General features: G+C 43.9%; 3 protein-coding genes across 3 annotated transcripts; all 3 read left to right on the top strand.

Annotated features, from left to right (window-relative positions):
- Positions 1-27,467: 27,467 nt before the first annotated feature.
- On the top strand, positions 27,468-53,041 carry igfn1.1 (immunoglobulin like and fibronectin type III domain containing 1, tandem duplicate 1; the record flags this gene model as incomplete). The annotated part of the gene is made up of 26 exons (XM_080545807.1): positions 27,468-27,516; positions 31,138-31,257; positions 35,306-35,445; positions 35,768-35,867; positions 36,228-36,269; positions 36,422-36,464; positions 37,560-37,737; positions 38,703-38,816; positions 38,931-39,099; positions 39,590-39,862; positions 40,322-40,521; positions 40,637-40,870; positions 43,662-43,674; positions 44,104-44,268; positions 46,226-46,347; positions 46,507-46,648; positions 46,945-47,238; positions 47,367-47,663; positions 48,295-48,477; positions 49,125-49,253; positions 49,648-49,956; positions 50,481-50,566; positions 51,035-51,227; positions 51,556-51,852; positions 52,241-52,567; positions 53,037-53,041. 26 exons carry the CDS (start codon positions 27,468-27,470, stop codon positions 53,039-53,041), a joined length of 4,224 nt encoding a protein of 1,407 aa, XP_080401933.1.
- Positions 53,042-59,737: 6,696 nt separating this feature from the next.
- Positions 59,738-69,356, top strand: LOC308170954 (immunoglobulin-like and fibronectin type III domain-containing protein 1; the record flags this gene model as incomplete). The annotated part of the gene is made up of 23 exons (XM_080545808.1): positions 59,738-59,786; positions 59,957-60,079; positions 60,474-60,613; positions 60,849-60,948; positions 61,076-61,117; positions 61,256-61,289; positions 61,431-61,614; positions 61,933-62,046; positions 62,191-62,353; positions 62,470-62,742; positions 63,213-63,578; positions 63,794-63,915; positions 64,302-64,443; positions 64,629-64,922; positions 65,282-65,578; positions 65,959-66,138; positions 66,309-66,437; positions 66,789-67,097; positions 67,180-67,265; positions 67,597-67,789; positions 68,183-68,479; positions 68,842-69,168; positions 69,352-69,356. The coding sequence occupies 23 exons, from the start codon at positions 59,738-59,740 to the stop codon at positions 69,354-69,356; spliced, it is 3,969 nt and encodes a 1,322-aa protein (XP_080401934.1).
- A 22,965-nt stretch (positions 69,357-92,321) lies between these two features.
- LOC308170955 (immunoglobulin-like and fibronectin type III domain-containing protein 1) lies at positions 92,322-106,529 on the top strand (the record flags this gene model as incomplete). Its single annotated transcript, XM_080545809.1, has 20 exons — positions 92,322-92,454; positions 93,397-93,536; positions 93,737-93,836; positions 94,001-94,064; positions 94,965-95,151; positions 95,749-95,862; positions 96,081-96,249; positions 96,458-96,730; positions 97,026-97,265; positions 101,969-102,084; positions 102,406-102,547; positions 102,669-102,962; positions 103,069-103,371; positions 103,610-103,795; positions 104,243-104,371; positions 104,510-104,589; positions 105,065-105,257; positions 105,457-105,753; positions 106,093-106,413; positions 106,525-106,529. The coding sequence occupies 20 exons, from the start codon at positions 92,322-92,324 to the stop codon at positions 106,527-106,529; spliced, it is 3,486 nt and encodes a 1,161-aa protein (XP_080401935.1).
- Between the last annotated feature and the right edge of the window lie 9,887 nt (positions 106,530-116,416).

Genomic DNA, 116,416 nt, shown 5'->3' on the forward strand with positions numbered 1-116,416 from the left:
CCGTGTGAAGCCATCCTTCAGAGCAGCCCATGTCCAGCACACTGACTGATATCTGGCTTTGTTCCCAGTGATGTGCAGCGCCTCTCGCCCCTGCAGCTATGCCGCAGGCCTGCCTCTGGGTCAGCACATACCAGGGAAATAGATGAGGCTCCCGCGGGACATCCCCCCTCTCTAAGTTTATCATCACTGCCTAATTAAGAGGAGATAGATTACAAATGACTGCACCTTATGCCAGCCGTGAGCTTAGCAGCGTTGTAACTTTAAATGGACTGACCAATGACTGATTGGTCTTGTGTCGTCTGTGCTCCTCAAATCATGTCATCCTGAAGTGTAAAGAAGCTGACATGTCATAAGTATTTCTATGGCCGCAACTTATGGGGATACACGTGTCAGAGGGAGGAGCTCTGCGACATGTTGACAAAGTCTCTCTGGATGATAGGCATATTAGAACATGGACACATCAGTACACAAGCGCTACTGTAAATGGTTACTAGCAACTTCTACAGTGTTCCTCCATCCAGTGATCCTCCAATGGGCTGGTCTAGTGTTTATGATTGTCCAATGGGCTAGTCTAGTGTTTATGATCGGCCAATGGGCTAGTCTAGTGTTTATGATTGTCCAATGGGCTGGTCTAGTGTTTATGATCGTCCAATAGGCTCGTCTAGTGTTTATGATCGTCCAATGGGCTGGTCTAGTGTTTATGATCGGCCAACTGGCTTGTCCACTGTTTATGATTGTCCAATAGGCTCATCCAGTGTTTATGATCGGCCAATGGGCTGGTCCAGTGTTTATGATCGTCCAATAGGCACGTCCAGTGTTTATGATCGTCCAATAGGCTTGTCCAGTGTTTATGATTGTCCAATGGGCTGGTCCAGTGTTTATGATCGTCCAATAGGCACATCCAGTGTTTATGATTGTCCAATGGGCTGGTCTAGTGTTTATGATGGGCCAATGGGCTGGTCCAGTGTTTATGATCGTCCAATGGGCTGGTCCAGCATTTATGATTGGTTTTAAAACAATTAAGATCCTTACTGCTCACAAACCAATCAGCTTCTACTGGTGTACCTGTACACCAAGTTCTGTCAGGGTCACAGGAATAAAACAAAGGGAGATGATTTGGTAACACTTTACATCACCCATCCTGTATACCTGTGTAATAACATTGTAATAACTGTGGTAACAACAGTCTAATAACTGTGGTAATACTATTCTAATCACTGTGGTAATAACATTGTATTTTTTTTTTTACAGACAGTCATTATGTAATTACATAGCATATGGAGTCTGTTTGTGTTATTATTACACAACAAATAAACACAAAATAACAATAAACACTCAGGAACATGTATGGGGCAACTTGGGATTGGTACCGCCACTCTTGGATGTTAAGTGATTCTTGAAGGACATAACATGAATGAATTAATGAATTAATTAATCATTTATTTCGAACATGATTTAAAATAATAAAAGAACAAATAACTAATACGAAGAGTACAGGCCTATCAATGTTCGAGTAGGATGAAGCCTAAGCTTATCCTGTCCTACCCCTATCCGTCACTCTCAAGTGAGAACAATTATACTTAAATGATACAATCCAGTTAATTACATAACAGTACTAATCGTTTTTCATTCTTAATATTAAACAACACAAAATAAATAAACATAATTTTCCATTCTTAATACTGAAACAACACAAAATAAATAAATAACAAACATAAATGCCTCATGATCCCAGTTCAACTGTCTTCATCAGAACCCCAAGATATAAGCGTGTTTTACTCCGTTGTTTGGAAACAATGTCATTGTAAACCAACACTGTATAGCTTCAAAACGTGGTAGAAAGTATAATTTAGATGTCATGGAGGGTCACAGTCCGTGCCTCCATAGCTCTCCTGAGTGGTTACATTTATTCAGCCCCGTTAGCCCTCAGCCAATCAAAGTGGTGGGGAGGGACCTCTTTGTTTTTGTTTGAATCCCAGATACAAGACCCTTTAATGTAAAGAATGAATTACTATGTACTGTACAGTAGTCAATGGCAACACTGTATGACTGACTGTTGATTACACAGGCAACACACACTCCTACACCTACACACTCTCCAACACACTCTCCAACACACTCTCCTAGGACCCATCCGTTCATGTTAGAACTGGCCCTGTGTGTTGAGCCATGTCTGAAGAGCGTCCAGGTTAATTATCTTCCCTCAGAGCACATCTGAGGTTGTCCAGCGGCCAGATGTGTACAGGGAATGGTCCTGTCAACCCCAGCGCTCCTCCTGTTACATAAACCTCTGTATCTTCATCCCAGGAACAGACGGTTCTCTGGATTAACAAGCTGAAATTGTCTCAGGCCGACCGATCTTCTCTTGACACCGTAGTGCGCAAAGCCAGCCCTTTCGCATAAATCATGTATTCATGTCAGTGGGGGATTTGTGTGCCAATTCTTAACATGTACAAAGGAAACATAATGGTCACGGTGCAACGGCCTCATTTTCGCAGGCACACTGACTACAGTCCTTTTCAATCAGCCCTCCGCCTTGTGCAGGACATCTCTAACCAAATGTACCATAGTCAGAGACAGAGGTACACGCTGTACCATCCATTATATAGGACAAGGGATTCTGACATATTAAAATAGCTCGCAATGTTCTGTCAGAGCCAGTGCCTGGGTTGATCCCCCTGGTAGAGACGGTGCATGTTACTCACAGTGGCGTCATACCCCTCCGATTGAGAGGCGCGCCGGCTCCATCTCAAGGGTAACACCAAAACCAAAACAACATGACAGTAGCATGGAGATTCCATCTCAAATAGTTATTATAGAGGAGAATTGATGGCTCGTTTCTCGTTTCGTGATAAGCTTGAATTCCACTTTAGAGTAAGTGGTAAGTGCATTTAGACTGAGTGCATTTAGCATTTGGCTATGCCGCTCACGTACCCTGAGAAAGCGAGTCTCTGCATTACCGCCAATTGCATAGTCATTTGTCAGAAAAACACAGTCAATTTCCTTCGGAAAAGAGCTGTCGTTGGATGTCAAATGTGTAAAATCATCTATTGAAGACTGGTATTACTATTTTCTTCGTAGAAGTTACACTTTTGAGGCGATCAGCTTTGATTTAGCTAGAGGGGCTCAACATGACCGCAGTGCCACTGCTTGCAGATGGAGCCTGAAGAAATTACTTTTTTCACTGTCCCAAATAACCCAATATCACTCGGTACGCCCCAACCGCAGGGCTGCTCAGACGGGTCCTACCTCTTTACCCGCGACAGACACTTGGCTGAGCTCAATATCGGAGGTTTTCAAAGTGAGCATGAGGATGAATCCTGAAACAGCGTTTTATTGATCGCGTCATTCTAACATTTTCGTTTCATTTTCATTGCCTTGTTGTGCCTTTCTGCTTTAATATACTGAAAGGAGTCCGGCATACCGGCTGGCCTACAGGATGAATGGGTGTTATGATGGGAGGTGATGGATTGCACACACATATTTGGTTTTCACTCCATATTGGCTTGTCCAAGGTCGGAAACAGCCCAGGTGGCAACAAGAAACATTAAATGAGTGCACAATCTCATTCCAAACAAACCTTAAATTGCACAAGCTTTTTTTTCTTTTCTCAGACGACATTGCTCCCAGAACTATGATTTATCTAGTAAACTTGCAATCTGTCATCTTCTAGAAACTGGTAGCCGCCCCCGCAAAGCTCACACATGATCTAGATGGAGGTTTATCTGACATTGGACACGTTTGAGGGTTGAGGCCTACTAACTATCCTGTTTCCCAAAAGGTTTGTAGTGCTCTGTTCATACGTATATCTGCCTGTTCATATGTATATATCTGTTTTGTAACAAACATATTTGAGAAGCTATGGCACAAGTTTCCGATTTCCAAGTGTTCATGTGTGGCATGTAGACAAGAACTGCAAAGTGTGTCTCTCGGTTCAACTTCAGGGTTCTTTGGCCTTTAGTACTCTTATTTAGACCGTAACGTCAAAGGTCGCCAACACTGCAACACACTTTTGACTTATGTGGTTGAAAGGTCGAACGTCAGAAATCCATCCAATCCCACGTCAGATTCCAATTGCCCTTTCCTCCCACTGATCCGAAGCCCCATTAGCATATCAGACAGCTCATCAGCCGGGTGCAGGATGGATGGCCTTCCGTGCTGCTCAAGCAAGTCTAAGATGGCCGCTTAAACAAGTTAGCCTAAATGATGACCATAATCTCCTCAGGCAAGGGATACGGTCGTTCATGCCAGTATGACTGGGGGGAATCAACGGCCGTGAAGTCAGAAAAGTAATGCTCGTGGAGTCATTAGGAAAGGGGAAACTGATTTAGTGAGAGAAGGGAGAGCCCCATATTTCAGTTTCACCTCCATCACATTTTTTAACATAATAGGAAGCAATATGTTTCACGGCTAGAGGACCAAGCCGAGGTTTGATAAGCTGCAGTGAACTGCCAAGGGATTGGAACAGCCTCTTTAGGGACGGCGGCCAATAGCTGCTGCATTGCAGCTGGACTAGATAGGCTTATTGAAAAGAAGTAAAAATAGACCAGGTTTGTGGTGAGGGTTTTCTCAAAAAGGGGGACAATGTTTCTTCTTATTTGCCAGCCTCTACTGCCTGCTGGTCCACCGCAGACACTTCACTCGTTGTGGCTTCTGTTCATTTCATTTCTGCCATGATGAAATGGTGCATTGCATTGCGGTTTCTAAGCTCCAAATTAAACACAGATTATTCTACAGTCCCGAGAACCTGAACTGGCCCGATCGGAGGTTGGAGTTGGGATTTGGTGTCTCTCAGGTGTTCCACAAGTGAGTCCCGGTAGAGTGGGGCCTTTTATTAAAGGGAGTGTGTTTTATTAAGAGTGTATTTCTACAAGAGGGTCTCGTTCGTCATTACTCCTTGCGCAGAGCCCCATTATTACAGCCAGAGTTATCGCTGGCGTGTCTAGTAACACCCGCAACACTCAGGCAGCTCCTATAAGGAAGAGCTATGGCACCCTGGACAGAAAGATATATAATAGCCCCGACATCCCATGATAAACGAGAGCCGTGGCCAGGCTTATTCACTGGTACTTAGGGCTCGTCTGTGATATACACCGAATAGCTGCTGCCTGATTGGGAGGTGTTTGGAGTCAGTCTGTCAATGACGCCGGGCTGTCAGGCGGTCTCACACACTCAGAAGGGTGGCCAAATACACAATATGGTGATTTGAATGTTGGCAACACACGTGTTGACATACGGGCTGCTGTGTTTGGATATGTAATGGGAGGTTCATCACACTGATACCACCAGTGCCAGACTGAGAGAGAGAGATCACAAGCTGATGCTTATGGACAACAGAGCGGCTGCTGCTTCTGCATGACAACATGATAATGATTCAGTGTTTCAAGGCAGGATGCTGTCGGTTAGCACTATACATCTGATGAGGAGGTGCTTTGAAAAACACGCCAACGCGTCTCCAATCCATAATAATTCAGTCAAATGTCACAACCTCACGCTGGCTTCTAGAGAGACACCCAGAGAGTTCTGGGTGTTAAAATAGCTGTTGTTCATTTTTCACAAATACATTTGGGAGCTGAAAGTATCAGGGTCATCTCAACCTTTCCATGATCCAATAACACAAAAGGCAAGAAAAATGACACCTTGACATGATTTTCCGGCATAACTTTCTGGGTTATATATATTTTCTGTTAGCGTCTCATTATGGAAAAACATGTACTTAATGTTTTGCTGAAGAAAGCCTCAGTGGATGTGATGATTAGTCTCGAAATCCACACTTCGTGAGCTTAGGATTTTAAGGTTCTATCTCCGTCTAGGGTAGTTCAGAGATATTGAGCGTCAAAGTTTTAACATTCCATTATGTTTTGTGAGATGGAACCTTTGTATTTTATTAATTACTAACTCAAAAATGTCAACATTTTAAAAATAACACCACACAGGCGTTAATAAACACCCAAATCCACCCCATGGAAAAAACTACATTTTGACAAAAATGGAGATAGAACCTTATAATTCTAACGTTACGACTTTATCAATGATAGTAAAAACAATGTACTGGACAGTCTTTGCTAGGTATGGTGCCTATTTTCATTAAAAGGAACTGAAATCAACACCAAACCCAGTCAGCTGTCCTTGTATGGAAGACACGCCTCAAATACGATTATGATGAACACAGGGGTCAAAGGTGGTGCTTTCGGTGTAGGAGGAGTGCGCACTATTGACAGGGTTACATTTCCGATCAATAGCTGCTGCACCCTTACTGAATATAAACAGGAAGCGGGTGCTTGAGCATCTCTGTCTTATAGATGTACATTTGAATGTGTAACAGTAAATGTTTACTGTCTGCATGACGAGATATGACAGATGCAGCCATAGGTCTGCCAGCTCTAAGAATCTATCAATTCTGGGCATGACATTCTAATGTTAATGTTAATGTTAATGTTAATTTTATTTCTAATGCGCCCCCCATCCAACTTTTACATCGGCCCGGGGCGCAGCCCGGGTAAAGGAACAGATAAAGACAAGGACAAGGACAAGGAACACAGAAAGCAAACAGACACAGACTACTTAAACGAACATCTCAAGGGATACAATTGACAACAAATAGGGAGTATACTTAGGGAACATCATTGACGAAGAGGTGGGTTTTTAACTTGGCTCTAAAGGAGTCCAGAGTGGGGGCAGACTTGATGGTGGAAGGAAGCGCATTCCACAGGGTCGGTGCTATCACCGCAAAGGCACGGTCACCCTTCCTCTTGAGGTTGGTGCGGGGGACCCTCAGGCTGAGTTGGGTGTCGGATCTGAGCCTGGGCCTTGAGGTGGAAGACAGGTCCAGGAGGTCCTTGATGTAGGGTGGGGCGAGACTGTTGAGAGCTTTCTACATTCTACATTCCTGCATGGTGATTATGGGGCATTATACGGTATATTTCGGCACAGTGTAGTATATGTATAGCAGGGGAGGCTTGTGGAGATAGAAATCGGCTCATTGTAATGCATGGGATGAGGAATGATATCAAACGTGTATTAATAATAATAATAATAATAGAAAAAAAAATATTATAATAATAATAACATTTTATTTATATCGTACCTTTCAAAACAGTGTTACAAAGTGCTTTACAAATGTGCAGATTTGATCCCATTCTACTCATTACCATGAGCCTGTCCTCCGTTTTCTCCCTCCAGCAGCCTCCCCTGATGTCCATGTCCAGCACACAGGAGGGAAGACGTCTTCAGTTGATGCCTCAATAAAGCATCACAATGCCCCCTGGTGGTCAACTGTCGAGATTTGATAAATCAGGAGAGAATGCGTGAAGGCCAAACTGGAATGCAAGGGCTGAGGATGATATGCTGTAAAAGCTCACATTAACAATCCATTCCCTTCTCCTGACACAGAGACCGATGACTCATATTCTACCAGTTCAAACTACCGGTAATTCAACATCAGACAAACTCAATAATGTCGATAATGCTGTTCTGTCCACACATTCTTTAGCGCCATGGCCCCCTTCCAACACTCTGAAACATGAGCCACAGGGTTTTCGCCGGTGCTCAGCACTGACGATCGGTTTCACGGGCCTATTTTAAACCCGCAGCCACCCAGCACACACAAGTCACACACAAGGAAATGCATGTTCTAAGCCTGGAGACTCACACCCTCAGTCTAAACCTGGAACTCTCGCGTCTTAAGTCTGCATTTTTTTCCACGGCAGGTTTCGACAACATAGACGACATGGTGAAAGGGGATGAACACCCCGCTGTGAGGGGGAGTGTGTCTCAGCTGGGGGTCCGGGTGGTAATATCCAGGGCCCGGTTGTTCAAAACGTTTAATCTGGATCAAGAATGATCCTGGTTCTTTTTTTGCTATCCAGGATCAGATCTGTTTGGCTGGTTTTGAGTCGTATAGGGGACATCAGCCAGCTCGATCTGATCCTGGATAGAAAAAAAGAATCAGGATCATTCTGATCCAGATTAAACGTTTTGAACAACTAGGCCCAGTGGTGAACAACTACATGTTTGTGGTTTTCTATCCCTGCTGACCCACCTGTCCAGGCCAGGCCAGACCAGGCCACACAGCTTTGACCTTTGACCTTTGACACTCCTCTCTGCTATGTTCAAGTTCAGATGACATGTTCTTGTCGATTGAGTCAGATGGAATTCTTTTCAATTGCAATCATGAGTTTCATTACTGGTAGAAAATAAAGCAATCATGAGTCATCATGAGGCAGCGTTTGCAGGAGTGGGTCTCTGTAACCGACTGGTTCTGATAGGTTCCCTACATGACAGAGCTTTAGTGAATTAAAGAGTTGTTCAGTAGCCTTGGGCTGTTATTGACCCCCTCATATAGACCTGAAACACTTCTGCATTCTGACAACATGAGGAGCAGGGACCCCCCCTCTTGTATAGAAGATTCTAAAACATCTAATGGCTACAATTAACATTTCATTCATGAATTAACATTTAATAGAGGAGCATCGAGTCAAAGTCTCTCATGGGTTTATGTCATCATGGAAACAATATCTGAATGATGCAATAGAGGAAAACATGTGGAAAAGCCGTCAAATAGTTACGGTTTTAAAAGCAAAAAAAATGGGATACAGAATATTGTATAATTTGAAAAAAAGTGGTTTTAGTACAGGCATTTTCCCATATAGGAAATATGATAGGAGTGAGACATGACAACCCAGCACGTGATCAAGACGTTCACACAGTGGAATCTGTTTGCTCACACACACTTTGCTGTGCAAAGAATTCTGGGACAGATCATCACTCTCCATATGAGAAAATTAAGAGACCAAAAAAAACAATCTCCACTTTATCTTGGAAATGACTTAGGGCACTGCAAGTCTGTCTGTGCCGTCTGAGTAGCCCAAACTAAATGTCAGAACTAAAATGGAGAAGGTTGTGCGAGGTTGTGTGTGAGAAGCCGCGGACATCTCTGGTGTCGGAGGCGCCTCTGTTTACCGTTAGCCAAGGACTCGGGTTCCGGCGGGTGAAACGCTCGACAGCGACACGCCATCCGTCTTGGTGGCAGCTTATGACAGGAGAGCCTGGTGACAAGACGCCTGTTCCCGCTGATGGAAAAAAACATTTTAATCACGGAGGTATCCCGCTTTAACTCAACGTGCATTCGAATGAAGCATTGTCAAGCATGTGGTTAACCCGTGCGGCAGACGCCTCCTCACTTCACTTCACTGTTTCAACATGTCACCTGAGAAGTGCTGGCCTCAAGAGGTCATGACCCCTGGCCCGACAGCCTTGTCCCTCAGGAGACCAACGACACACACACACACACACACACACACACACACACACACACACACACACACACACACACACACACACACACACACACACACACACACACACACACACACACACCACCGGCCCACAGACAAACACAGTATAGCTTCATGTACATCTATGACATCATTCTAGAATAAACTATCGACAGATACAGGTTTTTTTTCATAATAATGAATAATAATAACCAGGACAATAATGATAATGAGAATAATAATGAGAATAATAACAACCCAGCCCCCACGGATCCTATGCCGTGTACTGATAATGAAGAACACACGCAGGGTGATTTAACAAACATCGTCAGGCATTAAGTAATCCATCAAACGTAGTAAACAACAACCACTTCCCACACACATCTCATTTGTCATCAGTCTGCTTGCTGTTTGCTCCACCACTGGTACGCTCGCCTCCCAGCGCATCCTGAATCGTCATCAATCACCGGGATCGCAGAGCGAGAATGTTTCACGACGGCTTTACGACATGAATTCAAAGTGATTTCGGAGAGGGTTGATTCCTGGGGGGTTAGGGTTAGGGTTCATACTGTACGTGAATATTGATTCCTATGATTCCTAGAACACAACACTGAGTGATGAGATGATCCCTTGAGGCAGTTCTGCACTTCTGTCATCTACAGGAGACAACTCATGGCTCTGTACAGGACTTCTTCTTTTAAACCACAACATTTTAGCTTTTTAAATCATATTACTGTTTTTTTACTATTATTTTTAAATGACTGGACTTTTTAAATAGGCACTACATTTTATAAACACTGTTATATCTGTCTGTTTTTATTGTATGTATGTGACCTATGTGTGTTTTTAATGTGGAAACTGTATTCATGAACTGCACAAAGCCTGTCAAAGGAGAATTTCTGTCACTCTGTGAAATAAAGCAATCTTGAATCTTGAATCTTGAATCTTGAAACTAACCAGAATCATACTGTGTCTTGCTTTATCCACTTCCTCGTCCCACTTTCCAGCGCTGTTAGAGCAGCTCTAGTGAATGCGTAACCCGACCAGAACAGCGGAGTTCAGCTCTGCTCATCTCAGCTGGGCCCAGTAGGGTGCAAAGCCCTTCTGTCTGCACTGAGAGAGGCGTTGATCTCCACTGTATAACAAAATAGCTGCACAGCTGTTCGATTGTTTGCCAGAGAAACTGTTGCACATAAATAAACATTTGGATGCAAGCCTGTCGCTGAAGTATCTGGTATAGTTTCTTGCTTTTACCTATCAGCAGATCCCCCAGTGTGTTATTTTGACCCCCTGCAATTATCCCAGGCAACAGAGCATGTAATTAGGCCTGGATTAAAGTTCTTCACTGTGAACGATTTTATGTTGCTGCAATTACGGTCTGGTTTCAATGGGGTTCTTTAAACCTGATTTGAGAGCCAAAGTGAATTAAAAAGGACACACCGACCTGTGGATTGCGAATCACCGCACACGTTATGATGGGAGATACTCTCTTTTATCTCTCATGTGCCTGCGGTATGTCAAAATCCTATCATGATCAATGATTCTTACACATCGTAGGAGGAGAGGCCAATTTGGTAGACAGACAGTTAAGAAAGATAAACAACTGGTCCTCATCTTATTATTCACAGCATGCCGCTGCTAGTCTGCAGGCAACATTACATGAAAACACAACTGGACAATGTCAAATACACAATAGACTGACCCTGACTCCAACAGTCTGACCCCAACAGTCTGACTCCAACAGTCTGACTCCAACAGTCTGACTCCAACAGTCTGACCCTGACTCCAACAGTCTGACTCCAACAGACTGACCCTGACTCCAACAGACTGACCCTGACTCCAACAGTCTGACTCCAACAGACTGACCCTGACTCCAACAGACTGACCCTGACTCCAACAGTCTGACCCCAACAGTCTGACCCTGACTCCAACAGTCTGACTCCAACAGTCTGACCCTGACTCCAACAGTCTGATTCCAACAGTCTGACCCTGACTCCAACAGTCTGACCCCAACAGTCTGACCCTGACTCCAACAGTCTGATTCCAACAGTCTGACCCTGACTCCAACAGTCTGACCCCAACAGACTGACACTGACTCCAACAGTCTGACCCTGACTCCAACAGTCTGACCCCAACAGTCTGACCCTGACTCCAACAGTCTGACCCCAACAGTCTGACCCTGACTCCAACAGTCTGACTCCAACAGTCTGACCCTGACTCCAACAGTCTGACCCTGACCCCAACAGACTGACCCTGACTCCAACAGTCTGACCCCAACAGACTGACTCCAACAGTCTGACCCTGACTCCAACAGTCTGACCCTGACCCCAACAGACTGACCCTGACTCCAACAGTCTGACCCCAACAGACTGACCCTGACCCCAACAGTCTGACTCCAACAGTCAGACTCCAACAGTCTGACTCCAACAGTCTGACTCCAACAGTCTGACTCCAACAGTCTGACCCTGACTCCAACAGTCAGACTCCAACAATCTGACTCCAACAGTCTGACTCCAACAGTCTGACTCCAACAGTCTGACCCCAACAGTCTGACCCCAACAGTCTGACCCTGACTCCAACAGTCTGACCCTGACTCCAACAGTCTGACCCTTGACCCCAACAGACTAACCCTGGTGGTTATTAAAATGTAATTGCTGTCAGAGTAGCAGAGAGCAGAGTGTGGCGATGATGTGATAACCGTGACAGCCTCATCAACATCCATCTACAGTCCCTTCTTGCGCAACATGGCTGCTAACACAATCTGAACACAACATGGTCTGGGATGGCTGTCAGAGGTCAAAGGTCAGAGGAAGGAGCGCCGGCATCAGTGGGGTTTTATTCGAGAAGTCAGACACCAGGCTCTCCTGACCAATCAGACACCAGGCTCTCCTGACCAATCAGACACCAGGCTCTCCTGACCAATCAGACACCAGGCTCTCCTGACCAATCAGACACCAGCCTCTCCTGACCAATCAGACACCAGCCTCTCCTGGCCAACAGGTTGCTTTTAGAGAGGTGATGCATGGCTGAGGGGAGTTTTTCTCTTGCCACCATTATGGTGCAGTACTGGCTTACGGACTTGGTGCTGGTACCTGATGAGGTTGCTGTAGACTGAACATTTACATTTTTGGCATTTAGCAGACGCCTTATTCCAAAGCGACTTACAATCAATACATTTGGATACTAAGCAAGTGAATCATCAATCCACCAGTCGTAGCAGGAAATCCAGCTCAGGCCCGGGGCCATTGATAGAAGGAAAAACCTTCTCCTATCACCTTCTTCTAAACCTAAACCTTTTTTACACTGGAGAAACAGAGAAACAGTACAAGGGGGGCAATATACGTTTTTAGGGGACACAGTAGAGGGGAAAGCGGGTGTCTTTAGGAGACGCAGTGCTGGTTGGCAGTAGATGTCTCAGAAGCTGTGAGGATGTTCTGGAAGCTGGGGAGGGGTGAGGAGCAGCGGGTCACCCTCACACCCAGGACCGCCCCGTCTATCATCATGATAATGTGTTGATCCCTCAGCGAAGAGCAGCCAAGCGCCACAGCGCTGCCATCCTTCAACGTTTTACACTTATCTGTCCGCCATTAACAGAGGATTGAATGGCTTTAACTGGACACATGTCACCAGTAAATGGATCTTAGTGAGGTCATGTCAACTGAGGAGTTGCGCTCTTTGCAGTATCCCAGCTGAAGCGTCCCAGCATCCACCAGCAAACAGGTGGTATCTTTATGGGAAAGCTGCGGGCTGCATGACCGGGGACAGGCTGGGGTTCATCACCAAGGAGAAGATAGGGAGGAGGGCGGGGGGGGGGGGGAGCGGACGGAGAGCAAGGATTGGATATCAGTGGATCAGACACCAGAGTGTGCCAGGGAGAGGTGTGTGTAATAGGGAGAGGGAGATAGAATATGAGTTGAGGAGAGAAAAAAAAAACACACCAATGTACTGAGATGGGGAATGGGGCTATTACCGATTAGCTTCTCCAATTGCAGTCTGATGAAGAAAAATGAAACAGATCATCTCAAGTCTGGAAATAGAGACCTCTCGGTTGTCCCCATCCCCTCCCTTGCATTCCCTCAGCCACATGATGCAGACAGAATACCAGGGAGGCCAGCACCCCAACCTCTCCTCTGATCAGGACCCCAGCTGGGCCGCGTACGCCCGAGAATCTAGACTCGATCACAGTTCCAGAGCACGAGGCCCGACTATAAACTGATCCGTAACTAAATCAGTAATGCGGCCATCAAGTGTCACAGAGTTTGCAGGGCCTTATATTTCCATGTCATCAAACCACAGGGAAGAGAGGATCGTTCAACAAACGCATCACGATGCCAAAAGCCTCAGATGCAATCTGTAATTGATAATAAAAAAATGTGTTACAAAAAACGGGGGGTGACAAGTTTGACCTATTTGGTTTGTTCTTCTATGTTGTTCAGTGCAGGTGTCTTTGGCACAGATGGTCCACAGTAAACACAAACATCATTTCCAAATAGCCTATACCCCCCCCCCCCACACCCAGCCCAAGCTACTGTTGGAAAACAACATCAAGGCGTTCCAGTGAGTGGTTGACAGACTCCTCCCACACAGAATAAAGGCAAACAGTGAAACATTTGATCTGCTAAAATCGTTTGTAGTTGGTATGATCTCTCTCCAGCGCTAGCATATGCTCCAGGGTCATCTGTTACTGCTACATGCCAGGGCTAGACACAGTATTTATGGATATGCAACACACATCATCTTATTTGGAATTGAATATTTGTATAGTGTATAAGATAAAAGTTAGATGTTTTAAAAATCCCAAACCCACCACAACCACCTTTCGCCCTGTGATCAGTATCGACTGTGGTGACAATGCATCAGGTGAAATGAAACCCACTTTCGGATTTGATTAAAGAAGGGTGTCTGTGAACTTGAATTTCATTGTGGATATGGAACATTGATTCCGGAGCATTGTATGTATCCTTGTAATACCTTAATTTCCCCTCAGGGATCAATACAGTACTTAATCTATCTCCAGAAGATACTTTAACAAAGCAACAAGGTATTGTTTATTCAGCCAGTATGTCTGTCATTGCTTTTTTATGGAGTAGAGGAAATTCAAGCCAATGGCCACTGGAAATATAAACTAAAATGTTACTGTACTGTATATTGCTTGTATTTAACCTTCATTTCTCCAGGGTAGTTTCAGTGACAAAATGCCAAGACGTAATGCCAAGAGAGGCTGGTCCTCCAGAGAGGCTGGTCCCCTAAGAGAGGCTGGGCCTCCAGACAGGTGCAATAAGTAATGCAGCACAACATAATGATAATTAAATGCCCACATAAGTCGTGTTTACATATTATTTTAGCCAATACTGTACGTATATGACATCCTGGGGCTGCATAATGATTAAAGTATGTCTATTTTGGGGGTCTATTTTCTTAGCTCCTCCTTAAATGTCCCACGTGCCGTGACGCATGACCTGTCATACAGCTACATAGCTCTGGAGTGTGACGTGGCTAGCCTGTGTGGGAGGTTACCGGTCAGAGTCAATTATAACTACACCCCCTGTTGACACTTTAAGGAGTTGCTTTCCCAAATAGCTCTGTGAATGACTCACGTCACCCATTCTAAGTGTTTTCTTTTCAAGAAAAAGCCAGGAAGCAAAATTGTCTGGCGTGGGTCAAAAAAGCCAGATGTAAAACGGCTCTCTAGCTAACTCTGACATATTTATATTGATGTGTGAACTGGTATGTTGATTAATGTGCACTGTACTAACCCATCAAGGAAACTGCCAAATAAATACATTAAAACATAAATAAATAAATAATTATAATAACAAAAAACTTACTTGAGACCTTTTACTACCCCTGGTTGATTTTCACCTTCAAAAAATACTTTCAGGAAAATGTTGATCTTAGTTTGAAGGCTTTAACCAAACACGGGAATAAACTGGTCACCAGGAAAAGACCATAATAAGAAAAGATCATAATAAGACAATTTTATTAAAGCAATCAATATCATAAATCTATAATTCAAAATTCATATTAGGAAATTAACATAAATAACATGTAGGACTAAAATGGCTCCTACACCATAATAAGAAAAGATCATAATAAGAAACAATCAAAATAAACAAAAAAAAAGCCTGAATTTACAATGAATACTGAACGTTTACCACGTGTTCTATTGGGACGTCGCTGCTTCTTCACTACGTTACAACAACAGACTTCTTCGGTTCCACAGGCATCAAGTGGCCAATAAAACTCAACAAAACATTTTGTTCTGTGCATTTTGTCCTCTGCGTTCTTATACATTCAGTCATCTGTAAAAAGTGACTTTGTACCTACTCTTTATTTACAAATGAAAATGATGTGTCTTCTCTCTTTTCATGAATTAACAGATCCAAAATGTCTGCATGACAATCGAGCAGGGCACAAAATGCATGGTGAGCAAATGTGAAAAAAATAAAATATTTAACCTTTCAATAAACTCTACTTCAATAAACTAGTTATTTAACGACCATGGACTCAAAATAATCCTCTGATTTACATGCTGTCGAGGATGGTGTTCAGAGCATGTTGTGTCAGAATAGTGAGTTGACAGAGCTGTAAATCAGACGGGGACGGGGGAGAGCATTTGCTTTTGGGATCACACCAGGACATTTCCCAAACAATCCCAAATGTGACTCCATGGTGGAATCAATCATCCACCGTTCTGACAGAGTTAACTGAACTGTTGCAGTTGACTCAGAACTGCTGCAAAGCACTGTAAGGAACATACTTTGGCCTAGCGTTGGACTTGTGATGACTTCAGGGATGGACCTTTTTGTACTCCTGTCCCAGCAGTCATGTGAATCACCTGTATCAAGTTGCACAACTGAGTACACTTTTATATACTATCGTTTACCTCCAATACAATACTTTCTGAGACGTTGTCTACATGATGGTAGATGTTTACAATCCATCTCAATGCTTTATGACCATGTGACAGGTGATACAGTATACCTCTAGTTTAAAAAGTAGTTTTTTGGGATGTTTAATATTTCTGTGTGGTTTTGGACAACAGGTGTAGCTCTTTGCAGGTGTTGACAGCCTGATGAGTCACCAGTTAAACACAACCTCCGAGGACATGAGGTAGCCAATAAAAGAAAAGGCTGCATTAAAGACAGTTAAAGGTTTAGTTCAGGATTCATCAACTCATAGTCAGATGGATGGTTCCTTGCCTGGAAATTAATCCATGGATCTTAGTTGTTTGAATAGCCAGATCATTTCTAACATTCAAAACATTCTGGCCTAAATTTGTGATCAAATCACCTCAAACTAACTCCCAATCATGTCAAAGAGTAAAACCTTTTTTTCCCCATTGTTTTTTGTTAACAGGGGCTAAAGGTAGCTGAAATGATTAGTGTCTATTTAAACAACTCTGAAGCAGGGATTAGCATTTCTGCTGGACCATAGACTGTTGTCAAGGTAAGGAGCCGTCTGAAGCAACCCTTTAAGGAGGTGACAGGGTGTCGACAAGGGGGCCAGAAGAGGAGGAGTGTAAATTACGAGGTAGAGCATTTGAAACAGATGCAGGCAGTTATACCTTAAGAAGCCAGTTGTGAGAACTGTAGACAAGGAATTTAAGGAATACTGAGATATCATTGTAGACGGGTTGTGTCTGAAAGCTTCGGCACCGCGAGATGACTGAGGGAACGGGAAGTGAAGAATGTCTTGAGGAAACAACTTTACAAGAGGATGTCGACACACTCAGAAAACAGCAAGAGAAGACAGTTAATGATGATGATGATAATAATCTCAGCATACACTGGATTTAAATTCTGTCCTACGTTATGGAATCCATGTGAATCCAGAATGGAACATAGGCGCTGACATCTGATTCTATGTTGAGAATGTGATGAGAGCATCCATGAGAGGAGCTGGCAGAGGCCGATGCCCAGTGATCACTGGGTGTTGGAAGACCTTAGCTAAACTCAGGTGTCACCAGAGGTAAGGCCGCTTGTACCCCTGTTGGATATGATGTGTCATTGTTTGGGTAAAACTACAAACACAATCAACTATACACTCATGGCTTGTTGATTTAATTTAATTGCATAGTCATTTTGTACCTGTAAGTGACATGGTAAAAATGGTCATTACAAACATATGGTAGGTTTTGTTTCTGAAGTAAGTACCATCGTCATGAAATGTCATAGTGTAACTGAAACAGGTCACTTAATAAATCTACAACATTTAAAGTAAGAATTTTTTAAATAGATGCATATTCAGATGAATGATATTCTCAAACTGTACTCACTGTACTGTACTGGAAAAACGTTTTTCAGGGAAGTAAAAATGTAACATGGTGCTACAGTGTCCACATTGACTTGTTCTGTGTGTAACAAACCTGTACACACTGTAAAAACATGTAGGAGGTTTGAAGCAGAGGTGGTTGAAGTCAAAGATGTAGAAAGCTGCCATTATTTAAATGTATTATTACAAATTAAACAAGTGCAGCATTTTCCAAATTCAACACCTCTTGTGACAAGCACAAAGAGACAAAGAGAAGACATTATTATTAGATAGAAAAAAAAGGATTGCCAGACGAGAAAGGTGGCTTAATTAAGTTTAATGAAGACATTAATGTTACAATGATGGACAGAGACAAAACAAATTAAATAATGAATCATCATTAAAAAGGGCACAATTCTTATCACTGGTGCTGACGTCTTTTGAAAAAAATATTGTAAAAAAAGTTTGAGAAAGTCCATTAAGAGACTGTACTATGCACTACACTCCAATAACTCCTTTCTTTTCTTCATTGTCTCCCCTCCCCACCCCTCCGCCCTCCACCCCCCTCCCTCTCTCTGTCAATTGTTGCATGCACAGATACTCCAACACACTGGGAAATCACCATGGCCATGGCCAGAGGACCACATTACCAAAAAATGCACAGAGAACATACCGCATGCATTGAACATAGAACATACTGCATGCATAATACATAGAACATAGGCCTAGTACATACCACATGCATTGAACATAGAACATACCACATGCAGATTAATTAAGTCAAAGAAGATACTGATAACCCAACCATCAACAGGAAAGAGAAATAAGCAACAAAGAAGCCACATATAAAATATTGAGACACCACATTATCCGACAAACTGAATACGTATGTGTACCTGTCTTTCTTCGGTTCGGTCTCAGGAGAAAATGCTAATATTCAAAGTTCAAATCAAACATCATCAACATTATTTACAGTCTAGGCTGTGTTTGCCTTCCACACCACTCATTTGACCTCATCTGTAAATCCCAGAGAATCTGGTTACTGAATCACATGAGGACACAACCAGGGTGAGCCCTGTGTGAAGTGAACACCCTCCAGCGAATGAAAAACGATATCCCAAAACATGTTTCTGTAAATGTGGCAGTTTTACGACGACGGCCCTGACATCGAATGGTAAAGGTCACCGGTGTTGCAGCGAGGGTCACGAGGCGAACGCATGCAGGGAGATTGGCACCACTCAGAGAGAGCAGGTTGGTGCGGGACATGTCAGGTCTAATTTTGATCTCCAGGGATGTGTGTGTTGTGGTCAAACTTACAGTTGCTATAAGTTGGTCACTTTGCCAACAGCAATAAAACTATTGACATTCAATATTTACAGCGTGTGTTCTCTGCAAGTAGTACATTTATTAATAAAAGAAACTCATAAACCGAGTCTTAACCTTACTGTATGTGACTAAGTGTTCTATTAAATGCAGTTGTTCATACTTTGAATTCTTATTAAGGGTTTCTGGGAGTTATGACATTAACATAATAAACACATTAACATTAACATAATAACATTTTTATGAAATAGCTCTAAAATACAGGCAGGTTGAGTATTATGTCTTAAGAACTTTTACCTATTTATGGTTAATGCAATAACATTTACATACATACAATATTAATACACAAACTCAATTAAATAGTGATTACACATCTTCTAACATAAGAATGGTTTATTGATTTAATTTAACAGAGACCAAGTACCATCAAAATATCATGTTCAGAGACAACTAATGAATGTACAACACAATATGCAGGTTAACAGGTCATGTTTTCATCTACAGCCCTAACAGAAAACAGATAAAATAACTGTACTAACAACATAACTAATAACATACTATACATTATACCCCAGAAATGTCAGTGAAGCATTACGTTCAGTGCAAATCCAGCACATGCTATTCAGTTCGCAGCTCTCTCGTGTGAAGAATAGTGGTAGCTGTATCAAGTTATGGGTACGTTTGTCACTGACGGGGACTGAGGAGTCAAGATCAAGAACAAGAGAAATGTAAGAAATGTGCTGAGTTGGTAGTGACATCCTAATCTACACAGTGTGTACTTGACTCCTATCAGAGACCCTATAAAAACAAAGAATATATTTTTTAAAATCTTCCAAAGATGTTTCCAAAATTACATTAACTATTATCCTTGCATCAAGATGGATTTAATTCAACTTATTAGTGATTTGTTGATGACATTCTAGCATTTTAGCTCATTTTAACTGTGTCATAGCAAGGGTCTGAATACTTAGACATGAGGTATTTCTGTACTTCAATTTTAATAAATGTACTTTAAAAATGTGTTTTGGCTTTGTCATTCTGGGGTATTGTGTGTGGATTGATGGCAAATTATTTTAATTTAATCCATTTTAAATTGAGTCTATAACACCACAAAGATGTGGTGGAGGAAGTTTGAATACTTTCCGAAGGCACTGTAATCCTTACTGTTCGTGCCTGTACTGTAATCATCATGTAATTAGATACAAGATGTGAGAATCCATGTGTTGTGTGGGGGTCATGGATGCGGCTTGGTGTTGGTTGTACACACGGCGTGATCCTTGTGGTCATGGTGCAGGTATGTACTGAGATAAGAAAAGCTCCTGACCAGCAGCCCTGCTTCACATGAAGAGTAGGAACATTTTTCACACATTTTATTGTGACTGGTCTGTGTCAGTAGGGCAACAGTTCACATTTATAATTGTACGTGTCTTAAAATATCCCAGTAACTTAAACAACTGTCTAGCAGTTGACATACCAAAGTCTAAACCTCTATAACAGTATGGTATCTGTGAAACAGTGTGTAAAGAGTACTGTTAGGAAACAGATTTGACTCCATCATGTATGTCTTACCGTGCATACACTGATATACAACTGTTTACAATGAATATTTACTGATTGTAATATCAGCGACGGAAGATAGTACAATATAAACCATGTATATCACTACATGATCAAGGTGACTGAGATCCTCTTCAGCATCAATGATCAGAGATTTAATTTCCTACTATAAGTGATGTCACTGTCCATGTAATCATTATTTCTATCCTTTGCAGACATATTTCTCTGATAGGGAACTCCTGACCAATGGTATAACTGGTTCTTCTACTTTAGCTTTATTCATGATCATTCGTATACACTGTATGTTCCCATTCCATCTTTTCCAGAATTCAGGAAAGAAAAGCTGAACTCTGTGGTCATTAATTACAGCTAACGAGACAGTAATGAATACTGTAATCAATACTGTAATCAATACTGCCCTACACCGCAGACTTGACAGAAACCTAACAACCTATTTATGTTTTGCATTAAACTTAATGGGCTAAGTCAGTCTGAGGAATGCATGTTTGTGTAGGATCTAAATCACTGGTTTCTCTAGCACCAACATTGATAGTAATAGTAGAGGGACACGTGCTTTGTCTCTTGTTCAGGTGTTCTGAGTCGGTTAGACTCAACAAAGACAGTTTTAAAAACTCATATTTTTAGGCAGGCCGGCCGGCAGTCATTTTTAGCCTTCTTATTTTTACTGTTTATGTTTTGTTTATGTTGTCCCCTTTGTGTTTTTAATCATTGATGTTTTGAAATGTGCACTTTTTCGTATTTTTTTTATTCTTGTATGTAAAGCACCCTGTGCATCCGTGCTGGGAAGGGTGCTATGTAAATCAAGTTTTACTTACCGGTACTTGCTTTTTTTTTTTTTTTTTACTATTAAAGTATTTGTGGTTCAGTAGTTAATGGACACTAAACAGATTCTAAATATGCTGTTCAGCATAAAGTCTGAAATATCGAAAAGCAATATTATTCAATGTGATAATTATGTTAGACTATGATACATTCTGGACTGTTTAGTCTTTGTAAAAACCTAATTTGTCTTTGAATTGCTAATAAAAAAAAGAAAAAGAAAAGGGGAAACTATCCACAACAGCTAAGAGGACAAACTGACAATGTCCCAGTCCCTGGACAGTACACTGAGTCTGAGTCTGAGTCACAGTCCCTGGATCAACAGTACCCTGAGGCTGATTAGTATACACCTCCTTCATTTGTAAACTGTGTGGTAAACGAGAGTTCTACTCCAAAGGAAGAGTCCTGCTCCCTGACGCCCCCCACAACGCTGTCCACCCAACCAAGCACCTTGAAGAACCCTCCTCAAACACCTGAATACCAAAACCACTTAACCGCTTTTGGCAGTAGTCACTGGGTCTGGACAGCAACAGAGGAGCGTCGAGCAGAGACACACATTGCTCAAAGGATTTATTACCTTGCACAGCTTGGAGCAGCCACTCAGATATCCGAGTGGCCAGAGGTCTGAAAAGAGAGGAGCAGTCAAGAGCACTGAGGACTGTGAGCAGGTAGGTTCCTCTTCCACCTCTCAGAATGGGGCAGGGATGAGACATGGACCAAGGAGGATAAAAGTAGGGCTTCTAGCTTTTTTAATTGGGCCAGTTTTGTTCTAATGACTTATGGCTTTAAGGGAGCGTCAATACATCATGTGCCTACAGTACTGTCGAGGGGTTCTACGGTTGGATAATCTGTTGGAAAGAAAGTGAAAATTGTTGCTAGGAATGTGTTTTTGTGAAAAGCTGATTGCATATCAAACGGGTAGATTAACTGATATCAAATGATACATGTGGAAAGGGATATGCTTCTTCCACCGTATAAACTTGAAACCTTGTAAAAATGGAAGTGGAGAGTACTTAATGTTTGAATATTTGTTTTGAATCTTAAACGTTTTAATGACCTATTAAAGCTACTCGAGTTACTGAAAACCATATTAAGCTGGTTATGGACATGCATACAGTACATGTTTGACAGTGTATGTTTTACCAATATTCTGTTACGTTAGAAGCACAGGTGGTTGTGCATAAAATCGTTTTAGTTGGGCATGAGAGTCCTGACAGTTAGAGTTTCACAGGCTGGAATCCGTGGAGCTGGAAGGCTGCTGTGAGGTCATAGCTGTGGGTTGTCGGGTGATGGCTAACTATAGATGGAGGTGTCAAATGAAAATGCAGCTCAAAGATTTAAGATCTTCTCTGGAGGGAGTGGAGGACTACTTTTTGAAAATAGAAGAAATATGTTCTTTTCAAAATAAAATACAAATGTTAGTTTGTATTTTTTGTGCGCTTGTTTATTTGTGTGCGTGTATGTATGTGCGTGTGTGCATGCATGTGTATGTGCGCATGCAAGAGATTATTATCAGATCCAGAGAGAGAACATCATCAACCTTTATTTGCATTTGCTTGTAGGTCATTTAATGGGAACAGAGAGAAAAGTTAAAATGACAAAAAATGCAAATCTGTGATAATTAAAGCTGTTTGGGACACAAATAAGTAAGGTTGGGGCCTGTATAAATGGGCCTGTATCCCCAGTGCATTATAGGTGCAGCATGTCCCAAACATGTCTCCTGAGTCATGCCTCTGCCTTAATGTGACAGCTCTTAATTGAAAAGAATGGACACATCTTGGCAGTTCAAATAGTGCGCTTAGCACTCATTTGTCGCCAAAGCCCTTGTCATCAGGATCAATTCTGTGTGAGTTATACAGCCTAAGGCACCTTCAATGGTTGTCACCCAGCTATGGTGCAGCAGTGTGCGTGTGAAGAATCGCACAGAGAGACATTTGAGAAGCCAACAGATGCCATTTTAAGAGGACATGGTCGGGCCGGGTGGGGCGTCTACAGCAGAAACTTGAATTACACAGATAGTGTATGTCCGTTGGTATCTGAGAACTAGCTACACAGATATGTCAATCTGTCTCTGAGAACTAGGTACATTTTGTGTGTTTGCTGTTCAGTGCCTGATGACATCATGCTCAGACTGCACACACATACAGTTGAAACCAGAAGTCTTTGAGAGAGAGTTAAAACATGTCACTGTTGACGTCTCTGTAGTCTGAATATTACCATGAGAATACAGTTCGACATAAAATCAAAACAGCACTATAAAAACAACACACATACCTACAAAGAAGGAGAAATAGGCAGAGAAAAATTACAGGAGAATTGTTTTCAATCATCACGACAAGTAGCACAACATTTCTAAACGGTCTCCAATGTCCAATGAGGTGGTGGCCTATTTCAGCTGCGTGTAGTGGCTGCCAGCCAGATCTCGGTAGTGAGTAATTATATTATGAGATATGGCTCCTATTTCTCACTGCGACAGAAATGTTTCCTTTTATGCCGCCTGCCACACTTATCGCAGTAACAGATGAAGATCAGTGGGACAAGCGCACGTACACAGATACCATTTATCTATCGACAGTTTATTTGACCACAGGACAGCAGAAGGCGCCATAGCATTTAAATACACAAGGAAGTGCTGGAGCACATGAAGCTAAACTTAACGTCCCTGCAGTGTGAATGTGATGAGGTAATTACTTAACCTTTGAGGTGATCTGGTTGGCTGGGGGGAGCGGGAGCAGGGTCTCTGGATCCTGAAGGACCTCCCTCCCGTACGGATCCTCTTTCAGGCTGTTCTGCCCCTGACTGTCAGGTGTCTCCGAGCCCAGCGAGAGCCCAGACCTCTGGTGCAGTCCAGGTCAGCCTGGGGCATACCATTAGGTGTGTGTAATGAGGGTAAAGAACTAAAAATAAGGTCCTCCATTTTCAATAAAGGCAGTGTGTGTGCATGTGTGTTTACTGAGACAGCCTTGAGGCTGCCGGAAGACCCGAGACCCGAGTGGGTAACCCACACGGCTCATTAGGATGCGTATGTGATATTCTGCAGTGTCTCTGGTGCAGGACAAAACAGTACATCTACTGTTTGTTCCTATCCCAGTCTCCCGTAGCATAGAAAGATAGATGAGTTAGAAAGTTAGATGACTTGAAAAAGTTGAAAAAGTTTGGAAAAAGTCAGAAAAAACGTAGATCTCAGGAACTCTGATTACATAATGTATTTGTATTCGATAAACCTTGAGCCTGTCTTAACGGAACACAATACGCGGAGGGGCCGCTTCTGAAATGTCAAGGATTGGAGGTTTTGTGCGATTCAGTTTCCAAGCTTCCATCCATACCTAACGGTTGCCAAACTGTTTGAAAAATGTTAAACAAAGTTCGAGAACAACTAGGCAGCAGAGATAGAGACGGATTAATAAGGCGATCAAGTCGTTGAAAGTTTATATTAGGTTAGCCTACCTGTGTGTTCGACAGGGAGACATACATGCTTGTGCTGCAGCATAACCCACAATGTGCTGGGTGTTAGATCAGTACTGGAGTGACATTGTCTCATTCTCCTACTCCAATGGCATTCAGGCCAAATGCAAACAGGCCAAATGCAAATGTACTTGTACAGCTACTGTAGTTGCACAGATACATCTACCATAAGGATAGATATTTCAAACGAAGCGCTATATTTATGACATCATGCAACTAATGAATGCATAATGTCCCGTGTCACCCTCATGCTCAGTGGAGATGGACAAGATTGTGTCCATCATACAGAGGTCAAACATCTAACAAGAACATGCATGGATGCAAAGCTTACAGAAACACATTACCGGTAGTTACTGTATGGACCCCATTCATTGTCTAGTTCAAACTGTGACTGTCACTCGCATGGTCAAGACATATTAGACATACAGTAGATGTGGTAATTCATACCGTGATGTTAATCACAGATACAAAGACTTAAAGTAACATGCAAATGGTACTCACCCCCGTCACTGAATTTTCTGAAAATCTACGCTGAGATTTGAAAAGAGAGTTAAAGGTCTGTTCCTATTCCTACCTCCACCCTCCCTCAACCCCTAACCAATAAGAGGTTTAAGGCTTCTTGACCAGAAGAGCCATTAGGACAAATTTAACAACGAAAATAAGGAATGGTACTGGTGGCCTATCGTATGGACAGAGTAGAACGGATATATGCTTCTGAGTCCCAGAACGCTATGTCAGCAGGCCTATCGTGTGAACCCTAAAATTCCTGTTTTTACTATCGGTTTCAGATTACACCTGCTGCACAAAATACTAAACATCCTGATATATCTTTAGCTGTCAAGGAACCTGAAACTGGTAGAAGATAAAACCCACACACTTTTGTGAGAAGGAGAGGCCCATTGTTTTGAAGAAAATAGTGCTATCTCATGTGTTCATGTAAAGCACTATGAGTATACGTTAAGTTGTATGAGTATGTGCTATAGAAATATATTTTCCTTTGCCTTTGGCCTTTGTTATGATTGTGATTAGGGGTGGATTGTGAGGGCTTAATGGGAGAATTCCAGAACTGATCTGTGTGTTTACCATCTAGAAATACCTTGATATCTATAGCCGCTTCCCTGCACTGTGTGCGGCTGTCTTCCCCTCTGCACCTCCTCCCACAGTTCACTGGAGATCTCAACAAGTTCAGGACTTCATCAAAACATGTCAACATCACATTCCAGCGAGAACAGATATGCTTCCAGTGGTTACATGTCAACATCACATTCCAGCGAGAACAGATATGCTTCCAGTGGTTACATGTCAACAGACAAATGACACTTGATGCTGCAACTTAGTGCCTGTGTGTGTGTGTGTGTGTGTGTGTGTGTATGTACAGTATGTGTGTGTATGTGTGTGTGTGAGATGTTGCCTGTCAATGCCTGATTAGAATAACTGTACATGCATAATAAGGTTTCTCCTCGCAGCAATGGCTGCTTGATAAACAGTCGTCTGAGGAGCCCACATTTACAGCCATCCATACAAATGCCACCAATCGATTTAAACACTTTATTTCTTTTAAAGACAAACTTACACAAGCCTCAAAACATTTGTGACAGGGTCTGATGAAAAGGTCCGCAAGTCTGGCAACGTCATTATTTCAGTTTGTTCCAGATTATGAAAGGGTAGATTGTAAGCTTTTTGTAAACAAATGATGTCGTGCAAGTGATGAATTTGAATATTGATACCCCCCAAATCAGCGAGCCGAGAAATCCGGCCTCAAAGTATTCACAGCCACATTTCACAGGTAGGTAATGGGTAATCCCCCCCCCATGTCTCTAATTATTGTATGACCCTTTTCTTTAGAAGCAAGACAGTACATTTAAAATGATTGTCCACGTTGAATGATTGTCCACGTCCCATGTTTAGTAGGTCTGCAACAAATGTATTTAATCATTATGTTTTATCTTTGGCAACCTATTTCTTCCTCCCACCATCTATTAGTTCCATAGAATTCTAAGTATAGGGGGAGGCACAGTTGTGGTGAGCACACAGTTTCAATGGTTTGATAGCTGATGCTAACAAAGGCGCTATCTATCTCACACCCCTCCAACATACACATGTACACACAGGCTATCTACCTTACTCACAAAACAACAAATAACTGTTTGGCTATCCTAACAGGTTAGGCTAGGTTACACTAGCCTAGTAAACAACACATGTAACTCACTCAAACTTACCCAAGAACAAAGCAGAAGGTCTGTCTGTTGTTGTTCGCCGAAAGTGTAGTTTCGTAGAAACTTTATTAGTGCGTTGCGTCATTTCTGAATCGTTCATAGATGTTAGTATAGTTCCCAATACAAGCATGTCTCTGTTGTCTGTTGACAGCCACAGTGCCACAGTCCTTTTCTGCCTCCTTGTCAACACATTTTTTCACAACAAGACTTGTTTGGCTGGATTGCGAGGTTTCACAATTCCCTGTTCATGAACCGTTCATGAACCTGAACCTTTTCATCAAACCGTGTCACATTTATTTCAAGTGCGCCTAAACGTTGTGTCTGAAGACAGAATAAGAATCTTTCTAATGCCTTTTCTACCGTGTCCACTATAGTTAGGTGTCTCTATGACCTATCACCTATGATGATTCCAGGCAGCATTCAAAACCCAAATGAGTAACCTGAGGAGATACCTGAGATAGGATGTCAACCTCATGTTCTCCATCTGAATGTGTGTTACAGAGCCTTCTGAGAACGCAGAGCCCCAGAAGACGCCAGGATGTGGAAGAAGTCGAAGGTCACCGACCAAACTGCCGCTGGGCAGGGAGGTAGGTACACTGTGGAGAGGGGCAGGGAAGGGGCGGGGAGATAGGTACACTATGAGAGACAGGGAGGTAAGAGGGGCAGGGAGGGGGAAGGGGAAGGGAGGTAGGTACCCTGTGGAGAGGGGCAGGGAAGGGCAGGGAGGTAGGTACCCTGTGGAGAGGGGCAGGGAAGGGCAGGGAGGTAGGAGGGGCAGAGAGGAGGAAGGGGAAGGGAGGTAGGTACCCTGTGGAGAGGGGCAGGGAAGGGCAGGGAGGTAGGTACCCTGTGGAGAGGGGCAGGGAAGGGGCAGGGAGGTAGGTACACTGTGGAGAGGGGCAGGGAGGGGCGGGGAGATAGGTACACTACGAGGGACAGGGAGGTAAGAGGGGCAGGGAGGAGGAAGGGGAAGGGAGGTAGGTACACTGTGAGGGGCAGGGAGGGGGAAGTGGCAGGGAGATAGGAGGGGCAGGGAGGGGGAAGGGGCAGGGAGGTAGAAGGGGAAGGGAGGGGGAAGGGACAGGGAGGGAGGAGGGGCAGGGAGGTAAGAGGGGCAGGGAGGGGGAAGGGGCAGGGAGGGGGAAGGGGCAGGGAGGTAAGTACACTGTGAGGGGCAGAGAGGGGAGAGAGGCAGGGATGGGGGTACACTATGAGGGGCAGGGAGGTAAGAGATAGAGGGAAAGGGGCAGGGAGGTAAGTACACTATGAGGGGCAGGGAGGTAGGAGGGGAATGGAGGGGGGAGGAGCAGGGAGGTAGGAACAGTTAGAGGGGCAGGGAGGTAGGTAGGCTGTGAAATGGGCCAGGAGAGGGGAGGGGCAGGTACAGTGATCAGGGGCAGGGAGGGAGGTATAGTGTCAGGGGCATGGCGGGGAAGGGGGGAGGGGTAGGGCGGGGCAGGGAGGGGGGTACACAGTTGCCGTATGTCAGGTGGCCACTCACTCCCCAGTCACTTATGCTGTAAGGTATGGGTATTTTACAAAGATTGGCAATAAAATAAAGTATCCTAAGACAATTCAAGCATTTAAATTATAACAAACACACACAAGACTCAGGAGAAATTCAAAACATCCAAGCTTTCTTTTCCTCTGTGTAATCAGGGACTGAAACTTCCCTGAAATAATAATATACTCTTTCCCTCTTTCCCATTATCTGCTCCTGACGCTGAAATGACATTAAAGACGTTGTTCACTCTTGGCATCCTTATCTGATCCCCAATCAGCTGGTACTCTTGTGAACAACTGAAAGGTGTCATCTATAATTGAATAATATAACTAAACGTCCCTTCTCCTGTGCCTGACGATATGCAGGCTGAAGAAAGGTAGACATCCAGTCACCAAGACGATATGACATCCAGTCACCATGAGCACATCTAGAGATCCAATCCAATCACACTCATGTCGAGTCAACACTTCCGTCAGAACCATCATGGAAATGTGAACAGACAGGATATTGCAACGGGAACAGTTATGAACATATTGCAATAAAATTAGATATACACATTAGTAAATAATCTATTTTTTAAAATAGATATATTTCATCCAAAATAATCTGTGTGTTAACTATGATTATCGTCAGTTTGAAGAGTGGCTGCTATGGATACAGTATGTGGAGAACAGAGAAGAAGATGAAGCAACACATTTTAGGCGTAAGCACACGTCAACAATAACAACCACCACGGAGCGAGTGAAAACGGTGCATTCAAGCCAAGATGTCAAAACTGTTTTTACAACTTTGACATGTTGAGAGAAACGAACGAAAAGACTCAAACTGTCAACCGGGCCTCGAAAGATGGATGTCAAAGTGGGGAAACATGATGTTATAACTCTTGCATAACTCTTACTCTCTTCTAAATTGTACTTCCTAAGGTACTCATAGTCAACAGAATGAGTCATTACTGCCTGAGGGACAACCGCAAGAAGGAGAAGGTATAATACCATTGGAGTATTCTCGGACACGTCTCGAAAAATCATCACAGATTTAAGTTGATTTTCATTAAGGAGCATCCGTACGTCTGGTTAATGGTGGCTAATCTATCGGCATGCAGAATGTATCTTCTAACAACAGTCTTTCTTTAAAATGTAAATCATTTTAAACAAATTTGTGAAAAAACCTCTTCCATGTTCTTCCCCATGGAGTGTGTGTTGGACAACCTGTCCCTGTGTTTCCTGGTTTGTGTTTGTGTTTGTTAATCCTGTCAAAGTTCCCTGAGCCTTCTGCGGTGCTTTTGTCAGGATTGACCTTCTATTTTCCCTTCCTGTGTTGCTTGTGATGTCACGAAAGGCGCTGAGGGCACTCAGAAGCAGAAAGGTACGCGAGACAGGAGGGAGGAAACCACAACCTAAAGCTTCCATGAAATGTCTTCTATACGCTGTCTGTTTCATGTTGTTTTGAATAAAGCACTGGTTCTTAACCCTCTCCTCGGGGACCCCCAGCCGCTCCACATGTTTGATCTGTTCCACCACCAGCTCACCTGATTCAACTGATCAAGTACAAACCATAATTGCTTTATACTTGATCAGTTGAGTCAGGTGTGCTGGTGGTGGAACAGATCAAATATGTGGAGCGGCTGGGGGTCCCAGAGGAGAGGGTTGAGAACCTCTGGAATAAAGCATGCCCAAACTGTGGAAGTGACCACTGCATGTACTGGCAGTCTGTCCAATGTCTGTGAAAGATGCTTTTCATCAACACGTACGAATCAACTTTCAGTGTCACAACAGATGCACTTAGTTGTGACCTTCATTATAAACCAAGTTTGGTGACACTTTATATTGAGGTGTATGTTATTAAGGGCTTGTAAAGCATTTATAACATGTTTATACAGTTTAGTATTGGTTCATAGATAGACTGACTCAAAAAACTATTCATGTTCAGTTACCTAGTTTGAAACTAAACTAGTAAACTAGTTTGTAAACTAGTTATACATTATTTGCAAACCCTTTATAACATATACATTGATTTAAATTGTTACCAAAACATTACAACATCTACTACACACCTGTTCCTGGAGGGCACTGAGGTTGATTGCTTTTAGAGATCAGCAACATCCCCTAAAGCAGCAGCCTGAAGTTTATGCTGAAGTACATGAGAAGGTGCAAGTAGAACTGTTCGTGCTGCTTCCGACTGATGTTATGTTTATTTGGTCAAGTGAAAAAAATGCAACGTTTGTGTCTGTTATGGTCAAGACAGTAAGGTTTGAAAGGTAGAACTTGGTGTTTGATTCTTTAGTTCAGAGAACAATGTATTTCATTTCCTAAGGTTTGTCTTTCATATTGTTTTGAAGAAATGTACAGACACAAACCTTGCATCGGTGCACAAAACACAAAACTGTCCTATTGTGACTTCTGACCTGAGATAACTTCTGTTTTCAATGATGATTTGATTCATACTTATGTCAAGTCAGATAGTCAGCATATTAATTAATTAGTTATTAATAACTTTTAATTGTGTCTGTCAAAGCCTCTAATGTTATACAGTTCATTTAGATGCATGGAAACAGCATTCCATTCTATCTTATAAGAGTGGGCTTTATTTGGTTGTCGTACAAAACCTAAAATCTCAAATGTAATGAACAGCAACACCATTTAATCCTATAAATAATTGACTGTTTGCAGTGCCTTTTCTAATGCTGTGTGTTGTGTTGGGTCAGCCCTCAAATTCAGATCAAAGGTTCCGGGGGTGATGATCACGCAGTATGTGGACCCAATGCCAGAGGGAAAGACGTTCCCCGACTTCACCCGTAAACCCATCGCCCTGACGATCAAGGAAGGTAAGTGTCCTCCTGCACAGATCAAACATCCATCTGAAAGCATCTTTCCTACAAGTCAAGAAACCAACCCCATCTCTGCAGATATTCAACTTACTGGCAGTTCAGCACAGATCTCAATTTTGGAATTAATAAAAAAAAAACTAAACATTAATTTATGATGATATACTGTAGTCTCACAACGTAACACAAGGTCTAATCCTGATTACATAACACACTGCATTATCATTCCCGTTGATCAACTTGCCATTCGTTCAGTGTGTCTATATAGATTTAAATACACATAAGTAAAGCACACAGGAATAAGAGCGACAGGTGGACAACAGATATGGGCACAGAGAAAGACCTGAGCTGAGTAGGAACAGACCGAACTGTACAGAACTGATGGACAGACCAACAGATGACCTCTATCCGATGTCACATGAGTGATTCATATCTTTTACAAAGTCCTGACGTTGGCGGAAGGCCATGTGATACTGTATGTGGAGGGCGATCCTGGCATACGGCCGTATCGCCTTCCACAGATACACTGTAACAGGGCACTACATAATTTATGATTGTGGCGACCTTCTACCCCCAATCCATCTGCATATCAAATACGTATTTGACCTGGAGAGAAAAAATAACTCTCTTATGGGAAAGACACATGTAGTGTAAAGTTAGAGAGAATCAGAACCTGAATTCTTTTTATTGCCAAGTATATTCGCACATACAGGAAATTGACTTGGCGTGGTATGCACTGACCTACTGTGTATGGCAGCTGGTCTGTTTCAGAGGGACTTAGGGACACATAAGTTACTGCATAGTCAAGCTGGTACACTCACACACACTGGTACAATCACACACTGGTACACTCTCATACACGAGATGGTTAAGGGTAGGGAAGGTTGTGTGCTTGGGAGAACCGGTAGGTTTTGAGTCAGGATTTGAAAGTGGAGAGTGAGGGTGACTCTCTGAGTGGCTGGGGGAGAGAGTTTGAGAGTCAGGGAGCAGCTCATGAGAAAGCACGGTCTCCAAAGCCTTTGAGTTTAGAGGGTGGAACAGTGAGGGGAACAGTGGATGAGGATGAGGGTACGGGTAAGGGCGATGGGGGAGAAGGAGGTCAGTCAGGTACGGGGGGGGCAGGCTATGGAGGGCTTTGTAGGTGAGGAGGAGTAGTTTGAAGTCGATGCGTTCTTTAAACGGGAGCCAGTGGAGAGAGTGGAGGACAGAGGTGATGTGGTCGCGGGACCGAGTGTTTGAGAGCAGGAATGGCGGCTGAGTTCTGAACCATCTATGGAGGGAGGTGAGGCTGGTGAGTAGGTACAAAGTAAAGTAGAGTAACGCTAAAGTAAAATCAGCGAGTCAGAATGGAAAGTAAAACGTAATGATTCTGACGATAATGAAGAGAAGAATGGTATTGTTGATCAGTGTTCTATGACTCTCACCTCCACAGGGAAGTCGGCCATCTTTAAGGCCATTGTGACTCTCTGACCTCCACAGGGAAGTCGGCCATCTTTAAGGCCATTGTGACTCTCTCACCTCCACAGGGAAGTCGGCCATCTTTAAGGCCATTGTGACTCTCTCACCTCCACAGGGAAGTCGGCCATCTTTAAGGCCATTGTGACTCTCTCACCCTCCAGGGAAGTCGACCATCTTTAAGGCCATTGTGACTCTCTCACCTCCACAGGGAAGTCGGACATCTTTAAGGCCATTGTGACTCTCTCACTTCCACAGGGAAGTTGGCCATCTTTAAGGCCATTGTGACTCTCTGACCTCCACAGGGAAGTTGGCCATCTTTAAGGCCATTGTGACTCTCTCACCTCCACAGGGAAGTTGGCCATCTTTAAGGCCATTGTGACTCTCTGACCTCCACAGGGAAGTCGGCCATCTTTAAGGCCATTGTGACTCTCTCACCTCCACAGGGAAGTCGGCCATCTTTAAGGCCATTGTGACTCTCTCACCTCCACAGGGAAGTTGGCCATCTTTAAGGCCATTGTGACTCTCTGACCTCCACAGGGAAGTCGGCCATCTTTAAGGCCATTGTGACTCTCTCACTTCCACAGGGAAGTTGGCCATCTTTAAGGCCATTGTGACTCTCTCACCTCCACATGAAGTGAGACGCGTGCTGAAGGCGGTGGACCCCAGGAAAGCCTCGGGGCCGGATGGCGTCCTGGGACGGGTGCTGAGGGACTGCGCCGACCAGCTGGCCGGGGTTTTCACCAACATCTTCAACCAGTCCCTGTCCCAGGCCACCATCCCACCCTGCCTGAAAACCTCAACTATCATCCCAGTCCCGAAGAAAAGCACGGTGAGCTGCCTAAACGACTACCGCCCGGTGGCACTCACACCAATCATCATGAAGTGCTTCGAGAAACTAGTCCGGGCCCACATACTCACACGCCTCCCGCCCAACCTGGATCCATACCAGTTCGCCTACAGAGCCCACAGGTCCACAGAGGACGCCATCGCGACGACTCTCCACGCCACTCTATCCCACCTGGAGAGGGGAAACAGCTACGCGAGACTGCTCTTTGTGGACTTCAGCTCCGCCTTCAACACCATCCTTCCAGACAGGCTAGTGACCAAACTACTAGACCTGGGTCTATCACACTCTATATGTGCATGGATCAAGGACTTCCTGACCGACCGCCCCCAGAGGGTGCGGGTGGGCCCCCACACCTCCACAGCCCTCAGACTCAGCACTGGGTCCCCCCAGGGCTGCGTGCTAAGCCCCATCCTCTACAACCTCTACACCTACGACTTCACCCCCGTCCACCCCAGCAACTCCATCGTAAAGTTTGCAGACGACACCACCGTGGTGGGATGCATCTCGGGGGGGGACGAGGCGGCGTACAGGGATGAGGTAGAGCAACTGAGCAAGCTGTGCAAGGTTAACAACCTGCTGCTGAACAAGTCAAAGACCCAGGAAATCATCGTAGACTTCAGGAGGAAAAAGTCCGAGATCCAGCCCCTGCTCATCGACGGAGAGAGCGTGGAGAGAGTCTCAACCCTCCGATTCCTGGGGATGCACATGCGGGATGACCTGACCTGGAAGGACAACACAAAAGCCACCATCAAGAAGGCACAACAGCGGCTATACACCCTGAGAGTCCTCAGGAAGGAACACAGCAAGCAGGAGATACTGGTGACCTTCTACCGCGGCGCAGTGGAGAGCATCCTCACCTACGGCATCTGCAACTGGTTCTCCAGCTGCACAACCGCGGAGAGAAATGCGCTACAGAGAGTCGTGAGAACAGCACAGAAGATCACCGGCGCCCCCCTCCCCTCTCTGGAAGAGCTGTACAACACACGCTGTCTCAGGAAGGCCTCCAAGATCTCCAGGGACCCGACCCACCCTGGGTACGAACACTTTACCAGGCTGCCCTCGAAAAGGCGGTTCAGGACCTTGGCCGCAAGGACAAACAGACTGAAGAACAGCTTCTACCACAGGGCCGTCCAGGCCCTGAACACAGCAAAGACCTAGGTTCTGGGCCCTGGACAGTCTGGACGGATTGATGGCAGCTGCTGGACTGAAAAAAATCTGGTGTAGTGCTGAGGCACAAATATGTACATTTCAAGCCTGCAAACGGCAACACTTTAAATAAATGTGCAATAACACTATTGTGCAATATGACAACCCTAGTCGTCTATCTGTACAGTATAGTGTAGTGGATAGTGTACATAGCCTTTATTTATGTAAACCAGCTCCTTCCCTTCTTGTGATTTTTTGTAAAAGTTTTTTTTTCTTTCCTAACACCAGGGGAGCCACCCCTCCTAAATTTCGTTGTTTGGTACCTGTACTGTAGCAATGACAATAAAGACCATTCATTCACAGGGAAGTCAGCCATCTTTAAGGCCATTGTGACTCTCTGAGATCCATAGGGAAGTTGGCCATCTTTAAGGCCATTGTGACTCTCTCACCTCCACAGGGAAGTTGGCCATCTTTAAGGCCATTGTGACTCTCTCACCTCCACAGGGAAGTCGGCCATATTTAAGGCCATTGTGACTCTCTCACCCTCCAGGGAAGTCGGCCATCTTTAAGGCCATTGTGACTCTTTGACCTCCACAGGGAAGTTGGCCATCTTTAAGGCCATCATATGCGGCGACCCAGAGCCCGTGGTCACATGGACCCGTGCCAATGGAGAGCTGGACGACACGGCGCGGTACCAGGTCAAGTACGACGAGACTACCCGGGAACACACCCTAGAGGTAGGTGTCTGTATTACATCAGTATTATACACCCTAGAGGTAGGTGTCTGTATTACATCAGTATTATACACCCTAGAGGTAGGTGTTTGTATTACATCAGTATTATACACCTAGAGGTAGGTGTCTATATCACAACATCAGGCCTACTTCATAAACTAACACATAGTATACATTATTAATAATAAAGCATAATAATATCATTTACACATATCCCATTTAGTGGACTAAAAAATAGAATTTCTTTTTAAAAAAAGTTTTGTTTTGTATTGGGAGTAATTTCCCCATAGATGGTAAACAAACACATGTTCAATGTGCTTTACAGTTCCCCAAATGCCATGCAGATGATGCAGACACCTACAAATGCTACGCAAGAAACGAATTTGGAAAGGCCGTCTGCACAGTCGTCCTGAATATTATTGAAGGTAAGACGCACACAGCACCTCTCAATGTCTGATTGTATACCTCAAGATGTAAACATTAATATAAACCTGTTTCCAGTAAAGATGTAAACCTCTGTTTCCAGTAAAGATGTAAACATTAATATAAACCTCTGTTTCCAGTATAGATGTAAACATTAACATAAACCTCTGTTTCCAGTAAAGATGTAAACATTAATATAAACCTCTGTTTCCAGTAAAGATGTAAACATTAATATAAACCTCTGTTTCCAGTATAGATGTAAACATTAACATAAACCTCTGTTTCCAGTAAAGATGTAAACATTAATATAAACCTCTGTTTCCAGTAAAGATGTAAACATTAATATAAACCTCTGTTTCCAGTTGGTTTCAAAAAGACGAAGGAAATGTTGAAGGCTGAAGAAGGTAGGCTCCATGTTCAATCAAACTCAGTATGCAGGATATAAGGGCAACATTAATTTCACCTCAAGATTCATGCAATGAATAAATAACATACCAGTGAAACCCCCCCAGATAAACATGTTCCTTCACTTTTATTTTGTTCTATGTTCATAAAGCCACTGAGGAGGCTGCAGGCCTCAGGAACAAGCTGAAGAAAAGGTAAGACAATGACGTCTGAGATGTCTCATACAAACAGCTATTCCATTGGTCGACTCATACAAACAGCTATTCCATTGGTCGACTCATACAAACTGTCACGCCCTCTACCTCTAGGTAGTACGCAGTGCTTCTCTCTCTCTCTCTTTCCCTCTCTCACTCTCTCTCTCTCTCCCTCTAATTTATCTAGCAGGAGTGGCTTCAGGTGTGTGTTTTGTCCGGCTGTTCACTATTACCTCATCATTAGCCCTGCATAAAGACCCGTTCCAGCCTTCACTTCTCTGCCAGATCGTAGCTTCAGCTTACCTACCCCTACCGGACTCCTGCTACCTGCCCTCCTACCTGCCTGCCTGCCTGCCTGCCCTACCTGCCCTCTTGCCTGCCTGCCCTACCTGCCCTCCTCCTACCTGCCTGCCTGCCCTACCTGCCCTCCTGCCTGCCTGTCCTACCTGCCCTCTTGCCTGCCTGCCCTACCGGCCTGACCCCTGCCTGCCTAACGACTACTCTTCCTGCCTAAGCCCCTGCCTGCCTGCCGACTACCCCTCCTGCCTAATCCCCCTGCCTGCCTGCCGACAACCCCTCCTGCCTAAACCCCCTGCCTGCCTGCTGACTACGCCCCCTGCCTGACCCCCCGCTTGCCCTACGACCATTCTCTGCCTACTCCCTAAAATAAATCATACTTTATTTTACTTCAACCTGTCTCTGTCTGTGTCTGCGCTTGGGTTCCCTATCTGAACGTAACACAAACAGCTATTCCATTGCTTGACTCATACAAACAGCTATTCCATTGGTTGACTCATACAAACAGGTATTCCATTTGTTGTTGCACCAAAACAATGCAGCATATTCCATACCAGAAACATATTTTTGGGGAAGTTGCTACACGTTGTCACAGCGAACCATATTTTGCATAGAGACTAATACAACCAATAACAGATGTATTGTAATACAGCAGAGAGAGCACACTGGCCCTCCGCTCAACAGCTATGGTACCATCAGTGGTTACCAGCATAGTGTTAATGTGCTGATGTGTGTGTGTGTGTGTGTGTGTGTGTGTGTGTGTGTGTGTGTGTGTGTGTGTGTGTCTGTGACTGGCAGTGAAGTACAAAAAGAGAGAAAGTCGTTGGAGCCTGATGAGAAGGTGTGGGAGATCCTGATGAGCGCAGATAAGAAGGACTACGAGCGGATCTGTACGGAATACGGCATCACCAATTTCCGTGGAATGCTGACCAAGCTGAATGAGATGAAGAAAGTCAGAGAGGCGGAGATCTGCAAGGTACACAACCACATCAATATGTATCTTTCCCCAGGTACATAACCACATCAATATGTGACAGGGTCTGGTGAAATAGTCCTCAAGTAGGGCAAGGTCATTCAGATCTAGATTATGAAAATGCAGATTGTAAGCTTTCAAATGATGTGTCATACATTTGAAACATTTGAGAAATCTGAATTCATTTAAAATATTTGAAGAATATGCTTATTTGAATGTTGGTACACCTCAAACCAAATACCAGAGAAACTTGCTCTGATTCAAAACACACGCAAAACAGCTGCTAATATCTATCAGCTAAAAAGGAACATCGCTATGAACATCTGACTGCATGTTTAACACATCACAACATGCTGATAGAACATGAACATGCTAAACACACATAACTACACATAATTAGATGATCACACAGTCCTTGCTTTTTGAACACGTCCTAAAACTTGTTTACAAGCCATGCATCACTTACCCAGTAGCCTACGGCAGACTATACAATGAATCACAAATTCAAAGTATTTAGTGATCCTAAAACTGTTGTTTGTTATATCGAGTGGGCTCTTCAACACTTTCGTAACAACTTTCGTAATATGCAAAAAAACGGCCGACATCCGGACCTTTTCACTAGACCATATCACTTATGTATCTTTTCACAGATACACAACCACATCAATATGTACACTTTTCACCTCAATTCACTAATTAAGTCACCGACATGACTCATACTGCATACAATGGTCACTATTCAGATATACAGTATATTAACCAATTAACAACCAGGCCTCATCTTATTGAGGTAAAGTACCTGGCTTCATTAAACTGTTCTTATGAAAAAAAGAAAGACACAGATAGCCTATATTATCGTATTGTTCAACAAACAGGTAGCATGTTTGACTTATTAAAACATGAAGTATAGTTTTGCCACACATTGTGTGATGCTCTAAAGTGTTGCTCATGGTTGCTTCTCCTCTCAGTTTGTTGAACACCTCAGCAACCTGAGGCCAGTCACGGTGAACGCCCAGGACGCCGCCACCATCGAGCTGGACATGGAGCTCAAAGACCCCAGCAGCCGGCTCTACCTCTACAAGGTGAGATGACCATAACCCCCCTAACCGCAAACCCTATCAGGGAATCCAGTATATCTGGTCCCGTTTAAATCACTGAATATCAAACAATGTGATGACACACATCCAACCTTGCAGGATGGTATCATGGTTCCTTACACCAAAGAACTAGATTTGGCGATGAAGCACAGTTTGAAGCAAACTGGCAAGAAGTTTGTGTTCACCATCAAAAACCTCAGTTCAGACGACGCTGGCCTCTACTCTGTCGACGTTGAGGGATGTAACGTCTTCTCAACTGATTTCAAGAGTAAGTCAAAATGCAAACCATCAGTGTGATGTAACATGACATTTTGCAGACGCTTTTATCCAAAGCGACTTACAGTACAATTAAAGTGCCTACAATGTGTGTGCGCATGGTCCCCGAGAAATTGAACCTACAACCTTAGCACTGAGATCACCAACTGAGCCACACAGGACCATCAACCACCTCACCACTACAGTGACATCATCATTACAAGACACCTGACGGATGTAAAATGCCCATTAACTGATTCAGTGCTGAGGAGGGTGAAGTCATTAACGTTCTACCGGCGACTTTATTCACCAAAAATGCATAAATGATGATGCTTCATTTTGTAGCCAATGGAGGTGTTGTTCCTAGGTAAACACCACATAAAACACTTACCACTCTAGGTGGTGAGTGTTTTGGAACCCTTTGGCAGTTAGTGGGTTAAACTGCTTGATTTTGCTGAACTGTGAATTCATCTTAGCATGTGTGTTATCTTTCCATCTTCCAGTTCCTATGGTTGAATTCATCGTCAAACTACAGGAAGTGAAGGCAGAGGAAAGAGAAGACGCCATCTTTCAGTGCGTCTTGTCGCAACCTATGAATGAGGTTAGCTGGATGGGCAAGAACGCTCCTGTGCAAAATGATGACAAGTTTGAGATCACCGTGTCTGAGGACAAGCTCATCCACAAGCTGCTCATAAAGGACTGCGCGCCTCTGGACGGTGGCATCTACGCAGCGGTGGCAGGGATCAGATCCTGCAGCGCCTGGCTGATAGTGGACGGTTAGATCATTACGTTGTTTTTCTTGTTCTTTCCTGAAATATTTTAGGGAAGTGTTCATCGTGGTTTCATATTTTTCCTAAATCCTTCCATGTCACAAATGTTTTAGCCTTGATAATTCATGTCATTATCGCTTAGTCATATGCCTATCACTGGAAAACACCAATTATTTGACTTGAAACTCACTCTCTAATCGTGAGCTTAGAATTATACGGTTCTATCTCCGTTTAGGGCAGTTCAGAGATATTGAGCGTCAACGTTTTTACATTCCATTATGTTTTGTGAGATGGAACCTTTGTATTTTATTAATTACTAACAAAAAAAAAATCAACATTTTAAAAATAACACCACACAGGCATTAATAAACACCTAATGGATCAGTTTAGGTAAAAAACTAAATTTTGACAAAAATTGAGATATAACCTTATAATTCTAACGTCACGTAATATTGTCTGATTCAGTCGACAAGGATCCAGCAAATAAAGGCAAGAGGTGTGCTCGCAAGACCACTCAGGCTGGAGGGTCTGGATCTGCCGTAGATCTGGAGAAGATCGCTGAGGAGCAGGCGGCCAAACACAAGAAAGACATGGAGGCGGCCATGGACGCAGCTAAGAAGGCCAAGGCAGAGAGGGACGCTGCAGACGCTGCAGCCGAGCTTGAGGCAGAGCTAGCTGGACTTGCCTCAGATGAGGCCAGAGCTGCTAGAGTCGCAGCACACGTCGCTGCAAACGCCGCTGCAGCAGCTGCGGCCGCTCTCGCGGCCGCTGGGGGTGCAGGTGGTGCAGGAGGTGCAGGTGGCGCAGGAGGCGCAGGAGGTGCAGGTGGTGCAGGAGGTGCAGATGGCGCAGGAGGTGCAGGTGGTGCAGACGGGATGGGAGGTGCAGGTGGTGCAGGAGGTGCAGGAGGTGCAGGAGGTGCAGGTGGCGCAGGAGGTGCAGGTGGCGCAGGAGGTGCAGGAGGTGCAGACGGGATGGGAGGTGCAGGTCTGGGAGAAGGCGAAGAAGGCGATGGCAAGGACGGGAAAAAGAAGCGCGTGAGAGTGGGTCCACTGCTGCCTGAGGATGTGATAGGTAAGAAACGACTCCAAACACACAGATGAAATGACTCTAAACACACAGCTAAAATAACTCCATACACACAGATGACTATGAAATGACTCAGATTAGTTTGAATACAAACGGTATATTCAGAAACCTTTCACTTAACTTTAATAATAAACACTATTTGACTAAGCATCATATTCAATGAATTAATTCATTACATTTCGACAGCTGTTTAAAAGCCAGCAGTGACGCAACTGCAATTAGGTGATGTGTAGGTTAGCGTTGACGACCCTGACACCCAAGCATGTCGATGTTCCCATTTTAACTGAGCCTGAATGATCTAGGCCAAAACCCGCTGCAAGTAACTTCCTGTACAGGTCAAAACCTGCTGGAAGTAACTTCCTGTCCATGTTCATCATCAACATGATTTCATAGTCCCAGAGGAACTTGGGCATGTGATGAGAGAGCAGAATTTTTTTTCACTTCAACCATACTGTTTTAATACACTGAAATACTGTTATTAAACGTGCTTTTAATCCACTAATGTAATACAGTAGCAAACTACTAAACTCCATTCATCATGTAAATACTACAGTATTTAACAACAAGTTGATACTATAATGCTACTGTAATAATGACAGCCTAACTGAACAGGCTATCACACACTACCCACAAAGCCTGCATGGAGCTGTCCAGTATACAGTACAGGTAGACACACCTTTAACCTCCTAACAAAGCTAACTGGAACGTCATCCTCTCAGTCGTCCTGTAGCTCTTCAACTCCCTAACAAGCTCACTTTAAATAACTTGCCTTCACTTAAAGGTGATCCTGGCATGACATTCAGACAACGCTGAATGAAAGAAAGAGACAACAGCAGTTTGTTTTGGGGGTAATCAATACTAACGATAGTGAAGTAACAAATTCCCTCATTGTATCTGCAGCCACTGCTGGCTCATAGACAACCTCTGAGGTACGCAGAATATAAAGACATTGTTTAGGCTGGATGAACCATCCGTGCGAGCGATGCGGACATATAATCCATTCCACAACGAGGTGAAGGATAGAAACCGAGATCTAAACCCACAGAACCGACTGTTCCTGTCTGTCCATTACAACACTTTGTTCCAGTTGGCTTCAGTCTTCGGTCTTTCATCTGTTTGTGTAATCGTAATACGGTTACTGTTACTGTTCCTGCAGTTGTTCACTGTTACTGCTGTTATCTTGCTATTGCTATTTTTGTTACCATCATTTCTGAGTTTGTCCCTGTGGTTGCAATTGTCTTCGTTTGTTATGCTGCCTATAAAACATGATCAAACATCATCAACCAACAGATTTCGTACAATCCCCTTCAGTAATTAATAACAGAAAACATGATTGTCCTAAAGCATATGGAAATAGAAATCCCACTGCTCAACTCTACATGAGAAACAACAATTTCTGTTGCCGTCAAATATTCAGATAATAGTCCACTTCAGATTCATGTCGGCCTTTAGGCTACAATAAATTCATCAACATTCAGGCTTTCATCATTTGAAACCACACCTTAATTAACTGGGAATACACAAGTTTCATTAATATTGTTGATATTGTTTTGATATCAACTCGATATTGATGATCATCACCAATAGGACGATCAAATAAAGACGGTTCAGCTTCAGAGAAAGCGGTTGATGAAGCGGGGGCGGCTGCGAAGCGAGGTGCAAAGCAAGGCCCGCTGCTGAAGGAGGAGGTCGTTGGTAAGAGATTGAGGTGGTTGCATTCAATGAACAAGCATGGAAACGGTTTGGAGCCGAAGCCAACCTTTGGAGCCAACGCCTAACCTGAGCCTGGTAGATACTGAGATCTTAGGAGGTCTTTGTGTACTCAAGGAAATACTTTGAGTAATACATTCATATTTTAACTAATAGTTCAAAGTATTAACGTTTCTATCTGACACTTCTGAGATTTACACCGTGTGGCATTGTTCATTGAACGTCAACAAGAAACCAACCCTAAGTGCATTTTAGTTGTAATACGTACCACATTAGTTAGATGGCAAACTCGCGTAATGATAGTAAGTCCCTAATAATATAAATAATATTCCCTAATAATAATACATTATTATTATTCATAAATAACAATAAAAATACTAATAGTGTTAGCTGAGCTTCTTGGAGTTATATTGTTTGGTTTGAGTATTAACATGATTCCACTAAATGTAGACAATAACACTTTTAATCACAAATAACCAAATGTATTTCTTTCTATAGAAAGATGTACAAATCATTTACTCCATTTACTAATTTGGTCCAATATTTGTGTTTTATATGCAACATGTGTGTGTGCGCTTCCATGTGTTTGTGTATCTCTTTCTATGTGTGTCTTTTGTTGTTATCTGTCCTTGTGTTGATTCACAAGTGTTTGCCTTTGAAAAAGGGGTTTTATTAAAAATAATTGGTGAAGGAATGGGCCAGCAAACATTCAAGTATAACTTGACTTTAACGTACATTCCCAGGTCTTGATGTGTGTGTTCAAATATCATATCAAAGAACATAACATTCCACACAGCCGCTAACCGGAGCGGTGATGACCAGGGGCCTCATGTATAAAGTTTTGCGTAGAACTGGCGTAAAAAGCTTGCGTACATAGACAAGCAAGAACGTTCACAACAACATTTTGATTTATAAAACGGTGCCTGTTTCGCTTTATCAATTACAATCAACTCTAACTTTTGCACACATAAAAGAGTGTCTTCTCCCACCCTTTTAACACCCATAGTTGCCTATAAATGGTCAGTGAATGTCATGAAGTGTATTCATTTATTTATTTATGGGCGTACGCATGGGTCCCGGTGTGCGTGGAGGAGCGCACATTTTCACTGCAAGTCCCCAAATTTGCGTCAAAGTTGCGTACGCACGCTTTATAAATGAGGCCCCAGATGAGGAACTCTGTTATACTGGGAGAAGCAGCTGATCTACACCTTGACCAACCTCCCCTTTCACCTTCAACTTGCTGTCGTTTATATGTGACCTCTTCACTGTTACTGTTGCTTTTATTATCGCCGATGTTGTTGTTGTTGTTGTTGTTGTTGTTGTTGTTGTTACTGCTCTGCTACTGTTAACTGTTCTTTACAAGCCTTATCCGACTTCAGTCAACAATAAGCAGTGAGTGATTGACGGTGGTTATGATAATCATACACATATCGATGGCACTGCCACAGGCCCCGATGGGAAAAAAAGGCCTGTGGGTGGTGGCGGTGGGTCATCAGACGCCGATGAGGGGGAGTGGTCAGCTGACGGGTTAGCTGACGGGTCAGCTGGAGCTGGCAAACGTTCAGGCCGCAAGGCCCAGCGGCAAGGCCCGTTGCTCCCGGAGACGGTCATCGGTAAGATCACGGTCACCGCACAGACTGCATGGGAAGCCGCTGAGGGAGTGAAGTCATTTGATGAAACAAATGACTTGTTCCAGTGGACCACTCAGAATGCTGGGATTAATACCTACTGACCTTTAGGGTGATAGTAGACTTGAACAAGAGGTGCTTTAAAGGGACACCTTTTTAACATCACATTCAGTACCTCCAGCACCATGCCAGGGTATACATGTGAACATGGGAGTTATCTAAGCTCTGTAGTCAAAGAGATATGAGAAAAGGTGCTAAGGAAATTACCCTCTATAATGTCATTTGGGGGTAAAACAATTGTTCCCAGCTAGTGGGAGTGTATTTGTGGCTGTAGTTTTAAAAATAAAGATTAAAAAATGGTTTAACCCCAATGACATCATAGGGAGTGATCATATGTCTTTGACTACAGAATATAGAAAATCACCATGTTCAAATATGTATACCCTGGCAATTGTGCTGGAGATAATCAAATAAAGATTGTGATGTTAAACATTGGTAAAGTGTCACTTTAACGAAAAGAGAGCACTAATAAGAAAAATATATTCTTATTATGACTTCATAATCTAACACATCTTTGATGAAACATCTCTTTATCTTATTCATATACATTACCAGAAGGGTAAATCACTGACAAGAAAGTTAGTTAGCTCAAGCCCAATTTCTTGTTTGCAAATTGTGTGTTTTTGTGTTATGTTGAACATGCATTTGTGTTGTGTAGTTTGCTTTGTCTTAAGAAACATGTTTGCCTGTGTTACTGATAAACGAAATATCTTCTTCAAACCTTGACCTTACAAGAGGATTAACAACCTGTGATACTCGACCGAAACACTGTATTCAAATTGTGACCTTACAATAACTTTAACAATCAATTACGTCAAAGCAGAAGACTTGCACCGTGTCCCATGTTATCTCTCATGAAAACACTGCGACTCTGAAGATTCAAGTGCGAACATAAGAGGGGATGGAAGACATCCTGCATTAAGCAGCAGCATGAGACATGATGATACTGTAGATTATGTAGATGATCATGTCATGGTTTCAAAGGTGGCAGGAACATTTAAGAAAAGCCATCGTTGTACACAATAACGCCATAGCCGTAGTCTAGAATACTCCATGGCAGCATATCTCAGTCTACTGAGGATATTCATCATCACGGAGGCTTCATCGACGGAGGCTCTGACCAAACAACTACACGGAAGCCAAGAAGAAGAAGAAGAAGAAGAAGAAGAAGAAAAAGAAAATGAAGAAGAAAAAGAAGAAGAAAAAGAAAAAGAAAAAGAAAAAGAAAAAGAAAAAGAAAAAGAAAAAGAAGAAGAAGAAGAAGAACAAGAACAAGAAGAACAAGAAGAACAAGAACAAGAACAAGAACAAGAACAAGAACAAGAAGAAGAAAGAAAATAATTGACATACTATTTCTTATCAGAACGTTCAATGCCTACATTTGGAACGTCTAACATTTCTGTAATGAAAAACAATTTTTCATCATCAAACAAGCTCAACTGCTAAACATCCACAGCAAGGTTGAAGAGAGGACGTGTCTACTTTCATCTACACTGAAGTCCGAAGATCCAACTGATGTTAACCCAAATCCCTTAAACAATGAACATTCAAACATAACAGTAAACATTTGAGTATGTATTTATACACAGATTCTGCAGTAGAATACATGGAGTATACAACCAAATGTGACTAGTAGTAAAGGTAATGTGTTGACAGACTCAGAGCGACCGTAGGTCAGTAAACCAGGACTACATGAATGCATTGTGTGCCATGCATACATGCATGCATGGACTGTATGAAAACAAATGATTGATTGCGATTGATATACCTTTTATATCAATGTATTGCTGCTCTTATAAATGATAACACCCACATCAACAGGTAATTGGGTGAGCTTAAAATGAAGTACTTGTACTAACTTGTCGTGTGCTAATTACTCCAGACCCGGGGGTTCACTTCTCTAGTGGGCTTTCTGACTGCAACGCCATTATCGGGGAGACGGCAGAATTGGTCTGTAAGCTGAGCAAAGAATGTGAAGGAATCTGGTATAAAGACGGGGAGGAGGTGAGTAACTGTAGCTAAAAGCTGAGTCGACTACTCATCGCTAGTTAGGTAAACAAACCGCCTGTTGGCTGTCGCAGTGTCAGACTAGACTACAGGAACATACCGAGATACAGTTTATTAGGTCAAGTACGATTTTTTTGTTTTTGTGTTCCTGTTTAGATTACATCATCTGACTGTCTGACAATGGGCGTAGATGGATGCTTCCACAAGCTGAAAATCAGCAACATACAAGAGGAAGATTCTGGAAAATACCGGTTTGAGGCAGATGGGCGGAAAACAGAGGCCATGATTGTTGTTGAAGGTTTAAATCTATTTTGTCATTTTTCTCAAATGTTCATGTAATCGGAGTCCCTCATGAATCATCCCTCAACTGTATAATATTTACAAAGATGTTTTTTGGGGACATTTCACCTTATTTCATTATGTATTATTTTATTATGTTCTCTCAAAAGAGGGGATTACAAAGAATAGTTTGAAGTAGTCAAATAATGCATTGATATCAATAAAAAGAATTATACATTTTATTACAAATGGTTTTGCTCTTTGAAAACGCCGTACAGAGACTGGAAACACTAACATTTCTCTCTTTCTTTCCAGATCCACCCAGATTTGATCCAAAAGAATTGAAAGCTTTTTCTACTCCAGTAACTGTGAAAAAAGGGCAAAAGGCTTCTTTCAGTATGCCCTTTGTGGGTCGTGATCCGGTAAAGATCCAGTGGTTCTTGGAGGGCGAGGAGCTTACAGACGACGCACACATTAAGATTGAGCATTCAGAGGGGGAAACACGCCTGAATCTGACCAAGCTGCAGCGCAAAGACTCTGGGCAAATCAAGATCAAACTCAAGAATGAGTTTGGTACCATGGAGTGTTTTTCACAGATAACTGTTTTAGGTAGGTAAACATACACAGGTATTTAGTTATACTATTAGAAACATGTATTTAGCACGACCATACAATTAAGCAACAATATTGTTGGCATGAAACAGTATTGAAATAAAAAGTACCATGTGTTGTGACAGACATACCGACCCCTCCCATGGGGCCCCTGGAGATCGTCGAGGCCACTCAGTCTGCTATCGACTTCAAGTGGAGGGCACCCAAGGACGAAGGCGGCTGTAAGATAACAAACTACATGATGGAGCGCCAACAGATCGGCCGCAACACCTGGAAGAAGCTGGGTCAGATTGGCGAAGGGACGGGGTACCGGGACACAGACGTGGACCACGGCCGGCGGTACTGCTACCGGATCCGGGCCGAGACGGAGATGGGCGTCAGTGAGATGATGGAGACGGAGGACGTTCAGGCCGGCACCAAAGGTAAGCTCATATTACACTGCCTCATATTACACTGCCTCATATTACACTGTCTCATATTACACTGTCTCATATTACACTGTCTCATATTACACTGCCTCATATTACACTGTCTCATATTACACTGCCTCATATTACACTGTCTCATATTACACTGCCTCATATTACACTGCCTCATATTACACTGTCTCATATTACACTGTCTCATATTACACTGTCTCATATTACACTGTCTCATATTACACTGTCTCATATTACACTGTCTCATATTACACTGCCTCATATTACACTGTCTCATATTACACTGTCTCATATTACACTGCCTCATATTACACTGCCTCATATTACACTGCCTCAGATCATATTACACTGCCTCATATTACACTGTCTCGTATTACACTGTCTCATATTACACTGTCTCAGCTCGGTCTGAGAGAGCCTTGTTCATCTTGAATGCTCTAACAGCTTGCATTATATCCAATAATAATAATAATAATCCGCAGCCCACCATATGGTCATATAGGCCTGTATCAAATATGATTATTTTGTACAACAGAGCCTCATAGTGAGCTGATAATTAATTGTATGAACATTGATACAGCCTCACTGATGAAACTACTATCTCTGTTCTCAGCCTACCCAGGAGCCCCGACTGCCCCCAAAGTGGTCAGCGCCTTCAAGCACTGCATCAACCTGGCGTGGGCTCCCCCTGCCGTCACCGGAGGAACCAACATCCTGGGATACAACCTGGAGAAACGCAAGAAGGGCAGCAACCTCTGGGGCGCGGTCAACATCGGAGAGGAACCCATGGTCAAAGGTTTCGCCATTAGTCAAGACTAAACAGTTACTACAGTAATGTTCTCTCTCTCTCTCTCCCTCTCTCTCTCTCTCTCTCCCTCTCTCTCTCTCTCTCTCTCTTTCTCCCTCTCTCTCTCTCTCTCTCTCTCTTTCTTTCTCTCTCTCTCTCTCTCTCTCTCTCTCCGTCTCTCTCTCTCTCTCTCTCTCTCTTTCTCTCTCTCTCTCCCTCTCTCTCTCTCTCTCTTTCTCTCTCTCTCTCCCTCCCTCTCTCTCTCCGTCTCTCTCTCTCTCTCTCTCTCTCTCTCCCTCTCACAAAAATATGTTTCTTTCATCTCCAAGTCCACATAGACAATGGCTGCATGCAAACAGACTGTTTATTCTGTTATACCATATCATTGTCTGTATATTTCAATTTTCTACATTAGTCAGGGCTAAACAATTACTAGTCATTTTCACGACAGTCTCTCTCTCTCTCTCTCTCTCTCTCTCTCTCTCTCTCTCTCTCTCTCTCTCTGACATGTTGTTTTCATCTACAAATCCACATAGATATGCATGCTAGCCAATTGATACTGTTATATTTATACCAGATTACCAAATAACAGAAACCATCTGTAATTTTCCAAAAGAAAACCCATGTATTTCTGTGTATATCTCCCTGTTCCACAGATAAGAATTACGGTGTGATGGACGTGATTGAGGGAATGGAATATGAGTTCCGCGTGGCAGCGATCAACAACTCTGGAGCCGGAGAATTCAGCAATCCATCTGAATTTGTGTATGCCAGGGACCCCAAAAGTAGGTCATGCTCATCTGAATACGGACATTTGGGAATTCAATTAAAATCATGCATGATGAATTTGATCAAATATCCATAAAAGTATCAATATACGACATCTTTGGCAGATTTTACACATTCCGCTCCCATACGGTATGGAAAGCAATGCAAAGACGGCATAATAATACAATAATAATAATAATATATGCCACTTAGCTGATGCTTTTATCCAAAGCGACTTACACTGCAGTGAGTGCATACATTTTTCAGTATATATGGTCCCAGCGGTAATCAAACCCACAACCTAAGCGTTGTTAGCACAATAATCTACCAACTGAGCCGCAGAGGACCACAACAATGCTGTTCAAATAAACTCTTGATGACGCTGATTCAGTTATGCCATCATCATTCCAGAGCCTCCTGGCAAAGTCCTGGAGCTGAAGGTGACAGACTCCACCTACACCACCCTGTCCCTGGCTTGGACTAAACCCAAGGACATTGAGAAGGTTGAAGATGAAGCCAAGGGATACTTTGTGGAGATCAGACCCGCAGAGGACCCGGAGTGGAGTCGCTGTCACAACAACGCCATCATCATGAACTCTTTCACGGTGAAGGGCATGAAGTCCCTGGCCATGTACTGGGTGAGAGTCATTGCCACCAACGACGGAGGCGAGGGGCTGCCTCAGGAGCTGGACAACTACATCCTGGCTATGCCTCCTCCTGGTGAGACCAGTTCAAATATCTGTTACCCATGTTGGTGTTCCACACATCGACATGTTCCCCAGCAGCCTCACTGAACCCAATAATATTTGCAATCGACTGAGACCACATACATTATATGAATGAATGAATGAATGGGGGGCTCCCCTGGTCCTTGGAAAAAAGACTAAAAACAAGAGAGCCAAGGATAAAACAAAAAAGAGAAAAGAGCTGGTTGACATAACTAAGGCTATGTACACTATCTACTATACTATACTACTATACTATACAATAAAACACTGTGCTGTACACTATGCTGTGCTATAAATATCCTAATTTTTTCCTATATCTGAACCTTATGTACACATGGGTTGTCATATTGCACATACTATTTGTTGCACATTCATTAAAGTGTCGCCGTAGCAGGTTTAGAATGTTATATATAAAGCCACGGTAGACTTGGTGCCATACTAAATCAACATCTATGTGTTCTGATTGTGAAGATATTCAAAAACCTCATGCTGTTTCTGTGCTTTTATATCATCCAGTTAGGCCAAGATTCACCGACGCCAAAATGAAGAGTTTCATGGTGGTGAGAGCAGGGAATTCAACACGCTTCAACATCAACTTTGAGGTACAGAGTTAACAATGTGCTGGACTAATAAGACTGTATACCTTTGCCTACAAGTGGATTGATAAGACGGTATACCATTCCATTCAGCGTCTTTGAGCCTCGGAAAAGCACTATATAAATACAATGAATTATTGTTATTACAAGTAGCCTAGATTGATAAGACGGTATACCATTCCATACAAGTGGAATGGACTCACTCAGATGGACTCTTCAGCAGTGCAGTTACACTGAAAAAAAGTCCTTTTGTAAGCAAAAAAAAAACTTCACCATGACTGAAATTTGTTTAATCAACACACATTTTATTTCATTGTGTAACGTTCAACCAAATCTGTGTTGATTAAACACATTTCAATCATGTGGAACCAACATTATCAAGAACATTCTTTTAACGGAAATCCAAAGGCCTTTTTTCCAGTGTTAGGATCATTATCATGTGGATGACCTAACTGTGACCCCTGTTCCTCCCAGGCCTCTCCCTGGCCGGAGGTCACCTGGGTGAAGGACGGGGTACCTGTCTCTAAGCGGGTGACCATCAGCAATGGTGAGGCATCGTCCCAGCTGCTGATTCCCTCTGCGGAGCGCTCAGACACAGGCATCTACACCATCCTGGTCAAGAACATTGTGGGCCAGGAGACTTTCAGTATTGAGATCAGAGTCACAGGTGAGATGGATAAAATGGCAGTTGATTATTATTCAGCAAATGATCACCAGGATAAATGCAATTGCTATCAGGTATTAACTCTACCCTACTCTCTCGGTATTAACTCTGGAAGTACTCTAGTAACAACAATGTATCGACACTGTTCATTACTAATTGCTTAGTAATGGATTGAGCAGTTGTGTGTTATTCAACAAAATAGAACTATGTAACATGTTAATACGAACTACAATGTTTGAACTACATTATCTACAGCATTGATACGCAGGTATAGGCAAAACGTCGTGTAACAGAGTGTTCTGAGTCTAATGCTGCTGTTGGTCCTCTGCAGACCAGCCTAAGCCACCAGGCCCTGTGGAGGTGGATGAGAACGTGCCGGGCACCGTGACCGTGTCCTGGACGCCCTCTCCTGACGAGAAGCGTGACGACAGGCTTTACTACGTGGTGTCCAAGCGCGACTCCACCAAGAGGCAGTGGAGCACCGTGGCCGACCGCATCTTCAACAACAAGTTCACCGTGTGCAACATCATGCCCGGCAGAGACTACCAGTTCCGCGTCTACGCCAAGAACGACATGGGCTCCTCCAAACCCAGCGAGTCCCCAAAGTGGTCGATCACCGCCAAGAAAGGTCTGGAAAAGTGTTTGGATCCGGTCTTCATAGTTAGGGTCATTATCACTTTGTGACGTTAGAATTATAAGGTTCTATCTCCATTTTTGTCAAAATTGGGTTTTTTACATAATCTGATCCATCAGGTGTTTATTAATGCCTGTGTGGTGTTATTTTTAAAATTTAACAAACTAAAAAAAATGTTTTGTTAGTAATTAATAAAATACTAAGGTTCCATCTCACAAAACATAATGGAATGTAAAAACGTTGTTGCTCAATATCTCTGAACTACCCGAAACTGAGATAGAACCTTATAATTCTAAGCTCACGACTTGCGTGCCAACATTAATCTCCAGTTATAAACTGCTTCTGTGTTTTATAAACTACTTCTGTGTTTTTTTCCCTCCAGAAAAGTTCATCTTGAACATGCCAGAGTCGAAGGAGTGCAACTTGGAGCGGCCTCCGAAGTTCCTGGTCCCGCTGAAGCAGCACACGGCTCCCCAGGGGTACGAGTGCTACATGAGCTGTGCCATCAGGGGGGACCCGACGCCCCACGTCACCTGGTACCGCAACAACATCAGCCTCAACACCAACACCAACTATCTCATCACCAACACCTGTGGCGTCTGCTCCATGCTCATCCTGAGGGTCGGACCCAAGGACACCGGAGAGTACAAGATCATCGTTGAGAACCCCCTGGGCAGGGTGGAGTGTTCTACTAAACTCACTGTCAGAGGTAAGCCTGAGTCAGGATGTACAAGGTTGTTTAGGAAGCCTAACCATACAACTGGATGAGTATCTATGTCAGACAGTGTGCATCACTAAGGCTGCATTTACACCGCAGGTCGAAGTGACACAATTGCTCAAATCTGGCACAGATCGGACATGTAACATACAGATGTAAGCAGTAAAAAAAGCACATCGAATCTGATATTCTCAGATCCGATTCAGGCCTCAATCTCATGCCGGTCTCAATCAGATACGAATCGGATATGTGTCGACTGCGGCCTAAGCAGGCATGTCGCATATAACGCTCGATTACAAGTGTTACGAGGGTAAGCAAAGGTATCAGATATGGGGCATGCATGTGAAAAAGTAGGTGTAAGCAGGTGTTAAAATCGGATATAGGCACTAAATGGCAACTAGGCATTACGACCTGCGGCGTAAATGCAGCCTAACACATCTGTTGTGTTCTTGTGTTCCAGACTAGATCAGCAAGACGCCGAGGACGCCACTGTTATTTCTTTTTTCCTGTTTTTGTTTTTTTCTGTTGTGTTTTCTAGTTCCTTGTGGAAATGAGTGACGGTGTATTTTTTTAGTTAAGGGTTACAATGATATTCTACATTCTTGAAGCTGCATATGTTCTGAGGCTCCGGTTCATTAACTACGTATGTACTGTAACAACAACTTAGCCTATTCAAAAGCAGCCTGAAAGCATGGCATGGAACTGTGTTGTGTTTTTCCAAAGTGCGAAATCAAATAGAAGAAGTTACAGTACCACATGGTTGGGAGTTGGAACGATGCATGTGCAGGGCTGTTCTTGTTTTCAGTCACGCTTCGGAAAAGTCTAGAAAATAAACGTTAAAAACAAGCAGAGAGTGGTCACGATGTAGTCCTTTGCATGGTTCACTGGCATAAACATTCAAATGAGTAAACTGCAAGTGTGTGGTCGTGGTTCATTAACCTCAAAGGTACTTGATCATTTGTGTTGTGTGCAGTTTCTGCTTCTCTTGGGATTGACGCTGATTTTACATCTTGTTGAAGTCAAATTTTATGAAGTCAAATTTTAAAACTAGAATATAATTTATCAGGCTAGTTCATCTGTTTTGCTGTATAGTGTTTGTATAATTATTTTTTATTTTTTATTCATTTCCCTTCACCTCCTATACAAATTAGTTATGATGCAAAATCAACCAATAATTAAAGGTCCAGCATGTAGTTCTTACGTGTTGCTGGCCACACTGAAAATGTGCATATGCTATGATTTCTAACGTGCATACCCGTGTAAATAAACCAAATGTGAAATAGGTACATAAAGGTCACTGTCCTACTCTTCATGTGATCTGATACTGATTTTCCATTGTTATTTAGCACTATTATTTTAAAACTAAAATCAACATACTGGACCATTAAACTAATTATAAATGAAGAAAGACAACAAGTGTGTGTTGAAATGTAGATATGTGTATGATGGTTATAAAATGTAAGAGAGCTTGGTGTACATACATATCGTGATGTTAGAATTATAAGGTTCTATCTCCATTTTCTCCGTCAAAATTGAGTTTTTTTTACATAATTTGATCCATTAGGTGCTTATTAATGCCTGTGTGGTGTTATTTTTAAAATGTAAAACATTTTTTAGTTAGTAATTAATCAAATACAAAGGTTCCATCTCACAGAACATAATGGAATGTAAAAACTTTGACGCTCAATATCTCTGAACTACCCTAAATGGAGATAGAACTTTATAATTCTAAGATTCACGATATGTCAAGCTCATAACATAATGTTGAATCCTGAATCCTGAATGATTAAAAGTCCTGATTAAATAGGGTTAGGGTTAGGTTCATTGACTATGGTTGTTTGATTGCACAAAGCTCATATCAGAGATGGACAGTGACTCCTGATTCCTTTATGTGTGTAATTTATGTCCCTCCTCCTTGTGTTACCTCTGAGGGCACAGGATTTTATTGGGGTCAGATATTAGTCCCAGTTTAGAGTCACCAAAGCAGGGATGGTAATGTCTACCCCTGGTGCCAGGACACGGACCCAGGGCAGGCTCACTAAGGCACCCACACAGTGTCAGTTTCAGTAAAAAGATTGGTTGTAAAATCTTAATTTATAATGGGGCTCCATGTTTCACTTAGCTTCTTTTTTTCTCTCCACTCAATTATGGTGATATTATCATATCTGCTGGATGTTGGTCATGCTAGATAACAACCATAACACTTCATTTCATCACATTATCTAACTGTTTTTTGTTTTCCCACCACATGCAAGTGTTGAGGTTTTATATAATTTTTATACAGAGAAATGTAAGTCTCTCTACAGTTTGGCGAATCTAGCAAGGATCTATCAAGGAAGGCCCATTTCCTTCCTGGAAGGGATGGGCCAAGAATTCTACTGTACAAGTCCAAAATGCAAACCGTCTTAATACATTTGCCTAGTGACCAGTCAAAAGAAAATGAATCTTACCTCCGCTGTAGAATGAAGCAATGCCAGGGAAGACTTAAATCTGTGCTGCTGAAAGTTCATCTGGCGACATATCAATGCATTCTCTAGTCTGTAAGACCCACTCCATGGCATTGTCAAGCTAGAACCCTAAATCAGAGGGAGGAGTTTGAAACCCTCGAACTAACTGACTTTAGTACCTCCTAGGAACCGCAGCACTGGGGCCAAATACATGCCGGTAAACCTATCCCCAGCAGCTAGAGCACAGACAGGCTTGCACTGGGCATCTCCAAAAGGCTTTATTACCTCACAAAACCAGTAGACATACACTCAAGTATCAGTGGGAGCGTGGCTGGAAGGAGAACAGCTGAGAGGAGAACAGTTTCCACAAAGAACAAGTAAGTCCATTTCCTGGGTCCAGGCCCGAGGCTATCAATTAACACCTGGGAATGTGAATGATGGGTTTAGATGCCTTATTGATCTCAACAGATGTGCCCTGGCATGCAGGTGTCTGACTGTGTCCTGATGATGATGTTAAGGTGTTGTTATGGTGATGTTACGGTGTTGTTGAGCAGATTGGATAGGATAGCAGGTGGCATCTGGATCATTAAATGATAATTTAAATTAGTTATTAATTAAATGGTGCAGTGCAGGGCAAGGTGCATCTTAAGCACGTAGGTGCTGATGGACAGGGACACATATACCAGTGACAGGCACGCTACACGCATCAGCATCCAGTTATTGTAAATACATTCAGTGCTTAGTAACCAGAACCAATAGGTGATAACTGTGTTATAGGAACATTTAACATTGTAGAGATCAAACTATATAGCCTACATGAGTGGCCAAATTATATCATAACATTTATCACATGACCGCTGTTTTAATGATGATGCTCAAATGTCTCATATAAAGACACTATTAATAAAGTGTAAGGGCATACAGTGCAGTCGGTTAATCAGGATATAGGCTACAGCTACACCACCGTCAAATACATATGCCAGCAGTTCACCAGTCCAATAGTCCTTTAGATATGGCGGGAAATTGTAATATTGTGTATATAATATATAATGGGCCGGTTTCACAGACAAGGCTTAAGCCTAATCCTAGACTAAAAAACATCTTCAATGGAGATTTTACATTGAAAGTGTGATTTAGTCCAGGACTAGGCTTAAGCCTTGTCTCTGAAACCGGCCCAATGTGTAATATTGAGTCTGACAATGAAAATAAGAAAGACAACATTTCAGGGAAACACATCTCAGTTCAAAGATCCCATACCAAATGAGCAGTGAATGTACCATGAGCATTCATATGCGTATTCAATGCTGAAATAAATAATATCAGGTAACTGCATAATGATAAGTTAATTTATGATGTGGGCCATACTGACAACCGGAATGGCCTGGGCTGTAAGGAGAGACTAACTGCCACTAGACGGAGCTCAGCGTCCTGCAACACACACCCACCTTATTTATAAATCAAATGCACAGCACAGTTGCTAGGCATGTCTATTTTTCATCCCATACAAATATGGAAGCACAGAGCAGGAGACATCAACCTCTCACTGCATACTCTACAACATTCCTGTCCCTGCATGTTCCTGGGTTGTCACATTAACAATCACCAGCATGTTCCTGGGTTCTCACATTAACAATCACCAGCATGTTCCTGGGTTCTCACATTAACAATCACCAGCATGTTCCTGGGTTCTCACATTAACAATCACCAGCGTGTTCCTGGGTTCTCACATTAACAAACACAAGCATGTAGTTCAGAACTGTATGGGGCCAGAGAAGAAGATAGGAGAAGACACTGCAATCATTATGTTGGGCGGTAAGAATGTTTGGGGCCCCTGAGACTTAACAAAATAGTCCAAAAACATCTATGAATTTTAATTTTGCCGACACTCAAGCTCGAATGCATTCTGTCAAAGTTGTCAAAATACACAGAGTTAGCTAATGACTTCCAGGAGTTCTTTCTGAGACTTCTGTTTAGCTATCCTATTGATTTAGGATTGCATATGAAGTCGTAAAAATCCTTTTGAGGTTACGACTTAATCTAGCTCACTCCTCTTTCAGCGACTTGCGTCACCTCCTGGTGCGTGATAGAAGGTTTTATGAGGTATGTGACCTATTGCGTGCAGAATGGGTCAGGTCACTAGTCATGGTCTACTTAGGGAATCCTAGGTATTCTCTGATCACAGGAATTCTTTCATTTACGTCCTTCTTGAGTTACCAACTCAACCTACAGCACACACACCATGTGCTGCTGGAAAGCTCTGATTATTAATAATTAATTTATAATTAATTATTATTATTATTAGGGATGCAACCTCAGCAAATATGTTCAAGTCAAGAATAAAAACCCATCTTTTAAATATTGCCTTTAAATGACTAAATAATTAAATTAAGATTATATAATGATTAAAGCACTTTGAGCTGCAACATTTGCAGGAAAAGCGCTATACAAATAAAAGTTATTATTATTATTATTATTATTAGTATTATTATTAAAGAAGGGCTCTGACTGTGCTGTGTAGTGTGTTTATTAAACATTCTGAATGGCATATACAATTAATAACTGTACGTTTCCTCATTTAAAAAAACAAGTGGTTAAATATCCAGAACTACTTAGATTCAACAAATAGAATCATCTTTAAGAATCTTAAACAAACAGGCAATTCATAAAGAGTGCTCCCAAGTGTAATTTTTATCTTGACATTGAAATATATAACTGTATTTTCTATTCCAGAAAGTAATATAGATATCACCAGAGCTGTCTTCAAACCCAAATAAATAATTAAATGCTACATTTCAGACCTAAATTCCTTCTGTAACCAACAAGTCCTCCGGAAGGCAGAAAGCATTTTAGGTTCTCCGGGTCATGTTGTGGCAGGTGAACTATCTCTGTTGCCATCAGGGTGCTGCTATGCCTTGCCTGCTTGTAGAACAAACTAACGCTATTCCAAATCCTTCATCACTTCTGCAGTTAAACTCCCTGTAGGTGCTTGAATAGGCTAGCAATGCACTGTAGGCTATAGTGCATATTTATGGTATTTATTGATTGTTGAATTGAATTGTATTATTTCAAGGTACCCACAATACCCAATGATCTTCTTAGCTCCTGGTGCAGTTGTTGTTGTTGTTGTTGATTGTATGGGGTGAGACATTTATATGTTTTTTCTGTGAACATGCTGCTCTAAACTAATTGCCCCTAGTGGGACTAATAAAGTTGTTTGCATTGAATTGAATTCACTAGGCTGTCTATTCAAATGTACAAGATGGCAAAACTGCTGTACTACACAATCAGTAAATCAGTCAATAAATAACAAATATTCTTAGTATCAGTATCAGTATTCTGCCTTTATTCCAAATAGAGATCTCACCAAGAGGGTTTACTCAAAATGTGTCAACATCAAATTCCTACAGACATTGCCTAAATCCAGCGGCTAAAGCCATGGGTGGATGACACCCGTCGCTGCCTCTGACCATCTGAAGAAGATTAACTGTGAGGCACCTCAGATGGGGTTTCTCACCGGCACTTATAGCTGTCAGGCCACCCGCTGCTCCACACTTGTCACCCTGAAGACATGTGTCGTAGTCTTCCTTCATAGCCCTCAATGTACGCCTGGTCCTGTTCATAGAGCTAACCCTAACCTCAATGTAGGCCTCGTCCTGTTCATAGCGCTAACCCTAACCTCAATGTACGCCTGGTCCTGTTCATAGCGCTAACCCTAACCTCAATGTACGCCTGGTCCTGTTCATAGCGCTAACCCTAACCTCAATGTAGGCCTCGTCCTGTTCATAGAGCTAACCCTAACCTCAATGTAGGCCTCGTCCTGTTCATAGCGCTAACCCTAACCTCAATGTAGGCCTCGTCCTGTTCATAGCGCTAACCCTAACCTCAATGTACGCCTGGTCGTCCTGTTCATATTAATTCAATTGCCACTTTGTTTTGTCGTTGTTTGTGGTCTGAGCTTCTGTAACACCTACCGCTTTTCCACTACCGGGCCGACCCGGTTCTTTTTCTTTTCTCCACTGCCAACCGACCCGTACCCATAGTACCCGTGCCATTTTTAGTTCCAGTTCGAGAGGGGTACTTTCGGTACTGTTTTGCCAGGCTGCGTGTGATGTGACGCCAAAAGTACCTACTTACCTACCTACACACCTAGCTACCTATCTATAATAATTTTAATAATAATTTTGCCATTTAGCAGACGCTTTTATCCAAAGCGACTTACAATTACGAATTACAGGGACATTCCCCCTGGAGTAACTGAGGGCTAAGTGCCTTACCCAAGGGCACACTAGTAGTGGTGTGGCTTCAGGCGGGATTTGAACTCACAACCTTCCGATCACAAGTCCAACTCACTATCCACTAGACCACCACTACCCCACACATCTATAGCCTCTGTAGGCCTATTTATTCTCTGCTGTGAGCCAGATTGGGATTACCAAGTCTGTGTGCCAGTGCCAGCGACCAACAGGGAAGCACTCTGTTGACTTCATTATTTCTAAGTGCCACAATATGCTTTCTGTTGTAGTCAGACTCATTATGTCAACACAATAGACACATCTGTTCTCGGATCTCAGCGTTGTGCACAACTGGTTCCGTGAACGTGATGCCAAATATCCAAGCTGGTCTTCTACTTCATCTGATGTGCATGTGATTTAAACGGTGTGATATTCTTTCAGTACCAAAGAGTCCATAAAGCTGCCAAGTGGTCCTCTTCACCATGAAGTTTAGAAAGGCTAAAGACCCGGAGCCGTCTGCTCCAGGGCAGGGTACGTCATGGTTTACTGCTTTTCAGTTTTTACTTGATTTTTTCAACGTTTACTTTACTCTTAATAAATGTATACAAATATTTTTTAAAAACATGTACATACTTGTCTTATAACTTGCTTTTTTTTGCATTTGCATTGCTTTTGTGTATTTTTTTCTCAATTAAAAACAGTGGCGATCAAGAAGAGGTCAAAGGTCGCAGGTGTCATGATAACACAGTTTGTGGAGGAGGTTCCAGAGGGGAAGAGTCACCCAGACTTCTCCCGCAAACCCATCGCTCTGACCATCCAGGAGGGTGAGCTTCATCCATCAACCCCTAATGCTCTGAATGGATTTTAATTAAGAAAATGTATCTTATACATATGCTATCTTGATACAGTACTTATTTGTGATTGAAATAAGCTACCGAATATACTAAGATCCTCTTATTCATGTACAGTAATGCTGCAATTACTTCAGCAACATGTTGGTTGTTGGTTATTATTACATAGAAAAAGGGTAGTGTTTCAATTGTAACTTTCATAAGAGTGGAAAAACACCTCAACTCCACTACTAGTCAATTCCAAGGCAAGTACACCATTACTGTCATGACATGATAATGCATAATGCTGTTAGGTAATTACATAGTTAGTACACAGGTAGGAGATGGGCAGGCTATGTTGGCATTGACACCATGCTGTGCTGTGTAGGGAAATTGGCTATTTTCAGAGCCATAGTGGTCGGTGATCCGACACCAACTGTGACCTGGACCAGGAACAACGGAGAAATGGATGACCCAGAGAAATACCTACTGGTGCACGACCCCAATAGCAATGAGCACTCCTTACAAGTAGGTCAACACAGTCACGACCTCAGGGAGGGGCACTATTGACTTCCGCCTACATTTCCACTATGAACCTAGATGTCTGATCTGAATTAAGATGCTCTGTCGGTGCCTTTCACTTTGACGCTGACGACTCTGTCTCTGAGGGTCACGATCTCTGACAACTTTGTGTCTGAGGGTCACGATCTCTGACAACTTTGTTTCTGAGGGGGTCACGATCTCTGTCGATGTGTGTCCACAGATGCCGGACATATCATCAGATCAGGTCGACACCTATAAATGTTGGGCCACCAATGAATATGGAAGAGCTGTTGTCACTGCTGGCCTCAATGTGATCGAACGTGAGGAGACCATTTTTATTGATATTCTTCAACCTGGTTACAACTCATAACACTGTGTCGTAGGTAAGATTGCTCTTTTATAAATGTAAGAACTGTAGAATATAACGAAACTCATCTTTGCTTTCAGTTGGCTATAAGAAGAACAAGGCGTTGCAGGAATCCAGAACAGGTGAGTAATCGTATAATCATTGTTTATTCATCATTAATACTGTATCCTAGTTGGCCAAGACAGATTCCATTTAAATAACATATAATACAAATGCTATAGAAAAGTGCAATATTTAATAACAATGTCATCTCAATGTAGCTCCTCGGGAAGCACCTGCAAAACTCAAGACTCGGTAAGAACACGCTGCGGGCCAATCCGATCGAAGTAGAAGTCCATCTGAATATAACAGCCAGTATTTTGTACCATGATGATTTTGAAGCCACGGTATAATTAGGTGGTCATTGACCAAATTCTATGTTTCTTGTTGTTGAAGGGCTGATAAACCCAAAGCTGAGAAGAAGGAGGGAGAGGTTGATCCCAAGTTCTGGGAGCTCCTGCTCAGTGCAGGCAAGTTAGAGTACGAGGGCCTGATGAATGAATACGGAGTCACCGACTTCCGCTGGATGCTGAAGAAACTGAACGCCATGAAGCAGGAGAGAGAGGAGGAGCAGGCCGAGGTTTGATCTCAACCTAGTCTGAAACCATTAAAACAACTAATACTAGCTAGAAGAAAACACCACATGAAAAGTTTTAATTGCTTGTATGTAGTCAATTTCCAATAGCATACAGGCCAAGACTAAATGTTTAGTTTAGGAAATATTAGGAAATATCAACTCACCATGATCAGTACTACTGCCAGTGTGGACAGACAATGATTGTGTATCCTTAATTTCCCCCTCGGGATCAATAAAGTACTGTACCTATCAATCTACCTACCTTTACCTTATTTTTGTAATTCATTGGGTTAATTTCATTATCCTTGTGTATGCCTTCAGTTCATTTCAGAGCTTGGCAACCTAAAACCCATTCAAGTCAACCCTGGGGGAGGAGCAGAGTTTGAGTTTGACATGACGCTCCTCAACCCCAACACTCAGATCTTCATGTACAAGGTGAGCTTGTGAGAATAACGTGGTGAGAGACTGTTAATTGTCCAATAGTATTACATTATAGCAACTGAAATTAAAATGACACGAGTAAGTAAGTGCGATACCCTTCCAAAGACAGACTGTGTTCATTTATGTGTCGCTGTAAAGGACGGAGTGATGGTACCTTTCGGTGTCGACGAAGACGTGAAGCATAGCCTGAAGCAAACCGGCAGAAAGTTTACGTTCAGCATCAAAGACCTCCTGCCAGAGGATGCTGGGATGTACTCCATCGACGTAGGAGGAGTCAACATCTTCTCAACAGAATTCAAAAGTGAGATAATGGCTTTGATTTACAAATACAATATTTTTCATTGACCACTAATAATGAGGAATTCATTTTTCACACTTCTGGAAAAAACAACAAATATCTGTCTGTCTATTATCTAGTCCCCATGGTTGATTTCCTGGTCAAGATTCAGGAGGTGAAGGCGTTCGAGAAAGAGGATGCTCTGTTTGAGTGTGTCCTGTCTCAGGGCATGACAAGGATTTCCTGGATGGGGAAGAGCCTGCCGTTGGAGCAGGGGGAGAAATATGACATCACTGTCTCTGAGGACCTGCTCATCCACAGACTGATGGTCAAAGACTGCCAGAAACTGGATAACGGGATTTATGCAGCAGTAGCGGGAATCAAATCCTGCAACGCCTTTCTTGTAGTGGAAGGTAAGATTATAACACTTCAAAACATCAGACAACAAAACATATTTCATCCCTGGAGGCTGTGGTGGATGGGGGTTTCAGTTTGTGATTTGTTCAGTTATTCTGTGACAGCTGTCGAACTACTGAAGTGCATATTACAGGCGTTGAACATGGTTCATGGCATAATTTCAGTCATTAATAATAATAATAATAATAATACATTTTATTTATGGGCGCCTTTCAAGGCTCTCAAGGACACCTTACAAGACAGTTTAAAACAACATATCATATCATGATATCATATATCATTGGCTACAAATCATTAATTTCAGTCCAAAAATGTATGGTAGCAATCTTAGATTGCCCTGGTATTCTAAATAAAACAATGAATATAATCATCGAACGAATCAAACATTCACAATTCACACGCATTGTGTTTCGTTCTAGAGATATACCAAACTAAACGTGCGTCGCTGTACCTACTCTATTTTCAGCTGATAAAGATGGAAAGAAGAAAGCCAGCAAACCAGCTCAACCTGCTGGCGGTGGGTTAGACCTGGCGAAGATCGCTCAGGAGCAGCAGGTCAAACTGCTGGCGGAACGAGACGTGAGGATAGAGATAGTGAAGGCTAAGCAGGCCGAGGCCGCTGCGGCCCTGCCAGAGCCCAAAGCAGAACCCAAACCAACAGAACCCAAACCAACAACAGAACCGGAAGCCACACAGTCGGAACCAACGGAGGCTCCGACGAAACCTGTGGAAGAGAAGACGGTGGTAGAGACCCCTCCAGAGGAAGAGGAGGTGGTGGAAGAGAAGAAGAAACGAGTGAGGACAGGTCCACTGGTCCCAGACACGGTCATAGGTAGGAACCTCTAGGGACTGGACACAGATTAAGCCCAGATTTATCACTCTGAAATCAAAATCTCCAATCAGCTTTTTTAGTTTTTTCTCTTTAATCTGTTTCCAGGAATCCAGTATATAAGGTCCGCCTCCCCCCCTACAGCTGTTGTTCATGGATGTGAGTGGATTGTGGTTTCCTGTCGTTCCCACTAAGCAGAGATGTTCTATGTCCTCTAGATCCAGGGGTGCACTTCACCAGTGGGCTGTCAGACACCAACGCTAACATGGGGGAGTCAGCAGAGCTGGTCTGCAAGCTGAGCAGGGAGTGTGATGGAGTCTGGTACAAGGACGGGCAAAAGGTGGGTTTAGAAGTGTAGTGACTTCAGACAGGGAAGATTATTAAAGGTGGGTTTATAGATGGAGTGACTTCAGACAGGGAAGGATATTTGAAACATGTGTTCAAAAATATTGTAAGTGTGACTAGACATTCTGTTAAAAAAAACAAAAGAAGCTCATCAATCTTATTTCGCAGATAATGACAACGCTACAGCCGTTATCTACCGACTGTACCTACGGTAGTTAGCAATTATCTACCGACTGTACCTACGGTAGTTAGCAATTATCTACCGACTGTATAAATAACAATGCCAAGACTCAACACAGAGAAGCATACTTCTAACAGTTGTTTAACGGGGGGTTTAGTTGTTGTAAGGGTGAAGGTGTGTCTGTGTGTGTTTCTATCCAGATAACAGCATCAGATGACATCTCCATAGTGAAAGACGGCACTACCCACAGACTGGTGGTCAAAAACTGCAAGGAGGATGATGCTGGAAAATACCGTTTTGAGGCCGATGGTCGTAAAACAGAGGCTATGCTGATTGTGGAGGGTAATGGACTCCACGGTGTTCTCCACTAAATGTCCTGTCTGTTCGTCATCTGACCCAGCGCGCAGCATCAGTACCGTGCAAGTGCAACCTAACGCGAGGGCGATTATGCGATGTAAAACCAGCTAGAATATAGCCTCTTGGATATATGTTATAGTGTTCACATGTATGTAATGTGTGTATTACAGACCCACCCAAGATTAACGCTGACGACCTGGCTGACTTCTGTAAGCCGGTCATCATAAAGGTCGGCCAGAACGCCGCCTTCAAACTCAGCTTTGTGGGCCGTGAACCTATGAAGGTGCAGTGGTACAACGAAGATGAAGAGGTGACGGAGGAAAACCACATCAAAATTGAGAAGTCTACCTCGCACAGCCGCCTGCTCCTCAGCAAGTGCCAGCGCAAAGACTCCGGGGAGATCAAGATTAAGATCAAGAACGAATGCGGAACTATCGAGGCCCTGTCCAGGCTGATTGTGCTCGGTCAGTGGTTTATATCTGTGGTATAACATGGCATTATCTACAGTATTATGCCTGCATAACAGGTCAAATACTGGAATCTCTTCACTTCACACACTTTTATGAATGAATGAATGAATGAATGAATGGTCTTTATTGTCATTGCTACAGTACAGGTACCAAACAACGACATTTAGGAGGGGTGGGTCCCCTGGTGTTAGGAAATGAAAAAAAAAATAAGGGAAGGAGCTGGTTTACATAAATAAAGGCTATGTACACTATCCACTATACTATACTGTACAGATAGACGACTACTTCTCTCTTCAAGTCGTTATCAAGCGTTACATAGCCTGAGATCTCTGTTCATGTTCCCACTGCCACAGACCGGCCAACCCCTCCCCAGGGCCCGATGGAAATCGTCGAAGCGTCCTCGGCGTGCGTCCAGTTCAAGTGGCGGCCCCCGAAGGACGACGGCGGCTCTCCGGTGACCAACTACATCCTGGAGCGGCAGCAGCTCGGCCGGAACACCTGGCAGAAGCTGGGTCAGATCCCCGGGGAGGCCGCCTACAAGGACACCGACGTGGACCACGGCCGCAAGTACTGCTACCACATCAGAGCCGTTACAGAGGAGGGCATCAGTGAGATGATAGAGACAGACGACATCCAGGCGGGAACCAAGGGTGAGACTGTGGGACTGTTTGTTCTGTTTGTTCTGTTTGTTCTTCCACTTGTGCAACAACGCCAAACCATTCAACTCATATTACGCAGTACTGAGCAGGATTCAGTAGCGGATTGTATCATCAAAACCCGACTCGTGTTTATTCATGTCAAAATGCACAAACAATATACAGCTAAATTCACTGAGGAAGATCATAATGCTTTCACTTTCCTTTTTAGTTTTTTTAAACAATGATTTTGTTGGTGTTCAAAGATAGTCATGACTATGTAGTTTAATTTGCCTTGACACATAGTGGTGCCACCACATTCACAGCAATTGTACTGCATTGTTTGGGAGAGAACCCTAACTAGGTAACACAATGTCCTTTTCATTGATCCTCAGCATACCCAGGGGCGCCAGCTGCCCCCAAAGTGGTCAGTGCCTTCAAGGACTGCGTCAACCTGGCGTGGGCTGCTCCTGCCAACACCGGAGGAACCAACATCCTGGGATACAACCTGGAGAAACGCAAGAAGGGCAGCAACATCTGGAGCTTCGTCAACCCACTGGACGAACCTATCAAAGGTGTGGCCATTTTCAATGTGCTTCATAGCAGTAAAAACAATGAATTGATGCAAATTGCTATACAGTAGATGCGTAGCTTCATATATGTGTTTCAACCAAATTAGAGAAGTGCTGAAACATCGTAAAGATATGTTTTGATCCCTCATACTGCCCTGTTGCCATGGCCACAGAGAAGCAGTACGGAGTGAAGGACGTCGTGGAGGGGATGGAGTACGAGTTCCGTGTTGCCGCCATTAACATCTCTGGTGCTGGAGAACCAAGTACCCCCTCCGAATTTGTAATTGCAAGAGACCCGAAGAGTGAGTTCTACTTAGGAGAAGATAATTATGAGAAATTCAAGAGCAAGTCATTATCGTTAAATACAGCCCATGTATAATTTCATAACGGCGTATAATATTGCAATAGAAAATGTGTACGTGCAGTCACGAGTAAATCATCAGACCTATAATGTTTTCATCTATATCTCTTCTCCTGTTCTGCCTTGTGTTTGTAACAAACACATCGGCGCAGGGAGTGAAAAAGACTGAATTGGAGTGGTAAAAAGATCATTTCATAGTTTACAGATAAACCGTTTTGTGCAAAGTTAACACTTTTGCCTACAGTACATTTCCAACTGAGTTGAGTGCTGATTCAGTTATGCATCGTTCCAGAGCCTCCTGGTAAAGTCCTGGAGCTGAAGGTGACAGACTCCACCTACACCACCTTGTCCCTGGCGTGGACTAAACCCAAGGACATTGAAGGGGTTGAAGACGAAGCCAAGGGATACTTTGTGGAGCTCAGACCTGCAGAGGATCCAGAGTGGGGTCGCTGTAACAACAACGCCATCATCATGACTTCCTATACCATCCTGGGCCTCAAATCCATGGCCATGTACTGGGTGAGAGTGGTCGCCACCAACGACGGCGGAGAGGGGAAGCCCCAGGCGTTGGACAACTACATTATTGCCATGCCTCCCCCAGGTGAGTCAAACAGAAGTAGCAACACTGTATTGTCAAGTTCAGTACAATAATCCCTAACAATCTTTTCTCTGACTTCTCACAGTGAGGCCAAAGTTCACTGATGCCAAACTTAAGACCTTCATGATAGTGAGAGCCGGGAACTCAGCTCGAGTCAACATCAACTTTCAGGTTCAGTTGTAAAAAATCAAATAAAAATTAAATCATGCAAAATATACAGCATGCCCAATCCTATATTACAGTGGAATTGACACTCTCAAAGCCACATTTCATAACTAACTCAATGATATTCCACGTACGTGTGACACTCAGACCCGAGCCTCTCATGCAATTGTGTGTAAATGCGTGTAAATATGACATCAGAGCAGTGTGTTGTGTCTCTGCAGACATCCTTGGACAGCACGACCTCACAGCCGGTCACTGGTTGATTCAGATATATTTATATATGTATTTATATATTTAAACCTCCATCTAAGTCTGCAGCATTGTGTGTTTTCGGCAGGCTTCCCCAGTGCCAAACATAACCTGGCTAAAGGACAGCATGCCTGTGTCAAAACGCGTAACCATTAGCAACGCCGATGGCCAATCACAGCTCCTCCTCCCGACCTCGGAGCGTTCGGACACGGGCATCTATACCATAATAGTCAAGAACATTGTTGGCCAGGAGACGGTCAGCGTGGAAATCAGAGTGACAGGTAACAGCAACACAAGACCTTCCTTAACCTGCTGTTGATGTGTGGAGGCAGATCAAACTGCCTGAGTGTGGAGGATGAAGTATGTCGGATCTGCACTGTGTCAGTATTACACTTCCACTTCCACTTCCACTTCCTTTCTTTCAAGAGGCCATGAAAACACTAAAAGACCAATAACCCTTTACTCTACAGTCATTATGTCGAATTCTCTAGAATAATTACCCAGAAAGAACCAATTGTTATTACTATGATTCCATATTAAAAGTTAATATAAGCGGTAATAGGACTGTAAAATAAAGCTTTAACTTAAATTCAATATAGTTGATTCTAGACACAGTGTGATGGTCTCTCAGCTGTATAGAGGAGATGACCCTGTGTCTGACCTGTGACCTCCAGATGACCCCAAGCCCCCGGGCCCGGTGGAGCTGGAGGAGAACGTGCCAGGCACAGTGACGGTGAGCTGGACTCCCTCTCCAGACGAGAAGAAGGATGACCGGCTGCACTACATGGTGTCCAAGAGAGACTCCGTCAAACGCACCTGGCAGACCGTCGGCGACCGCCTCTTCAACAACAACTTCACGGCCATCAACATCATGCCAGGGATCGAGTACCACTTCCGGGTGTACGCCAAAAATGACATGGGCCTCTCTGAGCCCTCCGTCTCCTCGACCTACGGGTTGACCAAGAAGAAAGGCATGTTGGGAAGGGTTGAGGAACGTTGTGTGTGTGTGAGGTTGTAGTACAGTAGAGGATGGGTCACCCTCAAAAGACAAAAAAACTTTGTCTTAACTTGTTCATTAATCTAGATCGTTAAAAAAAAACTTACCTCAGAATAGGACAGCATATGAAAATATGACTGAAATCATTTTGAATATTTGTTGAATGACTTTCAAAAGAGATGAATGAGATGGGATATAATATGAAAACACATTTCATGAATAATCAAATTGAGATCAAAAGAGATAAGATGAAAAGGAAGGTGCAAGGAAATTGGTTTGGTGAAAACTAACAAAACAAACACTTCCCTTCCCGACTCTTTTTTGTGTCCTACACAGATAAGTTCTCACTGACACTACCCCCATCCAAGACCTGTAACCTGGAGACGCTGCCGTCGTTCCTGGTACCCCTGAAGATGCACAACAGCCCCCAGAGCTACGAGTGCTACATGACGTGCGCAGTGGGGGGAAACCCCCAGCCCCACGTCACCTGGTACCGCAACAACATCAGCCTCAACACCAACACCAACTATCTCATCACCAACACCTGCGGCGTCTGCTCCATGCTCATCCTGAGGGTCGGAGCCAAGGACACCGGAGAGTACAAGGTCATCGCTGACAACCCCCTGGGCAGGGTGGAGGGTTCTACTAAACTCACTGTGAAAGGTAAAGAAGCTCTGCTCTGCTACAGTGCCTGTCAATCACCTGCTGCAGCAGCACTGCATGATGGGACTCTAGATACAACATTTACCAGTCTAATTTACCAGTACAGCATGGAAAGGAACATGTGTTCCACTCCCAGTCTTCAGTGCTTCTCTGACTCTCTCTCTCTCCTCCCCTCTCTTTCAGACTGAAGAGATGCAGCAGCCCTCTCCCCTGGCTCCTGGCCTGCTTGTTAAATCTATAAAGTATTTAGAGAGCATACCTGTGAGCTAGTGTGTGAGTGTGCAGCAGAGGGTCTGAGAGATTTGGGGTTAGATTGTTGCAACTCCACATGGACCCACTGCTGGTTGTTGAGCATTAAGATGTGTTTGCTTTTAGTGATGCCCATATTAAGTGCTCTCAATAACATGCATTTTACTCGTATTTATCACAGTATTGAAAATAAATTAATAATACCAATGTCACTATAGCCAAATGTAGGTAAATGCATATTATTTATCATTTGATTAAATATAAGTTAGTTCAAAACTACGAAGATTATATTGCAAGGTCCAGGATCATTTGAGGTAAAATTAGTTTTATACTGGTCATCAGAGGAGGCTGTGTGAGGTGTATCGACTGGTAACAGGAGCTGACTGAGATCCTTACCTGTATTGAAGTATAGTATAGATATACTAACAATGACAATGTCAACACAAACAATCGGCTCAGAAGTTCTGTTTTTGCTTCAATGTAAAATTCCCCAAATCTAATCTAACCTCTAATCTGAGAGCCAGCACTGTCTTTTGCCCTTCTAATGTAAAAAGAGAAAACAATAAATAAACAATAAATGTTTATCAATGTCATGATACTGTAAATATTGTGATTTTCCACTTGTCCAGCTTGACTTCCATCCTGGCATGGGTATATCTGTCATGTTCTGTCCCCAAACAGCTGAGGTCTTCCAACACACATGGAAAGAGTTCAAAAACCCATTGGTACGGTGTCAGAACACCCTCAATTGGTGTCTGCTGTACAGAACACCCTCATATGGTTTATGCTGTACAGAACACCCTCAGAATGTACTCTGAGCCCCTCGGGGTGCTGTGTGCTCACCCACACACACTCTCAACCCCTCCATGATGTGTAGTCACACACACACACACACACACACACACACACACACACAACCTCCTCTGTTTGATGTGGTCATACATTCTGTCCTTTTGTTTTGCCAACTGTCGCTTCGCTTCACATTTCTGTTTTAGTGCGAGCATGCAGTCGTGTTCTTTCGGGGAGTTAATAATAAGAAAGTCATAAAAGAGAAGAATTCATAGGCATGACTTGGTAAACATGTGGTCATTTACTGGTTTTGAGTTTCGTTTACTGGTTTTGAGTTTCAGGAAATGCAAACATTATCAATGGTATGCCTGGCTGGCTCTCCTAATATTGACACATATCTTTAATAGGACTCGAATGACATTTACAAGCGTATAAATCGACAGACGAGAACAGGCTTCACTCTCTCGCAGGCTCGTAATCAACTATTTCTCAGTTAGTGTTACACGATCACAAATGTAATTGGCCTAATAAAGGTGAAGGGAAACTATTATTATTCACCTCTATTTTAAACCGTATGACCTGGACGTTGGCTTAGGCTACTGAGCATTTCTATAATGCAATAACAGGATTTTTTTCCTTTTAGTTAGACAACAATCTGCTAATAAAACAGAGAGATCATCAACCTGCCCAGCTCCATGTATGTGTCCACGTTCCTGAGCCATACCTCAACCTTTACTGCAGCCTGAAATATCCACCACATGTGACTATGTCATTGGTAAACAATACAATAAGCTAGTCTCATGGTATTATGTTCCTGGAGATCACAACCTGAACGAGCAGCACATACAGCATGCATGCAGCATGACGTTATGGCGACGTTCTATTAGCCGACACGTCACACTGTCTTATACACAATATAGTACAATCCAGTACCAGTAAATAAAATGCATTTATTATTTATCCAGGTTTGTCTCATTTAGGCCTGTTCCAAGACAGCACAAGGTATTGTTGAAACCGATTCAATCTCATTTGAGAACAAAGTGTTACTTCATTTGAACTAAATCAGGCCTCCATCCACACCGACCCCCCAGCAAGGCCTCTATCCTCCCCCACCCCAGACTCCATCCACCATAGCACAACCAGCAGACAGAACAGATAACGAGCCCATGGCTGACTGTGTTCATGTGATATATGATATGACGCCTGGGGGGTATTCCATCAACGTTGCGAAAGGAAAATCCAGGCTTATTTTGATCCGTTTCGCAAGACTAACCAAAGATCTGGCCTTATTTTGGAAGTCTCCCGAGATTTATGAAAAATGAGCCTGGATTTTCCTTTAGCGGTGTTGATGGAATACCCCCCTGGACAGCTACTCCTGTCACTGCGTAGGATTATTAAACTGTTATGATTGGTGCGAGCCACCTGATCCTCCTATAAAAGCACAACAGAGGCAAGACACCAGAGAGCTTGCCCAGACATGTCTGCTAATAAAAAAGCACAATAAATTGCAAATGAATCCAAAGGGACCTGCTGCATCGACCTTCTGCACTGTCCAACCTTGGGTTTACGGCAACAACCGTCCTGGCAAGTACTACTGCACCCCACAACTACTACTATACCCCACAACTACTACTGGGGGGTATTCCAAGAAATGCGATTAGAGCTAATTCAGGCTTGTTTTCATAATTCGCGATCATTTCAGATCGAGTTCCATTCCCTGAATGTGGCTCAAATAATTCGATGTTTGGTTGCTATGCAACCAATCCTCCAGAACAAACCTGGTAGCGACCAGGTTTACGGTTTAAGTTAGATGTGTGTCAAACATTTCTCACAGGCGGGAAAGTAAATCCTGAACGACAGTTCCGTCAAGTGTGTTTTTGGAAATATTAGGCCCCACCTTTTACGAGATAGATAATTTGATATTTTGATAGATAGTTTGATAGTGTGCTAGTTAGATAGATAGATAGATAGATAGATAGATCGATCAAAAATAGCAAAGAGTCTGTCACAGGGGTTAAGGCAGCCAGCTAGCAATCAGAAGGTTGCTGGTGTCGTGTTTCGTAAGTAAACGCGTGAGACAACTGTTAACAATATACCACGTACTTTATTAACCATCCAGTTCCACCATTCATTCCACTCTGCCCGCTTTCCCACTGCGCATGCTCTCCCCTCTATCCCCAACTCATTCCCATTGGTCTACAGCATAAGCGTCACACCATATATTAACATAACACCACATCTCCCCTTTCTAGAGACAAAGGGTAGACTGCCTTTGCCTCGTCAGACCTTAGAGGATTATTCTGCCTCTTTTGTTGTAAAGGTCTGTCCCTGTGTAAATCCTGAACATACGTTACTATAGCGGTTTGATCCATAAATCTCAAAACTAACAGGGCTACTAAAAGTGCTCAAACTAGACCCCATCCAACGTAACATGGAATAACTTTTCCTTAAATACAACAGTAACATTACCCATATACTCCTTTTTTTTTTTTTTTTTTTTTTTTAGGGTAAACACTTATACAAACCTTTGTCCACATTTCTCAGTTACATGTCAAACCTCCTAGGTTTAACCACTGCTCTCCCCCCCCTTGTTCTGAGCGTGGGAGTCTCTGCAGGTGGGGCCTGTGTTCCGACTGTAGGTGACATGGGAGCCTGCCCAGGGGTCGGGTCTGGGGCCGGCTCCGGGGCTTGTTGCTGCGGCGGGGAGCCCCTGTCTTGTGTAGGTGTGTGTAGGGGTATCAGATGCTGTCGGTTGCGTCTCACCACCCCCTGGGGCAGGCCCACCAGGTAGGACCTCGGAGTAGAGTGGTTTCGGAGCACAGTTCCCGACGTCTTAGCATCCGTGACCCATACCTGCTCTCCCGAAGACAGGTCACAGAGGGGTCTTGCACGGTGTCGCCGGTTGTAGTTTACCGCATCCGACCTCCCTTTCACCTCCTCTTTCTGCGCGAACGCGTCGCTGTCCGGCAGTGTAGGGACCAGTCGAGAGGGCAGCACTGGCACCGTGGTGCGCAGACGTCGGCCCATGAGGAGCTGGGCCGGGCTGTACCCACTCTGAAGGGGTGTGGCTCGGTAGGCGAGTAGAGCCAGGTAGGGGTCGCTCGCTTTTTTCAGGAGGTTTTTCATAGTCTGGACTGCCCTTTCTGCTTCACCATTACTCTGTGGAAACCTTGGGCTGCTGGTGATGTGTCTGAACCCGTACGCAGCAGCAAAGGAGGTGAAGGCTTGACCAGAAAACTGAGGCCCATTATCTGACATCAGGACCTCCGGGATGCCATGGCGGGCAAACATGGACTTCAGATGTACAATAATGTCAGTGGACCTGGTGTGAGACAATTGGGCAATCTCAACATACCTGGAGAAGTAATCGACGACGAGTAGGTATGTGTCTTTTCCCAGGACGAACAGGTCGGCCCCCAACTTCTGCCATGGTCTTTCAGGGCACTCTGACGGCATGAGAGGTTCTCTGGGATTCTGTCGCTCCTGAATGCATGCCCTGCAATTGAGCACCATTTCATTTACCTGTTGGCTGAGTCCAGGCCACCACACAGACTGGCGGGCACGCTCCTTGCACTTCACAACACCTTGGTGTCCTTCGTGTAGTCTGGCCAGCACGTCGTTCCTCATTACTGAAGGTATCACCAGTCGTGTGCCTTTCAGCAGTAGACCGTCTTCCACTGTGAGCGTAGCTTGCTCCCGCCAGTAGCTCTTCAGCACAGGTTCCTGGCTTGCGTGGTCAGGCCATCCCTCTGTGCACAGCATCATAACACGTGAGCAGACACTGTCAGCATTTAGCTCCTTCCTCAGGTTTTCCATATATGAGGCACCAACGGGTAGATTGTCCATTACACAGTCCACATATATATTGGTGCTCTCCATTAGCTCCTCTTCTGATGTAGACCTGGATCTTGTCACTGGGGAGCGCGACAGCGTGTCTGCTGTCCAGAGTGATTTTCCTGGCACGTGCACGATAGAATATGAGTAGCGCATCAACCGCATCCTGAAACGCTGGATTCTTGGCGGCAGAAGATCCAGGGCTTGGCCTCCCAGTAAGCTGAGAAGGGGTTTATGGTCGGTCTCCAGGCAGAAGTGTTTTCCTATGAGGAAATCCTGGAACCGTTCGCAGGCCCATGTGAGGCCCAGGGCCTCCTTCTCGATCTGTGCGTATCGTTGTTCTGTAGGAGTGAGGGACCGAGACGCGTAAGCCACAGGCTTCCATTCAACCCCCCACCTCTGGAGCAGAACACCTCCCAAGCCGAACGAGGATGCGTCGGCTGACACTTTGGTGTCTCTCTTTTGATCATAGACCGCCAGCACTGGAGGAGAGGACAGGGCTTCCTTCAGTGTTCTGAATGCTGTCACCTGGGCCACGTCCCAGACCCAGCTGTTTCTTTTCGAGAGAAGGTCACGGAGCGGCTTGTCCTTTTCTGCTAACTGGGGAATGAATTTTCCCAGTTGATTGACCATTCCAAGAAAGCTTCGCAGCTCGCTGACGTTTGCGGGCTCCTTCATCTCCATGATGGCCTCCGTCTTCCTCGGATCTGGGCGGACCCCTGTAGCCGTGACGATCTGGCCCAGGAAGACCACCTCACTCTTTGAGAGTTCACATTTGTCCATATTCAGGGTGATGTGGGCCCTTTCCACCCTTTGCAGTACTGCGTGGAGTCGAGTATCGTGCTCTTCCTGATCCCGCCCCCACACCAGCAGGTCATCGATGTGGCATATCACACCTTCCAGCCCCTCGGTTACCTCCGCCATCATGCACTGAAAATGTTCAGGTGCTGAGGCAATTCCGAAAGGAAGGCGGTTGAAATGAAACCTTCCGAATGGGGTGATGAACGTAGTGTACTTGGCTGATTCTGCTGCAAGTGGAACCTGCCAAAACCCCATGTTTGCGTCCAGTTTACTGAAAACCTTTGCTCCGGCAAGCATCCCGAGGCTCTGCTCTATCGACGGCAGAATGTACTTCTCCCTGCATACAAACTCGTTCAAGCCGGTCAGATCCACACATAGACGCACTGATTTACCGTCCTTTTTGGGGACGACCACCATGGCGGCGCACCAGTCGGTTGGCTCTTCCACGCGGCTGATGACACCCAGGTTCTCCATGCGCTGGAGCTCATCTTTGACTTTCCCCATCATAGGCAGCGGAATCCTCCTGGGGGTTTTCAAGGAAAATGGCACAGCACCCGGTTTGAGTTTTATGGTGTATGCTTGTTGTACCTCACCCAGGCCACTGCACAGCTTGGGGTAGGTCGTCTTGAGGGTCTCCATGTCTATGCTGTTGACACGGAGGAGTAAGCCCAGGGCTACGATGGCTGGCCTCCCAAGCAAAGGCGTGCTCAGGTTATTCACCACATAGACCTTCTCCGTGGTCTGCTTGCCTCCTCTCCCCAGCTGCAGCTTGGTGAACCCTGCCACGTCCAGCAGCATTCGTCCTGGACCAAACAAAGGTTTCTCTGCTTTGTGGAGAATGGGTGGCTGTGTGTTAGAAAACATGTTAGCAAAAACAGCCTGTGACACAACAGTGACATCGGCTCCAGTATCGAGCTTGAAGGTGACCTGTTTTCCCATCACTTCTATTTCTACAATCCATGGATCAGCCTCTGACGTCACAGAACCAAGGAACCAGCCCTCCACCTCTTCTTCAATACCGTGCACAGCTTTACCTGCAAGGCACACACGCTTGTAGTGACCCATTTTTCCACAGGAGTGACACTTCACCTCGTTGGCAGGACACTCCAGCTTGGGGTGTGGCGCGCCACCACATTTGTAGCACTGGGAGCTGCTCTGGCTGCTGTGTGCCTTTGCTCCAAAGCTCTTATACATGTTAGGTTTGGGCTTTTCCTTTGGCCTCCCTTTAAACACTCTGTCTACAGAGCTGACGTCCATCTGCACTGCACTACTGCTGCTGTCACTCCTCAGTGTGCTTTGCTGCTTTTTGATCTCCTCTGATTGTCTCGCCATGTTGATAGCTTTTCCTAAGTCCAAGTCTTTTTCCATTTGCATGCGTTCTGAGAGCCGCAAGTCTGCCAGCCCTACCACTAACCTATCCCTGATCAGTTCATCATGCAATTGTCCATAATTGCAGTGCTCTGCCAATGCATACAAGGCAGTGACAAATGCATCCACGGTCTCATTTGCTTCCTGTTTGCGCATGTTAAATCGCGCACGTTCGTACACTGTAACCAGGGAGTAGCTGAAAAGGACTGTATAATTTAGGAAGGGGCTGGTTATCTAACTAATGGAGCTAAATAGGCAGTATAGGAGGATACAGGCAGGGGGCGCCAGCAAACCGTCAGACTAGCAGTTAATGTCGTTAGCATTAGCAAGGGAACTAGCATTAGCATTAGCCTTCAAACAACTAGCATTAGCATTGGAGCTACAAACAACTAGCATTAGCATTGGAGCTACAAACAACTAACACACGGTATTACATATGAACAACACATTTATTACACAAATGATGTATCCATCCCCAAATACACATTCCCTCCCGGCCGGCCACACACACTCTCAATCACTCACTGATAGTCTCTGGCCTGAACAGGCTTATAGTCCAGTGGCGTGGTGCGCGTTGAGGCCTGGTCGAATGGCATGTGCGTCGATGAAGTGGTCCGCGTCGAAGCTCCGCTGGAGTCTGTGTTCGCTCGTGGAGGCGACGATTAATGTCCAGCTGGCGTCCCGCTTGGTCCAACGTTGAACACAACTAAAACGGGCTACACTGGTACACTCAATAATCGCTTTTCCTGGCGTCTTCAGTTGCTGCACGGTGTGCGCGCTGCTGAATCCGCCATCTTCGATTGACTTCGTTGCTTTCTCTCGTTCTGCTTCTCTCTCGTTCTGCTGCTCACCACACACTCTGACTCGCGGACTACCTCCGTCTCTTATATAGGCACCACCGAACCTAACATCCGGGTCACGGGCACACCCCGGATATACTACGTCATCAACATATACATAAACAGTACAATAATAATACATACACTTCACAAACGTATATGAATAGTATAGAAAATAACAAAGTAACTAACTGGGGCAGAAGGGCTGATTTCGGGGAAACTAAAACTGGCTCTAAACTGTGGGCCTTCACAACAGCCGCCCCATGAAACCCTCGGTTTCAGTTAACTAAGAAGGCACACTGGCTAGGCTGCTCTAGCAGCGTGAAGTAGGAGGTGATAGTGTCGACCACTCTGCCTGTCTGCCAGGCGGCGCGCGGAAGGGACTGGTCGATCCCCAGTACCACGGCACCTTCGCACATCTTGTCTCTCTCCCTCAGCAGAATCTTCTGCTTCTCCTCCTTCTCCAGGGCGCGGATGTGCTCCTCGAAGCAGATCAGAGCGTCTTCCTTGTCCATGTTCTCCAGCGCCTCGTACTCAACGAAGGTGGGGTTGTCCAGCAGGTACTGCTGGGCCTCGGACCAGGTGGTGCAGTGGGTGACGTTGGCCATGTTGTCCAGAATGCTCGTCAGCGCCTCACAGTTCCTCTTCCTGAGCTGCTTGGCTTGTTCCTTCTCCTTCTTAGCCTTGTAGGCCTTAAACGCTTTCTTCTTCTCACTCAGCTTGGGCAGGGCGCTGTAGAGTGGGTCGTTGATGATCATTCTCATGGCTTGCTCCCATGACTCGTTGGATGAAACACCCTTCTCCTTCAGAAGCTCTTGGAAGGCCTGCTTGGCCTCCTCTTTTGGGTTCCACTTGTACGTTCTCTTCGCCAACTCCGGCCTTTCCTCCTTGGAGGCGTCTACCATACGGGCTGAGACTTCCATGGCTGACGTGTACTCGACGGAGTTGACGGGTGCGTCAATGCTGACCTCGGCCACGTGAGGGTGCATGGCCACCTGCAGGTGTTCCTCGGCAACAGCTGTTGCCGCCATGGCACGGTAGCGCCACCACCGGGACTCCTTAGTCTGGGAGTTGTAGTAGTAAGGCTTCCCATCCAGAGACTTATGCTCTGTCCACAGAGACTTCTTCCTCGGTTGGTCATCCTGTGGTGAACCATTTGTGGTACTAACTGTTCCAGGTGCACTGGCAGCAATAGATTCCACTCCAGGCGGTCCGGTTGGTTGGTTTGCTTCTTCGGTTCGGACATGGAGGGATGACGTAGCTCTCCCGTCCCTCTCTCTCCACTCGGTAGCGCCTTGGAGGGCCCACCCAAGCGCCGTCTTAACAGCCATCGGGCAGCCTCGTGGTCCTCTCAGCGGAGGACGGAGCGACACGATCAGTTCAGCGTTGTCCGAGCCGATGAGAAGGGTTGGCTCCGCTCCTTCTATCGGATGTAGGTCTACTCCCCGTAGGTGGGGATATCTTGCGCGTAACCTCTCCAGGGGGTAGTCGTAGCGGGAGAGCGCTAGCTGGTCGGCGGTGAAGACATTCTGAAGCCGATGTCTATCCGACGGCCGCCCCGCCGGGGAGATAGAGAAGTTGATTCTCGCCCCGGTGACCTCTTTAAGGTCGCGACGTATCGTGCGCAGAGTCAGCTTCTCCGCAGTCCCTTGGAGCCCCAACTGGCGCACTGCCCCCTGGAGAAGGATGGTCCGTTCCAACCCGTCGTCTAGAACGGCGTACGTGTCGTACACAGCGTTGTTGTGGTGAAGTCGGACCTTCACCACCTTCAGTAGAACCTTGGAGCCGCTGCTCTGTGGCGAGTCTAGGTAGTAGACAGGGGTTTCCTCTTCCGGTGCGCGACCGGACCTAGGGCTTCTGTTGCCCTCCGTGGACCTGGCGAGGGAGACCTCGTGTAGGATGTGGAGGTGGACCTCCTCACAGCGGTTGCACTTCCTCCTCAAGGTGCAGTTCTTCGCCAGATGGTCGCGCCCACAGTTCCAGCACCTCTGGTTCTTCTCGAGCCACCTCTGCTTGGCCTCGGTACTCAGGTTGTTGAAGTCACTGCACTCATTGAGCCAGTGCTCGCTGGTGCAGTACGGACATGGCGGTGGACCTCTCCGTCCCTTTGGAGGGGTTTGAGAGGAATCCTTTCCCTCAGGTCGGGTGGTCCTCTCTCTCCGAGGCTCCTCCTCCGTGTGCAGCACTCCTACTGGGCGTCCTCTGTTCGAGCTCGGCCCGTCCCAGCGGTCTCCCTTCTCCCTCTCCTTCTTCGGCTCAGCGTAACCCATGGCGTCTACGTTGGTGTCATGCACTTCCTCCAGTAGGAACTCCGCGAAGGCAGCCATGCTCAGACCCAACTTCTCGGGGTTACGAACGCGCTGCTGTCGCCGGAACCTCTCCTGCCGGAAGCGTGGGATCTTGCGGAGCAGCCGCTCTACGTTGGAGGTGCTGTTGATCTCGCTGGCGCCAGCTGGGCCCTGCGTCTTCAGCATTCCAACCAAGGTGTGCACGCGGAGCGCGAAGTCATCCAGCGCCCGGTCATCCTTGATGGGGGCCTGCTGTTCGAGGGCTTGCAGTTCAGCAAGGGCGTGGTTCCAGGGACGACCGTAGCGGGCATCCAAGTCAGCGAGCGCTCTGGTGTAAGGTGTCGGTGCGGAGGCATGGGCCAGTACCATGTTGTGGGCTCTGGGGTTCCTCACATGCTGAAGGAGAATCGCATATTTGTAGGACTCTGAGCAGGAGTTGTCCAAGAGCGTGTCTAGGCAGATGCGTAGCTCCACATACTGGCTCCTGTCCTCGTCCTTGAAGAAGGGGAACTTGGGTCCCTCCACCTGGGGGAACATCCTGTAGTGGATCATCGGTGCTGGAGTGACGGTCTGGGTGTCCGGCCTGCATGCATTTTGGTGCACTGGAGGACCTAGGGGTGTGCTACGCTCTTGGGGGATGACTCCCCTCCCGGGCAGCGACGCTGGCTCCCTCTGGGCCGCGTAGCGGTCGGGTCCCTGGTCCTCTTCCTTCCAGGTGGTCAGCTGGGCCTGTAGTTGGACAGTCCTGGCGGGGGTCATGGAGCCATCGGCGGGGGGTTCAGGAGATGGCACTCGAGAGGGCCGTGCGGATGATGCTCTGGAGCTACAGGCCGACGGAGTTCTGCTGATGCACACGTCGCGCATGGTCTGCATCATTTCCTCCATCTTCTCTGCGTGCAGTTGCTCTCTCGCCATCTGCCTCTCCGCCGCGCGTTCCGCCCCCTCCATCTGGAGGCGCTCGCGCTCGTACTGGATGCGTTCCCTCTCTAACGCCTCCTGGCGCTGTCTCTCCGCCGCACGTTCCGCTCCGTTCATCTGCCTCTCCGTCTGGAGGCGGTCGCGCTCCATCTGGAAGCGTTCCCGTTCTAGCGCCTCCTGGCGCTGGAGGCATTCACGTTCTAGCGCCTCCTGGCGCTGTCTCTCCGTCTGGAGGCGGTCGCGCTCCATCTGGAAGCGTTCACGTTCTAGCGCCTCCTGGCGCTGTCTCTCCGCCGCGCGTTCCGCTCCGTTCATCTGGAGGCGTTCGCGTTCTAGCGCCTCCTGGCGCTGGAGGCGTTCACGCTCGAACTGGAGTCGTTCCCGCTCTAACGCCGTCTCGGCCTGTTGGCGCTCCCGCTCTAACGCCATCTCGGCCTGTTGGCGCATATATTCGGACAGCGCGGCACTACTCCCTCTGGAGTGCAGGCTATCCGCCCCAGAGGCAGAACTGCCCACGGAAGCCCTGGACCGGTAGGAAGCCACTGAGCGGCAGGAGCTAGGTCTCGAGCGCGCCGTACTGGGAGGCAGATCGTTAAGGCTGAGGCCCTCCCTCTTCCGCCCGCAGGCGCTGTCGGACCGGGCCTCTCCTTCCTGTTCTTCCGTTTCCACGGCAAAACCCTGCGGTTCTGCCATCTCATCCTCAGGCTGGTGCTCTTTGAGGGCTGTCTCAGTGCTAGCCACCCGCGCGCCGGCGGACACCTCGGCCTCTTCGACCACTGTATCCCGTGGAGTGCGCTCCTCGCTACCACTCGGTGAGCTTTCGAGCTCAAGCTCATACTCCTGTAACCTCGGAGGCAACCGCGGGACTCTCTGTGGTCGTGGCTCTGGCTCAGGGGGCGGAGAAGGGGGGGTAACTGTCTGGTCTGGTTGGCTGCGCTCAGCCATGCTATCACTACACTACCAATCCGGCTCGAAGGACCAAATGTAACCAGGGAGTAGCTGAAAAGGACTGTATAATTTAGGAAGGGGCTGGTTATCTAACTAATGGAGCTAAATAGGCAGTATAGGAGGATACAGGCAGGGGGCGCCAGCAAACCGTCAGACTAGCAGTTAATGTCGTTAGCATTAGCAAGGGAACTAGCATTAGCATTAGCCTTCAAACAACTAGCATTAGCATTGGAGCTACAAACAACTAGCATTAGCATTGGAGCTACAAACAACTAACACACGGTATTACATATGAACAACACATTTATTACACAAATGATGTATCCATCCCCAAATACACATTCCCTCCCGGCCGGCCACACACACTCTCAATCACTCACTGATAGTCTCTGGCCTGAACAGGCTTATAGTCCAGTGGCGTGGTGCGCGTTGAGGCCTGGTCGAATGGCATGTGCGTCGATGAAGTGGTCCGCGTCGAAGCTCCGCTGGAGTCTGTGTTCGCTCGTGGAGGCGACGATTAATGTCCAGCTGGCGTCCCGCTTGGTCCAACGTTGAACACAACTAAAACGGGCTACACTGGTACACTCAATAATCGCTTTTCCTGGCGTCTTCAGATGCTGCACGGTGTGCGCGCTGCTGAATCCGCCATCTTCGATTGACTTCGTTGCTTTCTCTCGTTCTGCTTCTCTCTCGTTCTGCTGCTCACCACACACTCTGACTCGCGGACTACCTCCGTCTCTTATATAGGCACCACCGAACCTAACATCCGGGTCACGGGCACACCCCGGATATACTACGTCATCAACATATACATAAACAGTACAATAATAATACATACACTTCACAAACGTATATGAATAGTATAGAAAATAACAAAGTAACTAACTGGGGCAGAAGGGCTGATTTCGGGGAAACTAAAACTGGCTCTAAACTGTGGGCCTTCACAACATACACAATGTTCTTTTTCACTACAAAGAAGGATTGAAAGCCATCCCTCACTTTACTGTACAGATGCAGGTCTCCCTCGCTGAGTTTCAAACCCCTCAAAACATCGTCGGCCTCATCTCCCATACAATAAATCAAAGTGTTCACCTGATTATCATCAGAGCTGGCGGCTAGATTGCTTGCCTGTCGGAACCTCTCAAATCTCCGTATCCACCTTGTCCACTCGAGCGGCTTAGAAAAATCAAAAGGCTCCGGCGGCTGAATGTTGAACGTCGCATTTGTAGTAGCCATTCTGCTAGCTTCCTCTTCCTCTTGCAGCACGTTGTCGTTAGCCAGCTGCTCGCCTTCAGCATGTAACGTGGAATCGCTCATACAGCCTGTCGATTAGGCACATCTCTGTACTGATTTAGTTCAACAGCACTTCTGACACCATGTCGTGTTTCGTAAGTAAACGCGTGAGACAACTGTTAACAATATACCACGTACTTTATTAACCATCCAGTTCCACCATTCATTCCACTCTGCCCGCTTTCCCACTGCGCATGCTCTCCCCTCTATCCCCAACTCATTCCCATTGGTCTACAGCATAAGCGTCACACCATATATTAACATAACACCACAGCTGGTTTGATCCTTGCTTCAGGAGAGAGTGGTTGACTTCAATGTAATGTTTATCTTCTTGACATTTAACAGAAGCCTTCATGCAAATAAATTTACAATAAACACATCTGTCTAAGTGAATCATCTATCCATCAGTAATCATAAGAAATAATCATCTATGCCAAATCGAGGGTCCAGTTGCAATGGTAGAAGAAGATAATTTACTCGTCAGAAAGGCTTCAAACACCATATCAGTTCTTTGATTAGATTCAACTTTATTGTTATTGCAGAGCACAAGCATCAGACTATGGAGGACCAAGTCTGTCAAAATTAACAATAAATATATAGATAATAAATTAATAATACATATATATGAAAAAATAAATGAATGAATGAATGAATAAATAAATGAATACACACAGTAATATGGAAATAAATAAATACACATTTAAATAAATTAATGTAATCATAAATACATTTATTTATTCTTTGACACATTCATTTATGTATATATGAGACAGGCGTGCGAGACCGGCGCCACACACCACACATCTGCCATATCATACCTCCATCCCACATTATTTATCGTATTTATCATCATATTTTTCAATATAAAACGGAGGTATGATATGGCAGATAGATCTGTTGTGTAGGACTAGATGTTGATATCCCTCAATAGATACATACTTAAGGCACCGATGAGACTCTGTGGTGTTCAAATGAGCGATGGCATCCTTTGGGTTGTCAAGTGGGCGCCCTCCTTCATCAATGTTTCGCCGATAAGCCCACGACACCTCCAGAGGGTTCAGCAGTGAATCCCAGCGTCCCAGGTTCACTCCCTAGATGCCATCAGCTCATTTGAACGCCCGGTGTCGAGTCCTTTCTCTTCATCCACAGCCACTGGCTCCCCTTTTCAGCAGCCCTGGAGAGGTCCTTGACTGCCTGCCGGTGGGCCTTCCCTCGCACTCCCATCTCCCTGAGTAGCCTGGATGTTGAGGTGGCTACGAACCCTCTGCAGCCTACTTCCACTGGGCAGACCTTCGCTGTCCAGCCTTGGTGTTGGGCATCTGCTGCCAGTTCTATATATGGTACATGGCAGTCCCACACGCCCGTCCGAATGTTGAAAAGAAAGAATGTACCGGTATGTGGAAAATAATATATACTGAAATGTGTGAATGAGGGAATAAAAGAAAGAATAAATGTATAAAAGAAAGAATAAATGTATAAATACCGAAATCAATTACATGGAAATGAATAGGGGAATGAATACATCAGGAAATAAATATATACAGAAATGAATGCGTAAAAGAATAAATAAATAAAAAAACATATAAATGTATTTATAATTACATTCATTAATTTATATTTGTATTTATTTATTTCCTTATTACTGTGTGTATTCATTCATTTATTTATTTATTTATTTATTCATTCATTTATTTATCTATATATTTATTGTTAATTTTGACAGACTTGGTTCTCCATATCAGACAACTAAATGCAGTAAAAAGTGTATGTCAGTAGCGGGAATCGAACCCCCATCTTAAAAGATCACTATGATCTGATAGCAGCAGCTAATACCACTCTGCCATCCTGGTTCTTAATTGTAGCAGTATTGCACTTTTTGAATATTTTTTGGTCTTCATAAAGATCAATAAGTATAGCGCTGCGCTGTCATATTCCAGTCTAGTATCTTCTTTTCGACAATCGTCTCTTCTGGGCTGCTTCTATCTCCGGGCGCGCGCCCAAAGTGAGACTTTCCAAAAAGAACTTGCGTGAACATTGATGACACAAGGCTGATTCTCATTTGAGGAATCACTTGAGGCTTGAATCCCAATCGAGAGTTGCTCGAACAAGGCTTTCCTTGTTTTTTAATTGCGAATATACTAATCAACGTACATGGAATACCCCCCTGGACACCCCACTAATACTGCACTCCACAAGTACTGCACCCCACAACTATTGCTGGCACCACATCTGACTACATACAGTACAGTATTGGTGTGTGTTTTGTTTCAGCCCTTACTGACTACTCTGGCACATTTTCACAGGAGGGAGAGGCTAAAACTAACACTGTTGATATCACAATGTTATGGCACAGAAACGGGAGGGAAGCCACCCTGAAGAAGGCAGCTTGCTGCCCAAACACTGAGAGTGTTTCCACTGGGAGTGAGAGTGGAACGTGTGTCTCCTGGCAGAGCAGAGGATGTATCTGCATGCTGCACAGCCAATCACAATACAGCCTTCATTACGTGACCCGCAACTGAACTATGAAGACATTATGGGATCCAGACTGATCTACTCCTCCATATCAAGACTAGTGCACTCCCCTATCACCCCTAGTGTACTCTATAACAACACTTGTGAGCTCTATAAACAACACTAGTGTACTCCTCTATCAACACCATGTACTCCATCTTAAGAGACCATTCCTCCCAATCCAACGTAACATCACTATGTCAACTACATGTGAAACATAATACAGGTCTGTATAAGCCAGCACAAGACGGATTTGCACACCAATGGCAAAAATGCGCTCATACTGTGCGACACTAAGTTGCTCTTTGGAACATGAAAGAGCGAGTGATGAAGTGCTTGTCTGGGAACATGTCAGTCACAAGTAATTAAGCCGCGGTGGTCGCCCCCCACATGTAAGTATCAATTCATAATCCCCTTCTTCACTAACCAGCCCCCGCCCACCCCCCCCCCCCCCCCTCTCTCCGTGGGGTTGCCGTTTCAGCCAAAAACAAAAAGGCCATCCCTCGGGTTGGCGGACAGTGAGTCTGAGGATCAAGGAAGCTTACTTCACTTGTTCACATTGAATCACTGGCATTCCTAGAAGGATTTATTAGCCCGGCAGCGCGGTGAGACAGCATTGGGTATCAGACTGGGCAGCAGTCTGACTGGAGAGGACGGCCGCGGAGAGGACACAGGGTAAGTCTCATCGTCCAGCTCATCCATAGCACCAGGCTTAGTGGTGGAGGTGTTAACTGGAGAGTTGCCGGTCGGTGGTGTGCTTCACAATAGCTGTCCTGCAATAGCTGCGGTGGATTTGGTTAAGTGGGGTTTAGCTGAAACAAAACAACTTGTCCTACTTTGGAAAGTCCCCTGGTTCATATCGCAGTATTGCATATTCTATTGTACATCCTTATTCTAGGATATAATATCCTGTCCAGGGTTTTGTTATTGATTTCACCGTATAATGAATTGATAGTCCACAGTATTTGTGCAAAACTACAAATATTGTAGAGTAAAGCATTTGGAGTAAATGCATCATATTTTATGTGTCATAGCTTACTTATCATAAAAAGGCTTTCTAAATACATTTTTGCATTTTTTCAAATACAATGTTGTTGACCAATAATGAAAGCAAATGTAATTAATCACAAGGTGGAGGTAGAATCGATGTGTCATGAAATTCTGTGGTCTCTTGGAGTGACATCAGCTTTATTTTAAGCTGATGGTCCTTAAGTGTAGTTGACATAAACATGCCTATGCTTACTATGCATATTTCCATATGCTAAAGCACATGCATATGCGTTAGGGGGCGTATACGCAAACAATGACCATCAAATCCACTAAAGGAGCAAGGAGATGAAGGAGTTCAGCTGTTTGAGGTGTTAAGTGTAGAGTACGCAGAACCGTTTAATGTGTTCCTGGTATGACTAGGTCCTTCTTGAATGCGGTTACGTGCAGATGTATCCTAAGTAGATTGAATACAAATATAACACTCTATATTTACTCTATGTAACATAATTGATGCTACTTTGTCCTAGACCAGGGCACTAACTCTAACCCTACTCCGCCCCTGCGACCCAGCCAGGTAGACCCCGTCTACCTGACCGGAGATGCTGGGGGACGCTGAAGTCTTTTAAAATCAGAAACAACTCAGATGCAATTACTGATATGGCAGCACATGGGACATACGGTAGCCTATATCTGCCCATTTGAACAATGTTTCAGACATCTCTAGATCCCCGCTCAGCCCAATTCGCCAACCTTTAGCTATTTGCACATGCCTCATTGACCCCCCCCCCCCCAACCCCCCACACACACACCCCCCGCCTGCCCCAGAGCCGTCACATATCCTCCGGCTTCTGGAACATTCTGTTGGACAGTCCCTTTAATCATTTTAATGATGGAGGTCACCGAGCCGGAGACCAACCCCTTGCTATGGTACTGTATTCCAGCCTTGCCCTCATAAGCAGCTGGGGCTGCATGGGTGTTAGAGTGCACCGCCAGAGATCATAAACCCCACCCCTACTGCGAAGGAGAGTCTTGCTCTAAGTGTCCTGTCAGCGGCCAAGCGCCTCGTTGTCAGCTGCCTGGAGAGCCGGAGGGCAAGGAGCGTTGGGCCTCCAACCTCAGTCACACGTTGCATGTTCATGTTCAGTGGACCTAACATTAGGGCTGTAACTATCAAGGGTTTGGTAATTGGGGGTTTTGGCGATTTCTTTATTGAGAGAATAGTTGAGGTAGGCTATAGGTCATTGCATGTCATATGTCTAGAACCAGAAAATGTTTCCTTCCAGTTTCTTTCCGATTTAAAAAGAAACTTTGCCCAGTTAAGAATATATAATAATGTATAATATAAAAACAAGTGTCATTTTACAGCACTTGTATAAAAACGAGTACAGTTGTGTATCTATATGAGAATGATGTAGTGGGAATTAAATTGGAGGAGGACAGACAAATAAACCTAGTAGTCAAAACACTCCCGTTAAAATGTTTAAGACAGCATTCAGACTTAACAAGATCATTTAAAAAACCAAACGGTTAAAAATCAAAACATTAAATCGTTGAGGAATGAATAGCTGTCTATTTTGAGCAGGTTTTTAGTAAGCCTTACTCATACCATCTCCTGTGATTTATAGACATATCATGACATTTGATGGGTCACATGCATAAAACTATCGTATGACAAGACAGTATGCTGGTGTTCCTGCTGGGGAACCCTAGAACATCACACCACTAATGTAGAACGACTGGTGTTGGATTTCCTCCGACGTAATGAATAGAAACCTTAATATATCTTTATTAGTTAAGAGTCACACATCACTCAGCGGTCAAACCACCAACAGGAGTTCACTGTCCCTCCTGCAATCAGTTTCCAATGACTCCCTGAGGATAATGTCTACAATATCATCATCTACACTAATTCATTATTTAGAGTGTTACCTTCCACCATACAGTCTACATGTGCTATCATCAAACTATGATAACATATATTTACAATTCAAATGAATATGGAAACAACGGGAAAAAAACGCAGGTTGCTACAAAAGTCAGCAGGCTATATACACAACTAGATAGAAGCCTGTCGTTTTCCACATAGTGTCAAGTTTAGAGACAGACAGATATAGTCATGGCCAAAGATATTGGCACCCCTGCACTTCTGTCAGATAATACACCACTTCTCCCAGAAAACTGTTGCAATTACAAATGCTTTGGTATTCATATGTTTATTTATCTTGTTTGCATTGGAACAACACAAAAAAGCATAGAAAAAAAGCCAATTGAAGAATAAGCTCAAATAAGCTCAAATAAAATACAAAATAAAGATAGACCATTAGAAAACATGAAGATAGACATCCACTCTACATTATTATAACATTATCTTAACTTGAATAGCTGCTGACAAACATACTGGGTTTACAAAAGGGATAGGCCTACTTGCATCTACATGCAAATACCTAAATATCAGACTGCATACATGTAGCCTACATGTTCATGAATGAGGAGAACCGATTGTAGTCTACCATAACACTGAACAGTGGAAACCCTAACCCTACTGTAGACTAATCATTAGTTCTTCCCTACACTTCACCACATCACATACGTTGCTCGTACGCTTCCTCACTTCCTCTTTTCCGACCCACGATTTAGACCTCAACATGTGCAGGGACAGCTCGACGTGTCACATTCCTAGCGCAGACAGATCGCCCTGCATCCAGGTGGCAGCCAAGAGGCGAACCACACCGTAAGGGCACCCTAGGGCCACGAGAGACAAACGGAGATATAGCCTGGCACATACACACCCAAGCACACACCTAGCACATACACACCCAAGCACACACCTAGCCCATACACACCTAGCACATACACACCAGTGATTCCCACAGCATGTTAATACTTTGGGGGGCCCCCAAAGTATAATGGCTCCCCCCAAAGTATAATGGCTCCCCCCAAAGTATAATGGCTCCCCCCAAAGTATAATTTGTGCTCAGTACCAGTGTGGAGTTTTCTGTCTTAAATTTGATATAGATCATGTTCTTTGTTGGTTTGTGAGGATGTTCATACACACTTGGTAAGATGTGTGTGTGAAAGAAGACCACAAAAAACAGCAGTGACTGCTCTCAGCTGTTTAACACTTAAAGACCTAGACACCATCACCAGTTGTAGGTTGTCTGAAGTGCAGTGTTACTATGAAAATTCACCTGAATGCAGGAATTGAGAAAGAAAATCTCAAAATGTTTCACCCCCCCCCGCCCTGAGTCGTTCCCCCAAAGTATATTTCATTTCTGCGGGAATCACTGCACAAGCACACACCTAGCACATACACACCCAAGCACACACCTAGCACACACACACCCAAGCACACACCTGGCACATACACACCCAAGCACACACCTGGCACATACACACCCAAGCACACACCTGGCACATACACACCCAGTTCCTCATAGGAAGCCACCTGCTGCCCCCTAGGGAGACCAGATGTCATCATCGTGTCACTGTGTTCTTTTCACCCTTTTCCCACTTCATACCTTAGTCTTCATATCTTCGTCTTTGTGAAACCAACTTTGAGAACAGAATGAGGCCAGCAATGTTATCATCAATCTTGGAACACAGATTGGTCTTTTTGCTGTCACATTGTCCATCCTTTGGGACACCACACATACCCACACAATCACTCTCTGTCTGTCTGTCTCTCTCACACACTCACACAATAGAACAGGAGTATGTAAGCTTAATCTATCGTGAATTATGTAAGCCTCTTTAAGCCTGTGAAACATTTAATTCATTACTTACAGGCCGACACCATCAATCTATTTTTGTAATGCAACACTTCCAACAGTCTCAAATTAGCAAACCATCTGGGTTTCTGACAAGTCAGGAGTATGAGGCGTCATAGTGACATCTGCTGTACTGCACACAGAACTCTACTGAATTATCAAAGGTATTAAACTAACAATGACTGTAACAATGTCTCTGTAATCTTGTCCCCCTGCTGGTTGTGCATGGTATTACTCAGTACTCAAGTTCCCCTGCTGGTTGTGTATGGTATTACGCTGTACTTAAATCTTCTGCTGGGTGTGTATATCATTACACTGGGTACCATTTCAGACACATTGCTCATTGCTCATATTTCATGATTCATCTGCAGCAAAGACAACCGGTCAGCAAACAGCAGAAGACTTATGGCAGCATGACAGTCCCAGACGCTCATGTTTCATGTCCTCACCACATGTGGAAACCTAAAAATCCTTGGTCGTTTTAAATCAACGTCATTGACAAGTCATCAAGTCATTAATCTGTTTCTTTCTGTAACAGGTGACAGACATTTCGTTGAGTCTAACAGCCAACCAGAACCTCCAAGACAACAACCAGAACAACCAGAACCGCCAAGATGTTCAAAAAGCAAACGAAGGTGCAGGAACCGAAAGCCACAGGCCAAGGTGCGTAGACCCTTCCTGTTTCACCTCCTCTGAGCAGCTCCAGAACAGCAGCCTTGGATGGTTCCTCTCTCACCTCCTCTAAGCAGGTCCAGAACAGATCCACAATCGGTCCAGAAGAGCAGACTCGAATGGCAGAACCAATAAAAGCCCATTCTAGCTAAACCAGTGTCTGTCGCTTCGACTAATAAGCCCATGTGTTAACAATAGCTGAATGTCTCATCATGTTTGTGTACAGCTACCCAGAAAGAGTTGTCTGTCTGCAATAAAATGTTCCTCCGACTCCCAAAAAGATGCACTTTAAACAGCCAAAAGAATGTGGACCTCAAAGGATGATCGAAGGAGAATATTGAATGACAAGACCAGTGCTTTCATCCATTCAGCCTATATACGTACAACCAGAGGCATGTGCCTGTCGGTCCTTACATGTCTCCACAACAACAGTGACATCAGAGGGCTTCTTCAGCGTCCTTCACAACTACAGTATGACTGAATGTGTGTGACATGGAAAGCTGACAGAACTGTTACATCTCTGGATACGTCAACAACAAAACAAAAAAAGACCCCTACAGTCCCAGGCAGTCTGTTATATAGCCTAATCTGTAGGTATCCAGGTTAGCCTCATGGAGAATAAATCTATTGTTCAAGAGAGACTGACCTGTTCGCTGACCCCTGACGCTGACAAGATGGAGCAGAGACTTTGATACCCTGCAATCGGCCACTGGATGGACTGGGATCAAGAGCTATGAAGAGAAAACTCTTTCAACATCTGACGACAAAGCTTGCATACAATACCCGTGCCTCTCTCTGTAAATCAAATCAAATCAAATCAAGTTTTATTTGTATAGCGCATTTCTCACAAGATGCGACTCAATGCGCTTTACATAATGACAGAGCCGCGAGCAGGCAAAAGTAAAAGACCTGTACACTGTGTGGCCAGGAAAATTCCCTTGCAGCCCTCTACTCATAGAGCGACTTCTACCAGTTTGCATACCAGCACACAGCAGGGGACCCCAAACCCCCCCCAGCCCAGCCAAGCAAGCACAGACCATAATAGCCCCACACCAGGCTAGCCAAGCAGGTGCCCCAGCGGCGGAACATCCCAAGCGCGCGGGGCGGCTGGGGGCCCCCGGGGAGATGCCTTGAGGACCACCGGGGCATAGCAAGCAAGCAAGGGCGATGTATGTTGTATGTTGTATGTGCCCTCTAAAGTGACCTTTGACCTTGCTGGGGGCAATGCAGTGGACAATCTCAAAGTTATAACAATGCAGCTGGTCCCAGTCTTTGATCGTTTGACTGTTTTTGTGTCACATGCTCAGTCTGCTGTGAGTCCAGCCCATTTGTAACCATGCTGTCCTGTCGTGTCCTGTATGTACCCCCCAACATGTCCATACAGTAGTAGGTCCTGACCCGAGGCTGCTGGATGGTAAAAAGGTAGGCTGGGGGAACGACTTGTTTAACGTCATGAACCTTTCTGTTCCCCTCACTTGTCACTCCTGTGGCATGAAGGATGAAAATGCCCAAGGGTTTGCTAACGTACGCTTTCACGTGCGTGGATATGTCGCTGCATATCTGTTCACACACCATGCTCTGTGTCAGTTACAAGTCCTGGTGGGCATGGATGGATGCACTAGGAAAAGAAAACATGAACAGACAAATATGACAGAACCAATGATGATAACATCAAACATTCTAATATGTGATGTATTAGAATGGACATCGTGTTCAGCATGGTTGTCACGGATACTTGGATAATAAACATACAAAGAATGGGAATGTTCAAGACCATGTTCACGTTGATTAGTTTACAGTTAATTTCGGATACTATGGGTAATTAAAATCTATAGGCTAATATGGTTATTTACATAACCAGTTACTAGACAATAATCTATAGTTTCATGTTAACAGTGGAGATCAAGAAGAGGTCAAAGGTCCCGGGGGTGATGATCACACAGTTTGTGGAGGAGATTCCAGAGGGGAAGAGCCATCCAGACTTCTTCCGCAAACCCATCGCTCTGACCATCCAGCAGGGTAAGCATACACACCACCACACATTTACAGACTGAGTAGAGCCCCGATGGAAGTGGACCGTATCCACAAATAAGCGCATTGTTGTGGTACCGAACACATATACTAATATAACGTACTGCTATCTACAGAGGCTGTCCTGTTAGGATCCATCAGATGATAATAGGACAGTTGGTAAAATAGGCCAGCTGTGAGGAATAAAGAGGATTGCAAATTGCAACCAATGCAAAGATAATCTGCCTCGGTTCAGTTAGTCATTTCACCATGTTCTGCTGCCTCGTCAGACACAATCAGTGAAATATCAACTACTGGCCAAATGTGTCACTTACCCCCTTCAGAAGCTGATGACACAAGGGTTGTTGCAGAAGTAACCTGGTGGGTAATTCCATGAACGCCGATAAATGAAACAATGTACAACTCGGAAATGTGAATCGCGCTCCGATGACATGGTGTATTTTTATGGGAAGGCTGTGACTGGTGCTTCCATTGGACTGGGACGCCGAGGCTCTCATACAATCTCTGCGTTTGTTGCAGAGGAACAGGGTGACTGTCACCCTGTGACAAACACACAGATATGAGTGCTCCGGTGTCTTGCTTTGGGTAGTCTAATGAAAGTGCCCAGGTAATAGTTTTATTATTAAACTATTATTGTCCTCTACTGCTGAGCACCAAAACCCTTGGATCTTAAACTTGGCTGAAGCACACTGGACTTTGGAACAATGTAGTTCTGTATTGGGACTTGTGAGCATAGGCACAGCAGATCGGCATAATCCAGTCTCCAGTCTTAAAAAGACCCTGATTTAAAAAGACCCTGACGTCTCGCGAAACGTATAGACATAAGCCTGGATTTTCCTTTAGTGACGTTGATGGAATACCCCGATATCCATATCAAGCATGTATTACAATGCATTTTTCACCTGTCCTCAACTCCTGCTTGTTTTACAGGGAAATCATCATTCTTCAAAGCCATAGTTTTTGGAGATCCAGAACCAACCGTGACGTGGGCCAGAAGTAATGGAGACGTGTCAGATACAACAAAATACCAACCAAAATTCGACCCTGTTACCAATGAGCACACATTTGAGGCAAGTCTTTGCATATCTATACAGTATAAATCATAAAGAAGCAAATCAAATCAAATTATTTGAAATTAATTGAATAAGCTAAATGTTTTTTTAGTAATTCACTTTATTTAAATGCATTTTCCACCCATTTGTTGATATAGTTATTGCATGGACATCTGTTTCTTAAAAGGGATTGTTTGGAATCTGTTGTTTTCCAACAGATGCCCCATATTACGCCAGAACTCGCTGACACCTACAAATGCTTTGCCGTAAATGAGTTTGGAAAAGCAGTAGTGACAGTAGTCCTGAATGTTATTGCAGGTAGGAGAACATGTGTGCTGTATTGATCATTTTCCACAAAAGCATGGTTTTTACTAGATAAAGCTTTATTCACACAAGATACAGTAGGCTGCAGTATATGGAAAGATACAAGATATCTCCCAATAAGTATGCCAACTATGAATAACGGACTGTTTGTTTTTCAGTTGGTTTCCAAAAGACCAAACCAATAAAAGCAGATGAGACGAAAATTCCCCTGAAGAGGAAAAGGTGTTTATGTGTGATACTGTCATGGTTTGGTCTTGGTATTTTATTATTTAACACTAGAACAGCCATGGGTGGGTTAATTTGACCCTGTGAGTAATTGTTTGCACTCGATCAAATTTCAGGCCCCTCCTTTCATGACTTTTCCTAGATATGTGTGTTCTACCACCCAGTATCCTTCCATTTTCAAAATCACATCAGGATAAGCTAGTATAAAGCTATTTTGCAGTTTTTCTGTGTAGGAGGCAGGCTAATTTACAAGGCGGCTAACTAGTGGTCGTGTGTGTAAATAGCAGCTTTCCATTGTAAAGACTACAGTCATTTGACCCCCGAGGCGGCTCTTATAGTAGGTAAAAAAGGCACGGCTGTTCTAGTGTTAACCGCATGTGATTAAACTAAATGTAGACACACTGTACGAAAATCTAAACGGAACACTTGCTTGCACTGCTCCAATTTCTTCACGTAGTTTGTGTTTCTACGTACACAAAAGCTAATTTTGTGCTAATTAGACAGCGTGATTATTGCACAGATGTGCCTTAGGTTGGTCACAATAAAAGGCCCCTCTAAAATGTGCAGTTTTATCACACAGCACAATGCCACTGCCTAAGGCACATCTCTGCAATAATCATGCCGTCCAATCAGCATGTGGATGTAGCACACCTGACAGGTGGATGGATTATCTCGACAAAGGAGAAGTGCTCACTAACACAGATTTAAACTAATTTGTGAACACCATTTGAGAGAAATAGGCCTTTTGTATACATAGAAAAAGTCTTAGGTCTTTGATTTCAACTCATGAAAAACTGGAGCAAAAACAAAAGTGTTGCGTTTATATTTTTGTTCAGTGTAATTGTTAAATACCTTACAGCAATATGACAGCTGAAATATTCTATGTTTTCATACCAGTAAAATAGTTCCCGAGCAGCCTGCGAGAGAAAAAGGGGAGATTGATCCAAAGTTTTGGGAAATTTTGTTGAGCGCTGACAAGAAAGATTACGAGAGCATCTGCGTTGAGTACGGAGTCACAGACTTCCGCTTCGTGCTGAAGAAGCTGAACGAGATGAAGAAAGAACGGGAGGAAGAGCAGGCGCAGGTTTATAACACCGTCATATGTAATACATGATGGAAAATCATGGAACAGTGCACTACAAAATCACAGTTTTCGCTGGCCACCTCAGTACGCTGGCCACCTCAATCCCAACTTAATGGAGGGTATAAACACTTGAATACACTTACGGTGGTTATATCCCTGCGATCATTAATGGTCCAGTGTGTATATTTGAGCTTTAAAATGGAGCTAAATGGCCCTAGCCCATAGCCCAAGCCCTAACCCTAACCCAAAATAAAATGTTCACATGTTGATTGTTTACATGGATATGTACATACTTGCCACTATTAGAAAATGTAGGAGATTTTAGTTTTGCAATTGTCAGTGTGACCACAAAGTACAGCAACTTGCAAAACAAAATGCTTAATCTTCGAAATGCTTAATATTTCAAAGCGCTAATAGAATCTTGATGCTGCACTAAACACAACATTATGTAAAGTAGGCATTTGGCACGACAGCCACACGAGAGATAATATGAACACGTCTTTATATTAATATTCCTTCTGGTAAAATGTTGTTCACACTCTGAATGTACTTGGCATTTTGTTCACGTTCAACTCTTCTGTCTGTATGTGTATCCAGTTCATCAAGCACCTGTCTAACCTGAAGCCTATCGACTTCAACTCAAATGGCACTGCGTCCTTTGAGTTTGACATGGAACTCATTGACCCCAACAGCAGGATCTTCATGTACAAGGTCAGACTAAAGGGCAGGAGGGGTGGGTTCGCATGGACCTGTTGTGCCCTGACTAACACATTTTGGCTGACCTACTGTCGACCTCACAAAGAAATGTTGCTATTGGCAGTCCTGCTTTGGGGGCCTCTGTAACTCGCCTAAGAAAAAATCTGGAGAAAATACCAATTTCTGTGCCACCATGTTTCCGCAAGAAAACAGCTGTATGCATTTCCTCACAGGATGGAGTGATGGTCCCTTACACCAAGGAACTGGGAGAAGAAATGAAGCACAGCCTCTCCATGTCTGGGAGAAAAATGGTGTTCAGCGTCAAGGATCTGCTGCCTGACGACGCAGGGCTCTATCAGGTGGACGTTGAGGACGTCAACATATTCTCTACCGACTTCAAGAGTAAGTCCCACATGGATCCACATCCTGGGTCCTCACTTTCAAAACATGATGTCATTATACAAAACACAGTTGTGTACACACACATACACAGCCTAAATGGTTATGCTTTATAGTATTTCTACAAGAGTATTTCAACTCACAAATATACAACATGGTCTCATCTGTGTGTGGTTGTCTCGGCTACAGCATGTCTTCTATTGTGTTTCAGTTCCCGTGATTGACTTCCTGGTGAAGATTCAGGAGGTGAAGGCGATGGAGAGAGAGGACGCCATGTTTGAGTGTGTCCTGTCAAACCCCTTCTCCAGAATCATGTGGGTGGGCAAGAACCTTAACCTGGAGCAGGGAGAGAAGTACGATATTGAGGCCTCAGAAGACAAGCTCATCCACAGACTGATAGTGAAGGACTGCTCGGCTGCGGATAAGGGTATCTATGCGGCTGTGGCAGGACTCAAATCTTGCAACGCTTTTCTTATTGTTGAAGGTAAGACACTGCATACTATTCTACCAATCAGGGCTTACTTAAAAAATAAATAAAAGCATTGTAGCACTGAGCTAAGCTTAAATACTTTGTAGACTATAGAGGAAAGGTAATCTTGTAAGTGCTACAAATGTCTGGAGAAACACACCCCAGACATTCACATCATTAGTTTTTTTTCAGTAGCTCCCTTCTGTATTGATTAACAGAACATGTACAATTTACTATAATACGTTTGAACATGTTCTGCTGTTGCTGTACTGTTTTCTCTGTTTTCTACACTCCGACCTCTCTGTTCCAGCTGAACCAGACTCAAAAGGCAAAAAGAAGGAAAGGAAAACCACCAGGGCAGGCGGAGCCGGAGTTGATCTGGCGAAGGTCGCCCAGGAGCAGCAAGTGAAGCTTCAGGAGAAGAAGGAGCAGGTGAAGGTGGAGAGAGCGGAGAGAGCGGCTGCTCCTCCAGCGCCTCCTCCAGCCTCTGCCCCGGCCCCGGCCGAACCAGCCCCCGCCCCTGCCCCTGTGGCCACGCCACCAAAACAAAGTAAGATCCCTGACTGTGAAACAGCATGTTCATACTTGGTATGGCTATTAGAGTACAGCACCATACATTGACATATGACATGACATATGTGAAAACTGTGATTATCTCCATTCTGTAGTCTATAATAAAAAAAGGTCCCAAAGAAATTACCCCCTACTGAAATAATGCTGATATAGGCTAGTAGTATATTATAGTATTAGATGGTGTTTAGAATAGAGCCGTCAGATTGTAGTTCGTTTGAGTTTGTTGAACCCAAATTCATTGAATGGAAATGTTCCCATATTGATTTTTTCAAACAGCCGATATCAGCATTGTGTAATTTGGAGGCCTGACGTTTCGTCTACGTTTTCTTGTCAGATAAACTAGTGTTTGATTAGCCTTCACACCGGCTACTGTATTTCTTGTCTCTAAGTTAAATACCGTATTTTCCGGACTATAAGTCACACTTTTTTTCATAGTTTGGCTGGTCCTGCGACTTATAGTCCAGTGCGACTTATAGTCCGGAAAATACGGTACCTTTTCAGTTGTTGACAAGAAAAGCCTCCAGGTTACACAGCGCCCCCCGATGGTAAAACTGAATGGGGATTTTTGAGTTGAACTGGAAATAAGTTTACAGATGACATTTTGACGAAACGACTTCACCTCTCTATAGAATCATGTCTGACCTCCATTTTCTTTTCAGTCTTGTCTCTGTCTCTCATATACACTCACTGGCCACTTTATTAGGTACACCTTGCTAGTACCGGGTTGGACACCCTCTTTTGCCTTCAGGACTGCCTTAATTCTTCGCAGCATAGATTCAACAAGGTGCTGGAAACATTCCTTCGAGATGTTGGTCCATATTGACATTAAAGCATCACGCAGTGATGTCAAGATTTGTGCCAAGAAAATATCCCCCACACCATTACACCACCACCACCATTTTCTCCCAGAGAACTTTCGCTCACTGGATATTTTCTCTTTTTCTGACCATTCTCTGTTACTCCTAGAGATGGTCGTGTGGGGAAATCCCAGTAGATCAGTACTTTCTGAAATACTCTAAACAGCCCATCTGGCACCAACACCCATGCCACGTTCAATCACCTTTCTTTCCCATTCTGATACTTGGTTTGAACTTCAGCAGATTGTCTTGACCATGTCTACGGGCCTCAATGCATTGAGTTTCTGTCACGTGATTGGCTGATTAGATAGTTGCGTTAACGTGCAGTTGAAAAGGTGTACCTAATAAAGTGGCCGGTGAGTGTATATGGTTCATATGTTGTTTATGTTACCCTATATTATTCCACTGTGATACTGAAATAGTATCTCAATCTCAATGTTATTTCATAGCCAAGTGATGTTTACCTTGAAATAACATATTTGGCATGATATAGTATCCTTAAAAAGTTGTGTATATGACGGTCATTCACTGGTTGTGATGATTAATGCTGTAGGAGTGTCAGAGACAGCAGGACCAGCAAAGAGTGTAGATCCACAGGTAGTGGATGTGGGGGCTGGTAAGAGACCACCAGAGATGTCTTTACCGCCGCATGGATACCATGTCAAATATGGAAGCCATTTGAAACACAATGGCTTTGAACGTTTATGGAAGCCATTTGAAACACAATGGCTTTGAACGTTACTGTGTTTACTCATGACATGACGACTCATGGTGAACTACAGGTATAACAGGGAAGTGTTGACTTCTGCATGGGTGCCCAGGGTGAATCTCAAAAGTTACTTTGATTTTTAAAATTCCTTGACCCCTTCATTTGAGAAGGTCCGTTTTGAGAGACAGATGAGGAGTGGTGGAATCACTGCAGGACTTCAGGGATTCACCCTATGTCAAATATGGAAGCCATTTGAAATATAATGGCTTTGAAAGTCAGTGTGTTTACTGCGATTGATGTTGAGTTACACAGTAGAACAACTCACACCTCACATTGGTTTATTGGTTAAACTTGTATTATGAAGCTTTTACTTAACTGTTTCATAATCAACAGGAAGATATACCATTGTTGGGGTCAAGTCTGTTATAGGCTTCTCTTGCACAAGTTACACTATACAGTATAGTGTCATTCATCCTAAGTGTGATTGCTTGCTCTGCGTTTTATTTTGTTTTGATTTAATTTAAATTCTTATTATTGTTATTCTAGTTTTACTTCACATTACATTACAAAAACAATCTCAACATTTAATGTGCGTTGTATTAGGTGTTTTTGTTGCATATGTGTGTGTGCAGTCTGTTGTTGTTGTGTTGTTTATGTGTACCTCTACAACTCTAAATATACCGCAGTAAAAGACACCTTTTGTGATCAACACAGATTAAATAATGGCTGATACTCCACAACAGTTTAAGTGAACTCTAAAATGTTACTTATTTTCTCAGTGCATGTTGAATAGAAATGCACATACAAAATAGCATCATACATTCAAGTATGATGATCATCTGCAGCAGGAGATGATTAGATGAACTGGGGTGTAATCAGAGGACCATCAAAGCCCCAAAACAACTCCATGTGACTCATTAACCTCACACTGGTCCCATAATGATCACTCAATTACTAATGAACTATTATTACAACATTATTTAGGCAGGGGAGGTCCTGATCAGTATTAATCATTATTATTACTATTATTGTTATTATTATTATTATTATTATTATCATTATTATTATTATTATTATTATCATTACAGTACCTTATTCCAGCACTCCTCCAGCACTCCTCCAGTGTGTGATAATATTATTACTATTATATTAGAATTAATATTATTACTACTATTATTACTATGAATATTATTACTATTATATTAGTATTAATATTATTTACAAATAGGGAAGACGTATGTAAATGTTCAATGTTTGGGGGTAATTGCAGGTAATTACTGTAGAGGATGAAATACAAATGACTCAGAAGTGGCCACCTGTTTGTCACTCATAGGTGAATGTGATAGTGATGGAGCAGGCTCGCAGGGCGTGGTCACAAGTAAGTTTACTAGTTTATAACATGTACTAGGACATGTGATGACGTTACACGTCTGATCACCAGGATCTAATCTATTTATTGATATGTTATCTTTAACTTCATCACCATGGATAACTTTAACACCCTACCTATGCATAGAGTATATCTAATACTGAATGCATCTGTCTAAAACCATATTAACAACATATGAAATTACTTTATCAATTACTTTTATCCTGAGTACTCTGTCACAGTAAGAGGCGCATAAAGGAACACATTGTTTGTGTAAATCAAAATATACTCATTTTTGTTCTATGTTCTTTGTTTACATATAGAGGAAACAATATTATACATGTACTGTACATACACAGGCCTAAATAGTATGTATATGTTAACTGAAGAGGCTTTGAGAATGACGGGTCTGTGGTTGTAATCAACCTCAGTCAGTACTGGGCCCATCAGTAGGTGGTAAGACAGGTATTGAGGATGTAATTAATGTTTTAACACTACTGAGGTGTTTTAATGAGTGTTTTAACACTACTGAGGTGATTTAATGAGTGTTTTAACACTACTGAGGTGATTTAATGAGTGTTGTAACACTACTGGGGTATCTACGATCGTTCCTAATGATTATGGAGACTACTGCATTGCTAGCGCATCAAAATGATTGTTTTGAGCCCCGCGGTGGCCAGGGCACACAGGGAGCGGCATATTGAGCGGCTGCTCCCAAAGGGAGGTATAGGACTATTTCCGGATCAAGGATCCGTCGCGCAACACCGCCCCCGGGGTGCCGGAATAACGGTGTCGGGCTCGAGGAGCCAGTCAGCTAGTCTGCCTGGCGATCTCCTCTGGGGCTGCCGGGGTCGTGCGGCGGATCCTACGCAATAGGCAGGGGATAATTGGAACCTAGGTTGGGTTCAATTGGATACCAAATTGGGTGAAAAAGGGGGATAAAATCTGAAAAAACTAATAAATTTTTTTTTTTAAAAAAAGATTGTTTTGACATTAGCTTGACTAAAAATCTATTTAATGGTAACATCGAATACATATTTCACAAACTTTTGTATCTAATGTTTATAATGAATCTGTCAATAACAATAACAAAAGAAGACGCTGTCGGTAGCCATTACTACTGAGGCTCTCCAAGAGCTGGAGTGCTAGCATGCTTGGTGGAGTGTCTGATGTGTGCATATGAAACTGTGTCTGTGTGCAATGTGTCATAGGTTCCACGTTCATGTGTCCATTGTTGTTTCAGTGTGTTGCTTGCATTGCTTAAACCATTACCCTTTTGAGAAACGGTTGATAATGCTAAAATCCATGACACACTGACACGACACACTGACCTGATATTTGCATCATTAATTCATATTTACCCCTGTAAATATGAGGCATCTGAAGCACTGATTGTTGCCCAGACTACTGCAGTAGTCTGAAGTGGTGATTTGTCTGTCTCTTTGATAAGTACTGTTTATATGTCCCTTCTTCTTCTGACGTAAGTACTGTTGCTCTGTATATTAATAATCTCAAGCACATATTCAAGAAAATGTTAACATTCATAATAAGTAACAGCATTCACATTATATGTGATAACAGTGAAAGCAGTCACATTACCATGCATATGATAACAGTCCCAGTATATAATGTTAATAGAACACAGTATATTTACTTTCTTAATTAGTCTACTTGACTATTAAAAGTTGAGTTTGGAAAAGCAACGTGTCAGATGTTGACCGTGTGTATTGTGCTGTGTACAGTAGATCCCACCATCGTCAGCGGGCTATCAGACGTCTATGCGGTCCGCGGCCAGCCAGCTCAGCTGGAGTGTAAGCTGGACATTAAATGCGATGGAGCTTGGTTCAAAGATGGAGAGAAGGTAAGGACTGATTAGGTAATCAGAACACTTAGCTCATGAGGCTGGACGCAGGCAGCGTTACATTTCGTTTTTTTATTACAAAGCATTTGACCTCACTGAACTCCTTCAGCGTCCAGGGTGAATAAAGTCGCACAAAATGGACAACATTCTAGACTACGAATGGAGACTTTATTCAACAAAAATGCATACATTAAGATGCTTCATTTGTAACCAATCAGTGTTGTTGCTAGGTAAATACCACATAAAATACGTGGCACGCTGGGTGGTGAGTGTTGCGGAACTCTTTGGCAGTTGGTGAGTTAATGTCTTTTGGCTTTTTAGTTGTCTCCCAAAGTTGGACTCGACATATCCAAAGTTGACACGTCTCACCAGCTGAAGATCGCACGCAGCCTGGACGACGATGCTGGACTCTACCGTTTCGAGGCAGGAGGATGCAAATCAGAGGCAAGCGTCAGCGTTGGAGGTATGTGAGGACTTCCCAGTGGAGTAAAAAAACAAAACACTGTGATTGAACACTACCGATGAGCGATGTTTATATGACGGTCACGTCCAGAGCACCAGCCATTTGTTTCCTTGTCTCCTAGATATTCCGGAGTTTGATGCTGACGACCTCCACAGGTTCTCCAAGCCCGTGATCGTGAAGGTGGGTCAGAGCGGTGCATTTAAGATGCCCTACACCCCCCAGGACGGCTTGCAGGTCCACTGGTTTAAGGACGGCGTGGAGCTGAAGGACGGCGGGGGGGTAAAGGTCATGAAGGAGACCAATCACAGCCGCTTGCTGTTCAGGGACTGCCTGCGCTCGGACGGCGGCGAGGTCAAGATCAAACTGAGCAACCCGTTTGGCGCCGCTGAGGCCACCTCCCGACTCATTGTCCTCGGTAAGAGCACACACACACACACATAAACACACACACATACTCACACACTTCTATGTTCTTGTTAGATTATAACTTTACATTGAAATATCTTCTGTTTGCCTCTCAGACAAGCCCGGGCCGCCCCAGGGGCCAGTGGAGGTGTTAGAGAGTTCCTCCACGTTGATCGAGGTGAAGTGGAACCCACCCCTGGATGACGGCGGCAGCCCTCTCACCAACTACATGATCGAGCGGCAGCAGATGGGCCAGAGCATCTGGATCAAGCTGGGGGACGTCGCTGCTGACAAGACCAGCTACCGGGACCGCAACGTGGCCCATGGCAAGAGGTACCTCTATCGGTTCTCTGCAGAGAACCCTGAGGGCCTCAGCGATCCACTGGAGACGGAGAATGCCATCATGGCCGGAATATTGAGTGAGTCAATCAGAGGCCTTTATCTTCTTCCTCAGAGGGCCGCTGTAGCTATTGTATTAAAGTCATTGTTTTTAGCTCCTGTAGAAGTAAGCCGTACAATAATGACATCCATGTCCTTCTGGAAGTTATTGTATCCGTATTATAAACAGTATCTGTCACCCATCTAGAGATAGAATGGGACTTTCTGTTCCATTACAATGCTCTCAATATGGTGATTGTTTGTCGTCATCCCTGTTAGTCTTCCCTAACCCACCTGGGGCACCCCAAGTGGTCAGCACCTCCAAGACGTGTATCAAGCTGATCTGGACTGCTCCCCCTGAGAGAGACCCACCTGGTCCCAAACTCATGGGCTACCAGCTGGAGAAATGCAAGAAGGACACAGCCCAGTGGATCGCTCTGAACACTGTCAACGAGCCCATCGAAGGTCAGAAGGTCTTCAGATTAAGCTGCTCTTCTGAACACACACTGTTTAACAACAAAGAACCACCATTACATTGGATGCCATTACATAATCCGTGTTTGGTACATCCATTTTTGGACTTTTAATTTAATGATATAGTCATTTATTATTGGAGAATATAACGTATGAATGCCTCATGATCTTAGTTCAACTGTCTTACCCAAAATATAACCTTGTATACAAAGCTGTATAGCTTCAACAATTGGTTGGTCAGTACTTGCAGATCCGTCTATGATTCTGGTTACATTTCTCCAACCCCATCCCTCAGCTGTTGTTTAAATCCAGAATGCCCTTTTAACTGTAAAGTCAAAATGATCATTGCTCTAATATCCTTACTCAAAGGACACAGTGACATTAGAATGCACATTTTAACTGTCAATGGTAATGTATTGTCTCTCACATCATCTTCAGGGGAAAGCTATGCGTGCAAAGACGTGACAGAGGGGTCTGAGTACCAGTTCAGGGTGTCGGGCATCAATGTGTCTGGAGCCGGAGAGCCCAGCCCCCCGTCTCCCATGACGTGTGCCAAGAATCCGAACAGTCAGTTGCTTTCAAAGATGTCCGCCTCCGGAAGCATATGCCCAATGATTTCATACCAACAAAATTGTAATGAAGTCTCTTTTGATCCAAGTTAGGGTAAAATTCCTAAAAGCGTACCTCTGTGTGTTTGTCATTCAGTGAAGCCGCAGTTCAAAGGTCCTGAGGACTTCATGGTGGTCAGAGCTGGAAATTCTGTGAGAATCAAAATTAACTATGAGGTAAACAACATCAGAGTCCTCAGGAAGGGGGAGACAGGCTGCAAATCTTCACAATTTCTGTCATTTGTTTGAATTTTACCGTCTTGTCACAGTCTACCACATAAATGTCATGTTGATAATATCATGTCAGACATTTTAAATGAAATCTGTGTTCAGTCTGCCATTCTAGACATGATCTGTCAAAAGATAATCTGGAGATTAGATTATTCATCATAAACAATGTAATGACATTCAGATAATGTTCTCTTCCTGTAACACATGTACTGTATGCAATGCACAATGCACTGGAGGGAGAATCAAGATCACATGCGCTGATTGTTTGATTGTTTTCTGTGTACAATGTCTTCTGTACTGTGTTGTATGTGCGTGTGTGCATGTGCGTGTGTGCGTGTGTGTGTATGTATGTGTGTGTGTGTGTTAGTGTGTGTGTATCCACCCTGCCTACAGTATGTGATCATTATATCAACCATTGTAGGCGGAGCCTCCCCCCGACATCACCTGGCTGAAGGATGACGAGCCCATCTCCCCCTGGCTCAACGTCATCAACACAGACGGCTCCTCCCAGCTGGTCGTCCCCTCCTCCAAGCGCCCCGACTCTGGCGTCTACACCATCATGGCCAAGAACTCGGTGGGCCAGGCCAGCTTTGACATCGAGGTCAGAGTCACAGGTAAAGCCAAACACAGTCCTTCATCATGCTCTACTGGTCAGTGGAGATCTGCGTGTGTTTTTGATGGTTCCAAAGCACAACGTTAAATGAGTGGGACATTACTGATATTATCTGCCGTTTCTTCATTCATGAACATACAGGTCACGTATGTTCTCATGTCACGTATGACCGTATGACCTCCTCTCCTGTGTGTTCCCAGATGAGCCCAAGAGCCCCGGGGCGGTGGCGTTGGAGCAGACGGTCCACGGGAAGGTGGTGGTGTCATGGGAGCCATCTCCAGACGAGGAGATAGATGACCGGCTGCACTACCTGCTGGCGGAGCACGACTCCCACAGCCGCATGTGGCGCACGGCGGCAGACCGCCTCTTCTGCAAGACCTACACAGTCCACAACATCCTGCAGGGGAGGGAGTATCACTTCCGCGTCTACGCCAAGAACGACATGGGCCTCTCTGACCCGTCCGACTCCCCGACCTGGGGCATCAATAGCAACAGAGGTCAGTCGGACTCCAGCTCATGTTTACTAAACAATAATAATACAACCTTATACGGTTCTGTCTGCTCTGCTCGCAGACTCCCCCCCCCACACACACACACACTGCAGGCTTGGGGTCAAGTCTATTTAAAGCTTGTCAGAGCAAGGGAATGAGTTCTTTAATAATTATTTATTATTCTATTTCTGTAACTCATATGCAACATTTGATTGATTTCCAGAAGCGCCAGGTGAGGTGAAATGGATTGGTCCCCAATCTCCCTTTTCATTTGCTTGTCCTCATTTCATTTGATTTCCAGATGTATTATATCCATTCCATTAGATTTGTTGTGTTACTCTCTAGTTCCGATAGCAACGAACACACCGTCCACGGTCAGCTTGGACCGACCTCCAACCATCCTGGTCCCCCTGAAGGTGCACACCCCCCCCAAGGGCTACCAGCTGTACATGACCTGCGCCGTGGGAGGGTATCCCACCCCAACGGTCCTGTGGTACCTGGATGGCGTCTGCATCACCTATGACAACAATTACTACATCACCAACGCGCAAGGTGTGTGCTCCATCTACATCCTCAGAGTCGCGCCCAAGGACAGTGGCGACTACCGGGTGGTGGCAGTGAACTCCTTTGGCAAGGCGGAGTGCACCACTAGCCTCGTTGTGAAAGGTGAGAATCCCAGCAGACAGACAGAAATGTGCAGTGCATCTGTTCAGAGATGTGTTGACGAAGGCCTATCTTACTCGCTTAACGTTCTCTCTTTGTGTCTTTTCTCCACAGACTGAATCTGAAGCTTGAACATTTGTTTTCTGCACATCCTCATCTAATTATATGTATTAAAATATATATTTTAATAGTTTGCTGCACACATCTTGTGTACTATTGTAAGTCGTTACTGGTCAGACCTATTGCAGACACATGTATGTTTAATGTTTTGCCTGTTGTTCCATATTTTTATGTAGATTCAACTATTTGATGATTTTAGTATTTAAACATTATCTAAAGAGGCTTTCCTCTTTTTCGTTTCTTTCAAAACAGTTTCCCAAAAGGTTCGAAATGTACTTTGGAAAACTGCAGTAAATTAGTTGACTGGCATTCTGTATGTTCTCTGTTGGTTATTTCGCCTGGATTTCATTATTTTCACACACGTTCTCTGGTGTGACAGGATCATCTGAACAACGAGCACAGAGGCGGCGGATCCTGACATTTGCAGTATCACTCATATTAATTGCATTATTAAAAGCGCACACATAAGAGGAAAGAACTCACCTCTTCACTACCGTTGTACAGCACCTGCCCGGGTGATTCCACAGCAGCCATTTTGTGCCAGAAAGCTCACCACACATCAGCTGTCCGTGGAGAGGCGGTGTTGATATCGCTAGCGCCCACTGTACCACAGCATTGTTTCATGTTGCAGCAGGAATAGCTCTGCCTCAGAGTGGTTACAGTTAATAACAGACTCTATCAGGAGTCCTCCCTCACACCATCACAGATGCTCCAGATCCTCATCATACGTTACGTGTCAAGTGTACATTTTCATTGCATTTCCAAAAATATCCACTTAAGCACCCTCAATAAATCTCTGAGGATCATAATGATGCAGATATAGAAAGAGTCCTGACGGCGTCTCCAGTCACATGACCCTAGAAGGAAGCCTCTCTAGTGGAGGCTCGCTGGGAACTCTGGAGGTTTACGCCCGGCAGGGGAACACTAACTCCAGATCCACAATCGAATCATCATACACATGTCCCATTGATATCAGTGCAACATTTATGCAAATGAGACTAGGCTCACTGATTAGGGGGTAATACGTGGTGGTTTTAGATTAATATTTGTTTAGTGACTGTGTTTAATTGTGTTACCTTGCATGTGTGACCTGGACCTTAGCCTGAGTTGGCTATACTTGCAGTGCTCCCTAGAGTTTGAAACTCCTATGTGTATAATGATTTGCTCTTTTATTTTGTTGATTTTGCTGTGAATCCCCAACTCTGCGTGAACAGTCCATTGCTATTCTGGCACAGGCCGCAAGACATTTTTTATCTGAACCACCTCAGGTTTACGTCCCCTTTTAGTGTTGCCGTTTTTTAACCCTTGTTGATATTTGGATCACCAGCTGAGCTTTGTGTTCGTTTTAATTTCTTTGACACGGTTACTTTAATTAAGGCTTGTTTTTAACTGTAGTAACTACTCTGTACCATTCTAAACAGGCAAATAAATACATGTTTGCTCTGAAACTCTGTTTGTTCACTTAAACTGAACACTTACCTCGGGGGAACTCATACCAGATTGTACCTAGGGTTCTCCCACCCGACAATTGGGACTGGCATTGTCACAACAGATTAGTAACAGGAACATTAGCGTTTCCTACGGGCTACATTATGATGAGACTTTTAGGACTGAAGTACTTTTAACCAGATCTTATCCACCTAATTTTTCTGGTTTTCTGCTCGAAATGACATGCCCACAGTGAATATAGAATATCTCCACAATCACAAGGGCCTTCATAATGATATTGTTATCAAATGAAAGCTAACACCTGTGGGGTGGCTGTAGAAGTGTCAGAATCAAAATCTATGTTACTTTGTCAGAGCAAATAGAGCTAGAACATTATAAAACATCTGAAATTCAGTCTCCGCCTAAAAAAACAACAGCTTTTACAGTGAATATCACCTTGGAAACCTGATAACGAAGCCCAAATCATCTAGAAATCAGTACTCCAGGGTCTTATTAGTACTTGTGCCAAAGTCGATGCTAGTAATGTGAGCAAATGCAACTTTGTACCTGTTTTAGTACAGGTATGTTTAGGCGGACACCTATATGTTTAGGCCATTTGGAGATATTTTGGCACCATCTTTGACCTTTGACCTTTCTCATGTATCAGATTTTTTTATTTATTATTTGGGGGGGGGGATTTTTTTGGGTTGGCCGACCAATGGTATGGAAATTCGGCGTTGAAACCGGACATGACACATTCTCCAGTTGGAGAAAACTGGATGTGACTTCGGCCGTGTTTACCGTCTCGGGAAGAAAATGGTGGCATCGTATAGCATGCAAAGTTGTGAAAAAAATGTGATATCGATGAAGAGAATTGATCGAGGTAAACTCTTTCACTTCGGATCCACATGGGGGTCCGTTGGCTCCTATGAGGATTTATGAAATACATGAATATCTACGGCTATCTCAGTTTCATATCATACCAGACTGATGTTTAGACTGATACAGTTTCACATCATACTAGAATGATGTTTAGACTGATACAGTTGTTACAATACCAGACTGATATTTAGACTGATACAGTTTCATATCATGCCAGACTGATGTTTAGACGTGTAGGCTGTAATCTGGGGAGCCTGATTTGATCCGCCTACAGGAAGTCAACACCAGGAAGACAGAGCCATCCCATCATTATTGTGAACAGTGAACAGAACCCTGAGGTACTGGACGTACTGCTGCCCAGTGATCTGAGAGGTCACATGACCCATTATATTCTATGAGAGGAACAAATGACCCATTATAACCTGCACAGCGCTCACTCAAATGACAAAAGATCGGCTAAAAGATATTGATCAACAGGATATTGTAGGTGCAGTTCTACTAGACCTTCGGATGCTGCCTTTGATGTTATTGATCATAACTTGCTAAGCTCAAGTGTTATGGCTTTATGACGGATTGATGGCAGCTGCTGGATTGAAAAAATCAGGTGTAGTGCTGAGGCACAAATGTGTACATTTCAAGCCTGCAAACTGCGACACTTTAAATGAATGTGCAATAACCAGTGGTGTGCCGTCAGGGCCAGCAAGGCCTTCTCTGCTGGCCTAAACATCATCAGAATATACATTTTATTTAATATATTTTTTCCACAAATATGTATTAATGATTCCCCATAGTCTATTCTCTTCATTTCATAGCTTTCCTCTTGGTTGCGCTGCTTCCAGTCTCCAATTGAGATTTGGAGGGCTGGCCTTTATGTTAGAGCTTTTATCCAATCAAAATGTGTTGCTAGGGGGCTCCCAAATCTGCCCGCCTTCACAACAGACGGTGCCGCGAATTCGACCTGTAACTTAACGTTGGAACGAGAAAACCAGTGGCGTTCCTAGTAAACCTACGTAGATGCGAGCAAAATCAACAACGGCGCCTGCTGGAAGGCTCAATCTGATGTCAGCACCCAGCACGTCTTTTGATTGGATACGCACTATTGAGATGCGTAGCAAGGTAATTTGCGTATCTTTATACCGTCTGCAATCAGCTACAATGGCGGAAGGGGGAGAAGAGGCAGATGTGCTGGCAGATCTTAAAACAACGCCATTTTCTAGAAGAACTTTCCAGGAAAAGATAGACATTATCAGAGAACGGCCAACCCCGACTCTTGCGAGCCTTTCTCAGCGGGGAAAAGGGTTTGTCCGGCACTTTCAGATCGCTAACTACGAGCGGTACCCCTGGCTCACAGGCTCCGAAAGGCACTGCAAATTGTACTGCTGGCAATGCCTGCTATTTGCAACAGATCGATCGGGTGTTTGGAGCCACACTGGTTTTGCAAACTTGAGTTGTCTAACCAAGGGAGCAACGAGACACCAAAGCACGGCTGGGCACTTACAAGCAACGGTGCTTTTGAACACCTTTGGGGACACTCGAGTGGATTTACAGCTCAACAGACTGTACAACAGAGTAATTGAAGTATTCCTGAGGAAAGAAAGGAGGATGGATTTTGTTTTCAAATGAAGTTGTTTTGGTGAGTACAAAGCATTTTATTTTTTATTTTATTTGTATATATTTTTGTCATTTTATTTCGTTATTTCATTTTATTTTCGTTTCAATATTAACGAATTAATATATAGGTAATTAAAATTCATTTTATTTTCGTTTCAATATTAACGAATTAATATATAGGTAATTAAAATGACAAATATAGGCTTATAAAATAAATGTTTGATGCGTCTGTTGCAGGTTGCAAGAGATGTGGAGATTACGTGGGTGGCGCACGTGAATCAGCTGTGCAGTAAAAGTACTCAAGGAGACTTGTTGAATTGTTTTGTCACGTTTCTTGACGATAAAAGTGCCTTTTATTTAAAAGTTTTGACAGTATCCAAGCGAAGCGATCTTAAAGATCACACTCTTCATTGTAAATGCGGATTTATTGATTAAAAATGCTTCGGAAATATTAATATAACTCTGTTGTACTTGTCTGATTATGTTAAGGTGATGCAACGCCCGGTTATACTGTGTTTCTGTCTAGTTTCTAGAGCCATGGCGTCATAATGATGGTATTAAGATGTAGAATAATTCAGGTAGGACTGTGTCGGACATCACTGAAGGCCTAGGTGTGAAATGCACCGCCCGCCACTGGCAATAACACTATGTGCAATATGACAACCCTAGTCGTCTTATCTGTACAGTATAGTATAGTGGATAGTGTACATAGCCTTTATTTATGTAAACCAGCTCCTTTCCCTTCTTTTTTTTTTTTCTTTCTTTCCTAGCACCAGGGGAGCCACCCCTCCCAAATTTTGTTGTTTGGTACTATAGCAATGACAATAAAGACCATTCATTCATTCATTCATTCATTCATTCATTCATTTACTCCATCTGCCTTAGTATGGATAGAAAGCTACCTGACTAATAAAACACAGAAGATTCTCTTAAACGGAAGCCTCTCAAATGCAAGACATATGCAGTGTGGGATTCCGCAGGGCTCTTCACTTGAACCACTGCTCTTCTTGATTTTTTACAAATGATCTCCCACTTGCTTGTAAAAAAAAGCCTGTGTGTCAATGTATGCAGATGATTCAACACTCTACATGTCTGCACCAACAGTTAAGGAAATCACCTCAGCTCTCAACAAAGAGTTGCAGATAGTATTTAACTAGATCACTGAAAACAAACTTGTCCTGAATGTATTCAGGAAAGTATTCAGACCCACACTTTTTCCACAGTTTTTGTTGTGTTATAGACTCCATTTAAAATGCATTACATTAAAAATAATTTGGCATCAATCCACACATAATACCACAGAATGACAAAGTGAAAACACATTTTTTGAAATGTCAGTAAATGTATCCAAATTTAAATAAAGAAACCTGATGTACATAAGTATTCAGACCAAATCAGCAGTAAGTTGAATTGAGTCCATCTTAATGCAAGGATAATAGTTCATGTAATTTTGGAATGAATATCATTGTTTTTATAGCGTCTCTGATTTGCATAGGAATCAATTACAGACTGTGTAGATCAGGTTGTCATTACAAACTGGACAAACAGAGAAGAAATGCTACTCTGAGAAGAAAATCAGGAATGCTACTCTGAGGCCTATGCTCCTACCCTGCCAGTCTGCACTGATATTGCGCAACCATATGCCATCAAAGGGGATAAATGCGACATGAGATATTTCAAAATGCGCCAGTATGATGCACAGATCAGCCTTAAAACACGTTAGATAGATAACATTAGACAGATTCATTTTTATGGTGTTTTATGGTGAACGACCTCAACCTCTTCTACGATGAAAACCAGTTTCTCTACTTGAAACTTGACATTGGCGAGACAACAGATACATTTAAATGATCACAGAGACCTAATTGCCCTCTTTTCTCTTAACCTGCACCTAGAGAGACTGAGCAATCTAGAGCAGTTCTGGGCCTGTGTGTTTCCGCAGGCCCAGTACTCTAAATCCAGACCAGACCAGTTATGCCCGTTGTGTCCCTTTTCCACCTTTGTGTCTCTAAGAGAAAGTGGGGGTCAATCCCCCATAACCTCTTCATAATTTGCATCACAGCTAGCCCCTCCTCGTCACAGATGCGGACAGGAAATGTCTGTGATTGGATTGAACCTTACCTGAGGGCGTGACTGTTACCTGTGTATACAAATCCATGTTTTCCCCTCTGTCCCCCTGTCTTTACGTTTCTGAGAAGACTTTGACTGACAGACTCCGTCTGTCGTGCTGTAAACTGTTCTCCTGTGTGTGTGTGCGTGAGTGTGTGTGTGTGTGTGTGTGTGTGTGTGTGTGTGTGTGTGCATTAGTGCTGTCCCAAACGACTATTTTTCTAACGATTAATCTAGCGATTATTTTATCGATTATTCGATTAGTCTAACGACTAATTTATCGATAAGTCTAACGATAATTTTTGTACTGTAAAAAAAAAAAAAAAAAAAAACTTCTTTGGCTCCACCTCACTGCTATGTTTAGCCAACTTGAATGCCAACATGGCCATTTAGAAGTCTGTCCATCACCACAACACATAGCTAGCTAACGTTACTCTCGCTGCTATGTTATGATTAGCAAAATTGATGCTAACGTAGCATGCGAGCTACGAGCTAGATAACGTACAGTAGGTGCTCGCACCACAATGACAATAGGCTACCGTAGCTAGCCAGCTACATAGCTAACGTTACTAACACCAGAAGACAAGACATACGAACTGTGGTGAGCTACATTGCTTGTGTAACATTAGCTAGTAGCTATCCATTTTTCACTCATACACTTAATTGTCTCGCCTGGTAAAATAAAGGTTTAAAAAAAAAAAAAAAAAAAAAAATCGCCATTTTGTTTATTTGCGACTAACCGACGCATATTACGCTAACCGACGTATTGACGTAGTCGATGACGTCGACGACGTCGAATAATCGTAACAGCCCTAGTGTGCATGCATGTATGCATGCGGGCCATGGGGTTGATGATGGTAAATTACCACCAGGTCAGAGGGTGATGTTAGTGTTTTTACTCGTGTTGTGTCTTTGGGTCACATGACCCTGTTTTTTACAAGGCCATTTAGGTCAAATGGTAAACAAATATGTTTCATCAAATGTAAAATAACTGTAGGTTACCTAAGGTCTTTTTCCCAAATAAAATGTCTCATGTTCATCTTTACTGGCCTATAAACATCGACTTGAGCTCTCCTGTTACTGGAGCCCTGTGAAGCAGCTGGACGAAAGCCTTGGCTAAAGGCTCAGCACGATGCCTGCAGCTCTTCACTGCTGTACATGGCCATTGTGGAGACATAAATCAGGACTTCTGAGCATTATCTGTCATACACTGATGGAACACATTGACAGAATCTAGAATGTTGTAACTGTTCTGATGGAATGCCAAAACTATGTTAGAATTATTATAATTATATCAAACGATATCGATCACCAGAGACAGGGGGGTGGCGGGCAGACAGGGGGGGATGGGAGATTAAGCTCGATTCCACAATGATTGTCAACACGTTTTCCATCATACCCAACTATGAGGTGATCAAATTCATGGAGCAGGGAGGAGATCTCTCCCCGCCTACACACACACGCATTTCTGCGTGTTCCACAAAGATTTTATCACCGAACAAAAAGAGGCGAGGCAGCTGAGAAACAGAGAGAGAAGACAGAGCTAGAGGGTCTGACGGACGTCCTGAACCGCTGAGAGGTGAGTCCCGTCTCTCTGCTGGGTGCGTTCCCCAGGTACACACACACACACCTGGGGAAGGTTTGGGCCATTTAAATATGTCCTGTGTCAGTCTTAATAATGTAGAATTCCACTGCATTGGAAAGTATTGATTAATACTGTTCAATAAAGATAGTTGAATATATACCGTTGAATAAAGACAGTTGAATATTTGCTTGGAATGTACATACATTTGAATGTCCAGTATGTGTCTCAGTGTGTGAGACCTCCAAGTCTTCTACAGTGTAGCTAAACGGTGCTGGTGTACCACAACAGATAATGATACAGATAATGATACAGTTAATAATAATAATAATAATAATAATAGATAAGGATATAGATGATGATTGAATATTGCTGCAACAGTCAAATAGCACCTGGCTTCAAACATAGAATAGGTGTCTAGTTGAATGCAAAGGATGAGGGAAATCTTGCTTGTATAATAAGCATTTCTATAAAAAAATATATCTCTACTTCTATCAGTTTGTTAACCCTGTTAACCTCAAACAATGAGAACATGAAGACGAACAAATAGAGAATAGGTACTTCATTGAATGCTAAGAATGATGGAAATCTCACAAAATATATGTCCGCAATTTCAGGAAAATATATGTTTGTACTTGAAAAGTTTGTTATCCTCAAACAAGGGGTAGTGGTGGTCTAGTGGATAGTGAGTTGGACTTGTGATCGGAAGGTTGTGAGTTCAAATCCCGCCTGAAACCACACCACTACTAGTGTGCCCTTGAGTAAGGCACTTAGCCCTCAGTTACTCCAGGGGGAATGTCCCTGTAATTCGTAATTGTAAGTCGCTTTGGATAAAAGCGTCTGCTAAATGGCAAAATTATTCAAATTAAATTAATTATAACAGCTTATTTCATTTAATGCATTCACAGGGTACTTCTCTGGGTCATTCATAAACAAAAGGAGAGATAACAAGAAGAAATAACAATGGACCAAAATTAATGTTTATTCATCAGGATGTGTTGCTCAAGATTATCCTACGCAGATTTGATGACCTGGTAGTGAAAGTGTGCCTATAGTTTTATGAGTTATGTGACCTATCTGACGCAGATTGCCTGTCTCGCCTTGTGGGTGGACTGAGTAGGACTCCATGAAACAGAGAATCTCATAAATATGTTTACTATCGGTTTAGCATTACGGCAGATGCAATAAGTATCAAATCCATTCTTAATATAACTTTATTAGTAAGAGTCTGGATTTGTGACTCACGCTGCCTCAGGAAGGCCTCCAAGATCTCCAGAGACCCATCCCACCCTGGGAACGAACACTTTGTTCGGCTGCCCTCAGGCAGGCGGTTCAGGACTATGTCCGCAAGGACAAGACTGAAACTCAGCTTCTACCCCAGGGCCATTCAGGCCCTGAACACAGCAAAGACCTAGGTTCTAGGCCCTGGACAATCTAGACAAATTGATGGCAGCTACTAGATTGTAATCAAGTGCAATACTGAAACACAACTGTGAACATTTCAAACCTGCAAACTGCGACACTTTAAATGAATGTGCAATAACACTATGTGCAATATGACAACCCTCGGGTACATAAGGTTCAGAGATAGGAAATGTTAGGATATTTATAGCATAGCATAGAGTACAGCACAGTGTTTTAATTATATAGTATAGTATAGTGGATAGTGTACATAGCCTTTATTTATGTAAACCAGCTATTTTCCCTTCTTGTTTTTATTTTTTTTTTATTTTTTTTCCTAGCACCAGGGGAGCCCCCCCTCCCAAATTTCGTTGTATGGTACCTGTACTATATCAATGACAATAAAGACCATTCATTCATTCATTCAAATATAATGGGGCACAGGCAGAGAGAAAAAGCAGGGAGTTACCGATGGACTTTTAGACTTCAAATAAGGTCTGTTTTGTAACCACAGTTAGATGTAAGTCCATTGTCATAACTTAAGAGATAAAGCGAGGCCGGAATTCAATCAATCATAGATATACACCTTCTGCACGGCACTTTCAGAAGTGCATTTGTATGGCAGCCAGTGCTTGAGAGAGGAGAAGTTGATGTAGAAATCATTAGTCGGTGTGCCAGATGGACTTCCTGGCAGCAAGGTCTGCCTTTGCCAGCAGAGCATCATGGGACGGTCTCTAATCGAGTGTTAAGATACAGGATTTACAGAACCATGTCAAAGTCACACCAGCACCACGGTCACACCACGCTGGCTCGGTACTAAGTTTAGGCCCGGGACGGTGGGCCATTAAAACTCTGGCACAGCCGTCTGACTCC

The sequence above is a fragment of the Nansenia antarctica genome, assembly GCF_963989245.1.
Source record: "Nansenia antarctica genome assembly, chromosome: 15".
Taxonomy (NCBI): domain Eukaryota; kingdom Metazoa; phylum Chordata; class Actinopteri; order Argentiniformes; family Microstomatidae; genus Nansenia; species Nansenia antarctica.